Consider the following 144,179-nt stretch of genomic DNA (forward strand, 5'->3'; position numbering starts at 1 on the left):
TTAGCGGCAGCTGTGCGGCAAACATTTAATAAATTAATATAACAGCCGGCGGCCCCTCACGGACGACCGCCGGCGAACAAAACATGAACATAAATATAAATATGAATACAAACATAACAAATATTCGGGCCCGGTCCTCTCTCCTCGACTGTCCGGTCGCTCGTTCCTTTTATATGCTCCCATCTCCTACGTGATTCGAGGCCGGTGTGCGCACAGCTGGCGCTAATTAACAATTACTCACCGGACTCGAACCACGGTCTCGCCCCGCCTACTCTACTACAGTGCTCTTTTTTAAGGAGCTTCCTCGCAGCATTGAGATGAAAAAACTTTTCAGAAAGCCGTAAGCACAAGAACCGACCTATCAGCCTAACCCTATGCGCATGTAAATATTGTATCATTCCATATCAACTCAAGATGGAGGATCAGCTGATCACAGCTGTACATGGATACCCAGAGCTGTATTATCTGTCAAGCGGCTATTATTTTTTACATAAACTGAACAAATAATGCATGGAGGCATGTAAGCTTAGAGCTTGGCATAACTGGTAAGCATGATGACACGTTGTTTTTAATGGGTTTTTTTAAGTTCACCAACTGTAAGTTGGATGACAAACATTTTCAGTTCAATTAAAGTTTATTTGTATGGCGCTTTTCACAATATGCATTGTTCCAAAGCAGCTTTACATGAGCAAACAGGAAAAACAGAAAAACACAGCACAGTGCATTGAGTTTATAGAACAAGCTAGATCATTCTAATAAATAATATCTAATTAATAAATAAATGCAGTCTCCCGGTGAGCAAGCCCACACTGCCCTGCTGTGGCGAGGAACCCAAACTCCAATGATTGATTAATGGAGAAAATAAAGATCCCCTCCGACGTGTCATAGCTGCATTTAGTGACCACGACCAAAAGCCACCGAGCAAATATCCACGAGGAACAGGGAGAGCCCACCATCCGCGACCCAGAAGTCCCACTCGCCGAAAACCTTGCAGGTCCAACCCGGTCCCACTCCACGATCGACACCAGATAACAGAGGAACAATTAGGGAAATAGTTATGGCATGTTGTAACTTTATTCCTCTGTTGTCTGACATCGACCATAAAACAAGACCAAACCAGACCCACACAGCCCCAACAAATAAAATCCCCCCAACCACAACCAACGAGCCCTCCCACCCCCCACAAACACCCACCCAGCAACCTCCAATCAGGGCCACTGAATGAAGCTATAACTTCAAACTGCTGACATGTGATGTAAGTTTAGAATTAAATACCAAGTATAGTAACTGCGGCATTAATGTGACAAGTAGTCTGTCTTTGCTCTTGGTTGGGGATGGAATGGTCTGAGCTGGGATGGTCAGATGGTCGTATTTCTCTTGGGTGGTGGTGGAATTGCCTTAGATGGAGCTGGGATGGTCCGTCAGTCCACAGCTGTAGCTTGCGTAATCTCTAGTTGGGGATGAGCATATGTCGATCATCTGGACCTGGCGGAATCTCTCCCTACCTCGGGATGGGCATCCCGAGGCGGAGGCAGAAAGAGAATAATTACCATAGCTGCTATTCATTAACTACGCATTAAGTGAAAGCTTGGCTGAAAAGATGTGTCTTCGATCTAGATTTAAATTGGGAGAGTGTGTCTGACCCTTGAATAGTATTAGGAGGGCTATTCCAGAGTTTAGGTTCTGCGTATGAGAAAGCTCAACCCCCTTTGGTGGATTAAGTTATTCTAGGTGTTTATTGATGAAACAAGACAACTACTTTTTTGCGTCAGCAACACATAAAATATTTCGTAATTTGGCAACATTTCTGAGGTGGAAGAAGGCTGTTTTTGTGATATTTGAGATTAAATTATCAAATGACAGGTTGCCGTCTACTATAACGCCTATGTCTTTAACTGTATTTGTTAGAGTAACAGTGCATCCTTCAATTTGCAGGTTATAATCTGAGCGTGGCAAGGGGGGCGTGGTTCAGCACGGGCGTGGTTCAGCGCCGATAGGGAGGGACGGGAGAAGAACGTTGAGTAAGTAGATCAACGGCATATTGAAAACACCTGCTTCTCGTTGTAGTAATTGGCGAGGAGACGCTTTAAAGCTCAACGGAGGAGACGGAAGAGGAGAGAGAGACCGGCTGGAAAACGTGCACTTGGATCCGTAGAGACGTTGCGTCCAGGATTATCAAAGAGAAATCGACGACTGAAAAGAGTTGTTTAAGTTGTTTTGTTACGGGAAGTTGTAACCTGGAAGTGATTGCAAAAAAAAAGAATCTTACGTTTCCCAGCCACGCTGACCCCGCCTCCTTTCTTCCTTCATAGCAAACTATCTTACATTGGTGCCGAAACCCGGGAAGGAAGGAGCCAGCCGCCGCCAGCATACAGTCCCCGCCAGGCTCGCCATTTTCGGAAGTAATCACCTCACTCGCCGGTCTTTACCAGGAGCACCATCAGGCCCTGTTGGGACTCAGAGAGGACCAAGAAAGACGTTTCCAGGTCCTCGTCCAGACCCAACAGGAAGACCACGAGTCGTTCCGGAGCTGGTTGATCCAGGAAAGAGGCACGAGCTCGCCATCGGCCGCCCCCCCACGATCCCACACGAGCTGCACAAGATTCCAGGACAATCTGGTAGCCTTCCTGGAGCTGTTAGAGAGGTCCGCAGAGCTATCCGGGTGGCAGCCGGACTCCTGGTCAGCCCGACTGATTCCTCTCCTCACAGGAGAGCTCCGGGATGCCTGCCACAGATGGCCGATGCCAGCACAGTCGATAGTATCGTAAGGTGACACTGGAACAGTTTGTGGGGCGGCTCCCCAGGAAGACCGCCTAATGGGTCCAGTGTCCTCCGACAATCCTCCGACAATCAGTACTTTATCGACGTTAACCAATAGGTCCGATAAGAAGTGCGCGAAAATTAGTTAAGTTAGTTTTCTAAATTAGAAAAAATAGACCCAGGGGGTCTATACACAGTAGCCAATGTAAGAGAAAGCAATGTTTTTTTACTTTTGTTTGGAACAATTATGTTCAACGCAAGCACTTCAAGTAACTCTGAATTATGATGAGAAAGTCTCTAAAGATTGTAGCGACACCACCACGTCGACCAACTTGACGTGGCTCATGCGTATAACCATAGCTTTGTGGAGTAGACTCATTTAGACAGAAATAATCATTTGGCTTAAGCCAGGTTTCAGTAAGGCATAGTATATCAAAACTGTTGTCTGTGATCATTTAATTTACAATAACTGCCTTTAGGCGTTGGTTTTGCTCATTAAATTTATAGTCTTTTGGTTTTGCTCATTAAATATATTGTCTTTTGGTTTTGCTCATTAAATATATTGTCATTTGGTTTAATCACGATAAGGTTTTTTATACGACTTTTACATAAATTATTATTTGGTTGTATTATTTGGGGGACAGACACAGTCTCTATGCATTTGGAAGCATTAACCTTCTTAACAGTAACATTCTTAACAGTTGGGTGAGAGGAACACAGACTATGGTTAAAGTTTGTACTTACTAGTCAAATGGTGCCTAGCGTCTTTGAGATGTTGTCGGACAGAATTTCCTCTTCAGATTATTGAAAGGCTGTTGCCAAGGCTGTCTGGATGGTGTTGGGAGCCTTTTGTGGAAAAAGAGCTCTTATTCCTGACTTTCTTTATATATTAACCACGAATTAAATGCTGAAATGTAAATAAAAACTCCCTATGACACAGATAAACATTATGTCACGGGGTGACAAATAACCCCCGGAACTATTCGCCAGAGAAGTGTTCCCGTGGGGATACTCCCAGTGTAACACTGTCCCTGGGCCTGTGTGTGTGTCTGTCGTCATGGCAACTAACCGGCAGATTGGCAATAGGTGTGGGGACTTTACTCTGAGTGTTTGATTGAGGCCATGCTAGCATTCTTGAGAGGATAAAACACAACGTGAAGAGAAGGCTGGTGTGTTGGGTCGGGTTGTGCCGTGTTCTGTTCTGTTCTGTTCTGTTCTGTTCCTCCTTCTCCGTTGATCTGGATTGGTCTCTCCCATCGGGAAATGTGTGTGGAGTATTACAGCTGAAGAGTTATCGTGAAGGAAGAAGAGTGTGGCTTGTGGGACCCAAGGGCAGTGAAAGAGAGTGGAATTCGTCGCCTGGACTGGGAGAGAGTGAAGGATTATCAGGGAAAATTCAAGGAATATCTTCAGCAGTGGAAAGGACGCCAGTGATGAGTATTTGATCCATCGTTTATATGCACTAAACACTGAAGTGGTATTGAGAGTTCGGATAGTGTGTGGCACGAGTGAATTAGTACACCGAGTGGATTGTTGATCTGACTCTAACTTCTGTCCTCCCCTTTGCTGAATGTGACGATATCTGTACCCGTCTTCTGCTTTTCTCTGGAGAGAAATCGAACCCTTGCAAGGACGAGATTTGAGCTGGTGGGAGAAGGACCGGAGGGGTGAGTGCTGGCCCGAATGCACGGTGTGCGAGTGAGATGCTGTGCCTGAAGTGACGATTCACACGGTTTGTGTTATGGAGTGAGGTTTATTGTGTGGAGAAGTAATAGTAGTCTGCTGTGCACTCTCCTCCCAGTCTTTCATCCGCTGTCTCCACGGAAGGGCTTTTTGATACCACAAAGCGCCCGATTTATTACTTCGAGGCAACCCGGCTATGTCAATTCTGAAGGTTTTACATGCTGTTGAACAGTTAAACCCGGCTGTATCGTCCCAGTGAATAGTTGAAGTGGAGTGTTCCGCTTAAAGTGTCCTCTCCGCCTGGTGGTCTCCACATGCCCCCGCCGAAAGCCTCTGTCCTGGTCAGAAAGGAAGAAGGTATCTCAGCTGGATGTTGCATAGACTGTTGAACAGTTAAATACTGCTACCTTGTTACTGTTGTGGCGCTGAAGCCCATCTGCATAGCGTGAAGGATCTGTCTCCTGCCACCCCCGTGAGGCCTGTTCAATGCTGTCTGAAGCTTTGATTCTGTCTGTTCCAGCGAAAGCCCCGCTCCGCTTGTGACATGAGTATGTTGCAGCTCTGACACCCATCGGTGTAGTGTGAAGTACCCGTCCACTATTCGCCACTGAGTCCGGCGTCAGCGCCAGAAGGGAGAAAGCTCCGACTCACCTGTTCCCTTGGGACACCCACCTGTTTCTTACTCACCACTGTGAGCCCGGCGTCAGCGCCAGAAGGAAGTGAGTCCCGATCCACACCCACCTGTGTCTTACTCACCACTGTGAGCCCGGCGTCAGCGCCAGAAGGAAGTGAGTCCCGATCCAAATACCCACCTAGGATACCCACCGTCCATTACTCACTATCGTGAGTCCGACACCGTTGCCCGACACGGTTTGCTCTGGATTCCTGGGAAAAGGAAGGAAGAAGATTTTAGATTAGGGTTTTCAAATTACTTTTAAAATATTAAATAAAGCTTGTGATTCTTTTATTCCTGTCTCCTGCCTCCTCCTTTGACACGCTCCTCAGGGTGATCCTGGTCTAGGGGTGGGTGCAGTCTGGTTTGACCCACTCCGACCTGTGACAGAATTTGGCGTAGTCGGCAGGATTCGCCGTGAGTTGAGCGATCAGAGGCAGAGATGGCGGAGGGAGAAGAGCCGGGGGCTCGGCAACCTGTTATGCCGATTTTTATGGGTGCCCCATGGGCCCCAAGGTACGGAGGACCGGGGTCCGAAGTAAGTTTGTCCCTGTGGAAGACCCAGGTGGAGTACCTGGCGGGGCTTCAAGGTCTGAGTGCTCTGCAGAAGGTCCAGTACGCGTTGAACTCTCTGGAAGGGGAGGCGAGGAGAGAAGTGCAGGCAGCACCGGAAGCCAACCGAGTGACGGTCCAGGATATCTTTGATTTTCTTACGGAACAGTATGGAGACACCACCCCGGTAGCTGTTCTGAGGACGAAGTTTTTCAATTCTCGCCAAGGCCCCCGGCAGTCTGTTCGGGCCTTCGCCTTGCAACTGCGAGAGCAGTTTTCTAGACTCACGGGAAGGCAGGACCATGGTTTGGGGGGCGAAGAGGTGTTGCTGCGAGATCAATTCTTGTTGGGGCTGCGAGAGGGTCCCGTACGTCAGAGCTTGCGGGTGCAGCTTAGGAGAGAACCAGATACGACCTTTGAAGAGCTGAGGCGAGAAGCCCTGGCCCTTGAGCGTGACCAGGCGGAGCATGTGGAACCCCCCAGCTGTCTAGCTACCAATGTCGTTGATCCCCCCTTGGCCACTGCGGCACCCGATTGGAAGCAGGCCCTCCGGGAGGAACTGAAGCGAGATGTTCGGGAACAAATGTCCGTGTTGTCCAAGACTGTCATAGAGGAGCTTCGTCAAGAGCGCCTACAGCCACCCTTTCACTTTCGAGAACGGGCTCACTCCGACGGGCATCGCCCTTCCGAACGCCGTCCTCCCCGGCTAGGGGGCTCCCGATTCCAGTGGGATGAACAGGGGCGGCCCATCTGCAATGGCTGTGGACAGCCGGGGCATTACTTTCGCCAATGCTCCGTCCGACGGGCATCGCAAGGGGGTTTTTAGAGTCTCCGGCCACTGTGGGTCAAGTGGTCGGGACCCCTCTATTAGACCCTTCTGCTTCTACCACCTCTCAGAGTCGCTTGATAGGCCATTGCCCAGTTGTGGTGGCCCAAGTTAATGGTCAGGAAATACGTTGTCTCTTGATACAGGCTCCCAAGTGACCTTATTTACCGAAAGTTTGGCCCATGAGCTGTTCGGCACCAATGGTAGACCGCCTGCAGAGGCCCCCTGGTTGACGCTACGTGGGGCAAACCGATTGGACATACCATATGTAGGATACCTTGTGACCGATTTGAAGATCCACGGAGTTGTAGTGCCTCAGAAGGGGGTGGTAGTCGTCCGAGACCCGTCTCTGGGGTCCCATCGTGCCCTGATTGGGATGAATGTCATCTCGGATTGCTGGGAGGAGCTATTCCGAAGTAGACCGGCGCGAGCAGCTGTAACCCCAGCCGGTCGGGAGTGGGACCGTATCAGGGCCGATTGCCGCCGGATATGTTTGGCCGAACAACAGCATGATCGGGAGAGCACGGGAAGAGTGGCCTGCCGCTATGCCCTGTCCATCCCAGCCCGAAGTGAGGCCGTAGTCTGGGTTCGGCTGCCCCGTCAGCGTTACCATCCGCAAGAGTGGGTTATGGTGGAGCCCCACGAAGAGGGTCCCAGGGTGGAGGTGGCTCGAGGACTGGCAATTGTTCAGGGAGGCAGAGTCGCAGTGAGAGTTAGGAACACCAACGCTTTTCTTGTGCACCTGTATCGTCACCAGAGTTTGGCCCGGGTGACCTCAGTAAAGCCGCAGCAGGTTCGTGAGCAGGACGAAGTCAGCTTTAAGCGGGTGAGTCCCACCGTGGTTGAAGTGGCTTTGGCACAGGCCGGTCCAGGGGTGGAGGAGACGGAAGGGAGATTGCCTGCTCACTTGAGGGGAGAGTCTCTACGGGGCGACGGGCTGAGAGAAGAGCAGGTGGGACAACTTCAAGAATTCTTGAGGGGATGGCAGCACTTGTTCTCTACTCATGAGGAGGACTACGGCCGCACTGATGTGGTGAAGCACCAAATTCCAACTGGGGACGCTGCACCAAGCCGAGAGCGGTATCGACCTGTACCCCCGACCTTGTACACAGAGGTCCGCACCCTGTTACGAGGAATGCTGGATAGAGGGATTATTCGTGAGAGTAGCAGCCCTTGGGCCGCACCGATTGTGTTGGTCCGCAAGAAGACGGGCTCCTGGAGGTTTTGTGTAGATTACCGCCGGTTGAACCAGGTAACCAAGAGGGATGCTTTCCCATTGCCGTGGGTTGAAGATTCTCTTACGAGCCTCACTCAAGCTGCTTGGTACTCCACTCTCGACTTGGCCAGCGGCTATCGGCAGGTACAGATGGACGAGCGTGACCGGGAGAAGACGGCATTCACCACCCCTTTCGGCCTCTATGAATGGGACCGGATGCCGTTCGGCCTCTGCAACGCCCCCGCTACGTTCCAGCGGTTGATGCAGCGTTGTCTGGGCAGTCAAGTGATGGATACCACCCTCGTCTATCTCGACGACATCATCACTTACTTCCCCGATTTCAAGTCCCATCTGGAACATCTGGAGCAAGTCTTCCACTCTCTGGAGCGCTATGGGTTGAAGTTACAGCCCGATAAGTGCCAGCTCTTCCGTAAAGAAGTCAGTTTTCTGGGGCACGTGGTCAGCGCAGCCGGGATCACTGTTGACCCCGAGAAAGTGAGAGCGGTGCAAGAATGGACGGCCCCCCAGACGGTGCAGCAAGTTCGGTCATTCCTGGGCTTCGTGGGCTACTATAGGCGATTCATCAAGGACTTTTCCAAAATCGCAAAACCCATTAACCAGCTGTTGGGAGGCACGGGCCGAGTACGGGGTCGAGGGTCCCCCTCCATTCAATGGGACCCAGCCTGCGAAGCCGCTTTCCAGCAGCTCAAACAGGAACTCTTACAGGCCCCGATCTTGGCCTATGCCGACTTTACTCAACCATTCATCCTATACACCGATGCTAGCCAACTAGGGTTGGGAGCTGTCTTGGCGCAGAAACAATTAGGAGAGGAGAAAGTAATCGCCTATGCAAGCCGAAGCCTACACTCCGCAGAGAAGAATGACTCAAATTATAGCTCCTTTAAACTCGAGCTACTGGCCATGAAGTGGGCGCTGGGCGAAAAATTTAAAGACTACCTGTGGGGAGCCAAGGTACGAGTTGTCACGGACAATAATCCGCTGGTGCATCTACAAACGGCCAAACTGGGGGCAGTGGAGCAACGTTGGGTGGCGCAACTGGCCAACTTTGACTATCAGATCCAGTACCGGCCAGGAAGGGAGCATACCAACGCTGATGTGTTATCCAGGTTACCAGGGGAAGGATCGGTAGGCCATACACCGGCCCCAGGACTGGGGTCCGACGAGGGATTAATGGTGGGAGTGGTAGAGGTACCAGGGCAGACACCCGAGGACCCCCCTCCATGTTGGGGGTGGGACCCACAACGCTGGAGACTGTGGCAGGGCGAAGATGGAGATGTGCTGCGGGTACGGACATGGGTAGAGCAGGAGATCTGGCCGGAGGGAGCGGAACGTCGAACTCAGACCCGGAGTGTGCGAGGCCTGCTGGGACAGAAGGACAGGCTCTATTTGAGGGATGGGGTACTCTGTAGGATGCTTCAGGACCCAGGCCAAGGAGAGGAGGTTTGTCAGATCGTGGTCCCCGAAGGACGGTGGCAGGCGTTACTGGAGGCATATCATGTTAGGACGGGACATCAGGGGCAGGAGAGGACACTGGCTTTGCTAAGGCGACATTTCTACTGGCCCGGGATGGAGGGGACCACCAGGACTTACCTTCAGAGTTGCCCACGTTGCACCTTGTTCAAGTCCAGGAGGGAGGTACGGGCACCGCTGGTCCCGATTCAGGCCAGGGCACCCCTGCACCTGGTAGCAATGGACTTCCTCACTCTGGGACGGCCGGTGGACCAGATCCAGAATATTCTCGTTGTCACCGATCTGTTCACTAAGTACGCTTGGGCCATCCCCACTGTGGACCAAACTGCCCTGACAACTGCTAACGCTCTTTGGAAGTACGTGATTCAGCCATTCGGATGCCCGGAAATCCTCCATTCGGACCAAGGGGCCAACTTCGAGTCGAGAGTGATTCAGGAATTATGCCAGCTGTACGGATGCAAGAAGACCCATACGACCCCTTATCATCCTCAAGGGAACGGGGGGTGTGAACGGCTCAATCAGACCTTGCTGGGCTTGTTGGGAACCTTGGAAAAAGAGCAGCAGGACCATTGGGCTGAAAGGCTCCCAGCAGTGATACAGGCATACAATAACAGCGTACACAGCACCACCGGTTATGCCCCTACTTACCTGATGTTCGGTAGACATCTGAGGCTCCCGATGGATATGCTCATGGGGACCACTGGGGGAGAAGAGGGAAGTAGTCTGTCCGCCTGGGTAGCGAACCACCATCGACGCCTCCAGTCCGCATACGAACAAGTCGCTGGCCGGATTAATCAGGCAGCCCTAAAGAGCAAGAGACTGTACGATCGGACGGCCCGAGAAGCCCCGCTACTACCTGGGGAGAGGGTGCTGGTACGAGATAATCGCCGACAAGGGAAGGGAAAATTGAGCGACCGATGGGAGGCTCAGCCATACGTCGTTCAGCGACAACCCCATTCGGACCAACCTGTGTATGCCTTACGGCCGGAAGGTAAAACGGGCCCTGAACGGGTGTTACATCGCAACCTGATCCGCCCTTGCCCGAATTTCCCAAAGCCAGTGGTAGAGAACCCACCAGCCAAGACGACGTGGACGCCCCCGCTGGTAGGATGGGCAGTGATTCCGAGGGGCCTAGGCCTCGGACCACGACCTGAAGCACCCATCTCCCCACCCCGACGTTCCCAACGAGAGAATCGGGGTCAGCCTCCAGCTAGGTATGGAGACTGGGTGTCCGGAGACCGTTCTCGGGACTAGAAAGGTTGGGCAGGGGGGTATGTCACGGGGTGACAAATAACCCCCGGAACTATTCGCCAGAGAAGTGTTCCCGTGGGGATACTCCCAGTGTAACACTGTCCCCGGGCCTGTGTGTGTGTCTGTCGCCATGGCAACTAACCGGCAGATTGGCAACAGGTGTGGGGACTTTACTCTGAGTGTTTGATTGAGGCCATGCTAGCATTCTTGAGAGGATAAAACACAAGGGGAAGAGAAGGCTGGTGTGTTGGGTCGGGTTGTGCCGTGTTGTGTTCGGTTCTGTTCTGTTCTGTTCTGTCCTGTCCTGTTCTGTTCCTCCTTCTCCGTTGATCTGGATTGGTCTCTCCCATCGGGAAATGTGTGTGGAGTATTACAGCTGAAAAGTTATCGTGAAGGAAGAAGAGTGTGGCTTGTGGGACCCAAGGGCAGTGAAAGAGAGTGGAATTCGTCGCCTGGACTGGGAGAGAGTGAAGGATTATCAGGGAAAATTCAAGGAATATCTTCAGCAGTGGAAAGGACGCCAGTGATGAGTATTTGATCCATCGTTTATATGCACTAAACACTGAAGTGGTATTGAGAGTTCGGATAGTGTGTGGCACGAGTGAATTAGTACACCGAGTGGATTGTTGATCTGACTCTAACTTCTGTCCTCCCCTTTGCTGAATGTGACGATATCTGTACCCGTCTTCTGCTTTTCTCTGGAGAGAAATCGAACCCTTGCAAGGACGAGATTTGAGCTGGTGGGAGAAGGACCGGAGTGGTGAGTGCTGGCCCGAATGCACGGTGTGCGAGTGAGATGCTGTGCCTGAAGTGACGATTCACACGGTTTGTGTTATGGAGTGAGGTTTATTGTGTGGAGAAGTAATAGTAGTCTGCTGTGCACTCTCCTCCCAGTCTTTCATCCGCTGTCTCCAGGGAAGGGCTTTTTGATACCACAAAGCGCCCGATTTATTACTTCGAGGCAACTCTGTCAATTCTGAAGGTTTTACATGCTGTTGAACAGTTAAACCCGGCTGTATCGTCCCAGTGAATAGTTGAAGTGGAGTGTTCCGCTTAAAGTGTCCTCTCCGCCTGGTGGTCTCCACATGCCCCCGCCGAAAGCCTCTGTCCTGGTCAGAAAGGAAGAAGGTATCTCAGCTGGATGTTGCATAGACTGTTGAACAGTTAAATACTGCTACCTTGTTACTGTTGTGGCGCTGAAGCCCATCTGCATAGCGTGAAGGATCTGTCTCCTGCCACCCCCGTGAGGCCTGTTCAATGCTGTCTGAAGCTTTGATTCTGTCTGTTCCAGCGAAAGCCCCGCTCCGCTTGTGACATGAGTTTGTTGCAGCTCTGACACCCATCGGTGTAGTGTGAAGTACCCGTCCACTATTCGCCACTGAGTCCGGCGTCAGCGCCAGAAGGGAGTAAGCTCCGACTCACCTGTTCCCTTGGGACACCCACCTGTTTCTTACTCACCACTGTGAGCCCGGCGTCAGTGCCAGAAGGAAGTGAGTCCCGATCCACACCCACCTGTGTCTTACTCACCACTGTGAGCCCGGCATCAGCGCCAGAAGGAAGTGAGTCCCGATCCAAATACCCACCTAGGATACCCACCGTCCATTACTCACTATCGTGAGTCCGACACCGTTGCGCGGCACGGTTTGCTCTGGATTCCTGGGAAAAGGAAGGAAGAAGATTTTAGATTAGGGTTTTCAAATTACTTTTAAAATATTAAATAAAGCTTGTGATTCTTTTATTCCTGTCTCCTGCCTCCTCCTTTGACACGCTCCTCAGGGTGATCCTGGTCTAGGGGTGGGTGCAGTCTGGTTTGACCACTCCGACCTGTGACAATAACAAGACCAACAATGTAAAAATCTGCAACTGGTCCAAGCGGAACTCGAACGAGTCGAGTACACGGAATGAGATTGCAAGCCAAACAAGCTAACCTCCATGAGCATAGTTAGAATTCTGTAATCTTTTACCCACCCTCTTGACTTTTCAAACCTGTATGACTGTATAATGTGTAAACCGTATAAACACAAAAGAACATATTTGAAAGAAAGTCAGTAACAGAAAACCGTTCGTCCACATTGACTTTTTCTTCATACAGTAGAAGTCAATGAGGACCAATGGTAAATGATGACAGAAATCTCGTTTTGGGAGTGAATCATGATTTGACCTAATCTGACATATTACACATTTTACACATAGCTTCCTGGAACATACTGCATTAGTTATATGATTTCTTTTCAGCAGGTTTTTCTTTCATTTCATTTCATTTGCCGTAGAGCGCGCAAACCCAGAAGTGCAGGGACTGAACATATTAGCTGATAAATTTGCATTTTGAGTGACCTGTGACATTAACTGAACGTCGATCGGCGTTACTTAAACGCGTGGAGACGTATGGCGTTAAATTAGCACCTGGCGGCGTTAAGAAATCGGCGTTTTAATATTAAAACTAGGGGGTGGCACGGTGGATTAGTGCTTAGCACGTTCGCCTCACACCTCCAGGGTTGGGGGTTCGATTCCCGCTTCCGACTTGTGTGTGTGTGTGGAGTTTGCATGTTCTCCCCGTGCCTCGGGGGTTTCCTCCTCCATGTCCAAAAATTGTCCATAGGGCAATAGTGAGTGAGTGAGTGAGTGAGTGAGTGAGTGAGTGATGAGTGAGTGAATGAGTGAATGAGTGAGTGATGAGTGATGAGTGAGTGTGTGTGCCCTGCGATGGGTTGGCACTCCATCCAGGGAGTATCCTGCCTTGATGCCCGATGACTCCTGAGATAGGCACAGGCACGTATGCACATGCACAGGCTCCCCGTTACCCGAGGTAGTTCGGATAAGCGGTAGAAAATGGAATGGAATGGAATATTAAAGCACGCGAAATGTGATCCTGTTGGCTTTCGATAGCTTAGCCACGGCAGACGCTCTGCGTGCGCGAGTGCCATGGCGCTTTGTAAAAAAGGAAAAAGCAGCACGTCTCGCGTTTTGCGTCTGGTGTTTTAGCTTTTGGTTGGTATAAGTGTATTTTCAAGATATTTTTCGTTGACGAAAAATCTTTCCCACGCCCCACACCTAGTCCTTAAAGTTGGAGAATGGGAGGAGCCATCAATTTGAGCCACCCCTACCAATGTCCAGACTGGCACCATTTTGCGGAATGAATTTCGATACTTTCGTTTTCATGAAAACAGGCTACACTAACGATTCTATTGCGGATTTAAGCGCTGCAGTCCTTTGGCAGATTTTGATTGTCATGCAGAATATGAGGTGGGTTTTGTCTTTATGGTTTTTCTTTCGTCTGTCGAACGCGTGAAATTATAAAATAGATTAATATAAGGCTTAAAGAAAATACTTTATTTTACTTTTATATCTATTTGATGAAATTCAGTTGTACTAGAGATGAACCTCCCGAAACAGAACTGGAAGAACTGGAATGCCACTTCACGTGGGATTTGAAAAAAGAAGATACAAACATCACTGATCATTTAACAAGACTGGAGCAGCATCGTGACTTATATCTGGGTCAGAAGTCAGGGACCGCACACACGCACAACTCTTTGGCATACGTCAAATATCTTTTGGGTTCTTATGAAGAAGCCCTTACAAATTTACAGAAGTCTGAGGAGATCACTAAAGATTGTTATGGGGACAACTGCGATGAGAGACTCATTGTTACTTATGGAAATTTCGCTTGGTTACACTTTCACATGAAACAGTATGCTGAATGCAAAAGTTATCTGGACAAGTTGAAGAAGATCAGAGAACAAAAGCCACCAACTTCTGTTCTTTATACTGAGGTAGTTGGTGAGAAAGCCTGGGCCTTGTTTAAATTTTCACGAAAATATTATGACAGAGCTATAGAGTGTTTCAGAAAGGTGTTAGAGCTAGAGCCTGAAAGAGGTGAGTGGAATACTGGTTATGCCATTGTACTATATAGAACAGAAACTAAATGCACTAGTCCAGAAGATTCATCTGCAATTCAACAACTCAGACGGGCGATAGAAACAAACCCAGATAATGATGAAATAAAGCTTCTTTTAGCTCTGAAACTTGCTGAGTTCAAGCTCTTTGATGAAGCAGAGGATTTGGTGGAAAAGGCTCTTGATAAGTCCCCAGATAGCCCACATGTGATTCGATATGTGGGGAAATTCCTGAGAAACTATGGAAAAAGTGTAGACAGGTCAATTGGCCTGTTGAAAAGAGCATTAGATGTTACTCCAAATTCTGCATTTATACACCACCAGTTAGCTCTGTGCTACAAAAAGGAAAAAGAACAATTCAGGGAACCTACTGAGAGTCAGAGACTTCGTCATTTGAGCATCTCTCATTTTGAAAAAGCCGTCACTCTGAAGGCTGGCTTCATTGTTGCGATGGCTCAGCTAGCAGCTCTCTATGGTGAGGATGGACAAATCGATAGGGCTGATGAGATGTTTCAGACAGCCTTGTTTTCAGCGAAGGAGAAAAATGAGGGACTACAAAGTCTTTATTTGTATTATGGTGAGTTTCAGCAGTATAGAAAAAGATGTCAACAACTGGCAATTAAATACTACAAGGATTGTTTGATGATGGGACCTGATACACGAGATGGAAAGAAAGGTGCTAAGAATCTGACAAAGATTGCTAACAAGCGTTTATCTTATAACACAAATGATACAAGTGCTTTAGGGATACAAGAATTCATTGAGCAGGTTACAAGTGGTTACCAGTCCACTGCAGAGGACTGTGAGCATCTTCTGGAATCTACTTGCAATGAGAAATAGTACAAAATGTATATTGTTTATATGCTAAATGCACAATCTTTATTGGGCTAAACATTACGTATTACACAAACTGTGATATAGTTCATATTTTCATAAGCTGTAAAGATGCGACATACATTTCTAACTAATTAATTTTCACAAAAACAAAATTGTTATTGCAGTTATCTTTTATTCACATGCCACATTTCTTAAACTTTGGATCAACACTGCCCTCTACTTGTTTGAAAATGAATCTATATGGGATTTCAATGAGATTTATATTGCAATTGTTACTTATGTAATTGTTCAGACATGTTAAAAAATAATTTACAAATGAATCATTATACCGGACCTTATTATAAAATCCGTTTGAAACAATATTCAATTTGTAACTCTTCCTCTTAATAACATGTCCAAGTTATACTGTAGATGTTTTTAGAAGCTATAGAAGTCTGAAAAACTTCACAAAAGGGTGGTCGATCTATGGGAGCATGTCTGAGACGGGCCTAAGAATGTCCATAAGAGTAAATGTAGAAATTAGATAATATTTTATGCATTTTAATCAAGATCAGAAAAGGGGTCAACTTGTTAATGTGTAATATTCAATTATGTTTGTATTTTCTGTTACGTGTTAGTTTCTGTTATGTTGGTTATGTTTTTATATTATGGAGAAGTCTAAGTATAGTATTAAAATGCTTATTTAGGACTCTTGAATGCTGCTTTATAGGACATTTCATTGGAATTACTAGAACCAATTTCGTGCTGGAAGCTAACAACGCTGGAAAAATATTTGTTTATTATCTACAACTGAAATGATTTTAGCAGAAGTTACACTTAATTTCTTTCAAGAAAATCTGAAATCTGAACTTTTATGTGTATCATTTGTTGCAAAACACTTAAAAAATACAATTAAAATACCTTTAATTTTCATTTCAATAAGTTTAATCGCTTTATTTGTCATGAGTGTTACCACACATACACCTCTCTAATCTAAGGCCTATATTCATTCTTGAAAGTATTTCCTTGATATCTTAAATAGAGAAAGTTTAGGTGTTATACGTAACGTTGGAAACCCTGGATCTTATAAACCGATCTTTCTCCAGTAACTCTCTGGTTGCTCTATGGCTTCTCAGGCTTTTTGAAAAAATTCTTTAGAAATAAACAATCAGTGGACAGAGGATTGTTCTGTTTGGAAAAGCGCTTGAACGGTCCTCTAATTCATGTCTCAGTAAGCACTCTGCTATGAGATGAAGAAAACCCAACTGCTTCAGGAGGGAAATTATCATGCCAGAACATCTTGGGTTCAACAGTTTCGTGATCAGATCCACAATCATTTAGAAATGGCTATTACTCATGCACCCAGCTTTATCACAACTATGAGTGAGCACAGCATTACGGAGATGTTTCAGAGGACCTTAAAAACAGCCGAAGAGAAAAATTATAATCTACTTGTAGTCAATTTTTAATATGCAGAATTTCAGTTGTACTGCAACAGACGTTAAGTTTTAGCTACCAAGCACTACATGGAATGCCTGAAGATGTACCCAAGTACACCTTAAGGGCAGAAAATTGTTTGTGGTTTAAAAAGGATTGCAGAGAAGCGGATTAATAAAAACACACCGGAAGAGGAGGCCTATGGGATTCTAGGGTTTATTCACAAAGAAAAATGAGAGAAAGCAAAGCCATTGTGTGCTATGTGAAAGCTATGAGTTATGGAGACAATAATGAATATTGTACTAATCGCTGTGCTCTCAGACTCTCCATACAGTAATGACACATTGTCAGCATTATCATTATGTAACGTAAAATTTGCTTAAATTACTTGCACCAATTTTACAGTTATATACTCATGAAGATTATTGTAAAATAACACTTGTTCAGAGAAAACTATAATTAAGTTCTGTCCTAAAGCTCTTTTTTTCTGTTACATTTGGGCTCTTTATTTGTTAAAAGAATAATGATTGTTTAAAATATTTATAATTCCAAGAAAATATGAAACTTTATGCATACATTTATTGTTGAAAATATACTATTGTTCTACCTTTCCCCATCATATTTACATTTATGCATTTGTTAAAGGCTTTTATCCAAAGCGACTTACATAGCATTGTATTATAAATGTGTTTCTGTCTATGTGCAATCCTCTGGGATCTAACCTGTGACTTTGGTATTGCTAGTGCCATGCTCTCACCACTGAGCCACAGGAAAGCACAACATAATTTATCAATTTTATTCACTTGATCAGATCATAGGTCACTATCCGGACTTGACATTATTCATAAGAAAATACTCCAGGCTGTTGATTAAAACCAAAGTTCAGAAAGTGCAAATTAATTATATTTATTAACATCACGAATAGGGGGGCACGGTGGCTTAGTGGTTAGCACGTTCGCCTCTCACCTACAGTGTTGGGGGTTCGATTCCCGCTTCCGACTTGTGTGTGTGGAGTTTGCATGTTCTCCCCGTGCCTCGGGGGTTTCCTCCGGGTACTCCGGTTTCCTCCCCTGGTCCAAAGACATGCATGGTAGGTTGATTGGCATCTCTGGAAAAATTGTCCGTAGGGTGTGAGTGCGTGAGTGAATGAGTGAGTGTGCCCTGCGATGGGTTGGCACTCTTTGTGGATAATAAACCTTGTATACCTGTGATCTTTTAATTCCCTGTGAAGACCCAGAAATGTTAACTTCACCCGTGGATGTAATTCTGTCTTGGGTGTGTATTCCTCTAGAGACTGGGGTGGGGTCTTGTTTCTTGGAGAAAATGGGAAAGTGTTTATCATTTTATTCATTGTGTGTATGAGTGTATGTATGAGTGGTACACATAAAGCATTGTCATCTCCACTATAAGCGCATGGACCAATTTAACAATGACTTTAGTACTTTTCTGAACCTTGACAAAAACTATAACCATGATGTCTATGAGTAGGCCTGGAAATCTCTTGGATGTCACCTTAAATATCTTTACTTGTGTTCTGAAGACGACTGGAGGTCTTAAAACATGTTGAATGTCACGTGGGTGAGTAAAAAATAAGACAATTTAGATTTTGAGATTAACTTTTCGTTTAAGTATTAAAAATCTACATTATGTTACTGGCAAACCTGCTGTAAAACTACAGCAAAGTTTTACAGAGTACATTCTTAAAAATGTTTTCTTTTGTGCTCAACATAACAAAGAAATTTGGTCAGTGGGGGCAAAGAACTGTTCTTCCAAATGTACTGTATTTCACCAGAACAGAGAAATATATACCGATTTGGAACAAGTCAAGGGTGAGTAAATGAAGACTTAGGGTGAACTGTCCCTTTGGTTTAGGCAAACACTATCACATAAAAATAGTTACATTTTTATATCTAGCACACAATAAAACAGCAATTTCAAATTAATCATTGCCTGAACCATATTCTGCTATTACATATGTTTGATATTTGTGAGCCTGGACAACAAAACCAGTCTTATGGGTATATTATTCGAAATTGAGATGTTTACATAATCTTAAAGCTAAATAAATAAGCTTTCTATTGATGCATGAGTTGTTAGAATAGGATGATAACTGGCTGAGATACAACCATTTAAAGCTCAGGAATCTGAGAGTGCAACAAAATCTAAATATTGAGAAAAGTGCCTTTGAAGTTGTTAATCAGGGGCACTGTGGCAGGCCATCCAAGCACAAAAAGAAAGTTTTCATATATTTAAGGTAGGAAATTTACAAAATGTCTTAATGGAATATGATCTTCACTTAGTATCCTAATGATTTTCGTAATAAAAGAAAAATATATAATTTTGACCCATACAATGTATTTTTGTACTAAAAATGTTCCCGTGCTACTTAAGACTGGTTTTGTGATCCAGGGTCACATATGTTCTTAGTGTCGGGTTTCAATTTGTGTTTGTCAGTGTGATAGTCCACTGTGTATATATGATTTGCTGAATCACTGTGAAATGGTCACAAAACAATACTGTTTGGTATTAAGTCACACTTTTGGACAGAAATATCAAAGTGGCTTGATGTAAAGTCTAAAATAATTTACTCCAAGAATTCTAATAAAACAGCTTCACAAAACACTTCAGGGTTCAAAAAAGTTTGAAGCATTTAAATCTGGAAACCCAATGTGTCTATACTGTATTTGTTTTATGAAGGCAAAGTTTTTATTGGAAAGTACATTCATTACTGGTAACCTCTTATTCTTTTACACTTAACGGAGCCTGCAGTACTAAGAGATTTTAGGTACAACAGAGTTTATGCCACATTACTGGAATTCTGAAATGCTAAGCAACATTGTACCTTCAAAGTATTTTATATCGCTTTTTTCTGTTGGGATATAAGCTCTTTTTAGAAGTACATGGAACTTAATTTCTTTTAGTTTATATATATTTTAGTTCAAATTGATTGTTCATTTAACTCTTAATGTGCAAATTTTAAATTGTCAACATAATCATACATTATTTATTAAGGATGATAAAACAACTCACATTCATAAAATGTGTTCTTCAATGCAAGTGTACAATGTTAATAAATCTTTTAAAAAGATCAAGGGACAAACCAATAACATTTATCCAGTAGGTAAGATTTCTCTGAAAAATGATAATAAACGGTTGAGAAACATTACAAATGAATCAAAATGTTGTTTTCAATGTGGCATGTAAATGCCAACAAACAAACAAAGGCAGGGCTCAGGATACAGACGCTAAACACCATTGTTCATGTAGATTTGCAAAAATGAAACAGAAAGGGAAATTACTGCGCGGGTGGAGCCTACTTCACTCCTAAATCCTTTCATCATATACCGGCTACATATCACTTCCCAAAAGGTAAAAGAAGAAAAAAAGACATCCGAGATGAGGTGAGTGTCGTTTCTTAACGTAAATCTTATACTGTACACAAAACTCCTTAACACATTTGTGTGTTTTAACTCAACCTTGTGTAGTCCCTTTTATTTATTTAACACACAATGACACACAGGCCTGGTTTCAAAGACAAGGCTTAAGGCTAGTCCCAGACCTAAATGAATGTTTGAGCTGTCTAAAGATAATGTTTCTTATGTAGAGATTCTTATGATTTAGGCGCAAAATCAAGTTTTTTTGTATCGCTTATTAGCTCATTTGCATTTAGGATCACTTAGAAGTTTGGCACTGTGAAACTCTTAGAATGACATAAAATGGGTAGAGTATACAACACATTACTGTGCTATACATCATCTTTCAAGGAATGAAGAGAGAAACATTTAGATATAAAACATGGCATGATTATAAGAACATTGACCTGAAGTTTATACAAGAATGAAAATATAAACAGAATACAACTAAGCACACATGCTTTTGAGGTTATAGGCGAGGCCGAATAACATGGGGACAAACATACAATGTGGAGATATAGAGGTATATCCATTTAGACCATTTTTTTTGTGATTAAGGAAAAAGACAGATTCTCACTCACTCAACTTTATTTATATAGCGCTTTTTACAATTTTCATTGTTACAAAGCAGCTGTACATGAGACACATTGAATACAAGTATGAATTCTAAAGCAGCCCCCCCGGCCAGGCAGAATTGCAAAACAATATGCAAACGGTGGACCCCAAAACTCCCATCGAGAAAAAAAACCCTCAGGGGAACCCAGGCCCAACCAGGGGATTCCAGTTCCCCTCTGGCAAAAGCTGCTGCCTCTGCACAAGCTCAACAGTGCTTGCACAACAAGGCTTAATAAAAATTAAAAAATTAAGGATTTAAGATTATCATTAACAATCTAATAGCATTTGAAATGTTGTAGGAAAAACAAAGTTGTCGCGTCCTTTATCCAGCTCTATCCTCTTAGCTCTTGTCAGGTCACCGCTTCCCATTCTCAGCTCTGCCATCAGATCTGGGCATGACCTGCATCCTGCAGTAACCTTGGAACAAAGAGACAAGACTGGCTGAGAGTAGAGTACTGTTCTGCACTCTTTGATGCAACAAGTACATCATTTGTTGTTGGATGTGTTCCTGGTTCCGGTTGATCTAAATAATGCAGCCTAAATCCTCTGAGGATTAATATTATGGAGGTGTAGTGTATGCAAGATTAAAAAGATGAGTCTTTAGTCTAGATTAAAACTGACAGAGTGTGTCTGCTTCCCGGACCGTGCAGGGAAGAATATTTCAAAGTTTAGGCGCTAGATAAGAAAAGGATCTACCACCTGCACTTGATTTTGAAATTCTAGGTATTAACAACTGACAGGACGCCTGAGAGCGTAATGTACGTGGAGGTCTGTAATACAATAGAAGTTCATTCAAATACTGCGGTGCTAGACCATGAAGAGCTTTATAGGTATTAAGCAAGATCTTAAAGTTAATGCGATGCTTTATAGGTAACCAGTGCAAGGTTGACAGAACCGGGGTTATATGCTCATACTTTTTTGAACTCGAGCTGCCGCGTTTTGAACCAGTTGCAGTTTTTGTAATAGGCCCGCAGAGCAACCACCTAGAAGTGCATTACAGTAATCTAGTCTTGATGTCATGAATGCATGAATTAATTTCTCTGCATCTGACAGTGACAGCATATGACGTAATTTGGATATATTCTTAAAATGGAAAAATGCAATTTTACAGGTGTTGGCGACATGGCTTTCAAATGAAAGAGTACTGTCGAATACAATGCCAAGATTCTTAGCTGATGACGAGGATTTTATGGGGCATCCGTCAATCGTTAAACAGTATTCTTGGTTGTTACGCATAGCAGTTTTCGTTCCAGTAAGTAACACTTCTGTTTTGTCCGAGTTTAGTAGTAAAAAATTGTTACTCATCCACATTTTTAAGTCAACTATGCAATCCTTTATTCGATGGAACTGCTGGGTTTCATGAGGCTTCGAGGAAATATAAAGTTGAGTATCATCAGCATAACAGTGAAAGCTAATTCCGTGTCGCTTTATTATATCTCCTAGAGGTAGCATGTATAATGCGAAGAGCAAAGGTCCCAAGACTGAGCCCTGTGGTACACCGTACTGGACTTGTGATTTGCGGGACACCTCATTGTTTATTGCTACAAATTGAAAAGGGTCGGATAAATAAGACTTAAACCATTTCAATGCGATTCCGTTAATGCCGACGTAATTTTCGAGTCTATGTAGAAGTATGCCGTGGTCAATGGTGTCAAATGTAGCACTGAGGTCTAGCAGGACCAATAATGAAATACAGCCACGGTCAGACGCTACAAGCAGATCATTTGTAACTCTGATCAAAGCAGTCTCTGTACTGTGACATGCTCGAAATCCAGACTGGAATTCATCATTAATGTCATTCCTTTGGAGGAAGGAGCATAATTGAGTTGAAACTACTTTTTCCACTTTTTCCAGAACTTTAGATATAAAAGGTAAATTCGATATAGGCCTGTAATTCCCTAGTTCTTTAGGGTCAAGTTTTTTTTTTTTTAAAGAGGCCTTATAACAGCCACCTTAAATGCTTTAGGCACATGTCCTAATGTCAGAGATGAGTTAATAATACTGAGAAGAGGATCTATAATTTCTGGGAGCATTTCTTTCAGTAGTTTTGTAGGTATAGGGTCTAGCATGCATGTTGTTGATTTAGATGATCTAATGATTTTAGACAGTTCATCGTGATCTACTGTAGAAAATAATTGCAATTTCTCCTTAGGGGTGCTGTAGTTAGTTTGTTCAGCGGATTTCACTACAGGTTGCATAGTTATAATTTTTTCTCTTATATCTTGGATTTTACTTGTGAAGTAGTTCATAAATTCATCACTGTTATGCTGATAATCAGAATCTGACGTCGATGACGACTTATTTTTTATTAATTTAGCCACGGTGTTAAATAAAAACCTGGGGTTGTGATGGTTTTCCTCTATTAGTGTTGAAAAGTAGGCGGATCTAGACGTTTTTATGGCATTCCTGTAATTTCAAGTACTATCCTTCCATGCTATACGAAATACCTCTAAATTAGTTTTCTTAAAGTTGCGCTCCATTTTCCGGGAAGCTTTTTTTAGAGTCTGAGTGTGTTCATTATACCACAGTGTTGGGCTGCTATTTTAAATTTTCTTTAAACGCAGAGGAGCAACTATGTCTAATATTTCAGAGAAAGTAAAGTTAAAATTTTCAAGAGTAGTGTCAAAATCGTCAACGCTTTTACTCATGCTAGATATTTTAGACAATTCAGGCAGATTATCGAGAAACGCAACTTTGGTAGTTGAAGTAATCGTTCTACCATATTTGTAACAAGGAGTTTGATTTGCAGCCGTAGGCCATTAAAGCAAACATAATATCAGATAATGATCCGAAATATCTTCACTCTGCTGAACGATTTTAACATCGTCCACATTTATACCATAAGAAAGTATTAAATCTAAAGTATGATTACGAAGGTGAGTGGGTCCTGACACATGTTGACTAATGCCCATGGAGTTAAGAGTGTCTTTGAAAGGCAGTCCCAAGGCATCTGTATCATTGTCTACATGGATATTAAAGTCACCGACGACAAGGACTCTATCTGCGGCCAGTACTAGTTCTGAAAAGAACCCACCAAAATCGTTAATAAAATCTGTGTGGTGCCCTGGAGGCCTATATACAATAGCTAGAATAAATTTTAAAAATGTTTTGTCCTTAGTATTAGGTGTCGATACGTGAAGTACCATGACTTCAAAAGAATTGTATTTAAAATTAGACTTCTGAGAGGTGATAAAAGAATTATTGTAAAGTGCAGCGACACCTCCCCCTCTACCTTTTAGACGAGGCTCGTGTTTATAGTAATAATCTTGGGGAACGGATTCATTTAGAGTAATATAATCATCTGGCTTTAGCCATGTTTCTGTCAAACAAAGCATGTCTATTTTATGATCGGTTATCAAATCGTTAACAAAAAGTGCTTTATTTGAGAGAGATCTAATATTCAGCAATCCCAGTCGTAACAGTTGATTATCTGTATTTTGTTCATGTTTGATTTGTTTAACGTTTATTAAATTACTTTCAAGAGGTTTACGCAATATCTTATGTTTGCTAATCCGGGGGACAGACACAGTCTCTATTTTATGTTGTTTGTAAAAAGGGATTATTACATGTTGTATATTTTGTGTATTCTGTAACGCGAGACGGCAAGCAGACAGTTGGTTAAGCCATTCTGTCACCTTCCTGACCTGGGCCCTAGGTAGTCAGACTTTAGCATTATTAAGACTGTGTGCCAAATTTCTAGAGAGGAGGGAAACCCCATCCCAGGAGGGATGGAGACCATCTCGTTTCAACAGGTCAGGTCTGCCCTCAAAACTCTTCCAGTTATTTATAAAATCTTTATTATTCTGCAGGCACCACTCAGACAACCAGCCATTTAGTGATGATAATCTGCTATAAATCTCATCACCACGGTAAGCAGTAAGGGGACCAGAGAATATTACAGTATCTGACATCGTTTTTGCGAGCTCACACACCTCTTTAATATTATCTTTAGTGATCTCCGATTGACGGAGTCTAACATCATTTGTGCCGACGTGAATAACAATCTTACTGAATTTACGATTAGTTTTAGCCAGCACATTTAAATTTGACTTGATGTCAGGCGCTCTGGCTCCCGGTAAACATTTGACTATGGTGGCTGGTGTCTCTATGTTAACGTTCCGGACAATAGAATCACCGACCACTAGGGCACTTTCAGCAGGTTTCTCAGTCGGTGCGTCACTGAGCGGGGCAAACCTGTTCGAGACTTTAATCGGAACGGTTGAGTGATGTTTTGTCCTGCGACTATGCCGTCTCACCGTCACGAAGTTTCCCAGCTGCAGGGGATTTTCAACCGGAACAGAGCTGTGTGCGCTAACATTGCTCGCATCCGAAGTGTTTTCTACAGTCCTAACACTCTTACTATCCTAAAAATAAAGATTGGATGCAAGACTCTAATTCTAAGATCTTCTCCGTCAGCCTAACTACTTCCCTGCATTTATCACATGTAAAACCCTCGCTGCTGACAGAGAAGGCTAAGCTAAACATATGACATGAAGTGCAAGTAACAAACAATAGGAATAGAAGCCATAACTCACCGGGTATGAAGGTTGCTTGATGAGTCTTCGTATATACACTTAAAAGAGAAACAGTTAGCACACAAGACAAATAGGGGGAGATGATATTCCACAATGTAAACAGAAGGCAAGCTTACATGGTAATATGCTAGCGGTGTTACGTTTCAATTAATATAGGTTTAAAATATAAATTTATAAATAATTCGGCAACGACAGTGATAGGTAACGATTAAAATACACTAATAATAAGACCAAGAACAAATGTGAGGTGAAGCAAGTGTCAGAGGATACAAACTAGCCGCCGGCAGCGATGCAATCAGGCAATATCATACAATATCAAGAGGAGATGAAAACATAGGCCACATTCCTTTTAGGCCACTTTTAGGCCTTTTAGACGCACCCCATCCTCCCCGAGGGAGGTGTTAGAAACTATCCTGACCAAATGCTGGATGCTTAAGAGAGGGCAGTTGGATCAGACTTGCTGGCGCCGGTTAGACCCCTTCTGAGAGGTCATGGTGTTTTACGATGCCCCAAATGGTAACCTTTGATCAGCCAGATCCTACACTTAATAAAGCATTTTTGTAAAAGTGACTCAAATATCCTAATCCAACTAAGGCATAGACCTGGCTGAAACCGGGCCATAGTGTGTTAAAACTTTAATTCTGCAACAATGCTATGTTATAATAATTAACAAATCCTTTATGAAAGTGTAAGATTTCTCTCATTGCTGATTCATAACCCAAATGTCTAGAAATAAAAATGTAACCTGATTTAATCTAAAATAATAATAAAAAATAACAATAACTTATAAAGAGTTAGAAAGTTTCCTTTTAAGTTCACAAGACAAAACAGTCAATAAGAATCATTTTAAATTAATTAATAAGTTTGCTTTCTTTTCAGTCTGTTTCAGGACAGTTTAAAGGGCAAAACTTGATCAGCTCGAGTGTCACTTCACATGGGAGCTTAAGAAGGATGATGTAGACCTACCGAATCTCCTAAACAGGTTAGAGGAACAAGCTGACTTGGATCTAGGGAAGGAGCAAGGAGTTACAAGAACTTACAACTTCATAGGATATGTGAAATTCCTTCTTGGATGTGAAAAAGCTTTTAGGCACCTGTTGAGATCTGAGGCACTCATCAGAGAACGCTTTGGGGACCACATTGACAAACTTCTCATTGTTACCTATGGAAATTTTGCCTGGTCTTATTACCACATGAAGAACTATACAGAGTGTGAAGTTTACGTTAAAAAACTTGAGGAGATAATTGAAAAATTCCCAACTGAGTCTGTTGTGGAGGTGCTCAGGGAGAAGGGATGGACCTTCCTTAAATTCTCTCGCAAATATTATGAGCGAGCCAAAGACATTTTCAAGAAGGCTGTAGAGATGGAACCAGACAATAGCGAATGGAACGCTGGTTATGCCATCGCTCCGATCGTACCAAAACTGAATCTTGTACAGTGGATTCGCCTGCAATCAAGCAGTTGAGAAAAGTCATTGAAATAAACCCAGATGATGATGTCATCAAAGCTCAATTAGGAATGAAACTATTGCAATGTTCTAAGCAATTGATAACGGAGTCTGAGAAGTTGGTGGAGGAAGCTTTGGTGGAGGAAGATATGTTGGGATGTACTTTAGGGATCGTGGATCTCTTGATAGGTCCATTGAACTGCTAGAGAACGTGCTTAAAAGCTCTCCAAGCTCGTGTTTTCTACATCACCAGTTAGCTTTATGTTACAGAAATAAGAAAATTAATTTACAGAAAGAAAAGTGTCATATCGCTGAAGTAAACAAGGCTTGTGATAAAAGTATCTACCATCTAGAAATGGCAACCTCTCTGAAAGCTTCCTTCATTATTGCATTGAGTCTTCTCGCACTCAAATATGGAGAAAGGCACGATCTCCTCATGGCAGAGAACCTTTTCGAAACAACATTTAAAACGGCTGCAGAGAAAAAAGATAACCTGCATGCAGTTCATTTCCATTATGCTCAGTTCCAGCAGTACAGCCTCAGAAATGAGGATCAAGCAATCCATCACTACATGGAGTGTTTGAAAACTGGTCCACATACTAGTGAGGGGACTAGAAGTGCTTATAAACTGAGGAGGACTGCCCAGAGTCTTCTACAGAATGATTCAAATGATTGGAAAGGCAGTAAAATAATAGGATTAATTTTTCAACTACGACCTGATTTGTGCAAGGACAGTCAGTTTAATGCCGATGAAGACGATGAAGTCCGCAATAATCTTAAAGAGATTATGAACTTTTAGTATGTAGTAACATTCACTTTGTAAGATCTTCTCACTTGTCCTGAAGGTCTTCCTGTTTTAGTTTTAAATTAAATCGTATAGTGAAATTGTAACTTTTAAAAATCTTTTTTGTATTCAGTTAGGTTTCTGGCATGTCTACCAGCTCAAAAAAGCTGAATAGAAAACACAGTCAGTTTTTTATGGATGGAATGAGTCTTAAATTGTGCCTTCCAGCAATTTTCATCTGGTTTCTACATATAAAGATAGATAGTTATATGAATAAGACAACCTCCGCATTCATATGGAGCCCCCCCTTCCCATCCATTTTGTAGGTAGCGAAGCAGTTCTCTGTGTTTGGCTGCTCACAGGCCTCCTGACACCAAATCAGCATCAGGGATTTTTACTTTTTGATTCTGTTATACATTTTCTGTTGGTTGTATAAAAAACTGAAATAGGACATTTTCTGGACCAGCTTGGACCAGCGTTATTTATATCTATAAGGTCTGTGAGGATGCATATTATTTAGTGCAAAAACAGTAAAGTAAAACAAGGGTCAGTGGAAGAAATGAAAGTTGTTACTTTACATATGCGTTACATACGTTACATGTGTTTCAGTCTTTCTCTGTACTCTGAACTTTGAATCATTTCAACGTTGTACTATAGTTTTGTTTTGAGTTTGCAGATTAGACAAATTAAAAATATAGTGCTACTTAAAAAACATGTTTCATGGCTGATCTTTCTGTGTGCGTTTTTGTATGTTTTTTGAGAACTGCTATATAATAAAGTTGTATTACATTTTATAATTTTCACTAATATTTCAAACTTGTAAAGGTTTGTACATGCACTGAATGTTAACCACATTGATATCATGACACCTTGCCTCATAGTTCAAAGAGCGAATTACAAATCTCTAGCATTATACTCTATATCCTTGGTATACAGTATCCACAGTGTGCAGACTACATAAAATATAAATATAATAAATTATAGACCAATTGTTGAGCTTCCAGATGTGTAATTATGAGTTTTGCTCATAGTAAAACAGCCAGGAACCTCGGAGTCATATTTAATGACCAGCTGTCCTTCAATTATCACATGACCAAGACAACCCGGTCATGCCGATTTGCCTAATTTAACATTGGAAAGGTAAGACCCTATCTCACTGAGAATGCAGCACAACTCTTTGTCCAGGCCCTTGTAATCTCAAGGTTGGACTAATGCAATGCTCTTCTTGCTGGTCTTCCTGCAAAGGCTATCAAACCTCTCCAGCTGGTTCAGAATGCAGCAGCATGCCTCGTCTTCTAAGAGCCCAAAAGGCACCCCTTTTCATCTCTGTCCACTGGCTACCGATTAGCCTGTATACGGTACAAGTCACTAATGCTCACCTACAGAACTATCACTGGATCTGCACCGGCTTACTTTCATACCCTCCTACACTCCTACACCCCATCAAGAACCCTGCGTTCAGCAAACGAGCGGCGTCTTGTATTACTTTCTCATAAGGGCAGTAAATCGCTTGCCCGCCTATTCTCCTTCACAACTCTTCCTGGTGGAACATTCTTTCTAACTCAGTCCGGTCAGCCACATCTCTCACAACTTTCAAAAAACGAATTAAAACCTATCTCTTGACAAGAAAAAAGAAGAATTTTATATTGTTCTGCCTTTGTATTAGCACCTATTGCATTATTGCTCCTGCATGACATATTGCTGTAACGTCCACCCAATCGCCCCCGACCACATCCACCGCACCATGTCTCTACCACAACGTTTCATGCTCGCAATCCCCGGAGTATTGATTCAATGGACTCCATTACCCATAATGCATCACATCCCAGCAGCCATCTTGTTTATTCCGCCACCATTTCTCCATTACCCGGAAAATATTTAAATGCACACCTCACTTGTAGTTTTGTCAGATCTGGTTGTTTCTTTGTTCGATTGCCACCATGTTTGCTATCTTCTTGCCTCTGTTTATGGAAGATATACCTTGTGTGTTCAAGCAGATTATAACTTCCTTGGATGTTTTTTTGACCTATTTTAGTTCCTGTTTGTTTGTTGGAAATAAATCTCACTTTGAACAAGGATTTGGTAGAGTGTCATCATTCATCGTTGTAAAACCCTTACAATTGCTTTATTGCTCCCTGAACTCTCAGTAAGTCGCGTAGGATAAAAGCATCTGTTAAAGGACTAAATGTTAATAATGTATCTATGTGGCCTGTGGGTTTGAGGCACTCTTTTCTCTGTCTCTCATCTCCCTCTTTCTTCCCCCCCCTCGCTTTCACTCCTCCTCGTATCGCTACGTCATCTAATGTGGGTGGGAGAGGTCGGTAATTGTTAACAGGCAGGTGTATATATACCTGTTGTCCTCATCCTGTAGCGAGAGACGGAAGTTAGCTGCTAACGTGTTGGAGGCAGCAGTGTTCCGGGATGTGTTGGTAGCGCAAGGGGTTGCATAGTGATTGCCATAGTGATTTTAGCGTATCCGGTTCGTTTACTGTTTTGGGTGTAATAGGGCTCTGTTGTTATGCTCGCCAGCATTTGTGACGGGTGAATGCGTGAAGTGTCGGAACACTGTCTACTCACCCAATCGCTATTGCAGAAAGGTATGTTATGGTTCTGATTATAAGGTATTGGGCAAAAAGTAAAGCGATCATTTGATTAATGGGTCTGGTGTCAGCGAGTGTGTCTTAGTAGCTATATGTATACTGATTATGAATTTTAGGCGTATAGAGCACTTAATTAGAACTCTTGTTTCTTTTTCTTTGTTAAAGAGTCTTCAGCCAATCCGATTGTCTGCTGCTGTTCTTTTGAGTGTGTTTGAATGAATGGGCAGGTGCTGCTTTTTAGACACTTATTTGTTTTTTTTTTTCCTTTTTTTTCACTAGCCGGTGTGCTACAATATCTGTGTGTAGTGAACTGACAGTGGCCACGGGCTAGCGGTTTATATATATATTTTTGTTGTTTGTTTGTCTTCACCCATTACATTAGCCTCGTGTGGGTTGGGCCCACTGGATAGACTTTCCAACGGGCTCCTGCCTGGTTTCCTTAGTGTGTTTCACTCATTTAGCACGACGTGTGCAGTGTACTGCTGTGAAGTGTGTATTCTTAGAAATAGCTCAAAGAGCCTGGTTGTCATTGTTGTGCAGTGTTTGTAGTGTTTGTTCTACTCTAAAGTGGTGTGCCCTAGCTCACGTGTGGTACGGAAACTTAGGCCTGAGTAACTTGTACTTCGGTGGCCCACCCCCTTATGGCTTAGTGTTATGTCAAGTGATGAATTTGTGTGTTATTTATTGAAATCCAAAAGCGACTCAATGTTTTTACTGTAACAAAAATAAAGATTGTACTTTTCTACTTTGTTGACCAAGCCTGTGTGTGCTTCTTGTAAAATATTCCCCTTGCTCTTACCAGTCTGGTCCAAGGGATGGCGTAGTCACCACTGCTATTGCCGTCAGAGGCTACATCTATATTTTAAATATTATATTGTAATATCTCATATTTATCTTGAGAACCTATACAGTATTATTGCACATGTTGTAACTTCGACAAGTGTTTAGTTTGATCACATTTATAAAAGATAGAAACAGCAGTACAATTATTTCTGGAAAAACATGAGCTGCTGGAGGCTGGCAGTGAGACGGAACTACAGCACGAACACACAACACATCAACAAATTAATCCCTTCGAGTTTTTTACATTGTACAGGTACACGTCGATTTAAAACAAAACACAGTTCCCTTTCTGTCGGTCTCTCGACGTTGTGTCGAGAACGACAGATGGGGTTCGCCCTTGAGAACCAATCAACTCTGACTACTATAGAAAAGGCCAATGAAATTTGGCGAATGCAATTTGCATGCCGGGCTCCGCCCCCGGAAATCCGGTATAAAAGGAGGCCGGCGTGCAGCATTCACTTACCTTTTGTTCTTCAGAGCCATCGCTCATGAGTACAACTCAGGATTCAATCCTCTACAACTACACGCTGGTGCTACGACGTGTTACAGCGGATCGTCCCTTTCTGCAGCGACCTTCCCCTGGGCGTCTCGGCGGTTCCGGAGGTGTTAGAGATTTTTTCTAAAAGTCCTTTTCAGGACTGACTGAGCATTCTCCAGCGCGGCATGTCCCGCTGTTCTCTTGGGTGCGGCACCCTCATCGAGGAGGGGGATGGACACGATCGCTGCATTAGGTGTCTGGGCGTCCAGCACACTGAAGCAGCGTTCGTTGACACATCTGCCTGCACTGCGGGCAGATTGTCATTCAGAAGTTGCGGTCACGGGTGGCTGTCTTCCTACGGGAACCAGCCACCATTTCGTCTGCTACCCGGGCTGTGACATCTGTGGCTACGGCCCCGATGACCACCCACGTTAGCAGCGTTAGTGATACGGGGAACTCTGCGAACGTAAACCCGCCAGCCAAGTGCTCACGGGCCGATCGCACCCCGATTCGCTCTTCTGAACGTTCCCCAACCGGCGGTGGCATACCGTCCGGATCCTCACGCACACACTCGGAAACGATGTGTGACGTAGATGAGATGTCGCTCGCAGCATCGGAGGGAGACTGGCATCCGACTCTGCCGAATCCAAACTCCACCCCCAGCGGTCGAGTTCAGGAGGAAGCAGAAGTGATGTCATCCGTGCTAACCCGGGGATACGTGGTTCCCGAGGTCGGTGCGCGGTGCAAACCGCGCCCACCCCGGGTGCCATGTTTTTCCCGGAGGTGCATGAGGAGCTGTGTAAAACTTGGAACGCTCCTCTCACGGACCGTTCCAGTGAAACCAGCTCCGGCTCCCTTACTTCCCTCGATGGTGAGGCAGCCAAGGACTGCGTCGAGATCCCCCGGGTGGAACGTCCGCCTGCGGTGCACCTGTGCCGCGGACGGCTACCACCTGGGGGGGGATCGACCACTCCTACCGTCCAAAGCACGTAAGACTTCGGCATCACTGGTGTCGAAAGCTTGCGATGTTGCGGGCCAGGCTGCCTCCTCTCTCTATGCCTTGGCCATCCTGCAGGTCCGCCAGGCCAGGGCGTTGAGAGGGCTCCACGAGGGTAAGGCCGACCCGGGTATAATGCAGGATCTCCGTGCCACCGCTGACAGCGCTCTACGGGCGACTAAGGCGGCGGCACGGGCCCTGGGTCGGACGATGTCCACGGTAGTGGTCCAGGAGAGACACCCCCGGCTATACCTTGTGCAGAAGAGTGACAGCAAGGAAGTCCGCTTTCTTGATGCACTCATCTCGCAGGGTGGGTTGTTGGTAACACCGTCGAGGACTGCGCTCAGCAGTTTTTTGACGGCGAAGCAGACAGTGGCAATTAACCACATTTTTTTCACGCCGCGACTCGGCCGCCTACAGGCCTCCGAGATCTCACGTGACGTCTGCTTCCCTGCAACCCAGGACCCTTTCGACATCGGCTCCGGTTCCTGTGCCCCCACAGGCGGCACCCCGGAAGCAGAGGTCGAGGGGGAAACCTCCACCCCGTCAGCAACCTCCTCGCGAGAAGGGACACTGACGGGAAGACCCCAGGGAGAACAACATCGGGCCCGAACCTTCACAGCCACGGCTCTGATCGGTCGGTACGGGACGACTCCTGCCTCGTCACCAAAGCCGGGCCCTTGTTAGGGCTTGGCGCCCACTTACTCACTGAGTTTTCTGTTCTCCCCGGGTTTACTTGCAGCCGATCGCACACTCCACTGGACTGTGCTCGGCGAACCGACCTCACACCCTGGCGAGGCGTGAGGTCGTACACATATACGACAGCCGTCACCACTCTCAAACCGACAGTGCGTGCCGTTGTCCCGCCAGGCAGGTAAGCAGGCGGAGCAAAAACCTTCCCTCCGGGGACTCCCCGCGACATGGTTAGCTCCGCCAGCCGACGAACCACCCCCCGTGGGAATGATGAAGCAGACCGTCCCCTTGGTCACCCTGTCACAGTCCCTGGGAGCTCGAGAGCTGCCCACACTGTCTCGCTGGCTAATGAGGGCGGTCCGTCTTGGTTACTCGATCCAGTTCGCCAGAGACTCACCCAAGTTTCGGGGCATCATCTCTCCCTCTGTCAGAGGCAGGGACGCCTCCGTACTTCGGGTAGAGGTCACCACCCTTCTGGCAAAACAGGCATCGAGTTCGTCCCTCAAAACCAAGATGTTCAGTGGGTCACCACCCGCACTTCATCGTTCCCAAGAAAGACGGCGGGTTGCCCCCAAAGGCTGCGTACCCTGAACAGAGCACCTTCACAAGCTGCCATTCAGGGTGCTCACACAGAGGCGCGTCCTGACATCTATGAGGTGTCAGGATTGGTTCGTGGCAATCGACCTGAAGGACGCTTACTTTCATGTCTCGATCCTCCTCGACACCGGCCGTTCCCACGGTTCGCGTGCGAGAGGCGGGCATATCAGTACAGAGTCCTCCCTTTCGGTCTGTCCCTGACCGCCCTTTCTCCCTGAGAGGAGGAAGGCGAGCGGGTACTAAACTATCTCAGCGACTGGCCTATCTTGGCACACTCGCGAGATCTGTTATGTACACAAAGGGACCTGGTGCTCCGGCACCTAGGTCGATTGGGACTCCAGGTCAACCAAGAGAGGGGCAAGCTCTCCCCAGTGCAGAGCATCCTCTTTCTCGGTATGGAACTCAGCTCTGTCACCATGTCGGCACACCTGTCCGCAGTTGTGCCCAACCAGTGTTGAACTGTCTGAAATGAACATTTTAGGCAGACAGCGGTCCACCTGAAACAATTCAGAGGCTCCTGGGACACATGGCGTCCTCGCGGGCTAATACCCCTCGAGTTGATGCACATGACACCGCTCCAACACTGGTTTCAGAGTCGAGTTCCGAGGAGAGCGTGGCACACCGGCAGCAGGCGCATGGTGATGCCGCCCTGCTGCCGACGCACCATAACCCCTAGTCTTTATGACTTTTTCGACGGACTCAGGTCCCTCTGAGCAGGTTATGAGGCAGGTCGTGGTGACGACTGAAGTCTCCCTGCAGGGGTGCGGTGTAGTGTGCAACGGGCACGCAGGTGGGGTGTTGGACGAACCCCCGCCTGCGCTGGCATATCAATTGCCAAGAGTTGTGGGCTATGCTACTTGCACTGAGCAGGCTACGGCCTCTCGTGCGAGACATGCACGTGCTGTTCCGAGGACAGCACTATAGCTGTAGCGAATACAGATCGTCAGGGTGGCGTTCGCACACAGCAGCTAAACACAACTTGCTCGACGCCTCCTCCGGTGGAGTCAACAGGTGACTCGTTCCCTGCAGGCCACACACCCCGGGCAAACTGAACTAGACAGCCGACGTGCTTTCTCACCAGTTTATGCCTCGTGGAGAGTGGCGACTCCACCCCCGTGCAGTCCAGCTCATTTGGAGGCTGTTCGGGTAGGCCCAGGTAAAACCTGTTCACCTCCCGTAACACCACCATTTGCCCGCTTGATAGTCCCTGCCCTCGGCACGGATATCCTTGCGCACAGCTGGCCGCGGGATGGGCGGAAGCACACCTTCCCCCCCCCAGGAGCCTTCTTGTACAGACTCTGTGCAAGGTCAGGGAGCAGGAGCACCAAGTGTTATTGGTTACACCACACCGGTCTAACCGCACTTGGCCTCAGAGCCGATGCTCTGGACAGCGACTCCCCCTGAACCATTCCCCTGACAGAGGACCTGCTCTCTCAGGGGAAGGACACGTTCTGGCATCCCAGATCAGACCTCTGGAACACCCATGTCTGGTCTCTAGACGGGACGAGAAGATCCTAAGATGGCTACTCCCCCTATACGGCTGAGACCATCACCCAGGCTAGGGCCCCATCTACTAGGCGGTTACACGCCTCTAGACGGTGCCTCTTCTCGTCCTGGTGTCTTTCTCAACGAGAAAGACCCACTGAGGTGCTTGATCAGGATTGTGTTCCCCTCCTCACGAGACTGGAGACTAACATCTCCCTTCCACACTGAAAGTGTATGTAGTCGCTATTGCCACTCATCACGACTCAGTCGGTGGAAAGTTTCTAGGGCAACACGACCTGGTCACCAGGTTCCTAAGCAGCGAGAGGGCGGAATCCGCCTCATCTCCGCTCCATACCCTCTTGGGACCCTAAGTGGTCCTGGGGAGCCTCAGGGCCCCCCAAAGAGCCCCTCGGAGGTTCCGATCTTCCTCATAGAGTAAGACGGCCCTCCTGACGGCGCTCACTTCTTTCAAGAGGGTAGGGGACCACCGAGCATCCTCCGTGTCCCTGGATTGCCTTAAACTCGGCCCTGGAAACTCTCACGTTATCTTGAGACCCAGGCCCGGATGCGTGCCCAAGAAGTTCCCACTACTCCCTCCGGGGCCAAGTGGTGAACTTGCAGGCGCTCCCCATAGGGGAGGAAGACCCAACCCGATTAGTGTTGTGTCCAGTACGTACTGGACCGCACGCAGAGCTCTGAAGCTCTGACCAGCTCCGTGTCTGTTGGAGGACAGCAGAAGGGGAAGGCTGTCTCCAAACAGAGGCTGGCGCACTGGGTCGTGGACGCCGTTACGACGGCATTCCGATCTCAGAATCTCCCATGCCCATTGGCAGTGAGGGCTCACTCCACACGGAGTTTAGCCACCTCCTGGACACTGGCAGAAGCGCCTCTCTAGCAGACATCTGTAGAGCTGCGGGTTGGGCTATGCCCAAACACCTTCGCAAGGGTTAACAACCTTCGCGTAAACCCGGTGTCAGCCCACGTCCTGCGTGGCGACATGTAGGACTGGCATCCGGGGGGGCGTATGCCTGCGAAAGCACCTTTCCACCCTCTAACAGGTTGGGTCAGTGTGCTATTTACCTTTTCTTCTTACCCGAACACATCGCTAAGAAACTGGTACCTCACCAGCCTCCCTTCTTACCCAGACACTGGTTAAGAATAGGCATTCCATCCATCACCAAACAAGCACCCCCTGGGGGCTGGCTGGGCAGAGCAGCCTTCCCCCTTAGGCCGGGATACCATGTGAGCTATCACAGATAGCTCTAACCGGACCTAGTGCTACCGGACGTCTGTAACACCCCCTCCGTGGGCTGTTCCGTCTGATGTATCCTCATGAGAATGGTTCCCACTCCTGGTAACCCATGAGCTTCCCCAGGTGGGCCTCCACCTCGCGGTTAACTACTCAGTCCGCACGTTCCATGCGTTCTCCTCCAAGGACGAGACCATACCTATATCCACCATATTCCTCCCCACGGGTAGGAGGTGGCCTCTGTAGCGCTTCTCTGATTAAGAGTCGCGCTTACCCGGTGTAAACTGATCTGGATGGCCTCTCGCCTATAGAGAGCTAAGGCCCCGTCCGTGAAAGTTACCGGTCAGGGCTGTACCCATCTTTCTCCAAGAAAGCTCTGGAACCCCCCGACCACCACACTGGAAGGTTACAGTCTCACGAAAGCTTCGAGATGACACGCCCAGGCTTGTTACCGTCGCTTCGCTAGAGATTGTGACGCGATACAGCGTTGTGGCGTTTTCCATAGGCAACCCCATCTGTCGTTCTCGACACAACGTCGAGAGACCGACAGAAAGGGAACGTCTTGGTTACGTATGTAACCTCAGTTCCCTGATGGAGGGAACGAGACGTTGTGTCCCTTATGCCACGAACACGTATCGTATTCTGCTGCAGTTTGAGAGGTCTCAGGCTCTTCAGAACAAAGGTAAGTGAATGCTGCACGCCGGCCTCCTTTTATACCGGATTTCCGGGGGCGGAGCCCGGCATGCAAATTGCATTCGCCAAATTTCATTGGCCTTTTCTATAGTAGTCAGAGTTGATTGGTTCTCAAGGGCGAACCCCATCTGTCGTTCTCGACACAACGTCTCGTTCCCTCCATCAGGGAACTGAGGTTACATACGTAACCAAGACGATTTATGACATAAACCCTATTTGCACAGGATTAGTATTATCTGGGGACCTCGTTTGATTTAGAAATTATCTAGCCACACCAGTATTTCATGGCATATTCGCACGGGATAAGTAAAGCCTGTGTTTTTACTCAAATTTACTAGCTGTACGGTGTTTAATGATATATGACCGTACCTGTCAGCTTTTGAGACCCGCGAACCGGACAGAAGATCACCGCGATCGGAGAGTTTCCATGATAAATAAACTATTGTAAAAATATGGTAGGTAATTTTTAATTTACAAATCGCACGGGATTAAGATCACAGACAATATCTGCAATTATTACAAATATACTAGAGGTCCCCAGGTAATACTAATCCTGTGTGAATAGGGCTTTAGTTTTCACTTACCTTCACTTTTAGCACTGGGACCGCTCCATCTATCAGTTTCAAACGATCTCCAAATCCATCATTAAATCCACCTATTATATAACAACCATTACTGAAATGCTGTGACCAAACAAACACACCTCGAACTCCTCTCCCTATCACGAGAGTAACAAGCTGCAGCTGCAGACCCACAGCGCAGCCAAGCTTGACACAGAACAGCCAATCATGGTGGTAAGCGTGTCTTACGGCCAACTTGTTTAAAAAAAAAAACATACACAAATAAAACTCATTCATTGTTAAAATATTACTGTGTGATGAGATATGACACAAATTAAAATTATACTTAAAATGTGAAGCTTGGAGTCACTTACAGTCACTCAAAGTATTCATTCTAGATTAGAATTGAATGTTTTTAAAAGACCGGCATGCATTTTTTCCTTTTTTTTACAAATTTGTTGATAATTACACCATAAATGTGACTCTGTAGAAATGTCATCTAACAAAAACATTTTTACAATGGATTTAAAAAATAGAACTGAATTTACCAACGCTATGACGTGGCTACGTCAGATATATATAATTAGAAGTGTATAACAGTCCACTTGTTTGCCATCACATGACTGACTTTGCTCAGACAGTTTTTTTTTGCTTTCTCTGAATGATGGCGACTGTGAACAGCTGAGAGAGCAGGAGATCAGGGCAAACCCTATCAGAAAGAATGTTGCCGTGTAGGTTCCTGTGGTGTACCAATCTAAAATCACAAAACCACATGGTTGTCTGAACTGTGAACATTTTCTTTTTTTTAAAAGCAGTCTGTATTTTTGCAGAACAGAATATGCACTAGACTAATACATTTACTGTACATATAATGCTTTTGCAATGCCACATAAGAACCATTTTTGGTTCCCCAAATAACCATTAAGGTTCTTATAAGAACATTTTCTTCCTTACTTTTTTATAATAAAGACCGTTTAAGAGATTTTTTGTGAAACAAAAAGGTCCTATGAATGTTAACGGTTGAATGTTGACCATCAAAACATTATTGTTAATCATTCAGCCACAAATGGTCCTTATCTATGACCCTTTTTTTAAGTGTAGCAAGAGTCACTTATTAATTTTAATAATATAACTTATTAAAAACGTATTAAAATGATGTTGTACCACAAATGTAACTTTTGAAAAATATCCAAAAACTTCATCTTAAAATTTGCCGAAATGTTTTTTCCACCTTTCAATAAACCAACAGTCTCACAATAAGATAATTTATATACATGTATGTAAAATAAGTGTGTAAATGTGTAAAATAAATATAATTTTGTCATAATATTCTATTTTATAAATAATATTTTATTATACATTTAAACATATGACTTCAGAAAAAAGGTTTGTAAGGTCAAGAAAAAACATTTTATGGAGGATCGAGAGAATGAATAAAAAATCTAAATTTTAACACAAGCTTTTGTTATATAAGAGGGAATCGTATTCACACGAACATCATGTAAGTGTCAGAACTGAAAACGCCCTTGTTACTGAGATTAGGACACCTGGCCCAGCGAACACAAGGTTCTGGAATGCACCTATCTATGATGACATGGATAGGATGAACACCGCTTCCACAGAAAATACCAACTACTACTTCTCTAGCACCGGCACTGGTTCGCGCATGACAGAACTGAAGTACCACAATTGGTGCGGAACCAGATAGAGCAAGCAAGCAATAAACTAATATGCCATTAAAGATAGCTACATATTGTGACATTCCTGAATTTGGAAAGATATCAGTCGCAGCTTAACCTTCCTACGGATCCCGATATTAATTATGCAGGGGTTAAAGTTTATTTTTAAAGACATTCCAACTCATGTGGGAAAAACACTGAGCGTTTGATTCGTTTCATTCTTCTGAGGATTCCTTAGTGAACAAGGCACAGATCGACACTGAATTTGTGAAGAGTTTAAAATTAAAAGCAGTTAAGTGTCTTCAATATTGGATCCTATAGGAATGGCGCAGTTATCTTATCTGAGTAAAAGATTTTTGTTCTATGCGTCACTATGGTGTAAGGCAGCTGGAAATGTTCTAAGAATTAAGGTTGTTTTTGATGCTAGGATACAAGACAATCAAACCCCATTTGTTGCTAGATTCTGAGGAATGATATCCTGCCCTCCCCTAAGGGGTTGTTGATGCCCAGGAATTGAACCCCCTCTTCTTATCACACCTCTCCCCTTCATCTCTTCAGGCCCTTATCACTTGGAAAATGCTTATGCTTTATTCTGTGTATATCATTTATTGTCATAGTATGAAGTTTTGATGATTCATGTTTGGTATTGTTTTAAAGGTCATGGTGCGATGGGTAAAAAGGTCTAGTTCTTTCAAATCTAACATGGAGTATATTAAAACTGTTTAACTCTAATCCATCACCTGCACTCCTCAAAGAGGTGTGACTTTCTCAGAGAAGTCTGTTTACATGTAGATTGAGATCTCATTTGATGTTCTCTTCAGTGACGAGAAAACAAACAAATCAAGTTTCTCGCTGACCATTGGCTTTGTTACATCTGGGTATATAAGGTGAATTGGCAAAAGACTCGGGAAGGCTTCTGTAACCAGAGCTTCCCACATTGCAGCTGTGTGTCTTGATTTGGAAGCATCTGTAAACAGAACTTCCCACACTGCAAATGTGTGTCTCAATTTTACCAGGTATGATAAACTTTGTGGTTTTATTTTATTCTTATACTAAGTTAATAATCTTTACTTAGTACATTAGGAATTTCTTTGTATACACATTTTATGATTTTAATTAATGTTGTGCCTGCCTGGTTTAATAAATTGTTATTGTTGATATTATCTCAATTCTTCAAAGTTTGTTATTACAAGTAGATTGAAAGGAACCTGTTCTGTTACCGCAAAATCGATGTGTCAGGATAGGTAGGGCTAGTTTATACTAGATTTTTTAAAGGAGCATTGCTAAAGCTCACATGATTTCCACCTATCATCTGGCCTAGCAAGTTGCATGATCGTGACTAAAATAATTATTGTTATGTTTCTGAGCAAGCATATCGCGGCCAAACTTAATGATATTAGTTTACCCGGCAACCTCTGACTAGAGATCGGAACTGACCGTTTTGTGTCCGTGAGATCCATGAGCCCGGCCGGCGTGAGACTCTGAGCGACTGCAGGTCCCAATCGAAAGAATAACTCTAATATTAATTATTAAAATATGAAGATTTATAGATAAATTAACGCCTATCAACAGATACATTTGAAATGACATACAAGTTGTTTTATACTATATTGAAATTGGAGTCAGATCGGTCTTTACCACAGAGTCATTTAAATTGAACTAAATTGTAACAGTTCTTGAATAACTTCATGTAGAAATCGCTGAGCAGAAGCAGAACACGAGATCCCTTCAACCATACCATTGGATTCCGTTGTTGGGCCTTTGGGTGGTCCTTTACAATGGTTTGTTAGAGATTGCTTGATGTGCCTTGAGCACTATTTGCACGAGTTTAGTATTACATGGGGACCTCTAGTTATTTGCATTAAATGCAGAGGTTGTCTTTGATCTTAAGCCCATGCGAATCGGTATCTCTGTGATCTGGTGGGCTCATATATAATTTTTTAAGGTTTTATCCACCGTTTGTGAATAATGGAGCCTGTTTTGAGGTGTTTTGGTATTATTTCGGGTCCTGCGTGATATCCATAAGTTACCGGGAGTCTCCCTTTGTTTATTTATCATGGAAACTTTTGTAACATTTGAGACCCGCGATCATGGTGTTCTTTGGTCTGGTTGGGGATCAAGGGTCTCAATGCTGACAGGTACGGTCATACTGTATATCATTAAACACAATACAACTACAGGCTATACAAACTATACGCAAAGCCTTGCCATCACATCCAGGAAATAAGTCAGTAAATTTGAGTAAAATCTTACCGTGCGAATGCGACATGGAATACTGATGTGGGAGGTCATTTAAAAATCACCGGAGATCTCCAGATAATAATTATGCCGTGCGAAAACTGTGAATGGCACTATGTTACCTAACATCACGTCTCTAACTAAAGGGGAGGAGAGACACGGGAAAGAAGGTGAGTAAGTAGGTCAAGTGCAGATTAAAATCACCTGCGTCTCATTACAGTGATTGGTGAGGAGACAACATAAAAGCTGCCAGTCTCTGAGAAGAAGCTGAGAGAGATTGGACTGGGAGACTTGGCAGTGTAGAGACGGAGTTCTAAGAGAAGGATTACGGGACTTCTATGTTCTGAGTGATTATAAGTTAGTTTGCGTAGTGACGGTGAAAACTAATAAATATTTAATCTTGTCTCCCAGTCACGTCGACCCGGCCTCCTTTCTTCCTACAATTTACATACCTTTCTACAGGGGTGCCAAAACCCTGGAAGAAAGGAGTCACTGCTGCCGCCACATAACAGCCAACCAAGCCATTTGTGGACGTCCTCTTGTCGCTCACCGGTCTTCACAGGGAGCCCCACAAAGCGCAGCATGGAAGCAGGAAGACTGCGAGTCATTCAGCACGGAACCGTCGGCCGGCTTCTCATCGATCAATGGCTGCATAAGTTGGGCCCTTAGGATGACCCAGAGGCGTTTTTGGAGCTTTTCGAGAGGTCTGCGGAGATTTCAGGCTGGCCACAGGACATTTGGTCGGCATGGCTGATCCCTCTGCTGACGGGGGAAGCCCATCTGGCCACCCAGCAGTTGCCAGACCCGAACCTCCTGATCTACACAGACCTCAAGAAAGCCATCCTCCAGAGGGTCGGCCTGAGCCCCGAGGGGGGGAAGCAAGTCAACCCTTCGTGATGGCTCAGCAGCTCCAGGATGCCTGCCGCAAGTGGCTGATGGCTGACGGAGGCGACGTCCAGACCATCATCGACCTAGTGACACTGGAGCAGTTCCTGATGCTGCTTACGCCGAAGACCACCCAGTGGGTCCAGTGCCACAGGCCTACGTTGCTGACGGAGGCCATCCAGTTGGCTGAGGGAACAGATGGTGGCGTGCCCTGGGGTCGGCGTACCCGACCATCTCTCTCTCTCCCTCTGTACCTACTACCTCTCTGTCTCGACCTGTACCCTTTCCCAGGTCCAAACAGAGATTCGTGCCCAAACCTGCTCCAAGGACCCGGGAAGCAGCCGGAGCCAGACAATCGTTCTGGAGGGGACCCGAATACTTCAGCGGAACTGCGGTGTCCCGAGCCTCTCCTCACCAATATGTTGGCCTACTTCCTGCCGCCAGGGCGGCGGAAAAAAGCCTGGGCCGACCTGTTGGCGGTGCAGGGATCAACCGCTGTCCAGTGATTGAGGTCGGGATGGTGATCCGGATCCCTGACGACCCCCAGGTTGCCCTCGAGTCAACCGGCCTGGATCAAATACCTGCAAGTACAAAGGGGAATACATATCAGGCCTTGGTGGATTCGGGTTGTAACCACACCTCACTCCACCAATGCCTGATTTGGTCCGTGGCAGTGGATACGAGTCGCATGGTTAAGTTGCGGTGTGTACACGGGGATGTGGTGAACTATCACTTAGTGACAATGCCCATGCAATTTCGGGGTCAAAAAAATTAAGTGGAGGTGGCGGTTAACCCGCATCTCAAACATCGGCTACTTTTGGGGGTGAATTGGTCGATGTTTTCTGTGTTATTGGGGAAGTTATGTGCAGATATTTCTTTTGGGGATCAAAGGTGACGGAAAGGGCCGGTCATGCAGGCGGGAGAAAATGAGCCGGAACCACTGGTGACTGATTTAGGGGAACAGAGTGCCGTAGAGAGGCACCATCTTTCTCAGTGTGATGTTTTTGCCCTGGAGCAGTCCCAGGATGACTCGCACATGGACTACTTTCAATGTACTTGAGCCCATAATGGTATGGAATAGAACATTTAAGTTAAAAGTACTAATAACCGATTTACAGTGACTGAAGATACTTAGTTTAAACAACCATTTCCCACCCATTTATTTAACTCAGCTTGTTAAGTAAGCATTATTCCATTACCAATTCAACTAAATTGTATAGTCGAACTGAGCCAACTTACCTTTTTTAGATCTTGAAACTCAAAATATGTCTTTCAATCAATAGAGCCATACAACTGTAAAATACAGACATACAACTGCAACATTACACTGATCAAATTTGTTTAATGAACATTGAAGAAAGACATGGCCTAATAGGCTTCTAGTGAGTAGTTTCCTCAGTGATGGCATGAAAAGAAGAAAAACTCTTCCTCTTTACCTCCAATCATTACAATATTGTACTGCGCCTCTTCAAATTTGTTTGACAAACTGGCAATATAAAACTCACCCCTACTGAACACTTGCATCTTAACATTTATACTTCAACAGTTAGCATTTACTCTTCAAATTTGGTTGACAACCTTGCAAGATAAAACTCAGCCCTGCTGAACACTGGCATTTGAACATTTACAAATAACAAATAAAAAAAATAAAAGAACGGGAGGATGCAAAAATAGAGTAGATACCTGTATGGAGAGCCTATACTCTCCCCTCCACCTCTGCCTCCCTTTCACTCTTCCCCCCTCCTCTCTCTACCCCACTCCTCCATCTTGACAATTGTGAACTGTATTATTTTACCCAGAGAAACATTTTTTGTTAATGATAAAGCATGTGTGAGACAGAATAATGGTGAAAAATAAAACTGACAGAAGATACCCACCTAGAGCCCATACTCTCCCCTCCTCCTCCTTATGTCTCCCCTCCTCAAGACCCCCCATGCTTTCCCTATACCCCATGTAGCAATCTATTCACCTTACTTTTAATGCCAATTAATAAAAAACAACTCTTATATTGCAAGCTGAGGTTTCAGATCTGTCTTACCTAAGTTCAGAAGTACCTGTTGAAAAAAATCAAAAGTATTCTTCATGTAGTTTGGGTAGTTGAGATGCAGTGCATATGTAAGTCTGAAGACAATGTACATGGCCTGGGGAAGGCTCTCAACATTCATCACAATGTTTCCCACTGAGGATGCATTGTGGTGAAGGGACTGCGTGTGTGGAGTGATGTTTTCCTGTTCATGGAAGAGGATCCTAAGTGGCACAGAATTGTACAAACCTTTGTCATCAGCATCGTGCTGAAAAAAGAGCATGACCACATCATAATGACGAGTGCTACAAACACCCTCTATAGGTACACAGCCCACATGTCTGCCCTATCCAGTGTCCACCCACTTCCCAGTGAAAATCACTCAGGACAGGTGCAAGAAGCATCCACAAATGATCTAGGGTGAACATAGTACGCCTCCTCCCGAGAAGTTTTTTTTCAAACAACAATAACAACAAAAAAGAAAATAATTAATAAAAAAATGCAAACTTTAAATAATATGTATGTTAGGGAGAGAGGAGGTAAAGGGAGGTAGAGAAAAAACAAAGTTGCTTACAAAGCAGGCCTTGAAGAAGGTGGATGGATCATCGCCAAGAATGATAAGAAGCCCCCTGAGGACAAGGCATCTGACATCTGTCACATCCGAAGCCTGGTAGATTGAGGGAGCAGAGAGGACATCACGCACATCATGTGTTCATATGTTAGCCTGAACACTATGTGCACACACATTATCAATAATACACAGCAGAGCCATTTACGTATTGGACCCCTCCTGTTAACTCACACACAGTTTTCTTGACATTATTCATATAGGTAGGTATTTACATACCTCATTTACAGAACAACTAGCAGAATCTGGCAAAACTAATGTAATGGCTTAACTTACTCCTCAGACTAATTACTTTCCACCCGATTCAACTCCATTACAAATAGGCTACCCAAAGTTAAAGTAAAGAAAGCATCTACCATCAGGATAGCTCACATTACCAATACATTTATTTACACCACATGTAACACCACATGTAAGCTGCGTTCTTTCAAGCAAGAGTTGAAAATCAACTAACCTTTGTTTGTTGCATCAGGTCAGCCAAGACCTGCGAGGCTCTTCTTTACCTTGAAGATTTCCATGAGCCTGGGACTGTTATGGTCTAGGGCAGGGCTATTCAAATCTTACCCTGGAGGGCCGGAGCACTGCAGAGTTTTGCTCCAGCCCTGATCAAACACACCTGAGCAAGCTAATCAAGCTGTTCAGTATCGCTAGAAAATCACAGGTGTGCAAGTTTGATCAGGGTTGGATCTAAACTCTGCAGTGATCCGGCCCTCCAGGGTAAGATTTGAATAGCCCTGGTCTAGGGCCTCGTAGAACTCTTGTCTCAGGCTCTTACCAACCAGCCTGCTGAACTCCAGACACACCTGAAACAAAAAACATGTTCATGTTCAAATGAGTTGACACTATGATGTGATTTTTTTCATGCAACAACCCAGTCTGTTTGCATTACTCTATAAAACATTTTTGATGAGTACTACGAAGCCCCTCTGGTGACAGCAGAGGGGTTTCGTAGAATACAGCATAGAGACAAATCTATAGGCCTACCTGTTGTTCAGTAAAGAGAGCTGTCCAACGTTGACATATCTGTGTGATAGCAGGCTTGTCCTTCACAACTTCATTCCTTCGAAGAGCGAATGACAAATCCATCTTCTGCTTGATGAGGGCTCCATTTGGGGTTTTCTTTTTAATTTCGTCCACCATGAGCTGTTGAGCATCTTCAAGGCTGGAGTCATCCTGTCCATCTGGTTAATCTGGTCTGTGGCTGAGCTAACGATAGGTAGCTGCTTCAGGTGTCAGGCTCAGCTCAACTTTAATTAGCTGTCTGGGAGCGACGTAGGATTTCCGTTACTGGCGATAGCTAACATTACCAGTGAACACATGTTCACACACAGACACAGAGTTAGTTAACACAGAGTTAGGTGGTCAGCGTCCTTGCTAGCCTGTTAATAACTGGCTAAGTTTTTTCATCGTTTTTTTACTTAATACAGTACAATAGAAATAAAAACTTTGATATTCAGATATATATCTGATAGAATCTTTGAGTTATATCAAAGTTTCATTTCTATAGTGTTGTCCCCATGAAAAGATATAATAAAATATTTGTAAAAATGTGAGAGGTGTACTCACTTTCATGATATACTGCTAGCCAAGTTACCTCAGTTAAAAGTCGGGACTGCACCGGTATGCAACCAGGACCAGGTTCCAATTTAACGTTTTGTGTCTGAACTCTGTTCACTACTGAAGGCTTCAAACAAATTGCTTGCTAGAACGTCAGTTGTCTAAAATTTCAATACAGCTGAATTCTTTGTCTTTGAACATTTGAGACAGAACATAGACGGAACAGAACAGAGTCATCAATGCCACAAAAGGCGGAGCCATGGGTGACGTCAATGCTTGCTATTGGGAACAGGCAAAACTGGATGATATTGAGTTGTTTGAGCTGAAAAACAAGTAGAGTAGTTTGAGCTCAGAATTAACAAGTAATGTCTATAAGTAAGACACATTTAAGTAAAATGAACTCAATCTGTTTAGTAAAATAAAAATCTGGGTTTACAGTATAAGACCTCCTCTGAGTTTACAAGTTTAACTTATTGTTTCAAAAGGATGTAATATTCACTACCTAAACATAAAATTATGATTCACAATTCAATGCAAATTTCCAAACTTAAATGAAATACCTCTTCATTTAGCTCAATCAGTTCAGGGTCTGTTACATCCCTTTCAGTTATTGCTTTCTGATCCATTTCTCCAGTCAAAATGAACTTGTAACGCTACTGCAAAAAATAAACCTATGCGATGCTAACGGCAAATATCTCTCCTATAGTCCTGCAATTCAAAAACAAAATATATTACAGCACAATGGGTAACTGTGAATGGGACATTCATTAAATGTCTCTCACCCCGCTCATAGACTGTTTACTCTCCTGCCTTCCGGTAGGCGCTTCAGGTGCCTCTGGACAAGAACCAGCAGACTAGGAAACAGCTTTTTTCCCAGAGCTGTTTCATTATTGAACTCTGCCCCCCACTGATTCCACTACCCGTCATAACTTTAACTGAAATGCTGCTATTACATTGTTTACATTGCATTACAGGGCTGCCATGCATGACTTAACTGTACACACCAGTACTTCATGTTATCTGCTCTATCGGACTGTTTAAACACACACATAGCATCATTTGCACTCTATACTGCTCACTTGCACACGAGGAATATTACACTGAATGCTCATTTGCACTAATGGACTACTCTCATAACTGCATTACCTCACCTACTGCACTGTAACTTTCATAACTGCATTACCTCATCTACTGCACTGTAACTTCAATAACTGAACCAACTTCTCTACTGCATTGTAACTCATCTATTGCATAACTAACTGCATCTACTCATCTATTGCACTATAACTTCAATAACTGCATTAACTCATCTACTGCACTGTAACCTTAATAACCGCATTAACGCATCTACTGCAGTGTAACTTCAATAACTGCATTAACTCATCTACTGCACTGTAACTGTATAACTGCATCTACTCATGTATTGCACTATAACTTCAATAACTGCATTAACTCATGTACTGCACCGCACCTTTATTAACTGCATCAACTCATCTACTGCACTGTAACTTGAATAGCTAATGTCTGTAACTTATGCACACTCAAGTCACTTGCACTATTGTATAGTCTATATTGTTATCTGTTCATAACCACCTGTACATTAATGTTCACAGTATATAGCCTTCTGTTTTTATTGTTCATAGTACATACCGACTGTCACATTTTCATAGTACATGACCATTGTATAGTATTTTCATAATATTGTATTCTGTATTTATTCACACTGTATATCCTCCACTTGCTAATTGCACTTCTGGTTAGACCTAAACTACATTTCGTTACACTGTACTTGTATATGTGTAATGACAATAAAGTTGAATCTAATCTAATCTAAAAAAAACTGTATAAAATGAGAAGTAAAGGTGCTTGGGAGAGAAAAGTAATCTGAAAGATGGCTGAAAGAATGTCATAGGATATAGCTTAACTACTGTTTATCTTAATTTTTATCTGTGTCAATGTCAACAGTCAGTGGAAAGCTTTTCTAACATGTACTTCACATATAAAATTGGAATTGGAAAAGTGTTAGTCCACAATTTCCATCTTTAAATAACCTACCTGAAGTTATGTTTGTCCAAGTCTGTCATTGAATACTTGGGGTTTTTGCCATCCTCCCCTTGCTCACAGCACCGCTTCTCTATTCCTGACATCATTTATTTTCATAAAAGGGAAAAAGAATACATGGAATACATAGGTAACGAGAGTAGCAACTAATATAAATATTAGGAATAGAGAAAAATGTTTAGAATTGCACATTGGAAAATGTAATATTATTAGTGTAAAACAAATAATCTGAAGAAGATGTTGATACCTTTTAATCTCTCAGTGCATTTTAAATCGTTTTGGAAAGTTCTTCGATTCATCAGCTTCATTTTTTATCAAAGTCGATGGCCTCTGATATTCCCACAGATTTTGTGATGAAACAATCTACTGTAAAATGTTTTAGCCATACTAAAAGCTGAGATATTGTTACTAGCATAACAAGATGAAATCGTTGTATGATATTTGAAATATATTTTCAGAAAAAAAATGCATGGAAACAGTGAGAAATACCAAATACCTGGATTTCCATGCAAGCTACTGCTCACAAATGGGACAAGCTGTCTTGAATGCACAGCATTAATAAAAGCATTATTATTATTTTGTACACACTAAATTAAAGCCTAGCTAGAATGTATTTGGAAAATTGGTATAAAATATGTGCAATGAATTATTGTTCGCAAGGGAAAGAACTAGTTTGTTTTCAGGTTGTTAATGGTATCCACATAAAAAAGGCAGTAATAAAATGATGCCTTTGTTAGTCTGTCAACTAGTTCCAAAGTTCAGGTGAAAAGAGAATTGCATGAAAGCCTATGTGAATGTTACATTCTTACTTTCTTAGAATCCTCGAAACATGAAGGAAGATCTATATTGCTGAAGTCCTTAAAGTGTAAAACTAATTAATAAACACATGCTATAATTTTGAACGTTTGAATGTCTTGAACATATTTGCTACTTTAACAGACTGACTTAATGTCACAGATGTGTCAATAGAAGGAGTGTTATCTGTAGCACGGGAAGACAGATGAAGACAAACGGAGACGCGACAGGTAGAATCCACAGGGTATTAATAAGACAAATAGACACATGAGACCACGGGAGACACAACCAGGTTTACATTACAATACTCGACAAACAACTAAGGAACACACAGGGCTTAAATACATGGGGAAAACACTCAGGGAAAACAGAATCAGGTGCGGGACTAATTAAAATGACGAGGGACAGGTGAAAACAATGAACAAGGCAAAAACACATGTGGAACACAGGTTGAAGTGTTACATTAACTGGGTAGTTTTGCACAATGACATCCATGGCAGGACTGTTATCTGGGGAAAACAAACAAGACGTCTGCAAGAAAATGAACAAAATAAATCGATTATCATAGGGCAACTGAAGTGTGATAAATGTATTTATTTAGATCAAGAGTAAATATTTCTTCATCAGAGTAAGATGAGAGTTCGACTGCTGCTTTGGGCATTTTTTCGAACTCCTTTGCACTGTAGGGAATAAAAAGTATCAAGAGTTCCTTGGATTGGTACTATGTACAGTGTTGACTTCCCATTTGTAACTGGACCGAGATAAGCACCTGTATAACCTTCTGCCTCAGGTGGTACAATACACAATTTTCTTTGTCTAGATCCACCTAAAAGGAAAGATGTAATATTTGAAGTAAGTAAAATTTGCCAGTAGACCACATAAGACCATAGCTAGAAGTAGGAAGCTTCAATATCTTACCAACAGCCTAATACAATATCCATGCGCCCTTCAAATCAGCCATTTTAGAGTATGTCTCCCCAAGTTTTGTAGACAACTGTATAATTTATATAATGTAAGTATTGTGGCAAAGAGATGCCTTTGGATAATGTACATTCCTTAATAATATAATAATAAGTCATATTAACAAGTTATGTTAGCTGTTAATCATGATATACTGCTACTCCATCCCTCACTATAAGAGAAGTTATGAACAGATCCCTGATGCATAAAAGTTTGTGTGGTGCATTGACATACCCTTTATGAGTAATGGTTAATAACAGATTATTGTAAGAATTACCTTCCAAATGTAAAAATGTGTATTGTAACTCAGCATACCACAGATATCCAAAGAATGGTATGAATAATTTAACTAACACCAAAATGGTATGGTTCTTCAATCAGGGTGTGTGAGAAGAGAAAATTAGTGAACATTATTGAGGTCTGACAAAATTAAAACTCATAGAATTTGAAAACGTCAACAATAAGAACAAACATAAGCTTTAATGGCATTATCAAATTATCAAGCAAGGTTATGATTATTGTAATGTGAACAATTTAAAGAACACCTTAAGGCAAGCATGGCTTTCTGTTGCAACTTACCAATGAATGGTCAGCTTCATCTTTGATACGGTTTGTTCTTCGACCCATTCATGACTATAGAAGAGTTAATTCATCTACAGCTTTTGGTGACTTCTCCATATATTTGTAAACAAGGTAGAACTGTACTATAAAGTACTTGACAGTACGAAATCTTCTTTTCATGTCAGTAACAGTAGAATGTGGTCCCCTCAAACAGTCCTGTGAAGGATATGCAAAAATGTGAAATAAAAAACAACATAAGAAAATGCATTTAAAACAATGTCAAGCACTACATGTCAAGTATTTTGAAACTATCATAAAAATGAATATAGTTCTATTATATATACAGTTGAAAGAAAAAGTATGTGAACCCTTTGGGCTTACTTGGATTTCTTCATAAATTGGTCATAAAATGTGTTCTGATCTTCATCTAAGTCACAACAATACAGAAACACAGTCTGCTTAAACTTATACCGCACAAACATTATACGTTTTCATGTTTTTATTGAACACAACTTGTAAACATTCATTGTGCAGGGTGGAAAAAGTATGTGAAACCCTAGGCTAATGACTTCTCCAAGAGCTAATTGGATCCAGGAGTCAGCCAACCTGGGGTCCAATCAATGTGATGAGATTGGATGTGTTGATTAAAGCTGGCCTGTCCAATAAAAAACACACACCAGTTTTGAGTTTGCTGTTCTGAAGAAGCGTTGTCTGATGTGAACCATGCCTCGCACAAAAGAGCTCTCAGAAGACCTACGATCAAGAATTGTTGACTTACATAAAGCTGGAAAGGGCTACAAAAGTATATCTAAAAGCCTTAACGTCCATGTGTCCACGGTAAGACAGATTGTCAACAAATGGAGAAAGTTCAGCACTGTTGCTACACTCCCTAGGTTTGGTCGTCCTGTAAAGATGACTGCAAGAGCACAGCGCAGAATGCTCAATGAGGTGAAGAAGAATCCTAGAGTGTCAGCTAAACACTTACAGAAATCTCTGGCACATGCTAACATTTTTGTTGACAAATCTACAATAAGGAAAACATTAAACAACAATGGACTTCATGGGAGGACACCACGGAGGAAGCCACTGTTGTCCAAAAAAAACATTGCAGCACGTTTGAAGTTTGCAAAAGAGCACCTGGATGTTCCACAGCACTACTGGCAAAACATTCTGTGGACAGATGAAACCAAAATTGAGTTGTTTGGAAAGAACACACAACGCTATGTGTGGAGAACAAAAGGCACAGCACACCAACATCAAAACCTCATCCCAACTGTGAAATATGGTGGAGGGGGCATCATGGTTTGGGGCTGCTTTGCTGCATCTGGACGGATTGCTGCTTTGCGGCCCTGGACGGATTACTGTCATCAATGGAAAAATGAATTCCAAAGTTCATCAAGACATTTTGCAGGAAAATTTAAGACCATCTGTCCGCCAACTGAAGCTTAACAGAGGATGGACGATGCAACAGGACAACGACCCAAAGCATAGAAGTAAATCAACAACAGAATGTCTTCAACAGAAGAAAATACGCCTTCTGTAGTGGCCCAGTCAGAGTCCTGACCTCAACCCGATTAAGAGGCTGTGGCATGACCTCAAGAGAGCGATTCACACCTGACATCCCGAGAATATTGCTGAACTGAAACGCTTTTGTAAAGAGGAATGGTCCAAAATTTCAAAGGAGGGTAAACCAGTTATTAAACCCAAAGGTTCACATACTTTTTCCACCCTGCACTATGAATGTTTACATGTTGTGTTCAATAAAAACATGAAAACGTATAATGTTTGTGCGGTATTAGTTTAAGCAGACTGTGTTTCTCTATTGTTGTGACTTAGATGAAGATCAGAACACATTTTATGACCAATTTATGAAGAAATCCAAGTAAGCCCAAAGGGTTCACATACTTTTTCTTTCAACTGTATATGTTTATGTTTTATTTCTTTGCATTTCCCTTAAGCAAAATGCATTTAAATTACAGAATTATGACTGAATATTGTTAACACATTTGTTTCTCTTGTAAAGTGCTTAAACATACAATATATGTCTCACGATCGGTGGACAGAACCCAAATGCTGGCAGATGTAGGGTTAACCAAACGACTTTATTATAAAACACAAAAACAAACACTCTCGATGGGGGAAAAGCAGGATAAATAATATAAAACTTCAAACTGAAATACTTCCCGCAAGGGGAACAAAAACAAACCAGGCAAAAACCGGTAATCCAAATGATAAATCCAAAAACACGACGGGACCAATAAACAGGAACAAGGTAGTCCACCATTAAGACACGATGAGGCTTGGATAACAAATGATGAACCAACCCAGGGGCCTGTTGCACAAAACTAGGATTAGGGATTAAGCCAGGATATCTTGGTGATCCTGGCTCAATTGATCCGTAATCCGGTTGCACTAAAGCTGGATAGGGGGCAGGAGGATATGTTATGGTATAAATTACCATGGAGATTTATTCTGTGGAGCTAGCCTGCTCCAGACCAGACTAAATTCCAGGATCTATTTAATCTCATCCCTAATGTCAGTCAGCAGTCACCACAAATGGAAACCAATAGTTATTTCACTGCTCGCTATACATTGTTATCACATATAACTAGACCTACTGTCATTATTTAAACGTTTGTGATCATTAATTTCAATCATTTTGGATAAATAATGATTTTTAGATGATGTTGCTATCATTAGATAATTTACAGTTTCCCATAGACTATAAGGCTATATATAAAATGATAGAATATTAGGGCCACAGAGGGGAAAAAAAAGACAAGTCATAATATTGTAACCAGTTGTTTTAAAGGAGGACAGTTGTTAAAATGACAGATGTGGGGCATTTCGTGAAATTGTACTTCAGTATGGTTTCAGAAAGACATGCTGATGTGCCAGAATTTTAAGTATCAAAACTGTAGAAAGAATATGTAGCTTTCTGCAGAAAGAACCAGCCTCATAAATTTATGACTTTATCCTTTTTCCTCAGTGTGGCCCTAGTACTCTGTCATATAAACAAATACACATTCCATATGAATATAAAAACACAATGTGTAACATTATGTTCCTTTATTGAATAAGGACAAAACAAAGCAGGTAAACCATCAGCTCCTTTCGAAACTGAAGTCACAGTGACTCTACAAGATGGAAAGCACAGAATCAATGCATTTTATACAAAATGATACATACACATTCAAAGGTCTGTATATAACACACCCTGCATGTCTGCACACTAAAATAAATGCTGGCAAAATCCATACACATCAACTGAACAGACAAATGAAAGGATGCAGTAGCCTCCTTGCAGCCTTGTATTACACACAGTATACCGCACAAACATCATAAGAGGCCTTATTCGTAAAAAAAACGAACCCAAAAAAACCCAAATTCCTCTGCCACTGCAGGACATATTTAACCAAAATTGAAAGCACACATACTAACTAAAATAATTCAACACATATTGGTCCCTCAGCAGCCGACCACTGTCGTCATCAGGAAAGATTGCCGGATTGTCCCAGTCCATGGCTGGTGGCACTCTGGGGGCCCTCTCCTTCCTCAGGCAGGCCACATTGTGGAGGACAGCACAAGCCACAGTAATATCACATGCCCTAACAGGGCTGACCCTTAATTTGTGAAGGCAGTGAGAGCGTGCCTTCAGGAGGCCAAAGGTCATTTCAACTCTGGCCCTGGTCCTGGCATGGGCATGGTTGTAGGCCTGCTGTGCTTCCTGGGGGTCTGTGAAAGGTGTCAGGAGAAAAGGCTGCCAGCCATACCCCCTGTCTCCCAGCAACACACCAGAGAATAACCTGTACACACAAAATCTCATCATTACTACCTCATAAACACAGTGATATTCTTGACACAGCCATGATGGTTATAAATAGGGGTTGGGTGTCTTACCTTGTGATAGGCACTGATAGATTTCAGAGGCCCGAAAGATTCTGGAGTCATGGACTGAGCCAGGCCATTTTGCCACAACATTGCTGATCACACAGTCAGCTTTGCAGACCATCTGAAATCATAAGATGAGGAATATTACACCAATCAATGCACATCACTGGCAGATTTTTTTGCTTATTTTCCTAGGTAATTTTGCTCAAGAAAATATTTAATATTTTTTTTTAATATTTTTTTTTTAACTGAAAACAAGACAAAAATACTAAGTAAGAAAGACATTTTTGCAGTGCAGTGAGCAACCGACCTTGGGTACTTTGAAAGGCGCTATATAAATTAAAGTGATTATTATTATAGCTCATCTATTTATTCAATTAAATTTTATTTATATAGCACTTTTCACAATTGTTTCATTCTCTCAAAGCAGCTTTACATTAATTATAGCAGGAGAAACACAAAAAAAACGGTGGACAACATAAGAAGCAGAGTACAACGGCTAAGATTAAACCGTACTGAGCGTGGTAACGTTCAATAATAATGTAAGGCTTTAATAATAATTGATCATAGCTTTATACAGTGTGATGGAGTAACTTTACACAATTTCACTCATATCTGCAGTGCATTTTTGGAGATGTGAATTAAATATTTGAATTGTAATTGTGATGTATCAGCGGAGCGTTGAGTGTGTAATTGTGCACTACTTACGCATTCAGGCGGTCTGCAATACTTTGCCACGCTTTTTCTCTTTGCTTTATCACTGTGGCGGTGTTGCCTTTCTTCTTAATTATATCTTTTACCTCCTCGTATGCCTCCATGAGGATTTGTGCCTTTGTGAAACAAAGGGGCGGAGCTAAACAGAAGACCACCACGTGTCTCCACCCAAGACGAAACTTCACACACAAGACATGGTACTGTCACGGCCCTGTCCCCAGGGAACAAATCTCAGGACAGGAAGGACATGACCCTGACAATATTTTAATATACATGTCATGGTTTCACCTCTCCTTGTCAGGTATTTCTTGGTTTAGAGGTGGAATCATACAGAATCCTTTGTTTCATGTGGGGAGAGATGTTTTTGACCTTGTGGCCTTCCATACTCTCCCCGAGTCACGTCACCGTTCCTACCCTCCTGTGTTAATTAGCTTACCTTGATTGTTTATCCCTTGCACCTGTTCCCTCTTGGTTTCTCTCCCTATAAGAGTCCTCATGTTTCATTGTCCTGGGCGCGTTCATTGTAAGTTGTACCTGTACGCTGTCTGATCTGTTTGCTGTCTAAGATTATCCTGTCTGTAGCTGAGTCCTTGTTCCTTGTTCCTTGCTCCTGGTCCCTGATTCCCTGTCTAGTAAGTGTTCATGTCCAGTGTTCATGTCCAGTGTTCATGTCCAGTGTTCATGTCCAGTGTTCATGTCCAGTGTTCATGTCCAGTGTTCATGTCCAGTGTTCATGTCCAGTGTTCATGTCCAGTGTTCATGTCCAGTGTTCATGTCCAGTGTTCATGTCCAGTGTTCATGTCCAGTGTTCATGTCCAGTGTTCATGTCCAGTGTTCATGTCCAGTGTTCATGTCCAGTGTTCATGTCCAGTGTTCATGTCCAGTGTTCATGTCCAGTGTTCATGTCCAGTGTTCATGTCCAGTGTTCATGTCCAGTGTTTGTTGTGTTAGTTTAGTCAGTCTGTGTCTTCATAAACGTTAATTATTTATCCTGTCTGGTTTTCCCCATTGTGTGTTTTGTTTTGTCATTTTATAGTGTTCTTTGTTTATATGTTCAATAAATCCCTGTTACCCCAATCAATCTCGTCCTGCCTGTGTGTGCCTGCATTTGGGTTCTTGCCACGCAAATCGTGACGATACATATATACACAATTGTAGTGTTTCTTGGGATGTGAGAAGACGTTCGGTGACATTAGCTTTTTTTGTCATAAAACTTTGTATCGGTTTACACTTTCGATAAAATCCTTTTATTTGACCCTGACTTTAATTACCCTGCAAAGCAAACATTTCACAAAACCTTGAGGCAACCAACCCATGCCTCTTCATGGTTTCAGTTTCCATTCTGATGTTCACCCTCCCAGCTCTGGAAATATTAATGCCGTACCCATGCACCCTCTTCCTCATCAAACAACATCTAGAACATACGGACTCAGTCCAAGATGAGGTAAGTGTTCTTTAACAAATACATGTTATGATATAATTTTTAAGCTAAACATTTGAGATTTTACCTTCTTGCTAAACAAGCTCTTTGGATACCCTAGTTACTTCACCTAGTAAAAGGACAAATATGTGATTGTAAAAGAGAGCTCATTTGAAATTCACATTCTGCAAGAGCTTGTTTATCTAATGCACTAAACATTTTCAAGAATTTAAAAGTGAAACTAATCTTATTCAAGAACTATTTTGAATACTTTCGCCTCTCTGATCACCTTGAGTTCTATTTTATATAATTTAAGAACAAATCATTTACTGCAATAGTATGTCTATGTGTAACTGGAGTCATGTGAAACAGGAGACTGTCTATGTTAACGATTAACTCTCTTTGTCTGGTGTCTAAAAATAAAATTTAGTTGTTCATTCTCTCATTAGCTGACTCCACCTTTAATCCTCCTAGTAGCATGGCCTTGTAATCTAACACTACTGTTTAGCGTGTTGACAAAATGTCTATATGTTCTTTTGTAAGTCGCTTTGGCTAAAAGCGTCTGCCAAATGAATAAATGTAATTGTAAGTTTAATACAACATTAATGCTAATACACAATAACAAATTATACCATTATAAATATGTGAATTTCTTATGCAAATCATTTCTATTTCTTCACCAGTATGGATCATGATACAGTTTTGAAAACAAAACTTGACCAGCTGGAATGTCACTTTACCTGTGCTCTGATTAAAGATGACTTAGATCTACTTAGCGTTCTCAATAGGATTGATGAACAGCTTAAATTGGATTACAATATAAAAGAAACGCTCGCACGAATTTACAATTCCTTAGCATATGTGAAGTTCCTTCAAGGGTTTCTGGAAGAGACACTTGGCAGTCTCATGGCATCTGTGCAGCTTTTCAAAGAGTGCCATGAAGAGGAATTCCACAAAGATCTCATTGTTACCCATGGAAACCTTGCCTGGATAAACTACCACATGAAGAACTACAAAGAGTGTGAAAGTTACCTGCAGAAAGTCCTGAAGATAAATGAAAACTTTTCATCTATTCCAGAGGTGATTGGTGAGAAGGGATGGACCTTTCTTAAATTTAAGCAAGTATTATGAGAGAGCCAAATAATTTTTTAAGAAGGCTTTAGATCTGAAACCAGAAGTTCGCTCTGTATCGAACAGAATATAGATAATTCACTTTTGAGAATTCATCGGTAATCAAGCAACTGAGACGAGCAATTGAAACAAATCCTGATGATGATGTTCTTAAGATCTACTTAGCTATGCAACTTGTTTTATACAAAAAGTACAAGGAGGCTGACAGCTTGGTAGATGAGGCTATAGAAAGATCTCCAGATCACCCTCATGTCATGCGATATGCTGGAAAATTCTTCAGATATAGAGGATGTGTGGACAGGGGTATTGATTTGTTGATTAAAACCCTCGAATATTCACCTAATTCAAGCCTCACACATCATCAATTAGCTCTCTGCTATAAAAAAAAAAAAATCCAACTGCTGCGGGAGGGAAATCATCATGCCAGATCAACTTCTGTTCAACAGATTCGTGATAAGATCATCTTCCATTTAGAAATGGCTTTTACTCATGCACCCTGCTTCATCACAGCAATGAGTGATCTAGCACTGCATTATGGAGAACGGTGTGAGATTCCAAGAGCTGAAAAGATGTTTCAGATGATTTTCAAAACAGCCAAAGAGAAAAATGATAATCTACATGTGGTTAATTTTTATTATGCTGAATTTCAGTTGTACTGCAACAGACGTGAAGCTTTAGCTATCATGCACTACATGGAATGCCTGAAGATGAACCAAGATTCACCTGAAGGGCAGAAAAGTGCTCGTGGTTTAAGAAAGATTGCAGAGAAGTGGATTTATAAAAACACACAGGACGGGGAGGCTTATGGGATAGTAGGGTTTATTCACAAAGAGAAAGGCAAGGCAAGGCAATTTTATTTATATAGCACATTTCATACACAGTGGCAATTCAAAGTGCTTTACATAGAAGAAATTAAAATAATAAAAAGAAATAAGAGTAATTAAAACAGTTTATAAAAGTAAAATACAGTACAGTACAGACAGTCGGACGAACATTGGCACAGTGCTCATTCATTAAATGCATAGCTAAACAGATGCGTTTTGAGTCTGGATTTGAAAGTGACTATTGTAGAGCACATCTGATCCCCTCTGGAAGCTGGTTCCAGCTGCGGCTGGCATAATAGCTAAAAGCAGATTCACCATGCTTTGAGTGAACCCTTGGTATTTCTAGCTGATATGATCCTAGTGATCTGAGTGATCTGTTGGGTTTATATTCATTGAGCATATCTGCAATGTATTGAGGTCCTAGGCCATTGAATGATTTATATACCAGTAATAATACTTTAAAATCAATCCTAAGTTTAACTGGGAGCCAGTGTAAAGACCTGAGGACTGGTGTGATATGTTCATATTTTCTAGTTCTGCTCAGAATCCTGGCGGCAGCGTTCTGTATGAGCTGCAACTGTCTAATGGTCTTTTTGGGAAGGCCAGTGAGGAGTCCGTTACAGTAATCCACCCTGCTGGTGATGAAAGCATGAACAAGTTTCTCTAAGTCTTGTCTGGAAACAAAGCATCTAATTCTTGCAATATTTTTCAGATGGTAGTATGCTGATTTGGTTATTGCTTTGACATGACTACTGAAACTAAGGTCTGACTCTAGTGTCACACCAAGATTCCTGACTTGATTTTTAATTGTTTGACCCCTAGAGTGAAGGTATGCGTTCACCTTGAGAACTTCATCTTGGTTTCCAAATGCAATTGCTTCAGTTTTGTCTTTGTTTAATTGAAGAAAGTTTTGACACATCCAATTGTTGACTTCATCGATGCATTGGCACAGGGAGTCAATGGGACTGTAATCGTTAGGCGATAGAGCTAAGTAGATCTGTGTGTCGTCTGCATAGCTGTGGTAAGCAATTTTGTTCTTTCACATTATTTGGCTCATTAGGAGCATATACAGGTTGAACAGGATTGGCGCAAGAATTGAGCCTTGAGGGACTCCGCATGTCATGGATGTCCACTCAGACTTATGATCTCCTATACTCACATAATAACCTCTCCCATCTAAGTATGACCTGAACCATTTTAGGACTATCCCAGAAAGCCCCACCCAGTTTTCCAGCCTGTCAAGAAGTATGTTATGATCGACAGTGTCAAATGCAGCACTGAGGTCGAGTAGTATCAGCACTGATAATTTGCCTGAATCAGTATTTAAGCGAATATCGTTTATTATCTTTATGAGCGCTGTCTCTGTGCTGTGATGTGGTCGGAAACCAGATTGAAAATTGTCAAAGTATGCCATTCGCGCATAAGAATTTATTCAGCTGATTGAAGACAACTTTTTCAATGATCTTGCCTATGAAAGGAAGATTTGAGATCGGTCTATAGCTGCTTAATATGGTCTTATCCAGATTGTTCTTTTTCAGGAGGGGCTTTACAACTGCAGTTTTCAGGGAGTTTGGAAAACTCCCAGAGAGAAGTGAGGCATTTACCACTTCTAGAAGATCTGCTTCTAAGCTGTTTAACACACTTTTGAAAAATGATGTGGGAAGTGTGTCAAGAGAACAGGTTGATGTTTTAAGGTGTTGTACGGTTTCTTCCAAAATTGTGCCATCAATTTCTTTGAAGTCAGACATAGTAACAACTTTCTCAGGTGGTTTGATTATCTGTCTAACCCCAGGGCAACTCAAGGATGTGCTGATCACCTTTCTGATATTATTGATTTTCTCACAGAAGAAAGAGGCAAACTCACTGCACTTGTTGTCTGAGAGCATTTCACTGGGAATCTGGTTTGGCGGGTTTGTCAGTCTCTCTACAGTAGCAAAAAGAGTGCGTGTGTTGTTTAAATTACTGTTTATAATATTTGAGAAGAAAGTCTGTCTAGCTTTGCCTAGTTCCATATTAAAAGCATGTAGGCTGTCTTTGTAGATGTTATAATGGACTACAAGTTTTGTCTTCCGCCATATGCGTTCTGCTTTTCTGCATTGTCTTTTCATATTTTGCACTGCTGTTGAGTTTCTCCAAGGTGCTTTTTGTCTGCCACTCTTCTTCCTGACTTTCACAGGAGCAATATCATCAATTACAGTTTTAACTTTTGAGTTAAAGGAATCAAGGAGAAAATCAACAGAGTCTGCAGATATGCTTGGTGTTAAGGATATAGCCTTCATAAATAGTACACTAGTGTTCTCATTTAAGCATCTCTTCTTGACAGACACAGACCTAGCTTCAGTGGCAGGAGAGATCAATATATCAAAGAAAATACAGAAATGATCAGACAGTGCTAAATCCTTGATAACAATCGATGAAATGTTTAGACCCTTACTGATAAGTAAATCTAGAGTGTGCCCACGATTGTGTGTGGGTGCATGTACATGCTGAGTAAGATCAAAAGTTTTTAAAACAGTATTGATTTCTTTTGCCATATTGGTTTCTGCATTATCTATGTGGATGTTAAAATCTCCAGCAATGGCAAAACAGTTAAACTCTGAGGTAATTGTCGATAACAGTTCTGTAAAGTCCTCAGCAAAGGCTGGAGAGTATTTTGGAGGCCTGTAAATAATGATAAGTAAAATGCGTGGAGCACCTTTTAACACAATACCCAGATATTCGAAAGACAAATAATTCCCAAATGATTTTTGCTTGCATTGATAGATATCTTTAAAAAGAGCAGCTAGACCCCCACCTCTCTTAACAGCTCTGCAAACACTCATAAAAGTAAAGTTAGGGGGGGCTGCTTCATTTAGGATTGTTGCACTGCAGCTGTCTTCTAGCCAGGTTTCATTCAGAAGCATAAAATCCAGATTGTTTGTGGTTATTAAGTCGTTGACTAGAAGTGATTTATTTTTAAGTGAGCGGATGTTAAGGAGTGCTAACTTAACAGTCTTACTTATCCCCACAGCAATATTAGTTCGACGTGTAATAGGCACCAGATTAGTTAGGTTTGCAGTACGGCTATTGAAGGCCTTAGACTTTCTATCTTGTAATAGAACAGCAATAGAGGAAGATGCAGGCACACTGGGTTCCCGCTTGTTCTGTAAACATTTGAGAAAGTTACTGTTATCAAAACGGGGACCCGACACACATCACTGAGAGCTGGTATCAGTTGTTTTCGGTTCACCTCGAGCAGATGAAGGAAGGTGTGGGGCCTGGCGTTGTGGCAGAGGCCGAAGAATTCTCACAGGAGCGGTAGGGCGAGCTGGGCCCGCAAGCTTTGCTGCAGGCTTCGAAGTCGGTGGTAATGGAGCCTGTCTTTTTTTGGTTGTTATCTGGGGGCTTGCAGCAAAAGAGTGGGATAGTCTGGTTCCAGCATACACCAGTTCTTCCATTTTCTGTGATAAGCACAGAAGGGGCGAGGCTGGTGAGAGGGAAAAGGTGTCTGGTGAAAGGTCCCGTTGCTCTGCTGTTATCGGAGGTTGTGATATGCTGTCCTGGCTTCCCTGGCTGTTTTCCAGGAAGTCGTCCTTGGGTGCTGAATCTTCAAGCAGTTCTGATATGTCTGTCTGTGATGAGCTCTGTGGGCAGGGCTCAGCTGAGATTGTGTCCATGAGCAGAGGTTGTTGTGGCGGAGTGGTGTTATCATGTCCATTTTGCTGCTGAAGTGAAGTCCCATGGTCATTCATACTGTGTCCAGATGTGTGTGTGCCGTTCAGATTGAGTGGATTGGCACAAACTGCAGAAGGATGATTGAGGGAGAAGTAAATATTATCCTTTAACACTATTGAACCAAGTTTGTTTGGGTGATGCCCATCCCGATGAAAGAGTTGTCTCTGACTCCAGAAAAGATTGAAATTGTCAATGAAGTTCACTCCTTTTATATTGCAGGTTTTTTGCAGCCACGTATTTAGCCCAAGTAACCGTGAAAACCTGTTTGTTCCTCTTGCTGGGAGAGGTCCACTGATGAATGTTTGAACTTTCAGTCTTTCAAGTGTTTCAAAAAGTTCATTGAAATCCTTCTTAAGGAGTTCTGACTGCTCTTTATGAATATCATTCTTCCCCACATGAATGATGAGTTGATTTGCAGTCTTATGTTTCATCAGAATATTCTGAAGTTCCCTGTTAACATCAGAAGTTGTTGCTTGTATGGAAGGCAGCACGTAGTTGTATCCCTGCCGCTAATGTTTCTGATTATGGAGTCCCCCACTATCAGAGTCCTGGGCTCTGCTGCTCTCTGAGCGGAGTGCCGGTGTCTGCTCAACCTTGAGCGCCAGTTAGCATCAGTGTTAGCTACTGGCCCATTCAGTCTGTGTTCGATCACATTCATCACGTTTGGGGATTCCTCATTTACATTCATTAGCACTTCAAATCTGTTCTGAAGATGTATAGGCGGTGGTAGGAGACTAGTGTTTGCAATCCTTGTCAGAGCTGTATCTGGGGTAGAGGATGCTACTGCAGTAATATGTGATGCTCGTGACAGTCTGATGTCTCGAGTGCCTTTGGGTCTCGCTCCCTGTTTGTGCCATCGATTAGTAAGTCGATCGGCTTGTTTCTCTACCTGTCGAGGAGCACTAGTTTTATGGGACTCACCGGTATGCTGAGGGTGTCCATGACGAAGCTCCGTTGTGTGCTCCGTCTGGTTTGGTGGTCTCGTAAGTAACTTTGTTTCAAGAACTGCAATCCTTTGTAAAAGTCTGTGGCAGTTTGTGCAGTAAGTAGATTCCAGAAGAGGCATTTTCTCTTATCCTTTGGGCAGTTGTGTTTTCCTTTCCCGGAATGTAAGCTGGTCGGGTAAAAGAATTCTCAGTTTTTGTAGTAATCCAAACTTTGTCGTATGAGCACTGTGCTGATTTGCTAAAGTTAAAATTAGGTGATAAAAGGAAATAAAATAAAAGAAGAAATAGGGGATAAAATGTCAAAGCGATAGAGCAAAGCGCGGAGCAGTAAGCGTGAGCGTCCGAACAGTAGCTGAGCAGGAAGTTGAAAATCAGAAAGGAGAGAAGAACCAAGCCATTGAGTGCTACGAGAAAGCTTTGAGTTATGTAGACAATGATGAGTACCTGACTAATCTTTGTGCTCTCAGGCTGTCAATAGAGAAATTACACTTTATCAGCATTATATTAATATGTAAGGTAGCATTTAGTTCAATTACTTGGACCAATTTTACAGTTATATACTCATCAACATTTTTGTAAAATAACATTTGTGCAGAGGAAACTTAAATTTAGTTCTGTCTTAAAATTAATTATTCTGTTTGTCAGAATATAAAATATTCCTTTTTATATTAGAATTACACTGGCACAAACATATATCTTGTTAAATGAAGCCATACATATTTTAAGACTATTTTTAAAAATCTTATATTTTTGTTCTGTATTTGTTAAAACAATGATGAATGTTGGAAATATTTTTAACTCCTAGAAAATATGGAACTGTATGTATACATTTATTGGTGAAAAATAAATAATTTAAAATATTGTTTTGCTTTTCCCCACCACAACCTCAACTGTCAATGCACTCATATCATGGTCTGCCCTGTCAGAAAGGATATGTAGGCTAATTAGGATTTCACATGAGTGGATCATTTCTAGTTAGTTACAGTCAGAATTTGACTTCAAAATAAGAAAATACTTCAAGCTTTATATGTCCAATTAATCTAAAAAAAACACATTGGGTACATTGTTCGAGCAGCAGCAAAGCATCTTACAGGCCTTATCTCCCCCCAAATCTGAATAAGAAGCATATAATGACCATCTTAGGTTATATAAGGATGAGTTTGTTGCATACTCTGCTGCTCTCTTTAGGATAAAGGATCACGAGGAGTTCAGAAAGGTGCTACAAGCTGGGTCCCCAGGCTAGGATTGAAAATCACTGGTCTAGTGGGTTAACCGCTTAATATGCACAGCTCCCATGGGAAATACGTTTTTTACATTTACATTTATTCATTTGGCAGCAGCTTTTATCCAAACCGACAAACATTGCATTGTAGTTTTCATTTTGTTTCTAAGTATGTGCAATCCCCTGGGATCGATCCCAGGGGATTGGCCATGTTAGCGCCATCTAACCACTGAACTACAGGAAAGCTGAAAGCATGTCTGCATTTTTTACCTTTGTTTTACATAAATATCACACCAACAATCAAAACATATGACAGCTAAAACACACAACATTCATGTTCTGAACTTGCATAAGCAATTAATACATGCACGAAAAATGGGGCACCTACCATCTAGGGTTGCCAAGCATCCCATATAATACAGAATGAAAGTATACCATTCAATATTCAAAATATCTTCGACTACATCAAATCTTTTGAGTTATGATGTGCCTAATTTAAGTAAGCAGAACTATCAAGTTTTGAGTTTGTTGTATTCATTTTATTTCCTTTTCATTTTGAACATTTAGTAAATCTTAGGAGTCCACAAAATGTGCCTGTTTCAGCACGATTTTTTGCACGTTTCAGCTCAAAATACACAATAGATATTTTATTATACTGCTCTCTACATGTCCATTTTTGCCTTTGAGGAAAAACATGCTTTTGGTGTGTGTCTCTTTAAATGCAAATAAGCTGCTGGTCACCACGCCCTGTTTGGCAGAAATCGCAGGGCTAAGCGAGCCGGTGCCTCAAGTAACAACAAAACTGAGGAGAATGATGATTAAGGGAATGAGTAACACTGTCTGATATTCCCCTCAAATCATCTGTCATCCATGCGGGTTAAACATGAATAAGCATCTTTATTCCCAGTGTTGTCAAGAATTTGGTTCTACTTTCAATGAAATGTCTTAGGAAAAAAAGCAAGCATCAAGTCTCCTCAAGGCTGATACAGTAAAGTTCACATAATCTTTGCTTACTGTACTAGCATTTATTATATAAAACGTAACATTGCAGATTATACACAAATTGTATAATGGTTTAATCCAGCCCAATGGAAAATTTCCAGCCCAATGGAAAATTTCCAGCAAAAAAGGATCAATAAAATCCACCCACTCCAACAAAAAACAGCCCAAATTTTAACTGCCAAAAGAATGTTATAGAAATGTATTGCAATGACAATCAACGAGGATAATGACCATTATATCTCCTTAAAACGAACTTTGAAAAGATGAAAAAAAATTATTAAACCAGGAAAACAGGTCAAACGGATCAAACATAGCATTAAAGAGAGTTGGAAAATATGACTTATATGTCCAGACACCAATTCAAAGCAACAATAAAGAATTTAACCAACGACTTTAACCCTCAAAAAACATATTTTGTGCAAAAAGATCCTACAGCGCTAAACTGCTTTTACTTTCATCACAGTCCTACAGCTGGTAATAAGAATTCCCCTAATTTACACTCATCCTAAGATCATCACCAACGGTCAAATAAAAGCTTCCATGACTTTAACATCGGTTGTGAAAGCTGTTCTGTGTAATAGACTGATATTTTGTGTGTGTGTGTGTGTGTGCGCATAGCCTACCTCTAATACACTTCTATGAAATGTCCTTTGAAGTCTTGCTTGCAAATGTCTCCTGGTCAATCTGCTTATTTCATTATCCAACTCGGGTCCAATATAAAAAGGCAAGACAAACAGTTCTGTTATTACTGTTAATTAATATAACCTGTCTGACGCCTTTCGGGTCCGGTGTCATTTCCCTCGCCATAGTAGGAAAAATAATTTGTGATCTCTAACAAAGGCTGACGTTTGCACATCCACTAGCAGGCCTTCGTACAATTCGATCGATCCGCATGTTTTTAACTGATGAAGTGAAGGAGTTCGGAAGGAGGGACGGTATATAGATAGGAAGAAATCCATTGGTTTTGTGAGAAGAGGAACAGCTGTGGACAATAGACTTGAAATATGTGAAATATAAAGCGTTTTTTTAAATTAGAAATATGCACATCCATTGTTACACACCCTTAAAATATAATCAGATCTTAGTGTAAATCAACTCAGAGTTCACATTTTAACTTGGTGTTGATTGAATCTCCTTATTTAAACTGAGTTTTTTATTGCAATTACTTAAAATGCATTTGATCAATCTGCATAATAATTTATAAACAATGTGAATAAAAACCACAACAGTTTAAGCAGAAACTTTGCAAAACACAACATTTATGTCACTGTCAATACTTTTGGCCATAATTGTAGCTATATATAGAACTTAAACTATGTGCCCATGTCCAGAGAATACGTAAACAATTAAATAACTCAAATGGGTGATAGAAACAAACCCAGATAATGAACTAAAGCTTCTTTAAGCTCTGAAACTAGCTGAGTTTGCGCTGATGAAGCTGAGGATCTGGTTGAAAAGGCTCTTGAGTTAACTCCAGTCCAAGTGTGATTCAATACATTATGTGGGGAAATAATTGAGAAACTATGCGTGGTCTATTTGCCTGTTAAAAAAAAGGGCATTGGAATTTACCACAGATTTAGTATTCATACAGCTCTGAGCTACAAACAAAAAGGAGAACAAGGATCAAATTGAAGGTGGGAGATTTCGTCATTTGAGAATCTCATTTGGAAAAGGCTGTCAGACTGAAGAATGGTTTCATTGTTGCAATGCCACAGCTTGCAGCTCTCTACAGTTATGATGTACAAATCGGTTGGGCTGAAGAAGTGTTTTAGACAGCCTTGTTTACAGCTAAAGAAAAACTTTAATTCAAGCACTTTACTTGTATTTTGATGAGTTCCTGCAGTACAGAAAAAAGATGCTGGCAGTTGGCCATCAGACATTACAAAGATTGTTTAAAAATGGCACCTGATTCAAGAGATGGGAGGAGAGCTAAGCAAGATTGTAAAATAAATCGCCAGAAATGGGGATTGTCTTGCAGTTAGAGCGTTTTGCCATCACTCGTGGCCTGAGACTCGCGGCCTGTGAAACAACAACATCAACTGTACTGCAGAGATTAAGAGACAATACGTAAAAAGGAAGCAGCACATCTGCAAATAGTGGGGGTTAATCAAACAAACTTGTACGTATCGGAAAAAAACATGCATCTAAGGAGACCAGGGGCCTCATGTATCAACGCTGCGTACGCACAAAAACGGTGCGTACGGCAGCTTCCACATCCACTGTCGGATGTACTAACAGTGAAATTAATGTGAGAATGTGCATTTACAGCTTTGTCCCTACGCAATGTTTTAATATGAATTCAACGCAAGTCTTTGAACATGAGACCCCAGGTGACTGGAAATTGGGTGGCTTCATTTTCAAATAGAAGTTCGGAAAAGACAGGGAGGAGGCACCAGACATTTGTTGTTGTTAAATGAATTTATTATTTTGCTAAATATATGTTATTTTGTTTGTTTTATTTATTTAGATGTAAATATATTTAAATGTTTATATATTTGTTTTTGTAATACCATTTTTCATAGATGTTTTCAACAGACAAGGAGAAACAAGAGACACAGAAAAAGAGCAAGAACATTAAGAAACCTTTTTCTCAAATGATCTTGTGCCTGTCAGTCATTCAATATCCACTGAAGAGGACGACACCTTATCTCCAAGACAATTCTGAGGAGAAAACAGTCATGTGCCAAGAAAAAATTGAAGTCATGTTTAATGGAATATTCGGTCTTGGACGCAGGCCTGTTGCACACACATGCGGAGCAGTTCTTGACCTACCCTGTAACTACAACTCTTACCCAGAATTTCGTGCAGAGTTTGACAATGTCCTAAATGGAGATTGTTTGCAATGGACATACTGTAGCAACTGAAGCAACTGAAGCAACTTAATTGAGAATTACTGGAACTGCAACTGCAACTGCAAGTTCCATTCCATTCCATTTTCTACCACTTATCCGAACTACCTCGGGTCACGGGAAGCATGTGCCTATCTCAGGAGTCATCGGGCATCAAGGCAGGATACACCCTGGATGGAGTGCAACTTCAAGTTGTGAAATGTAATTTTTGTTCTCTTATTCTATTGTTATTTGTCATATTTTTTTCACATTTTTATTTTATTAAGTCATTCTTGATTTGTATTGAAGAATACGTGTTTTAAAATGGAGTTTAATGAAATAATGTTTTCTTTTCTAATTTCAATTTGTAACGTCAGGAGACAGAATCATATTGGCATTTATACACTCAGTTGAACTTAAAGTAATGAGATTTTGTTTTGAATTGCTATGCTGTAAATCAGTTTACAGTTGGATATATTTGTTTACTAATGTCACAAACGTTTATGTTGAAAGAAAATGTTTATATTACAGAACGGTTTATGGTAAACCCTACATGAGTCACCAGTTGCATGTCATTTTGTTTTTCATTGCAATGAGTTTAAAGTTGAATAAATTTTGTTTATTTGTTACATGTCAGGTATATAAAAATATATATTACATACACTGTTATATATGGGTTCTTTAACATATTGAATAATATTTCAAAAAATTAGGAACCGTGCTCTGAACCCATTAAATGAGTAGTGTAAAAGAGCCATTACCTTCACAGACCATGTGCACAATTACATAATTAACAATAACAATAATGTTAAGACTGTTACCACATATCCTGCAAGTTGTTGCATAAATGACACAAAACAAGCCAAATATCTATATGCACACCCACAGGGGCGCTGCCAGGAATTTTGAGTCCTATGACAAAAAATCAATTTGGGCCCCGTCTGCAAAGCTATTGTCAACACATCAGTAGGACCTAACTGTCCAATCAAAATGGGCCATTGGAATTGTCCTACCCCCCCATACGGCATCCTTTACATGTATGTGTCAGTGGTGGCGTCGTACTTATTCCCAACGTTAGTGTCAAGCCTCTATGGTGGCGACGTACTTATCCACTTCGTTAATGTCACACATCTATGGTGGCGACATATTCTTCTCTCATGTAAAAGCACACGACAGTCTCCTTCGGTAGGTAATCCGTGGCACATTTCAACCGTCATATACACTCACCTAAAGGATTTTTAGGAACACCTTACTGATGACGTGTTTGACCCCCTTTAACCTTCAGAACTGCCTTAATTCTACGTGGCATTGTATCAACAAGGTGCTGAAAGCATTCTTTAGAAATGTTGGCCCATATTGATAGGATAGCATCTTGCAGTTGAGGGAGATTTGTGGTATGCAAGAAGCTCCCGTTCAACCACATCCCAAAGATGCTCTGTTGGGTTGAGATCTGGTGACTGTGGGGGCCATTTTAGTACAGTGAACTCATTGTCATGTTCAAGAAACCAACTTGAAATGATTTGAGCTTTGTGACATGGTGCATTATCCTGCTGGAAGTAGCCATCAGAGGATGGGTACATGGTGGTCATAAAGGGATGGACATGGTCAGAAACAATGATCTGGTAGGCCGTGGCATTTAAACGATGCCCAATTGGCACTAAGGGGCCTAAAGTGTGCCAAGAAAAAACTCCCCCACACCATTACACCACCACCATAATGGCATTAATGAGAAGTTGAACCGGTGTTCCTAATAATCCTTTAGGTGAGTGTATGTAGAGTATGTTAATACATTATGTGCGTGAATATGTTCAGGTGTTTTTTTGCTAGTAAGGGCGAACACTGTGGTTAGTTTCATAGTTTCGTGTTGTGTTGACACACCATGCGGAAGAAGGGTGGTGTGCGCTGTAACTCATTATCATTTAAAGAGACATGCATCAAAACGGGTTGCTGTGAGTAGAGCTGTTTTTGACGAGGCAAGAAGGGTGTTGTTTACACAGCCATTGAGTGTTTTTACGGAAAATATGTTCCAGAGACTTCATGAAGACACTTATAAATCATACCAACTTGTTGAAAGTGCTCTTCTGATGAGTGCTTTAAGGGGTTTAACCTGTATAGCTTGTTCTTTGGTTTTCTCCTGGTCTTAACTCTGTATCTTTTCACTGCAATACTTTTTTCTGAACTCCTTGTGACCCTCTATCCTGAAGAGAGAAGCAGAGAGTGTATCAAACTCATCCTTCCTATATAGCCAAAATGGTCATTAAATGCTTCTTATTCAGATGTCTGGGAGAGAAGGCTTTTTTACTTTTATTTGCATTTTTATTGTCACCTTGGGCACCAAATTAAGGTGGCATAAAGTGGCTTTTGAGGCTTTTTCCTGGAACTGTCCTATAATTAAACTATTTCCTCTGATATAGTGCTTTAGTCTAAGTAAACTGCCATTGCTTCTTGGTGTAAGATATACATGAGAAACGAAAGCCTTTTCTGCCTATTTCTCAGAAAACATTTTAGGAATTTCATTGTTACCTGAGAAATGTCAACTGAAAATTAATGCATCGATTTGAACCCTGCACACATTTCTTCAAGGCAACTTTTCCTTTACTCAACAGCTACCTTTGTTCTACATTTACATTTAGGCATTTGGCAGACGCTTTTGTTCTTTTAATGCCAGGGTTTTGGTTTCCAATCTGATTTTGTCCCTCCCATTTTAAGAAAAGAATGTTAACGCAGCCCATGAACCAGCTGTTCTAGAAGCTATGAAACGACTTTTAGAACATTTCTCAAACAGACTCAGTTCAAGATGAGGTAAGTAATCTATCCAAATTAGTTTTAGGATTTTAACTTGTTGCTGTATCTTCTAGGACACTGTAGTTACTACATATTGTTTAATAAGAGAGGAAACATTTGTTTGTTAAAGTGCTTATTATAAATCATTATTATTCCTATTTTCCAGTATAGTTTATGAGACAGCTTTGAGGACAAAACTTCACACGCTGGAATGTCACTTCACCTGGGCTCTGATAAAAGATGATTTAGATCTACCTAGTATTCTCAATAGGCTGGATGAACAGCTCAAGTTGGATGAAGGGGGAAAAAAGAGACTTGCGCAAACTTACAATGCTTTAGCATATGTAAAGTTCCTTCAGGGGTTGCAAATAGAATCACTTAGCAATCTCATTACATCTGTGAAGCTTCACAAAGAGTGCCATAAGGATGAATTCCACAAAGCTCTCATTGTCACCTATGGAAACCTTGCCTGGATAAACTACCACATGAAGAACTATACAGAGTGTGAAATTAACCTGCAGAAAGTCAAGAACATAAATGAAAACATTTCATCTGTGTCTTTATCGGTTCCAGAAGTGCTTGATGAGAAGGGATGGACCTTTCTTAAATTTTCTTCCAAGTATTATGAGAGAGCCAAAGAATGTTTCAAGAAGGCTTTAGATCTGGAACCAGAAGATGGTGAGTTGAACGCTGGTTATGCCATCGCTCTGTATCGAACAGAATATGGAAAATTCACTATTGAGAATTCACCCACAATCAAGCAACTGAGACGAGCCATTGAAACAAATCCTGATGATGATGTTCTTAAGGTCCTCTTAGCTTTAAGACTGTCTAAATATAACAGTGTAGATGAGGCTGAAAAACTGGTAAAGGAAGCTTTAGAAAGATCTCCATATCACCCACATGTTATGCGATATGTTGGGAAATTCTTCAGAAATAGAGGATCTGAGAACAGTGGTATTTCTATCCTGAGTAAAGCACTTGAACTGTCTCCTTATTCGAGTTTCATACATCATCAGTTAGCTCTCTGCTATGAGATGAAGAAAATCCAACTGCTGCAGGAGGCATATCATCACGCCAGATCATCTTGGGTTCAACAGACTCGTGATCAGATCATCTACCATTTAGAAATGGCTACTACTCATGCACCCTGCTTCATCACAGCAATGAGTGATCTAGCACTACATTACGGAGAACGGCGTGAGATTCAACGAGCTGAAGATATGTTTCAGCTGACTTTCAAAACAGCCAAAGAGAAAAATGATAATCTACATGTGGTTCATTTTTATTATGCTGAATTCCAGTTGTACACCATCAAATGTGAAGCTTTAGCTATCAAGCACTACATGGAATGCTTGAAGTGGAGCCCAGGTTCACCTGAAGGGAAGAAAAGTGCTAGAGGTTTAACAAAGATTGCATGGAAGTGGATTAATAAAAACACACAGGACGCGGAGGCCTATGGGATACTAGGGTTCATTCACAAAGAAAAAGGAGAGAAGAGCCAAGCCATTGATTGCTATGAGAAAGCTTTGAGTTATGGAGACAATGATGAGTACCTGACTAATCTTTGTGCTCTCAGACTGTCCATACAGTAATGACACTCTTAGTTACCCGCTTTCTCAGCATTATATCGTCTGTAATATTACATTTGATTCGATTTCTTGCACTTATTTTACAATTATAAGATATTAATAAGATATCTTTTATAAGACTTTATCATAATTTATCTTTTTCTATTTTTAGAATATACAATATAGCTTTATATATTATAATTATAATCTCATTATAAATTGTTAAATGAAACCATACATAATTTAACACTATTCTGAACAATCCTACATTTGTGCTCTGTCTGCATTTGTTTAAAAGAAAATAATGAATGTTTAAAATATTTATAACACCAAGAGAAAATATGGAACTTTATGTATTCATTTACTGTTAAAATAAATTATTTAAAATATTGTTTTGCCATCAATTGACAAATATGATATGCTGGCATCATCTTCTGTCCTGTCAGAAAGGATATGTAGGCTATAAATGATTGGCGGAGAAAAAAATGAAGGAGATTAGAGAAAATAATCCACCTGTCTCTACATTCGATGTTCATCATTTGGTTGGGCGAGAAGGAATGGGCCTTGTTTAAATTTTCACGTAAATACTATGGCAGAGCTAGATCACCAGGTAGGTCACCCAGGTCAAGGCAATCGGTGTGGGTACAACGCCAACATCTCTCACATTGTTCGCCACCGCTCAGATGGCCGCCAGCCACCAAAGAAATCAACCATTCAACAATCAGCCTAAAAACAGACAGCGTATTGCTCATGGGGGTAAAATCTTAGACTTGAATAAAGTGTAATTACATGATAAGAAGTCTCAAAGGGGCTAACGGCAGAAAGGAAAATAAAAGAAACAAAATTGGTTGAAAATGCACATTTCCATCATTGGACCACTGACTGCATGCACTTTTAAGCCTTCAAGCGGAGGTTTCTCCTCAGGTCGATTATTACCATTTATCTCAAGATTTTAGAAACAGTCAAAAGAGGCCTTGTTTCAGAGGTGGAAGGTCATGTGACGAAGCTGATTTGTTCATGTGTGTCTCCTTGCCTTTGTCTTAATACGTTTCTTTCACAGGCCTTCAGCAGCTTTGAGAACTTGCTCTTCAGGTTCAGGTGTGGCACACTTTGCGTGACTGTGAAGGTTAATCTCATAATGAAGTATGGAGGATGTATGCTTTCTCAAAATACGGCGTTGGAAATCAAATACAGCTTGCCACAACACTACAGTTCATATATGTTTATCTCTTACAACATGCAATATATTGAAAAACATACTCATACTTTGAATCAATACAGGTAAAGTGGGACACATTGTTTCAATTGTCTAAAATGTATCTATATAGTGAATTCAGCTAAATGGGACCCTTTTATCAATTATCCTCATATGTAAATGTCTTACTTTACTAAAAATAATTACAGGAGTATACCATAATTGGATGATTTGGATGCTCTTTTCATGGACAAATAAATAGATAATAAAAAAGATTCTTTGACCCCCAAAAATACATATGTACTATACATAATGGCACAAAAACATGCAATTTTTGGAGTATGCTTAATCCAGTTGATAAAGCTGCTAACATGTCCCTTTGAAGATTTTAAATGTTTTTATTAATTTATTGCTTTCATTGATTATATTTAAAAATGATTAGATTCATTCATATATTTGTTAATTCTATAACAAATTGCATATAAAAGAAAGCATTTTATTGTTGAAGATTGTCAATATTTTGTAATTGAAATATTGGTTTCTTTTTTAATTCAATTAAAAATAACATGATTTTGTGCGTCGTGAACCTAGTATCGAGTTGTAAGCAGAGTGTCTTGTCACATCCCCATGCACTGACAGCTTTGGTCCCTACATTTACAATAAAAGAAAAGTGATAAATCTTTGAAGCATGAGGCAAAGACAGAATTTTAACTTTTGAGTAACTACACCTTTAAATCATTGACTTTGCGGTAAACTGGTATAGGGTGACATTTAATCATAATTAACACACACCAATTAATAATAAGAAAGTGTCCCACTTTTGCTGCAGAATTCCAGAAGAAAAGGCTCAAATATGTTTCCACATGGTAAAAACTACTTCAAACTATTGTATAACAACAGTGTTATGTTTGTGCATGATAGCTTCCTTGTGTGAAGGCCTGCAAGTTGTTTACAAGTCTGTCAAATTTAACCAGACCCGAAAGGCTTCGTCAGATAGCTCTTGTCACTTTGTTAACCAATGACTTATTTAAGTAATTCTCAGTGTGGAATGCCCCTCCTTAAACTGCCAACTTACCTTGGTGGAGGGGTTTGAGTACCCGAAAGACCCTAGGAGCTATGTTGTCAGGGGCTATATGCCCCTGGTAGGGTCTCCCAAGGCAAACAGGTCCCAGGCGACGGGTCAGACTGAGAGCGGTTCAAAAACCCTTAAGATGCCAATTAATCATTATGAGGCCATGGAGAAGGACTATTGGTCGGCCTCGAAGAGATTCTGGCAAACCGTCCGGGGCCTCAGGAGGGGGAAGCAGTGCCCTACCAAGGCTGTTTACAGTGGAGGGGGGAAGCTGTTGACCGGGACCGGGGACATCATCGGGCGGTGGAAGGAATACTTTGAGGATCTCCTCAATCCCGCCGTCACGTCTTCCATTGAGGAAGCAGAGGCTGAGGGCTCGGAGGCGGACTTGTCCATCACCCGGGCTGAAGTCACCGAGGTAGTCAAGAAACTCCTTGGTGGCAGGGCTCCGGGGGTGGATGAGATCTGCCCTGAGTACCTCAAGTCTCTGGATGTTGTGGGGCTGTCTTGGTTGACACACCTCTGCAGCGCAGAGTGGCGGTCGGGGACAGTGCCTTTGGACTGGCAGACCGATGTGGTGGGGGGGCCGGAGGGTGTGGGGTTTGGGGACCACACCAATTCATCTCTGCTCTTTGCGGATGATGTTGTCGTGCTGGCCCCATCAGACCATGACCTTCAGCATGCACTGGGACGGTTTGCAGCCGAGTGTGAAGCGGCTGGGATGAGAATCAGCACCTCCAAATCCGAGGCCATGGTTCTCAGTCGGAAAAGGGTGGCTTGCTCACTTCAGGTTTGTGGAGAGTTCCTGTCTCAAGTGGAGGAGTTCAAGTATCTTGGGGTCGTGTTAACGAGTGAGGGAAGGATGGAACGGGAGATTGACAGACGGATCGGTGAAGCCTCTGCAGTAATACGTTCGCTGTACCGGTCCGTCGTGGTGAAGAAGGAGTTGAGCCACAAGGCGAAACTCTCGATTTACCGGTCAATCTACGTTCCTACTCTCACCTATGGTCATGAGCTGTGGGTCATGACCGAAAGGACAAGATCCCGGATACAGGCCCCCGAAATGAGCTTTCTCCGCAGGGTGGCTGGGCGATCCCTTAGAGATAGGGTGAGAAGCTCGGTCACTCAGGAAGAGCTCCGAGTAGAGCCGCTGCTCCTCCACATCGAGAGCGGCCAGCTGTGGTAGCGCGGGCATCTTTTCCGGATGCCCCCTGGACGCCTTCCCGGGAAGGTGTTCCGGGCATGTCTCCCGGCTGGCCTGGGAACGCCTCGGTGTCCCCCCGGAAGAGCTGGAGGAAGTGTCTAGGGAGAGGGAATTGAAAATGGAGAAAATGAATGAATGGATGGATGACAACGACGGTTTATACTTGTGCTCCTAAAATATGGCCTTTGCTACTAAACTTTAAACCTCTCTAGCACCAGTGCTATGTGCAAAAAAAGATAACAATTACTGCTTGCCTTTGTTTTATAGCAGTCACAGAGAGTAGGCCAGCCTATAACCAAATTCAGGCTGCCAAAGCGGACACTAGTTAAAATGCTTGGAAGCCAAAATGACCAAATCCGAAACGATAATATATTATTATAATTCAAATTTAATGTATTTTTTTTGGACAAGTGATTTTTGTTCTCGGACAAGTGAATGACAAATGACGCAGCTTATATGCCTGGCAGCTAGCCTGCTCATCGCCACATTCCCCCCCCTAAGCATCGACCTGGTTCCCGGACAGCTCGGGAAAACGATAGGGGTGGGAGGGGAAATGTCGCCTGCCAGTCCGACCCATACTGACTGGAAGACGGACTGACAGGCTGGAAGATGGACGGGATCGTTGGCAACTCCCAACTCCCTTCTAGCCCACACTCTCGGACGGCTGGGCAGCGACCTCTGTCGGATGGGCAGCATTCTCCGGTGGCTGAGCCGAACTCCTTGGCAGCTGGGCCACGCTCTCTCGGCGTTCTCCGGGGCTCAGGAAACACGGTAGGCAAGACCCTTACACGAGTCGGTCTCTTTCTTCCATCCCTGCATTCTCCACCAGTGTGACGGGGGTAAGAGACACGACACACACTGATTCGAGCAACCCCAGTGGGGAATTTATTATAAAGTTAACAATACTTAATATATAATGACGATGTCCAGGGTGCTCGTAAGCTGCCATCTGCCGATCCGTTCTTGTCCTCCGTGCTTCCTTCGTCTAGTCTCTTCCTCGCTCGCTCTCACTCGGGGGAAGAGAAGACACTGCGTTCTGCGGTTTTGCGTTAGGCGTTTTGGAGCCAGAACCCAGAGTGTTGGGAACCCGCAGTTTATATGCTGATCCTGGACCTGCGCCTCGCCACATCTGCACCAAATTAGATTTTTTTTATAAAGATTCACTGCTAACAAAAGATTATTTTCACAACATGCCTTTAAATGTAAAAATTGAACTAAAGCCTTTTCTGTTTTAATTCTGATCTCAGTTACAATAGTGATACCTGTGGCATGTAATTAACTTTTTTTGTTAAACATTCCTTGTTGCTCTGTTCAAATTTTTAGGACAGCGAATGGGCCAATATGATTATTATCATTATAATATTTATATGTTAAATAATTTGCTTTCAGAGAAAACAACGGTGGTGACATTGGAGCAAATTCTGATTTTTGCATCAGGGTCCAACAAAATTCCTCTGCTGGGATTCCAGGAACAACCCACAATTCAGTTTCTTCACCTAGAGGACCACGGCGTGAGAATTTTTCCAGAGGCCAATTCCTGTGACGTAAGATTACATCTGCCAATACACACCTCATATATTACCTTCAGGGAGAAGATGGAGTTTGGAATTCTCAGGTCACCTACATTTGGATTTACTTAATATTTTCAATTTGTTGTTTTATGTGTTTACAGTACAGTACAATGTACTTTTATTAGCTTAGTCCATGTATATACATAATTCAATTTCAAACATAATTTTCCCAAAGTTAATATTGAAAGTGTTTGTTACAGGGTTACACTGTAAGACTATGTTAGCATTAACCTGTGTTTGTGTGTTTGTGTAATGTTCATTGAATGTGACAATGACTTGTCAGAGTTTATAGCACCATTCTACAGATGTTGCATGTAAATGGGGGCAGGGTAACTGACAGAAGCTTTGTTTATTAATATAGCCTGTTACCTTCATCGGAGTTGGTTTTATTTTATTGTACTTCCTGTGCATATGAACTATTTTAAAGTAATTCAATAACGGAAGGATAATGTACATACACATGTAAACTGTGGGACAAGGTGAATGAGGATATGTGTTACACTCTAAAAAAAGGCTGGGTTAAAACAACCCAATTTGGGTTATTTTGGTAACCCAACATTGGGTCAAATATGGACAAACCCAGCGTTGGGTTATTTTAACCCAGCCAGTTGGGTTAAATCTTTGACCCAACATGCTGGGTTGTTTTATTTAAATCAACTTTTGCTTAAAAATTACATTGATGGTTTAAAACAAACCCGAAATGTTTAAAAATAATAATAACAAAATCACAGAGGAATACTCGAGGCATCAGTAAGAATCAAAAGTTTTATTAAGGATCAAAATGCAAGACAAAAGGAATTCATAAAAACATGCAATATGTTATGCTCAATGAACAATAAAATGGCATATAAAACACTTTGATGAAATGTATGTTTATACATATTTAAAGAAAATTAACTTCAATAAATTACATTAGTTTAGATTTTAACATATACATTTAACAAGGTTATTAAAGTGGCACAAGTAAATATAAATAGTTAGACAACTTAACACTTCAAAACACTATAAAAAGTATTTTACTAAACCCTTGTTGATAGAACCGCATTTATATGATAAAATATAAATCTATGCACAAGTTTTCTATAAAAAAAGAAATAAACAAGCGTTATGGATGTGAAAAAGGGACACCGTAACTTTCCTCTTCATATAAACTCACAAAACATTTTCAATAGTGTTAGTTCTTTCGGTTTCAGCACTGCTTAACCTGACATATCCACGGAGCAGTCTTACTTAAGAGGATTCTTTTCCTGGGAGTTTGTAGAAAACAGTGTGGTGTGCACTTTTGGAAGTGGATGTCCAGCAGGAGGGTTTCTTTATCAATTTGTTCATCTATAAAGAGACAAGAAAAGAGACAAGAGAAGAATGTAAGGAAACTGGCCTAACCAGAGCACAATGGATTATAATAAACATATAAAGAAGTACATTAACATTTTACCTAAATAATGTTTACCTTTAAGCCTGTTATGAAAACATCCAAGTTCCAGTTGACATTCTCTTGAATAGAATGATCCATTAATATTAGCTGTTATTCTGCAACCTGTCAGTGGGGGAAAGAAGAAGAGTGGGATATAGTACAGAAAGTGAAATACAGTCTTAAAAAAATAATATTATAAACGTTAAAACAACCCTTCACTAATTCGACACACTCGGGAATAAGTAGAAGTCTAAAAAGAGCACCAATTGTTCGTCTCATATACCCAAAATTAATTTTATCTCACGGTTAACCACTAACGTTATAAGAGCGGCTACTCCCGAGGCAATGGCCGAGATAGAGCTGCTCTCCACGGAGACACGACCGCTGACAGCGTCTTAACAAAATCTCAAAGAGGCGTTATGTTTATATATAAATCACGTATTTGAGTTCTTAACAACAACATTCTCGTCTAAAAGACTCTTAAATCTAAGTTCCCTCACCGAACCTTAGCGGTATTTATAAAAAAATGAGCTGGATGTTTGCTTTTGGCACGACGCTCTCGTGTCGACCTTAAACTAATATCAAGATGCGTAAGTTACTGACTCACACAAGTCACACATTTCAGAGGAAATGTTCACCAAAAAGGAAGTTTAAATGATTAAAAAGCTGTAAATTAGAACAACGTGGGCATAACGTTACAGACTAGCTATACAAAGCTAACGAAGCTAGATTGTAACGTTACTTTCAAACCTAATGCGAACAGCCAAATTTTGCATACTTTTGCATTTTTTTTACAGTAACAGTTTTATACATTAAAAACTCGTAAACATACCTTTTATTCTCCGAATAACAGCTTTCCGAGATGAAGTGGATCAAAATGCCCGCGAAGGTAAAGTTTGTCTGATGCGTAGAGGAGTGGGAGGGGTTTACTCTCTCAACTGTCACTCAATTGGACCAGACTGGTAACCCAGCGTTTGGGTTACTCAAAAAATGACCCAACACTAAGAAAATAACCCAACAAAATGACCCAACAGGCTCAACCCAGCTGTTGGGTTAAACAAATAACCCAGCATTTTTTAGAGTGTAGTTATTAGGTGTGCTTATAAAACTTGCAAGTGGTAATGATTGTGTGGGAATGACAAAATGGTCACAATGAAGTTTGTTAATTATATTTTTTGAGAAATAAGTGGTGTTTCACTGTGTTAGACCTGTGTCAATGCTTCACATTGACAGCACTTCCTCTTTCACAAGGTACAGATTACTCTGGAATACAGAGAAACTGGTGTGTGAGAAACTGTCGAGTTACTCAAAGATTCACAATTATCAAATATACATTTTTAATGAGTTGTCTAAATATATACATAATAAATGACTGATTTAATAAAGACAGCTCTTCTGTGGCCTGAAGGAATATTAAAATAACACACAAAATCTCCTCTACGCATCATACTCCTGTGCATTAAGTGGACTGACATCAGTAAATGAGGCAAGGGGTGAACCAACAGTTTGTCGTGATGCAGGCATTGAAGTGTGTATAGTGCTGTTCCAGTGTGTTTCCACTAATATCTCTTGCAGTGGTACTTCTTCGAAAATTTGTTGCTCCTCTTTTAGCCTTACACTGTTAAAAAGTTAATGATTTGATAATTTATGATAATTAATTCATTTGGAGCCCGTAGTAGCTTGGAATCAACTGAACCAGCAAGATGATTTATTTTAGCAGAATATTATTCATGATAATGTTAACAATAAAGAGATTTGGAAATATTGTTATATTCTGTTGGATCTCAGATTATGTTGAGAGGGCAGTGAGACGGAAGATTTGACTGGAAAAGATAAAGAATGAGGAAATTATGAAAATCCCATGAGGGAAAGATGAGGCCAAGACAATAATTAAAACAGCGGTAAGAGAAACATGGCAGAAAAATTGGGATATAGTTAAAAGTCAACCAAGGTCAAGGCATTAAAAGGGAAATGTAGAAGAGAAGTGATTTTAGCAAGATTAAGATTAGGACGCTGGGTTAAAATCAACCATGTTTTTAATGGGAAAGTGCACGTCAGATAAATGCGATATGCCTGTAATGTTCCAGCGTACGTGTTTGAAAGACAATCAAGAGTTCATGAAATATTATTTAAATACCTGATAAAACACAGGAAAAATAGATAGAATTTAGTATATATATTTTTTGTGCACTCCAGATGTACACTCCGGATCAGTAGGTGGCAGTAATGCCCCTTTTTCGTTGGTTTGCCAAACAACCATAAAACACCAAAAGAAGAAATCATTATCAGAGGGCCACACGCTTTGACAGGAGCGTGAGATCGAGGGGAAAGTTCGCTACGTTCTAACTTTTCTGTTTTTCCTGTTTGCCCCTGTAAAGCTGCTTTGAAACAATACACATTGTGAAAAGCGCTATATAAATAAACTTGAATTGAATTGAATTGAATAATTGTCCCAAAAACGCTTCATTCTGTTTGATTACGAGACTGTATTGGGTATGCGCAAAGTAAGTGAATATTTTCCAGTTTTTTTCTTTTTTGGCTGAGAAGCAGCCTTTTGGTGATTAACTCATTGTACTCAGGCTGATACTCAGTCAATCTGTTATTTATTTGTTTTTTTTCTTTTGATGTGCGTATGTTCTGCACGATGCGATATTAGTCTATGAGTTGTTAATTAATCTGCAACGATTAATGTTTAAAAAAATCTGCCACGAACATGTTGTTATCACGTGTTTGTGATTGTTAGTGGAAAATTAAGCGGCATTAGGGGTTCTTTGGTGCCCTCTTGTGGCGATGGTGCAAATAGCCACCCAGTATTGTTTAACGATAGTTGTTTGTTACTGCTTTATTCAGACTGGTTACTCTTTAACTATTTGAGTGAATCTTGGTATTAAGTAACGCTTGGGTGCATGTGTATGTCAAAAAGTTAATTTATTTTAATGTTCAATTTACAGAAACCACAAATTTACATTTAATCAAGTGAAGCAAGAGAATCCTGTACCCGGTCCTACTCTTTAACCTAGAATCAATTAATTCAGTTATGATCGACTGCCTGGTGTCAACCTATACGGGCTGGGGCCTTGTTCACTTCTGCCTACACCACAAGGCTTCTGTCTGGCTGTATAAACAGATGGCTGTATTGTGTTCTTATGAAACCTGTATGGATGTTTTTGGTCACAGAATGTAGGTGTCTGTTAATAATGTGAGTGATGAGGGATTTTTGCAATAAATAGGTAATGTGAAACGTTTTTTTTCGTCTAATTTGTATATGTAACATGTTAGTTTCAAACAGTATGACAGTATTGTTCAATTATTTCTGTAACAAACAAATTAATAGCAAACAAGAAAAGTGCAAGATGATTTTTGATTAACCTAGTTGTACATAAATGTTATGTATGCTTCATGTGGACGTAAGTTTAGAATTGGTTATGTATTTAATATAACTAAACATGTGGCTCTGCAAATTTCTACAAGCATTCAGGTTGAGCTTAACCATAAACCGATGTTTTGTGATATAACTGTCACAGGTCGGGATGGGTCAAGCCGGACTACGCCCACCCCTGAACCAGGACCACCTCGAGGAGCGTATCAGAGGGAGAAATCGGAGACAGAATAAAATTTCAACAAGTTTTATTTAGAAGTAAAAGCAATTTGAAAATCCTAGTCTAAAATCTTCTTCCTTCTTGCCCTCAGGAATCGAAGGTGAACAGTACAACAACCAGGGTCTCTCCCGCTCTCTTCCTCAGTGCGGGCCCTGTAGTGAATGGGGCGGTGGACAGGTAAATTGTCAGGTAGGTCTTTCCCAGGTGGAGATGCAGTAAACAGGCGAACGGCCCGGTAAGTCTCTCTGGTAAGTAAATATTTCCAACCTCCCTTCCTTCACAGGTACGAGATCCGGAGCAGATGGCCGTCAGTCAGGTACGTATACAGCAGATTCACACTCTGATGATGGGGTGGCGAGGGAATCTTTACAGGGTAAGCGAATAATTTCAACCTCCCTCTCTCCACAGGCACAGAAACTGGAACAGAGGAATACTCCAGACAAAGTGTACCAACCCCGTTCGTAACAGAAGGACAGCCACTTCTCTCAGCACAGGTGACTATAAGGATACAGTAGACTCGAAGTCAACCGGTTGCACAGGGCTCCTACTGAAACAGACAGAAGGGATACTTCAAGTAAGCATACGGTTCACATGAGTTGGAAGGGGACGAACACTTCTCACGATACAGATGAATTGCGGGAATTCCCTAGACTCAAGTCGACAGGCTGAGCAAGACCTCTTCTGGCCTAGATGAAGTGGATATTCCAGACAGAACGGACCGGCTTTACGTTCACAGCAGAGGGACAGTCACTTCTCCCCACACAGGTGGGCTCCCAGGTTGCAGCAGGCTCAAAGTCGATGGGCTGAACGGGACCTCTACTGGAGCAGACAGAAAGGGTGCTTCACACAAGGTATACAGTTCATGTGCATAGAAGGGAGTGAGCGCTTCTCACAATACGGCTGCGTTGCAGGAATACAGCAGACTCAACGTCAGCGGGATGAATGGGACTTCTACGGAGACAGACCACGAACAATTCAACAAGGCATCTCGTCTCTTATTCACTCAAACAGAGGGGTTAATTCAGAGTCCAGATGATAATTCCTCAACATCCACTCAGTTAGAACAGAGCAATGACACAGAACTCTCACTATTGACAGTAGACCAGCGTAGCACAGGGAGAGTGCACGGCAAAGGGAATGTATCTTCCACACACACAGCAATTCCACTTCTAGCATATAAGGTGGGGGAAACGTCAATCTTAGGCACTGAAATCTCACTTCACGACATGCAATTTAAATGCCGCACTCACCCTTGGGTCTCTGTCCGAGGGGGCCGCGTTCATCAATGCTGCAAAGGGTATTTCGGGATGTTTTTCTTCACAAACACAGGCAGAGTTCACATCACCATTTATGATGGAGAAAGAGACAGGAGGTCGGCAATGAATCAGTACAATCCACTCTGTGACATTTATGATCGTGATCCACACACTCCAAACCACATCCAATTCAGTGTCGAATACATGCAATTACGAGACTCAGTTCTCGACTACCTCGCTCCTCTCCAATGCAAACAGGATATTTCACTTTCCCTCTGTTGCCCTCGAGTCCCTCATCAAGTCCACACTCTCCTCTTCATTCACCCGCACTCCAATAACTGCAACCACTCGATAAAACGACTTCTCACGGGAGAGAACCACCCCGACAGTCTCTTTCTCTTGCTTTTTATACTCTCTCAAGTGCTGACAGGACCTCACTCAAACCCCCAAGGTAAATTCCCCACACCTGTTTCCAATCGGTCATTTGGGGTTGTCATGGCAACAGACGCACACACAGGCCTGGGACCGGTGTTACACTCAAAGTGTCCCAGCGGAAACACGGCTTCAACGGGAATAAGTTCCATATACCATTTGTCACACCGTGACATACCCCCCCCGCCAAACCGTTCTAGTCCCGAGAACGGTCTCCAGACACCCAGTCTCCATACCTAGCTGGAGGCTGACCTCGATTCTCTCGCTGGGACCGACGAGGTGGGGAAACAGGTGCTTCAGGTCGTGGTCCTAGGCCTAGGCCTCTGGGAATCACCGCCCATCCTACCAGCAGGGGCATCTCGGACGTCTCGACCGGTGGATTCTCTACAACACATTTTGGATAGTTTGGACAAGGGCGAATCAAATTACGGTGTAACACCCGTTCGGGGCCTGCCTTTCCTTCTGGTCGCAATGCATATACAGGTTGGTCTGGGTGTGGCTGTCGCTGGACGACAAACGGCTGAGCCTCCCACCGGTCACTCAACTTTCCCTTCCCTTGTCGGCGATTGTCCCGCACCAGCACCCTCTCCCCTGGCAGTAGCGGTGCCTCTCGAGCCGTCCGGTCATACAACCTCTTATTCTTTAACGCTGCTCGATTAATCTGGTCAGAGAGTCGTTCGTACGCCGACTGGAGGCGTTGGTGGTGTCCCTGCACCCAATCTGTCAAGCTACCTCCCTCTTCTCCTGCAGTGGTCCCCAGAAGCATATCCATTGGAAGTCTCACATGTCTGCCGAACATCAGGTAAGTAGGAGCGTAACCGGTGGTACTGTGCACACTGTTATTGTAAGCCTGCACCATCGCCGGGAGCCTGTCGACCCAATGGCCTTGCTGTTCCTTCTCCAAGGTTCCTAATAAACTCAATAGGGTCTGATTAAACCTTTCACACCCCCCGTTCCCTTGGGGGTGGTAGGGAGTCGTGTGGGTCTTCTTGCATCCGTACAATTGGCACAGCTCATGGATCACCCTAGACTCAAAATTGGTTCCTTGGTCTGAGTGGAAGATTTCCGGGCATCCGAATGGTTGGATCACATACCTCCAGAGGGCGTTGGCAGTAGTGACGGCGGTTTGGTCCACAGTTGGGATGGCCCAAGCGTACTTGGTAAACAAGTCGGTTACGACGAGGATGTTCTGGATCCGATCCATTGGCCGTCCCAAAGTCAGATAATCCATGGCCACCATATGCAGCGGTGCCTTGGCCTGAATCGGGACCAGCGGTGCCCGTGCCTCCTTCTTGGTCTTAAACAACGTGCAGCGGGGGCACCTCTGAAGGTAAGTCCTCGTGGTACCTTCCATCCCAGGCCAGTAGAAATGTCGTCTCACCAGTGCCAATGTCCTCTCTTGCCCTTGGTGTCCCATCCTGGAGTGATATGCCTCCAGTAACGCCTGACAACGCCCTTCAGGGACCACGATCTGACAGACCTCTTCGCCCCGACCTGGGTCCTGAATGGCCCTACACAGCACACCTTCCTTCAAATAGAGTCTCTCCTTCTGTCCCAGCAGGCCCCGTACAATCCGAGTCTGGGCCCGGCGAGCCGCACCCTCAGGCCAGGCCTTCTGTTCTAGCCACGTTCGAACCAACGCTACATCTCCATCTTCGCCCTGCCACAACCTCCATTCTGCGGGTCCCACCCCCAACAAGGGTGCCTCTACTACTCCCACCATCAATCCCTCGTCGAATCCCGCTTCTGGTACCGGTCCCTGACCTGCCGATCCTTCACCGGGTAGCCTAGATAGTACATCGGCATTAGTATGTTCTCTTCCTGGCCGGTACTGGATCTGATAGTCAAAATTGGCCAGTTGTGCCGCCCAGCGTTGTTCCACCGCCCCCAGTTTAGCAGTCTGCAAATGTACCAATGGATTATTGTCCGTAACGACCCGTACCTTGGCTCCCCATAAATAATCCTTGAATTTTTCACACAACGCCCATTTCACTGCCAGCAACTCAAGCTTGAAAGAACTGTAGTTAGCGTCATTCTTCTCCGTTGGATGTAGACTTCGGCTTGCATAAGCAATTACCTTTTCCTCTCCCTGCTGCTTCTGTGCCAAAACGGCCCCCAAGCCCAGATGGCTAGCGTCGGTGTACAAAGTGAAGGGTTGTGTGAAGTCGGCATAGGCTAGAATCGGGGCCTGTAGTAGTTCCTGCTTGAGCTTCTGGAAGGCGGCTTCACAAGCTGGATCCCATTGGATCGAAGGGGACCCTCGCCCCCGCACTCTTCCCGTACCTCGCAGCAACTGGTTGATCGGTTTAGCAATTTTAGAGAAATCCTTAATGAATCGTCTATAGTAGCCCACGAAGCCCAGGAACGAACGGACCTGGCGCACCGTCTTGGGCGCAGCCCATTCCTGTACTGCCACCACCTTCTCCGGATCAACTGAAATCCCTGCCGCGCTCACCACATGCCCCAGGAATCTGACTTCCTTTCGGAAAAGCTGGCACTTGTCTGGCTGGAGCTTCAACCCATATCGCTCTAAAGAGCGGAAGACTTGCTCTAGGTGCTCAAGATGGGACTTGAAATCTGGAGAGTAGACGATAACGTCGTCTAAGTAGACAAGGGTGGTATCCATCAGTTGGTTGCCTAGACAACGCTGCATCAGCCGTTGGAATGTGGCGGGGGCGTTGCAAAGGCCGAACGGCATCCGGTCCCATTCATATAGGCCGAAGGGGGTAGTGAACGCTGTCTTCTCCCTGTCATGCGCATCCATCTGCACCTGCCAATAACCGCTGGCCAAGTCAAGAGTGGAATACCAGGTGGCTTGTGTGAGGCTCGTAAGAGAGTCTTCAACTCGAGGCAACGGGAAAGCATCTCTTTTGGTTACTTGATTCAGCCTTCGGTAATCCACACAAAACCTCCAGGAACCTGTTTTCTTTCGAACCAGCACTATCGGGGCGGCCCAAGGGCTACTGCTCTCTCTAATAATCCCCTTGTCGAGCATCCCTCGTAAAAGGGTGCGGACCTCTGAGTATAAGGTCGGGGGCACGGGTCGATAACGCTCTCGGCTGGGTGCAGCGTCCCCAGTTGGGATTTGATGTCTTACCACATCTGTGCGACCGTAGTCCTCGTCATGAGTGGAAAACAAGTGTTGCCACTTCCTCAAGAACTCTTGGAGTTGTCCCAATTGCTCTTCACCTAGTCCTTCACCCCGTAAAGACTCCCCCGTCAGGTGGGCAGGCATTCCTCTTCCTGTCTCTCCCGCCTCCGGACCAGCTCGTGCCAGGGCCACCTCGACCACTGTCGGGCTCACTCGATTGAAATTAACTTCACCCTGTTCACGAACCTGCTGGGGTCTCACTGAGGTCACTCGGGCCAACCGTTGGTGATGATACAAATGCACAGGAAAGGGGTTCATGTTCCTGACCCGCACTGAGACCCGGCCCCCCCGAACAGTCGCCAATCCTCGAGCGACTTCCACCTTGGGACCATCTTCGTGAGGTTCCACCATGACCCATTCTTCCGGACTATAAAGTCGAGGGGGCAACCTGGCCCAGACCACAGCCTCACTCTGAGCTGGAATGGATAAGGCGTAACGGCAGGCCACTCTTCCCGTGCTTTCCCTATCCCCCTGTCGTTCGGCAAGACATACCCGGCGGCAGTCAGCCCTGATGCGGTCCCACTCCTGGCCGGCCGATGTTGTAACTGCCCGAGCCGGTCTACTCCGAAACAAATCCTCCCAACAGTCTGCAATGACGTTCATCCCAATCAGGGCACGATGAGACCCCAGGCATGTGTCTCGTACGACCACCACTCCTTTCTGAGACACTACCACCCCGTGAATCTTCAGATCGGTCACAAGATATCCTACGTACGGGATGTCGAGGCCATTTGCCCCACGTAGCGTCAACCAGGGGGCTTCCGCAGGTGGTCGACTTTCGGTGCCAAACAACTCATGGGCCAAGCTTTCGGTGAATAGGGTCACTTGGGAGCCTGTATCCAAAAGGCACTGCACTTCCTGGTCATTAACCTGAACCACCACCACCGGGCAACAGCCCACCAAGCGGCTCCTAAAAGATGTAGGTAGGAAGGGGTCTGATGAGGGGGTCCCGACCACTTGACCCACAGTGGCCGGAAACTCTAAAAACCCCCTTGCGATGCACGTCGAGCAGGACACTGACGAAAGTAATGCCCCGGCTCTCCACAGCCGTTACAGATGGGACGCCCGTGTTCATCCCACTGGAATCGAGAGCCCGAAGGTCGGGATGGACGGCGGTCGGGGGGACGATTCCCATCAGAGTAAGTCCGCTCCCGCGGTAAAGAGGACAACTGGGGGCGTTCTCGACGGAGCTCCTCCATAAAAGATTTGGACAGGTCAGACATTTGTTCCCGCACATCTCTCTTCAGTTCTTCCCGTAGGGCCTGCTTCCAGTCGGGTGCCACAGTAGTCGAAGGGGTGCCCCCAACGTTCGTGGCTAGACAGCTGGGGGGATCTACATTCTCCGCATGATCATGCTCAAGGGCCAGCGCTTCTCGTCGAAGCTCTTCAAAAGTCAGATTCGGTGTTCGTCGAAATTGCACCCGCAGACTCTGGCGCACAGGACCCTCCCGTAACCCCAGTAAAAACTGATCTCGGAGCAGAGCCTCTTCGCCCCCCAGGCCATGATCCTGTCTCCCCGTAAGTCTAGAAAACTGCTCCTGCAGCTGTAGGGTAAATGCCCGAACAGATTGGCGAGGGCCTTGCCGAGAATTAAAGAATTTCGTTCTCAGAACAGCTACCGGGGTGGCGTCTCCATATTGTCCCGTGAGGAAGTCAAAAATGGCCTGGACAGTTGCTCGGGTTGCTTCCGGAGCCGCCTGAACTTCTCTTCTCGCTTCTCCATCCAAGGAGTTTAGAACAAACTGGACCTTCTGTGGGGCGCTCAAACCTTGAAGCCCTGCCAGGTACTCTACCTGGGTCTTCCACATCGACAAACTCATCTCAGATCCCGGGCCTCCATACTTCGGAGCCCACGGAGCCCCCATGAAGATCGGCATGACCGGTTGCCGCACCCCGGGCTCTCCCTCTTCTGCCATCTCACCTCTGGTCGCTCAACTCGAGGCAGATCCTGCCGACTACGCCAAAAGTCTGTCACAGGTCGGGATGGGTCAAGCCGGACTACGCCCACCCCTGAACCAGGACCACCTCGAGGAGCGTATCAGAATGAGAAATCGGAGACAGAATAAAATTTCAACAAGTTTTATTTAGAAGTAAAAGCAATTTGAAAATCCTAGTCTAAAATCTTCTTCCTTCTTGCCCTCAGGAATCGAAGGTGAACAGTACAACAACCAGGGTCTCTCCCGCTCTCTTCCTCAGTGCGGGCCCTGTAGTGAATGGGGCGGTGGACAGGTAAATTGTCAGGTAGGTCTTTCCCAGGTGGAGATGCAGTAAACAGGCGAACGGCCCGGTAAGTCTCTCTGGTAAGTAAATATTTCCAACCTCCCTTCCTTCACAGGTACGAGATCCGGAGCAGATGGCCGTCAGTCAGGTACGTATACAGCAGATTCACACTCTGATGATGGGGTGGCGAGGGAATCTTTACAGGGTAAGCGAATAATTTCAACCTCCCTCTCTCCACAGGCACAGAAACTGGAACAGAGGAATACTCCAGACAAAGTGTACCAACCCCGTTCGTAACAGAAGGACAGCCACTTCTCTCAGCACAGGTGACTATAAGGATACAGTAGACTCGAAGTCAACCGGTTGCACAGGGCTCCTACTGAAACAGACAGAAGGGATACTTCAAGTAAGCATACGGTTCACATGAGTTGGAAGGGGACGAACACTTCTCACGATACAGATGAATTGCGGGAATTCCCTAGACTCAAGTCGACAGGCTGAGCAAGACCTCTTCTGGCCTAGATGAAGTGGATATTCCAGACAGAACGGACCGGCTTTACGTTCACAGCAGAGGGACAGTCACTTCTCCCCACACAGGTGGGCTCCCAGGTTGCAGCAGGCTCAAAGTCGATGGGCTGAACGGGACCTCTACTGGAGCAGACAGAAAGGGTGCTTCACACAAGGTATACAGTTCATGTGCATAGAAGGGAGTGAGCGCTTCTCACAATACGGCTGCGTTGCAGGAATACAGCAGACTCAACGTCAGCGGGATGAATGGGACTTCTACGGAGACAGACCACGAACAATTCAACAAGGCATCTCGTCTCTTATTCACTCAAACAGAGGGGTTAATTCAGAGTCCAGATGATAATTCCTCAACATCCACTCAGTTAGAACAGAGCAATGACACAGAACTCTCACTATTGACAGTAGACCAGCGTAGCACAGGGAGAGTGCACGGCAAAGGGAATGTATCTTCCACACACACAGCAATTCCACTTCTAGCATATAAGGTGGGGAAACGTCAATCTTAGGCACTGAAATCTCACTTCACGACGTGCAATTTAAAGCCCGCACTCACCCTTGGGTCTCTGTCCGAGGGGGCCGCGTTCATCAATGCTGCAAAGGGTATTTCGGGATGTTTTTCTTCACAAACACAGGCAGAGTTCACATCACCATTTATGATGGAGAAAGAGACAGGAGGTCGGCAATGAATCAGTACAATCCACTCTGTGACATTTATGATCGTGATCCACACACTCCAAACCACATCCAATTCAGTGTCGAATACATGCAATTACGAGACTCAGTTCTCGACTACCTCGCTCCTCTCCAATGCAAACAGGATATTTCACTTTCCCTCTGTTGCCCTCGAGTCCCTCATCAAGTCCACACTCTCCTCTTCATTCACCCGCACTCCAATAACTGCAACCACTCGATAAAACGACTTCTCACGGGAGAGAACCACCCCGACAGTCTCTTTCTCTTGCTTTTTATACTCTCTCAAGTGCTGACAGGACCTCACTCAAACCCCCAAGGTAAATTCCCCACACCTGTTTCCAATCGGTCATTTGGGGTTGTCATGGCAACAGACGCACACACAGGCCTGGGACCGGTGTTACACTCAAAGTGTCCCAGCGGAAACACGGCTTCAACGGGAATAAGTTCCATATACCATTTGTCACACCGTGACATAATGTTAAAGTTACCCATTAAAACTTTTCTTCTACTGTATGCACGGTTTGGACACTTGGTTGAATAAGGTAATCAAAGAAAAGGTAGATACAATTTGTAAACGATTGTACTGTGATCAAAATGTACAATGAGGGTACTTAAACAGGCCATGTTCTAGTCAGATACATTTTTAATAAAATGATATTATGTTGCGTGGCTTTAAAACTAAACAATGAGCTGGCATGATTTTAAAAGTCACTGGCGTACATTGTATGAAAAATCCCTTTATTCTTGAATATTACCTCAAAATTGCGAGAATGGAAGCTAGATTCATTGTATTGTAATATTTTATTTGAATGTAAGCACTGATAGACGCAACAGCAGTTGACCATAGTGCTGTACAAATAAAATAAAAACACTGCGAAGAATAATATACAGTAGAATCACAAAGTAATTTTAAATTCAATATTTTTAAAAAGCCTAGGTAAGAAACTAAAATGTTGGTTTGGTTTTAAAGAAAAAATAAAACTAGTTTATAACCGCACGGAAAACATGTTTAGCACCCATGGATCGCGCTTACCGTGAAGGCGAGGAGGTTTCAACCACAGACATAAATAACTGGGACGCTATACGTGAGTTGTCCGCCATATTAGAAAGGAGCGAGCCGGTCCGTTAACATTAAATATTCCGATGACTATGTTTGATTGTGGAAAAAATATGTATTGTCGTGTAAACTTAAACATTATATATGCTACACTACAACATGATAACAACGAAAGGCTAGCCCATTTTTCGGAAATTTAAATCCCAGTGGTTTTCACAGTCATGTCTCCGACATGGTAAAGGACATGCTAGACAGCTGTGAATGACGTAAGTGGATCGTTACAAGATGGCGGACACGTCTACGCGCACGGAGCGCTTGAATGCTGCGCCATCTAGTTATCTATATCTATGGTTTCAAAGATAAACAGACAACAGGAAGGACGACATAAACAGACGACAGGGAGTACGACATATATAGACGACCGGGAGGACGACATAAACAGACGATTGGAAGGACGACATATACGTACATTCATTCCAAAAACCAATGAAACACAGGCAATAATAATAGACATAGACAAGTGTATTGTACAATACAAACAACACATTATTGGCACAAATGGAACCCCATATCTAGGCCATTTCCATTACTGCCAAGAACTATTTGTCATCTAAAGAAATCGTACATGTATTATACGTAATAATTTCATATCAATTCAAACAAACTGAATAGGAGCACATTTAAAAATGGCTACTTTTTATTATGATGAAACAAACAGCTCATGCTGTTTACAAGTACAGAATGCAGCACTGCTCTCTATTGACATACAAAATATTTACTCCATCTGGAGCTTGAGTTACAATGACTAACATTCTGTAATTTTATGGTCCCAGAAAAAAAATAAAAAAAATAAAACTCACTTATTGTTGACATAAATGTACGAGGAGAAATGAGAGACATTAAAAGAATATTCATTCTAAACAATCATTCAGCCAAAAAGTTCACCTACTTAACGTTTTTCTAGTCATATATAGATATATTTGGAAAAAAATTATGTGAATACTTCAGATGTACATCTAAAACATCTAAAAATGTGTGGATTTCATTCTCTGCGCATGCTCACATGTTCCAGAAAAATACTTTCGTTTTTGAGTCTTCCACGTCGCTGGCACGCTACTTCCTCACACAAATTTAAAGGTTTGTTTGTCACGCAGAAAATGAGGTTGGTTTTTGTCTTCTTTTCCCACTTTTGTTTTGTCTAAGCTGAGCGTGGATCGAAACTGTTTATTAGATAAACCAAAAATATGTAACTGCTGCGTATTGTAATATGATCGCATGACTAGATATTTATGATTTACTTGGCACTAAACATATACTGTCAACATTTGTCAACATCCACATTTATTAAACTCTGTTAACATTCTTCACAGTTATTCTATCAGAGCAGTGAAAGATAAATTATCCGTCATTGTTATCTTTAAATTACACTATGTACGCGTTATGGAATCATTTTTGTGGGGGTTTATTTGTAATGCATTTGTGGGTAATATTAAGGACTCTTGGGGTAGTGTGTCCATATAACAGCTATCTATGTAACCACATTATCCCAAACTATTATGGACAATAACATATTATATTTATTAGACGTATTTATTGCAAACGTACACATTCCTCAGGTCTGCTCACCCTTACCTTCCCTTGTTTTAACTTATTAATGTATGTCCTGTGTTTTATATTGTATACATCTGGAAATGTATACACTTTCCAGGCTACATTAGCAAATGTATATATTTTCCATGTAATTTAGGAGGATACATCATTATTCTACAGAGACCTACTTAACTAATATGTAACTGTTTTACAGGTTATTAGTACATGGGTAGTTGATGACTAAATCAAACAGTTCATATGTCCTATGGTGTGACAGCGAAATTTAGGGAAAAAACGGTTGATAATAAACCGTTTTATATCACTAAAATGTAATTTATCATATAAAAAAAAGCATAAGAGAGATCTTGATTGTTTTTTTCTACATTTTGACCATCACACCATACGACAAATTTGCATATTATTCTGTCACCCAGCCACATGATGATTGTTGATGAGGGGAGCATTTCCCCCATGTTCCCTATGCATAAAATAAATATTGCTTTTCATTTAATGCAGCAATACAGAGGATAAACTTCTGAATACAGAGCTGACCAAGCTGGAATGTCACTTCACGTGGGATATGAAAAAAGAAGATACAAACATCACTGATCATTTAACAAGACTGGAGCAGAACCGTGACTTAAACCTCGGGGAGGAGGCTGGTACTGCACGCACGCACAACTCTTTGGCATACGTCAAGTATCTCTTGGGTTCTTATGAAGAAGCCCTTACAAATTTACAGAAGTCTGAGGAGATCACTAAAGATTGTTATGGGGACAACTGTGATGAGAGACTCATTGTTACTTATGGAAATTTCGCTTGGTTACACTTTCACATGAAACAGTATGCTGAATGCAAAAAATACCTGGACAAACTGAAGGAGATCCAAGAAGAAAAACCTCCTGTCTCCACTTCTGTTCTTTATCCTCATGTGGTTGGTGAGAAGGCATGGGCCTTGTTTAAATTTTCACGTAAATACTATGGCAGAGCTAAAGAGTGTTTCAGAAAGGTGTTAGAGCTAGAGCCGGAAGAAGGTGAGTGGAATGCTGGTTATGCCATTGTACTAAACAGAACAGAAAGTAATTGCTCCAAAATTGCAATTCAACAACTTCGATGGGCACTACAAACAAACCCAGATTATGATGAACTAAAAGTACTTTTAGCTCTGAGACTTGCCCGATTGAAGCAGTTTGATGAAGCAGAGGATCTGGTGGAAAGTGCTCTTGAGATGTCTCCAGATAATCCATATGTGATTCGATATGTGGGGAAATACTTTAGAAATTATGGGTCTGTAGACTGGTCTATGAGCCTGTTGAAAAGAGCATTGGATGTTGCTCCAGATTCATCGTTAATACACCATCAGTTAGCTCTGTGCTACAAGAAGAAAAAAGAACAATTAAAGGATAAATTTGAAAGTCAGAGATTTCGTCATTTGAGCATCTCCCATTTTGAAAAGGCTGTCACTCTGGATAGTGGTTTTATTCTTGCGATGGCACAACTGGCAGCTATCTACAGTGAGGACGGACAAATCGGTCGGGCTGATGAAGTGTTTCAGACAGCTTTGTCCACAGCTAAAGACAAAACTTCAATTCAAGCACTTTACTTGTATTTTGGCAAATTCCAGCAGTACAGCAAATGTTGGCTGTTGGCTGTTAGATATTACAAAGTCTGTCTAAAAATGGGACCAGATACAAAAGATGGGAAGGAAAGTCATGAGAATCTGAGAAAGATCGCTAGCAAGCGTTTATCTAAAAACAGATATGACACAAGGGCTTTAGGGATATTAGAGTTCATTGAGCAAGTAACAGGTGGTAATCAATCCACTACAGAGGACTGTGAGCATGTTCTGGAATCTACATTTAATGAGAAACAGTAACTGTATATTGGAGTTATATATTGATTTTGCATAGATTTTGTGCACTGAGCTTTTAGGGGGTGTCGGGCAAGTGAAGCTTACTAATGTTTTCATCACATCCCAACTCAGCCTTGCCCTGCCTTTTACAATACATACTGTTCCGAGCTTTAGAGAAAATCATACCTTTACATCTTTATTCAGAAATTAAAGGATATCTAATAAAAATAGATATAGGCCCGGTTTTACAGACGAGGCTTATGGCTAGGCCCAGACTAAAAGGAATTTTGAGCTTTCTTAACTGAAAATATCTTACCCTGACATATCTTAAAATATGTCAGTGCCATTGTTTTGTCTGAAGATGCACAACAGTAATGTTGTTTCTAAGGCATTTTTATAAAAGCGACTTAAATAGCCTAAATTAACAAAGGTGTAGTCCTGACATGGACTTTATGCTTTCTAAACATGAACTTTTGTTAATGTAACTCCATTATGTTTAAAAGCACAATTATATAAATATTAATTTAAATATAGGTTAAAAATATGCAAACTAAACAGATAAAAATATTGTAATGTATGAACACAGACACGTATGTATGTGTATGTGTGTGTGTGTGTGTGTGTGTGTGTGTGTATGTATGTATATATATATATATAGTTATACACATATACATGTAGCAGAGTCTTGCTTTGGTTAAGTTAAACCTCAAATCACCTGATTATATAGAATGTATCAGCATATCTTTGCTGGGTGTTCATAATTCAATCTACAAATCTTTTTCAATATCATAAATGTTATTCCCTTAAAATGTTTAGTATGGCTGGATATTCCTGTATACCGTTTTCAGAATTTGTATAAATATAAATATAATACAGTTAAGAATAATTAAGGTATTAAATACATAATATAAGGAGCTTTGTATTAATAGTTCATCTATTTTATGAATGTTATATTGGATTTTAATATTGGATTGCTTTCAACTATATTTGACAAACAACGAAGTTTACTTTTATACCTGTTTTGCTTCAATAGTTTAAAAGATATTACGTAATTTTGCAATGTGCAATAGACAGCACAGTGTATTAAGATTTATTAGACATTTATTGTACAAAATAAGTTTGATTCATAGCATGTGCATTGGCCAGAATAAAATGCATCTAGACCATTTGCATTACTGCCAAGAACTATTTGTCATCTAAAGAAATCTTACATGTATTATACATAATCAATTCATATTAATACAAACATACTGAATAGGAGCAGGTTTACAAAATGGCTTCTTTTTATTTGAATGAAAAAGAGCAGCTTTGGCTGTTAACAAGTACCGAATGCAGCACTGCCCTCTATTGACATACAAAATAATTACTCTATCTGGAGCTTGAGTTACACTGACTTGCATTCTGCAATTTTATGGTCCACAGAAGAAAGAAAAACATACACAAATAAACACTCACTCATTGTTGACATATCACTGTATGAGGAGAAATGAGAAAAATTAAAAGAATACTTAATATGTCTTAATGCAGCGGAGACACTCAAGTGTTCATTCTAGATTAGAATGAAATGTTTTTCAAAGGCACTCAAAGTAGATATACTGGTACAAATTTTCACACATATTAATGACAAATTTGCTGCTAATTGAACAATAACTTTTTTCTCTATTTAATATAACGTTTTTCTAACAACAACATCATTACAACAGACTTGAAAGCGAAACAAATTAGTGTCCCAGTGTTACGACGTGGCTGGGATAATTACCAACAGGTCTTTCTTTTTTGAAGTATAGTAGTCCACTTGTTTGTCTTCACATGACTCCAGTTGTGGGTCTTTGCTCAGACAGTTTTTTTCCTTTCTCTGGTAATGGCGAACGATGGCGGCTGTGAACAGCAGGAGAGAACTTGAGATCATGGCAAACCCGCTCAGAAAGAATGTTGCCGTGTACGTCCCTGTGGTGTCTACCAGCCAACCTAAAATCACCAAACAACATGATTATCTGAACTGAAATGTTTCTTTTCAAAGTAGTTTGTATAATTGCAGTACATTATATATACATTAGTTTTTACACTAAAAAGGGTGATATACAAGGCTCTTTACAGAGATACCACAGAAATACCATTTTTGGTTCCCTAAAGAACCATTCACTTAAAGATTGCTTTAAGTTCTTTGTTCTTTACTTTTCGTAATAACAAACCGTTTTCCTCAAAGAACCTATCAACCTTTTTTATCCTTTTTTTAGAAGGTAACTTACTTAATACCTATGGCACGTTACATATGATGGAGTACCAATGATGTAACTGTGGGAATTTAGTTGTGACTGAATAGATTCAAAACAAACTTATTTGTCCTTTGTTCACTACACGTAAGAATTTGCAGAAATGTTCCGCCATTTATTCAGTCTCACAGATGCTTTTTTACTAATATTGACAGATTACCTATACAGATTTTCTTCATTATTTAGTCAAAGTCATCCAAATAATAAAAGCACATTTTAGTTGTGTCCTTTTTGGGTATATTTTACTATTTTAAAACAGGTTTTAAGGTCTGGAGCAACATTTCGCTGAAATAAGGCTGTACTTTTGAATGACTGTATATTTATTGCTCTTTTGTATAGTTTTTTGTTTAAACAACCATATCGTATTTGTAGCATGCTAAAATAAATTGTAAACATGTTCTCCAATCCACCCAACATTTAAAAAGGAATAGAGGGAAAAAGAGATTCAAAGAATTTTGTGACTCTTACCCCCAATGGGTGGGCTGACCAGATAAGGAACCGCATGGAGGAAGTACACAACCCCCAGAGCTGAAGATAAGTATGACGTTCCTACAATGTCTGATGTGACCACAGGGATAAGAGCAACATAGGCTCCATCAAAGTAGCCATAGAGCACCGAGAAAGGTACCAGCAGAGCAAACGTTTGCAAGAGTGGAATAAAAAGACAGCATAATCCCTCCATTCCCACTGCAAACAGGTAGCATATATTCCTATACTTTTTCATACACCTATAGGAGAGATAGGAAATGGGTTAGTCAGCATGATCTTAACAATGCTATCTATAGTGTTTGTTTGCTTTCTTTTTGACCTCTCCCTATCATACAGCAAAAACCTATCTATACTTCAGTTATTAACTGGCAGCTGTTTATTGAATAACATCATCTGTGCTTTAAAAAAGACAAATCGATAAAAAGACCGAAAGAACAAACAACATGTGGCTTGGTCAATAAATGACCTATTTCTGTAATGTAACTCTCAATTTACAAAACAACAAACCTCCTGTCAGTGAACCAGCCAAACGTGATGTTGCCTATGATGTCGATGACTCCCAATATGGACATTAGGAAGGCAGCATGTTGATGACTTAAACCTACATCCAGTGCGTATGGCACCAAATACACAAATGGCAGACTGCAACCACTAGCCAGGAGCAGGAAGGAGCCAGCCAGCACTAGGAAGTCGGGCATGAGCAGAAAGCTATATTCTTGCATGGACTGAAGACAGCTTTGTTTACCATTCACTTGTAGTTTAACACATGTGGTCTTCTTTGTATGGACACCATTCCGCGCAAACAGTTTGACATTATAGCCAGACTCTGAGTCTACCGGAAGAGGGCAGGCCTCCTCTTCCTTCAAAACGATGGGCCGTAACAGAGCTCCACATACACACAGATTAGACACAAAGCCACCCAGAATAAGCAGGGCCCCACGCCATGAGTATTGTTCAATAAGTAGCTGCACAAGAGGAGCCAGGACGAAAGTCCCGATGCCGCTTCCAGACATGGCGATGCCATAGGCCAAAGCCTTTCTCTCGCAGAAATACACGCCAACCATGGCAATGGCCGGCGTGTAACAAAGTGCAAAGCCAAGCCCTGCAAAAAGAATGATACATTGTGAAGGGCTTTGTCATACAGAACTGTAAACATACTACCTATAAACATCAACTGATTCTCTTTGAGTTGTCAATAACAAGTACTTATAAGAAATAGTTCACCTGAACATGAAAATTTAAGTGATGCTTCAACCAAAAATGAAAATCTGTCATCATTTACTCACATTACAGTTGTTCGAAATGTGCATAAATGTCTTTGTTCTGAAGAACACAGAGAAAGATATTTGGAAGAATGCTTATTAAGAAAACAGATCTTGACACCCATTGACTCCCATAGTAAGAAAAAATACTTTTTTCTTCTGTTGAACACAAAAAGAAGACAGTTTTAAGAATGTTGGAGAGCAAACATTTCTGTTAACGTTAGACAATTAATCAGGTTGAATGGAATTTACATTTGTTTTACACATAGTGAACAATTTCAACAGGCAACATACGATTGGCAAGACATGAGACTGACCGGCCGGTCACCGGTCACGGCCGATCATGAGAAAACCGGTTTCTGACCGGATGCATTGACGCAATTTCCACCGAAACAGGATATTGAGTAGCCAATAGCGAGGGCAGACACTAAATTATTTGGATTATTAGGAGTTTTTGATCGATCAGAAAAAATGTGATGACACGCTGAAGTGCAGAATGATGAAATATACGTTGATGCATTTGGATGTGAGAGAATGTAAGTTTTAAATGCTTATATCTTCCAAATGTGAATTGTGTCACTGTTTTCAGACACACTAATGTACAGATATCCTTCAGGCAAACATATTCATACTAAGAACAAAAATCAGCTATTTTGATTTCTTCGGGACTTTAATGATGGATGTGCTTTTAGCATCTTCAAAATTTTGGATCCCATAGAACACAGGTGTCAAACTCAATTAATGGAGGGCCGCAGCTCTGCACAGTTTAGCTCCAACCCTAATCAAACACACCTGATTCATCTAATCAAGGTCTTTAGAATTACTAGAAACCTCTAAACAGGTGTGTGTTGAATTTGGTTGGAGCTATACTGTGCAGACCTGCGGCCCTCCAAGATTTGAGTTTGACACCACTGCCATAGAAGATAAAGTGATTTCGTTTTAGTATAAAATTATTAATTCATGTTTAGCTAAAGAAATGAAGTCTTAAATACTGGGATGACATTAAGTGAGTACATTTTTGTTATGAATGTTGATGATTTTTTTATTAAATACTTATATGTGGGTATACTACCACTTCAACTCCATATTATTGCTTTTCCCTGATGTCTTTCTGGAACAACAATCTCTATATTTCTTGATTTAAATTTTTTCCCAAAAATCATAACTATTAGTCACGCTTTATAATTGTCACTGGATTTTGCAAATATCTAACCATTAGGAAGTATTATTCATACATTGAAGGTTTTTATAGGACAGCTACGTTTTGCTGTTGTCCCTCTGCAGAAAAGTATTTTTTAAAACATTATTTCAAAGAAGCCAAAGACGGCATGAAAGAAAACTCCGTAGACAAAAGATCTCTTTTCATACAATACAAGATGAAAGGGACAGAAAAGGCAACCCAATGGTAAAGATAGAGATATAGATAGCTTCATGCTAACGTTTTCTTTATGTCAAAGATTTTATAAACTTATTTATCAATAAATTGATGTGGTCAGTAATTAAGCAGTAATATCGCAGTCTAAACATAGCTTGTTCTTTGCTTTAACTTTAATGTTATACAAGCATCACAGTATATGGGTCTGTAGGTTTATTACTAAGTGTCTTACCAGTTAGGACTCCCAGAGAAAGGTAAAGATACTCCAGACTTGTAGCAAAAGAGCTGAGTACAAGTCCTATAGATGCCAGGAATCCTCCTAGTATTACAGCGACACGGCATGACAACCGATTCCCAATCAGGCTTCCAAGTGGAGCTTAAAGAGTAATGTGGACATGTGTTATGAAAAACATACATGTAATGTATACAGTATGTATGTTAAGGAAAATAAAAAGCACTTAGGATGCATTTAAAGTTATAGGCTCCTTATACTACAACCTAGATTTACCTAGCTCAACTGGCAGTTCATGGTCCTTGCAACATCAACGTCACAGGTTTGATTCCCAGAAAATGCAAATACTGATAGGTACAGTATTTCCTGAATGCACTGCATGTTGTTTTGGATATATGTACAGTACATGCATGTAATGTAAATATCCAGCAATGCCCCAGAAACATATCAGCTCAGTGATAAAATGTCTGTCAAAAATGATTTTTTTGTTTACAGCTCAGCAGGTCCAGATTAAAAACAGCCTTTCCTTAGCAATGGAATTCCTAAGATTGCTTTACTGTCAACAGCAACTGTTGTACCCGGTGAAATGAAAGCAAACAGGGCTGTTTTTTGGGTCAGGCTTGCGACACTGGCATGTTCTCTCAAAGTGTGCGCTGTGTGTTGCTGACATCAAGAGAACGGTTTGAACCTCCCGCAGGCTACAAGTCTTCTTGGTGTCTTATGCAACTGTATCATCTATGATGGGAAAAAACTTTGCTTCTCTTTGTAAAGTGTGACAAGTCTGGAAATCAGCTCGCTGAGAAAAAAAATTCTTCCTAAAATATTCTTATTTTAAGCCTGAACCATATTGTGACTTAGGGAAGAAATAGTTTGCAATGTTCGTGTACTTAAAAAAACTAGCCAATAGGATCATTTTAGTGACACTTTTATCTACGAAACCTAGCATTTAAAGGGATAGTTCATTCAAAAATGAAAATTCTGTCATCATTCCTGTATGACTTTCTTTAATCTACAAAACACAATTATATTTTGAAGAAATATTAGTTTGTGTTCTGCAGAAGAAAGAAAGCCATACAGGTTTAAATAACAAAAAAGTGATAACAGAATTATTATTTTGGTGAACTATAACTATTAAGCAATACATTTAATAAGTACATGCAATGCTTGAGAATCAAACCAAGAACTTTGCAATTGCAAGCGCAACACTCAACCATTTGCGCTACACAAACACAGATGATATGCATCACCTGACTTCTCATGCACTGTTGTCCAAACTAATAAAAAACGACTTAAAGCAATAATTCAGTCTGATTATCACATACCACAGAGCATGGTTGTGCAGTCCACTAGTGAATGAATCCAAGCTGTCCCAGAATAATCTCTTGCAAAGTGCATTTGAAATTCAACAAAGAATATGGAGATGCATCTGAAAGAGAAAAGTGAAAAAACAACCCATCATAAGATCACATATTGATGCAAAACAACAACATGCTTTAAAGTCTAATGCTGAGGTTGCAGATTTCAGAGGACTGTAATAGTGAATAGCTATATGTAGATTGTGAGAGTTTTGACATAAGTGTATGGAACGGGGGTAATGAGGCTCTGTAGTGCCTGTTCTGCACCTGAACAAACACAACTAGATCACCAGGCAGGTCACCCGGGTCAAGGCAATCGGTGTGATTACGACACCCAACAACTCTCACATCATTCGCCACGGCTCAGACGGCAGCCAGCAATCAAAGAAATCAACTTTTCAACAATTACACAAAAACATATGTAAAACATACAGCGTATTGCACATGGGGTAAAATCTAAGACTTGAATAGAGCGTAAATACATGATAAGAAGTCTCAAAGGGGCTAGTGGCAGAAAGGAAAAGAAAATATAAATGGGTTGAAGAGGCATATTTTCCATCATTGGACCACTGGCTGCACTTTAAGCTTGTGGGAGGTTTTCCTCAGGTTGATTATTACCACTTATCTCAAGACTTTAAAGATGGTCAAAAGAGGCCTTGTTTCAGAGATAAGAGGTTATGTGACGAAGCTGTTTTGTTCTGGCGTGTCTGCTTCCCTCTGTCTTGAAATGTACTTTTACACGCCTTCGATAGCTTTGAGAACTTGCTCATCAGGTTCTTTGTGTGACAGGGATTGTTAATCTCATAATGAAAAATAATTAGAGGATTTATGCTTTCTCATATTTCGCCTTTGGAAAGTCAAAATACAGCTTTGCCAAAACACTGCAGTTCATACATGTTTATCTCTTACAACATGCAATATTTTGACAAACTTACTCATACTTTGAATAAAAGGTAAAGTGGTACTAATAGTTTTAATTGTGTAAAATCTATCAATATTGTGAATTCAGGTAAATGGGACCATTTAATCATCTATCCTTATTTGTAAATGTCTTACTTTACTAACAATCATTACAGGAGTAGTTTACCCAGAAGTGCACATTTTTTTCTTGTAAAATAATAAATAATAAAAAGCTACTTTGCCCCCAAAAAGACGTAATATGTACTATACATAATGGCACAAAAACAAGCCAATTGCTTAATCCCATTGGTTAAGACCTTTTGAAGATTATAAATGTTTTCATTAATTTTTTTTTTTTCATTAATTATATTTAAAAATTCTTAATTACATACATACATAAATGTATAATTGTAATTTCAGTTTCTTTTTTAAATTTCATTAAAAATATCATGATGTTGTGCGTCATGAACCTATCGAGAAAAGGTGTGTTGTTACACCCTCAGGGACTGACAGCTTTGGTCACTATTCACTTACAATAAAAGAAAAGTGATACATCTTTGAAGCATGAGGCTGAGTTCAAGAATTTTATTTTTTGAATAAATACATGTTTAAATCATTGACTTTATGTTAAACTGGTATAGGGTGACATTTAAACATCATTAACACACACTAAGTAATAATAAGAAAGTGTCCCACTCTTGGTGCGAAATTCCTGAACAAAGGACTCAAATGTGTTTTCACAAGTTAAAAACTACAGTTGTAAAAGAACACAGTGTTATGTCTATGCATGATGGCTTCCTTGTGTGAAAGCCTGCAAGTTGTTTACAAGTCTGTCAAATGTAACCTGACCTGAAAGACTGTGTAAGATAGCTCTTGTCACTGTTAACCAATGACTCAGTGTGGACAAATAATTCTCAGTGTGGAATTTTGTTGTGCTTCATGAAACGCTATGTACTTTTTGACAGGTTAAACCCATATGATGAATGAATTTAGGACAGTAAGTACACAAAATATGAAATCAAATAATAGAACAAAATATTAATGTATTAACATAAAAACTGCATGCTTTAACAATGCAGGGAATTTAGAAGACAAAACCTTACTCACAATATCTTATTAATTATAGCTTATAGATTAATAATAAATCATACATTTTTCATTTGGCAGACACTTTTATCCAAAGTGACATACAGTGCATTAATAATAAAAAGTCATATCCATTTCATCAGTTTGTGTTGCTTTAAAAGCAAACTCACTTTAGTTTCAATCGCACATAAATAAAATCCCATGCGATTATTTTCTAGTTTCACACAGTTGTGCGTTCCACATAACAAAAAGCAAAGTTTACCTTGTGACAGCTCGTGTGCAAACTGTTACCACAAAGCAGCCAGCCACGATCATCCACCCCCAGCCACCATCTGGAGGAAGGACTCCTCCTTTCTTCTTTTCTCGAGCCATGGAGTCTGTCCGTCCCACCGCTTATAATTCCCTTTAAACTCCAAAAGCCCTGTAGCCAGTCCCGAACACACGTTACACCTCCCTGCAGCCACACTCGCCGCTCATGGAATTTCTTCTGCAGATGTGAGGCCCACTCAGAGATTCTGCTGAGCACACGATGACACAAAGAGCAAAACAACAAGGAATAAGTAACAAGCACAGCTAAAATGATTAACAGGCCGGAGGTGTGATGTGTGTATTGTGACATTGTTGAGGGTTATGTAGCCTACATATACGTTACATGTAGGTAGGATGCTCTTATCAAACCCACAACCTTGGTGTCAGTTGAGCAGCAAAACGTGAGATTGTTTTGAAAGTATAATGTTTCAAAGAGATATTGGGTAAAATACTTTGAGTATAATTTTCATAGCAGTAACAACATCCATGAAAAGCTATAAACAAATCCTGGTCAAGTTCAACGTGGCTTGCTTTACACAGTGTACCTTGTAAGCACAAAATGAAGCCAATTAAGTTTATTATGCAACTGGTCTTGCAGTTTGTTTTTATCATTAAATCTTGATATCAGGGTCTGTGCTGCTCTCTAGGGATCAATCCAAATTGCACATTTTTTCAGTGCAGCATGAAAAAAAACAATTCTGTTCGTCTGTCTGCAAGTCATTTTTCCATCTATTTGAAGTGTGCTGTGTCAGCGTTAAATTAAATGTGTGCAAATATGTCTAATATCTGATCTTCCACAACAAGCGCAGTCACATGCAAGGACTTGCAAAGAATTGAGTTGGGACATCTGTTTTGTAAAAGGTGTTTCTCATGTTGTTTGCATCCAGATATGGATTATCGTCCATCTGTTTGTTTTTAAGAATATTTCTAAACGAATTTGCCTAAAAAGTGAGCAATTGTAGATAAATGAAATATACGTTTTTTCCTGATTAAAAAATCGCCAACAAACAGTTTGACTTTTAATGTGACATATTAGAGAGCCTATGTAGTTTTTGAATGAACATCACTATTACTATTATTACAAAAAAAACGAGAATAGTAAAGTTAGTCTTAGTTGTGAACTTAATTATAGTTTGTTTGCACACTTTAATACAATTCAAACTTCCATTGCTTGTTGATACAAAGCAGATGGTTGAAAAACCGGTCAATTCGTCCAAAACACTCACCATTTCATATATCTACCGCCAGCACAGTCCACACATTCTTCGTTTAATTCGAGTCAATTTAAGATCCTGGATTCGCATTAACACTGTATAAATTGAGTCGGGGCAACATGTCCTTCATATTCCTGCGGCTTTTTCAAGTAATAACTTCGCATAAATGGGAACATCACACAGCAGGACCGCGTTGAACATCCCGACCACAATGCTCAAACGTGTTCAAGAGTGCGAGCAATGAACTTACATACCTCTGTAAGCTATCCAATCCACTTTGGCACGTGAAAGAATAAGTTATGCAAGCATGCAAGGCAGCGTGTGGCGGGTAAGACGAGTTTCTTTACTTTTAGAGCGGGCAGAAATTAGAAACCACTCCAAAATCCTTTCAGTTTTCTTAATTTATAGGTATGTTATTGAGTGTATTAAGGTCTCGTTTTTTTTTCATTCTGTAAACTACATTTCCCCTTAATTGTTTTTATTTGCATTTAATGCAAAATAACAAAAATGATCAAACGTTTTCAAACCTAAATACTGCTAAATATAGGTTTAAATAAGACAATACTAATATTTTGAGATATCAAAATGGAACTATTTAAGTTAAATTTATAACAGACTTTAATTCTAGTAACTACTACATTGGCCATAATCACAATGTATGATAATTAATTTGCAGCAGTCATTGCTGTGACAGAGGTAGAGGTTTAAAATATTAAGCCCAGTCATATATACATAATAATCCTGTAGCCTTGATATCCCTTTCAAATACACATAAATTTTGTTTTTTGTTTGTTTCTTTTGACTTTGTTTGCTAAAAGGCCATGGCTTTCCAAATGTTAAAAGAGGTGGAAACGGCCTATCCTGAAAATCTAATTGTAATTTGGAGAAAGGCCCTTCAATACTAAACCGCAGGAGGCTGAGGATCAGAAAGATATTATTAACAAATACAGTCAGTTTGAAAAACTTTTGAGAAAGTTTGAGAAAGTTTTTTATGTATTTTTAAGAGTTTATTTTTTTATTTAAATTTGTGAACAATATGCCATGGTGATCCCATTGAGGGGTCACCTAATAAGACTTGGACACCTGCCAGCCTGGGTATCGAACTTGCAACCTTTGAGTTTGAAATCTGGCTTTCTAACCATTAGGCCACAACTATCGATGACCCAATGCATTAAATTATTGCCTAATAAGTGGACAAGAGTACTGATATGCATTCCTTGGGAGTTAAAATACTTTAATTTTAACATCCACTAACTGTTGGAAATTGTAAGATGTGTAAATACCACCAGTGATATTTAGAGATTTTTTCATTAAAATAATTCAAAGTATAAACAATATTTAATATAAATACATAAAGTTTAACAATAACAGCTTACATTATTTTATTTCATTTTAAAAGGTTAAATAAAAAAGTTAATAAAAAATAGTGATGGGTGAGATTGGAAATGTAAGTAAGTCGCTATGGTTACTTACATACCCTGAAAAGGTATGTCACATAACCAGCTTTCTAGAATACACCCCAGACGAAGCACATGTTCTTTAACTGCAATGTTTTCATTTGGCATTGTGCGGTTTATGATGTTTTTTTTTCTTTATTTGTCAGGTAAGAAAAAGTTATCAGTCTGGTGCGTACAAATACAGCAATAACTGTTTTTCAGAATTAACACATTTATTAGATATTTACAAAATAGGTTTATTGACAAATTAAGTTAGCTTTGTACATGATATAAATGAAAACTGATATAAGATCTCTTTGACCTGGATTTCAGAGCCAATAACGCAAACGGTTTATCCCTCAGGAGGCAAAATAAGGGGCCCCTTGATATCAACATCAACTGCTTTATCAATAGAAATTCATGTATGACGTGCTGATACTATTTAAGATTCATATGTTTGCTGGAAAACTGGGTTAAATGCCAATTTCTAGGAATTAAACAAACTCTTTAGATCACAACATATAAGATAGAAGAAATCTATCAGAAGACTGAGGTCATTAATGTAGATTATTAGCACAGAATAATATAATAGTTTATCTAACAAATCGAAACATGCTTTCTGAAAATGGCCATTGAAAATGTACAGTTTGAGACAAACAGACTACGAGATTCACAATAACAAAGAGAAAGATTATTCCAAATTGAGGACTGAACATGCACTTACTTATGGGCCAAGCATTAAGCTGTTGAACATAAACAGACCCTGATACAAAGGTATTTAGACTACATCAGAAGTCTTGATTAGCACAATGACCCAAGGAAAAAACACATAACAGTCACGTTCATGCTTTAGCATCAGCTCAGGTAAAACACACATGCATTTGGTCTACAGGGGCATTTCCAATAAAAAAATAAAACAACCATTAATTAAATATACTGTTAAGACGTATACAGTGACATCTGGATTGAGCATAAGCAACAACAGACGATACAGAGATAAAGCCTTGTTTCCATCATTGAAAGGCACCCCGTAACAATTGGAAGTTACTTTAGTGGCTCAGAGAGATGATGGGGTACCATTGTGCATAATCCAGACATCTAAAGTCAAAATGGCACCCCACTGCATAAGGCAAGTATAGGGACTAAGGACTAAGCAGAGGACATATGACATGTATTAATAGAAACAAAGAAAGAGAGAGAGAGGAACAGACAATAAAAGCATCAAGTGCATGTACAATTTTGAGTCTACAGAGGCAGTGCACTTCAATTGCTGTTGCAGATGTTAAGAGCAGCTAGAAGACACTTTTAAGTTACAGTAGCAGGTGAATACATAATAGTTTAGGTGCACACAAAACATATGAATACCTTTGACATTAAACACGTAAGAGCCTCCAAAAATTGCATCTTCATATTATTCTACAAGGAAAAATCTCTTCCTCTTTTCCTGCTTGCATTCACAATTATTGGATAAACCTTGAATTTCAATGAATTAAGCTTACTAACCACTAAAAACAGCTTACTTTTTAGAGAAGTTTAAAAAAAAGTAAGTTTTTTTACAACATGATGAAATGTCATTGTATCAAGTATCAATATGTATCAAGCAGTGACTGAAAAGACTCATGGTTTACTTTTGGAAGTGCGTTTTCTGATTTTAAATATTTAGACAGACTATAATCATCAACCAAGGTAATTTATGATTCCAGCTTTATAAGCACATGTTTAGCCTAGGTTTAGCCCTGAATAACAATCTTGAGCTTTCACAGTCAGCCCCAACAAATATAATGTCACTGTCACCATATGTTAATCACACAGCTTTCTACTATTAAATTAAAAAAATTAAACATTTAAATGTGACAAACATTTGCTAAGGCAAAAGATGATTCATTTCGTTAACCTGAAAATATTGCAAGGATGAAGGCAATTGCAAGAAAAAGAGGTTAGATCAGGTATAAAAGAAAACTACTGCATAATGAAAATATGACATGAATATGATAAGTGGTTCAACCACTGTGCAAATGTTAAATAAAAAACCAAAAGATATACTAACAGTATATATACAAAGGGTAAGGAAAACCGGTATATATTCTGATTGTAAGCCCATCCCATCCCTCCCCAAAATCACGTAGTGAACTATGACAGGTCCCTGTCTGATATATTCTGTTTTCCAGTCAACATTTTGGTCCCAACACAATCAGTGTCAGTTCAGATGCATTTGTTTACACTTCATTATAAAGAGAAGTTAAGAAGAGGTAAAAGAATCTTAGAAACTACATCTTCCAATGTCTTCAACAATCAACTAATCATAAAAGGCCCAACAAAGATAAAATAGGTCTATGCATTTATTTCCTATTCTGCGAGTTTAAAAAACTCTTTAGACAACTGAAAAACTACTGAAATTCAGTTGGCATTCAGATTTGAAACGTTTAGAAACGTATGCCTAATAATACTTAGTCATGTGTTTACAATTAAGTTGCAGAAAGTTCTTTGACTTTTATAAACTGTGATAAACATGACGACAAAATTTGCAGTTCAACCATTTAAAACGTAAACACCTTTAGTACAGAGGGAAAGATTGTAGGATCACGCACATTTTCTTTTTCTACAGCAGACTGTACCACAAATAGACACGAAATGCACCTTCATACCCTTTGAATTTGTTACAATTATTTGCATAAAGCTACCAAAAGTGGAGGGAGGATGTGAATATTACAGTTAGTTACTAATATCACCTTCCCCTCAAATCATCAGTCTTGGTTAAACTGATGTTGCTGGATTTATAACTGTGGTGAAAAGACAGAGTTGACAAGATGTGTGGCTAATCACACTGTTAAACAAACCGCTTTGTTCTCGCAACACTTCTTGCATGAGCACAGACATAGCATGGCTATAAAAGTCCCGAGATGTTGATGGGAAATGGGGTTACATTATTTCATTGCTTTTTCTTATATGGGGATGTGGCTTTTCTTCAATCTTACAGCAGCTTCTGGTAAAAGGTTGAGATATCCTCAGTGTTTTAGGAGTCGTCAGTCATTTTCAGTAGCTCTAGGAAGGCACCAACAGCTCCAAAATAACCCTGAAAGAAAACAGAATATGCACATGCTTAGTTGTTCCGGTGCGATAGCATTTGATTTAGATTGTTTTGCAATGAACAATACTGATGATTTATTTAACATTTACAAAACATTTACTTAAAATACCCTAAAACATATGTAAGTAATTTCGAAACTGACACAAGAGGGAGCTAAAGCTTCAAATCATCTGCCAAGCCAGTATGGTTTTAACTCAAAACATTTACATTTTACATTTAGTCATTTAGCAGCAATTTTATCCAAAGCAACTAACAGATGTGGTAAACAATAGAAGCAATTGGGACAATATAAGGATAACAAAATGCAATCAAAAAAAAAAAAAATGTTTTGCTTTCAAAATATTTAGCATTATTTGACAACTTATAAAATTCTGTCTCTAGTTGAATGTATTATGACAAAACTGATAAACATTACAAGACTGTTACAAAGTAAAATAGAAACTTACTTCATGTTCTAAGAAAAGGGCTTTCAGCTGTCCATCAGACCAGAAGTCTATGGCATAGGCAAGCAGCTTAGTCGATACTGTGTTTATTCGAAGGAAATTTCCAACAAAAACCACTCTATTAATTTTCTAAAAAAACAAAAAAGCAAAACAAAAAGTAAGCATTTATATTGTATTTCAAAATTTGTGTAATGCATTTCCAAGATAATGAATAAACTTTAGACATATTTTAACACCACCTTCTTTGCAATTAAAGAAAAATGTTTGGAAATAAATAGTACTTGTAATAATATGTTTGCGCAGTATGAAAAACAGGCATATACTAATAAACTCATAAACTTCATCTGGTATAATTAGTAGTCTACAAATAGACGAGTATTAAAGTATGACACGCTTTCATATAAATTTAATGGCCATGAAAGTATGACACGCCACCTATAAATTTAATGGCCATGGAGGAAAAATTCAAATTAACTGTAATGAATTTACACAAATAAGCCAACAACATGAAATTGTTACCAAGTTGCCATTGTGTTGGCTACTCACTTCATTGAAAACTAAAATGTGAAAACTTAAAAGCTTCGCTTTTGCATGTATGCTGCTAGTGGTTAGCACAACATAAGGCAAAACAATACAGCGTGTACCCTTTTTTGTTTAGTTTAAATCAACAAACTGTCGGTCAAGGAATCCTTGCCAATGAAAACATACAGGGTTCCTACTCTAGGCCAAATGTCAAATTCCCTGGCTTTTCCCTGACTTTCACTGACTAAAAAGTTAAATTTCCAAGAGCTGTAATGAATGAAACCCAGGCTTTGAAGTGATAACTTTTAGCCCAAACTCTTGAAATTTACATTTTCCTGTCATTTTGCCTAAATTAAGAGCTACAGGTGAATGCATTTGACTTAAGTGATTGCCAGGTGACAAGAAGGAAGGGAATAAGATGGCGTTCAAGATAAACATAACAATACGCAAAAATACAGTATAGAAAAATTACATTTTGATAGATGGTAACTAAAATTTACCATGACAAACAAAAATCCCTAATATTCTATGACAAATTTTTTTAGAATTCCATGAATTTCAATGTCTGGAATAGATAGACCTTTTAAAATTCCATGATATTCCAGAAATTTCATGAACCGTGGGAACCCTGAACATACAATAGGCCAAGTGCAGGATAACCCCTTACTTAGACTGAACTCATGACCATTACACAAGCCTGCATAAAGAGAAAACGTGCTAGGTAGAGATTATGTAATTTGACATAGACTTCTTCCCGTTGCTGTTCAGTGTGCTGTGATAGCCCTGTACAATGCTGCTTGATCTCCATGCCACAAGGCAACACTGTAAAGAAGCTCACAGCACACAGAGTTCATGGCCATCTTTGGTTTTGACCAAATAATATGTATGCGAGAATCAAACATGAAGGGAAAGTTTTCAAACCTCATTCACTGCACACATGCGGGCAATGGAGCCGATGTTGTTAGTGATGGTGACAAGTGTGGCCCTGGCCAGGTCCTCTTTACTTATACTGTCACGTTTCTCCTTGCTCATCATATGACCAAAACTAATGGATTCAAATTAAATGGAAAAATTATTTTCTTTATCACAAACATGATCAAGTTTTTTTACATTATAGACAATCTGTTTGTACCTTGATGCAACCGCAGAACCCTGAAGGCCGAAGCGTTCGTAATCGCCGCCGTAAATGTCCTTCACCAGTTTGTCCACGTTTGTACTGTCACCTTTAGCTGCCATCTCCAAAGCCTCCTCAAATGTATCACAGCCAGTCAGTAAGCAGCACAGACCTAGAAATGTTCCCCCACCTAGACTGATGCACAGCAGGTGGAAGAAATTAATGTCACTTCAGAAATGTTGCATTGCTACCATTAAAACGGAAGAGTTCAAACAAAATTAAGAATTCAAGAAAACTTTGTAAGTCGCTTTGGATGAAAGCTTCTGCTAAATGACTAAATGTAAATTCTGTCATTATTTACTAACCCTTATGTTCTAGAAAAATCTATATGCTGCTATTTTTCCAATGGAAAGTAAAGAAGTATCTTGTTTTTTGTATATAATATAAGAACTGTCATTTCTGTGCAAACTATTTATTTAACAACTATAACACAACAATTTCATTATTTTTTCTTCGCACGAAAATAAAATTGTCATCATTTGTTCACTCTCAAAGTTATTTTAGTCTCAGCGATTTTGTTATAAGCTTTTTGTCATATTTTATTTTTAATGTTGCTATAATTAATAAATAATATTCATTTTTTTTAAGGTTTATTTTAGTTTTTGTTTATTATTGTAATTTGAGATCCTTTATTTTTGTTTATTTTTGAGGGAACATTTTAATTTTTTGCATTTTGTAATACATTTTTAAAGTTTTAAATTGAGTACACTAAAATAACCTTATTATACCAACATTCTTAACAATATATTGTGTTCTGCAAAAAAAGAAACTCAGACTGTTTTGGCATGACATCAGGGGAGAAAAATAATTTTAATATGGGTTACCCCACTAATTCTGGCAATTCTGTTCAAAAAGCAAGTTACCTGGTGCCCGTGACCCGTTTGAAATCATCCTTGGAATAGACGGCGAGGATGCTCACCCCCGATCCAATGTTTACCAGCAACATAGGAAAAGGATTTTCCAGGCTACATGGCCTCTTGACACAGTTTTCAGGGTCTGATGGATTCTGGAAAAAATAACACTCCGGATGGCCGTTGAACCCAACTGAGTCAACGTACAGTAGACCTTGAATAAGACAGTCCAGTTCATCTAGCTTCTGCAATTCCAAACCAGCCACCTGGGGAAGAAGGTAAACAGACAATTCAAACTTTAAGTTTGAATCAATTAGCAGTGATGGGAATAACGTCATTATAAATAAACGCGTTAGTTAAAAAAAAATCTAACAAATTACTATTTCCACCTTTACAACTTATTTTCCATAAGTGACAGTACAATGCAGCATTACTATAATTTAGCCATTGAAGCAGTTTTCTTCAGAGTAGGCTCTCTCTCATCCAAAGGACCTGCAAAGTTTTTTTTCTCTGCCGTGTGTTTTGAGGGTGGGACACATGACTGATTTTGATTGGTGTGTGAACGGCATGGGGGTAACTGCTAATAACTGATGATGATTGGCTTAGGTAAAGTAAATTTAGTCTTTTGCCAACCAGAGGCAGAGTAGGGCAGGTTTTCACACACAAACACAGTTGCACAGAGTACACCAATGGCTAGGAGGGGTCAGAGTGCGATGGCAAGAGCGATAAGTTAAAGTGTATATTTTGCAAACTGGAAATATAAGCATATACTTTTCTCTTGTTATGTTGAAACACAAGGAATATGTATGTAATGTGCAACTTATGCCCAGGAAGAAGGCAAGTATTTTTAATCTAATGAAGCACCTCACATCGTCACATGCCGCCACAAAATTAGTAGCAGAGACCTTGTCCATACACTTCCCTGTGAAAACTGAGTTTTCATATTTTTCGCACACTGCGTTTTCAGGTGTTTTCCAAATGCTGCCTATCCACACTGAAACCTGCTGAAAATGTTTACAGCTGCACAGCAAAACATATGATGTTACAGCCGTGTGGGCGTTCGTTTACCTTCTGCCTTATTATGTCAACGTGAAGCAAAGCACAGAGACGTTTTTAAATGGATAGAATGAGGCAGGGATGTTGCATGTAACAGAAAAACTATAACATTTCCAAAGCGATAGTAAAAACTATCCTCGCGCCCCGCTGTCAAACAAAACTGGGAGTAATTAAAGGAAAAGTTCACCTCAAAATCTAAATAGTGTTATTATTTACTCGAGTGGGTTTAAAACAAGCGCACAAGTTGTTCCCGTTTAGCATTCTAGTAAAAACAGCGCACGCAGGCATCAAAGACACATTTCGATTAATGATATTGATTACAGCAAGTTTACTTTCTTTTGTTTAAAAGGTTGCGGTGGGAAGTTACAATGTTGCCAACTAGATACTAATTTCAGTCACACATGAGGATTGTCTAGCCACGTAATCTTCTGTTTTTGTCCAAACATCCAGCTTGTCATATATAAATGTGTAAATTGCCCCGGCCCTCGATATTATCGTGCACCGTCGATCCACAGGCTGGCAAAAGAACGATCTGACTGCAGAGAATATCGGCCAACACTATTTTCAAGGTCCAGAAAATACATGAGAACTTTGATGCATTCTTTTGGTTTGTTTTTCTCACATAAAGTATTCTCTTCGCTTCAAATTCAAAAATCTGATTGGTAAAGCTGACCATATCTGTCATGATTGGGTCCCAGCTTAAGGTGTGTGTCTGAAGAAGTCCCACCCATACCATATTAGAGAGCTTCCGCTTCTGAGCCTGTTGTGATTGTTTATTGTTCCGGCAGAGTGATGATAATATTTACAATAATAATATATTGATATATAAAATTAAATAGGTGTCTCAACATTGACCCACAGCAACATTAAAATAGTGTTTTATATAAATAATTTATACTATTTTGATTTCATTTAACATATTTAATATTGGGGGCATCCTAGTTATTTGACATCTTTGAATTTATTTATAAGACAAGGCAAAAGTTACATTCTCTAATAATTAGTTTATTTTATAATGACGTTCCTCAGTTACTAACTCAATTACTATTTGTCAGAAGTAATTAGTAACTATAACTAATTACTTTGTTTAAGTAACTTCCTGAAACTGGGTGTTAGCCATTTATTGTCCTGATAACAGGAACAACTGTTATAATGTCATTATGTCTTTATGTTAGCAATGCACTAGTCTAGTCAAAATGATTGACAAATGTTTTTATGAACCATAGAAATTATGTTTATGCTTTATTTAACGCGTGTTTTTGGTAGGGGTGTACGCATATTCGTACCGATCCTTCACGAGCTGTCACAGGGAAAATTCCAAATGAAGTCATCATTCATATGTCCTACTAAAGTGCAGAGCCCTTGGAGATTAGACTGTGGAATGAACAGGGCCTGTGACGGTTCGTTACGAATACACGTACCATTACAGTTTTTAGTAATGTCATATTTATTTAGTGATCAATTGCACTGATATGCTCAAATACCGTTCTGAAGTCTTCCTCAAACTTGTATGCACCCCCACCCGTGGCACACAGCGTGGTGTGCAGGCTAGAGAAGTTCTTGTCTTGGCCCATCTGGATGAAGCGGTGCATGTCTTGTGTTGGGAAGCGGATAAAGTGCAGGTTGCCTTTGCGCCCACACATGATGAGGTTCTTCATCTCCAGGTGCACATCGCGGATACCCGTGTTGCCATAGGCCACGTTGGAGGTCAGGTAGCGACGGATGCTCTTCAGGCTCTCGACTTCCTCCTGTTCCTCCTCAGCTGTGATATCCTTGGGCTCAAAGTAAACAAGCTTTACCAGGGTGCCTCCAATATCCATCCCGAACCACGGAAAGGCTGAAAAAAAACATTACATTTATAAATTATATTTCTTCATTACCTTCATATTTCTGTATTATATCAATGTTTTCAAATTTTATTCAAACAAAATGCTAAGTTATGGGGGTAAATTTACACCTGTTGAACACAGCAGGCTTAATATCCATAAAAGTTTTTTTTATAAATGTAATAGATTTTAGGATAAAAAGAAATGTAGCTCAGTGGTAAGAGCATTGTGTTAACAAGGCAAGATCCTGGGTTCCATCGCAGGGGATTACAAATACTTAGAAATGTAAGTCGCTTTGGATAAAAGCATTGGCGAAATGCATAAAAATTTAAATGTAAAAAAATGTACTACGGGTTTAGCATAAAAGGTGTTTCAGTCTTTTCAGTCAATGCAGGGCATGATACATTTTATTGCTATGGTAACAGCAGTTTCTAAGAGATTGCCTGGAGATTCTGAGTTGTTTATTGTATTTGATATATTTTTCTTTTCTAATGGACCATGAGTCTGGAAATAAAAGTTTAATGAATGAATGAAAAAATCACTTTCTTAGAAAATTGATTTGTTAAGTGTGTCTTTTCGTGATGATAATTTAGCTGGCAGCGGAACATGTAGGTAAAAGGTGCATTCCTCCTTGCCATGAGGATCAAAGAGCAAAGTACTCCAAAACCACCAAGAACATAGTGACGTTACAGTTGATCGATATAAAAGTGAGGTTAAAGCAGTTCAGTAATAAAAAACGCACCAAAAGTTTAAAAGCATTTCTAGAATCGTTATTGATGATTGAATTTTTTTATTAATGATTGACCAATAACTGGGTTCCAATGGGGTGTATGCATATGGGTCGATGAAGTACTTCCGCTTGAATCTCAGCCAGGCTGTTACATCAGGCATCATAGGGAACAATGACGTTTCGCTTCAGGATGCACATAGGACAACGATCAACAAAGTGTGTCTTATTATTCAAACACTTTGCCATATGTCGACAACCAAAAAGTAGAAGCACTTCAGGCTATTCGTTTCAAGGTACATCAACAAATATTTTAAAAAGCCAAGTCAACTTTTGCACTTATTAAAGGCATGATCACAGAGGGACTTAACAATGCTCACCCGTAGTGCTGTTGGTTTTCCGAAATTTGAACATTTTTTTACTGAACCCTTAGTGCTTTGAGAGTAGAAGTAACCTAGTGGCTGAGATTTTAGCAGAAGTACGTCATCGTCCCCTGTGACAATACCACATTAGACATAAAAGATACACATTGCACTAAGCAGGTAGTGTTTCTGCAAGCAGTCTGTACAGTAAGTATTACTGTTACAGTAAGGACAGTGAACAGTCCAACAATAAAACAGAAACGTAATATATCAACTTATAACAACTGAAGCACTAATTACATATTAAAAGTTGAATGTTTAGTTACTTTCATCTTCTGGCTTTGTTAATGACATGCATGGCAAAAGATGTTATCTGATTTTTTAATAATGAACTTCATACTTTCAGGCAAAACAGTCAGCGTCAGAATCTGAGCCACGCAGCGATCTAATAAATGTTTATCATTGACAATCCGGCGTCACAGGAAAAATGTGTCACTTGGGTGGTGGGTATTGACTTTAAATCAATTCGACAAGAGCTTGTACAGTCTGCTCGTTTATACTGAATGACCTCCCTCCCCGTTTGTGCGTTTCACCGTGTCCATTGGTTAAACACGCTTTTCTATCATATCTGGCGTGTTTTAGCCACACCTTCTGGTTCTGATTTGGCCAATGAAATCCGCACAACGAACACCACATTGATTTCATAACACTAAACAGCCTGGTCTTTCAAAACAAATAAACCTCTTAATACGAGGAAATTTAAACGTTTATATGGACATGATATATTTTAACTTTTCTCTTTCATGAAGGGGTGTCTTTTGATGATATTTCAGCAAAATGGTTGAATAAAACAAAAAAAAACAAAAAGAGAGTAACAAATTTTGGGGTTACTTCCGGGACTTTAGTGACACACTAAAATCCCTCCTTTCGCATTCTTAGAGGAGAAACATAAATGTACACTTAATGCGCAAAATAAAGATTCCTTGCATTAACATGTCTCCAAACATACATAAGTATTTGTAATATAAAAACGTATTAATATGCATGTAGTCGTATATGTTGTCCCGATTATGATAATGTACATTAATGCAACGTTAGGTGTCTGAAAAAAGAAATAACGTTTGTGTTGCTCAAGGGTTTTCATCCTAAATTACCCGTGAATGACTTTAAGAAACAAAACACGCTGAAATCTCTTTAAATATATTTTATTAGTTACAGTTCGCAATATTGTGGTAGCCTAGCTTTTCATTGCTATACAACGTTGCAATTTAAGGCATCAATAAAACGATAAATGATACTTACGTGGCCGGTTCTTCTTTCCTGAATCCAAGCGTCTTCTAAGTTTGCAGCGCTTCGCTGGCGAACCATTGTTGAGTAAATCCTGGTGAAGATGGTGGAAATTTTCAATACCATTATGGCCACTGCTACTGTTACTGCCACTGTCAATACCGCCGAGACTACCACCGTCAGTACCGCAAGAAACACATTCCCCGTTTTCGGACTGCGGGTTGTGAAATCCATTCGCTAACCCGTTAGAATAACTCGTCGTTTTGTTTTGATCTGATGTTTCAGCATTTTCCATAATTTACGCAGCAAACTTAAACGTGAACGCGCCGAAGATAGAAAGATGAGTAAACGGTCAGTTTCCCTCTCGTCGTTTCGAAGGCTCGCTGAAATGTACAGTCGTTATTTTCAGAATTCTACATTAATGACGATGTTTTGTGAAGATACAAAAACAAAGGGAATGTCTCCGACATCTTATTCGAGGTCACTTTCGGTCATTTTCCGCTTCGCACGCTGTATGGCTGTTTCCGAGTCAAACAGCCGGTATATCTGACGTCACCAAGGAAAATGTCTCCACTCCCTGTGCTGAAACGTCATATTTTAGAGCCGCCCACCAAAACACGCCATGAAATTATGTCTACTCACAGCAGGTTCTGTAAAATGGAAAGTTAAACCAAATTAGGTTTCGTTCGAATAGAGAAAACGTTCTCTCTTTAATTATTTTTTATAAGAAAAACTTGATTTTTTTCTGTTCTTTCTCAGTGAGTGATGATGTCTTTATCACTTGTGTTTGGCTGTATAATTTGTTAAAATTGTAAAAGAGTTTTACATCGACGGCGATATGTTATGTCTGTTGTCCACTTAAATTACATGACTACATTTTTCTCTGAGAGTTAAAACAAGCAAAGATGAAATAGTCTGAACTTGAACTGAAAATGAAAAAGGTTGGTTTAGGCCTACATTTTTTAAAATCTTTTATGTAAGTTGCTTTGTGTAAAGTATCTGTTGAATGTAAATGTTAATCATGAATCTGTTTTAAAATGTAACATATTGTTATATTTGAATTTTACTATAAAAAGATAAAATAAATGATTTTTTGTTTGGCTATGTTTGTTAAATGTATACTCTCGTCTGATGATTTCATTATTTTGAAACATAAAAAAGAGTCTCAAAAACCCTTCATGCTTTTTTTAGACTAAAACCTGTAACAACGGTGTAAAACACCTGTAACATTAACATCAACATAAGTTATGTTGACACACATTCCTATCACTGTTAATGAGAAATCAAATTCAACTTTTGAAAATTGTGTGTCTTTTTCTTACATTTTGAACACTAAAAGTAAACCTTCTGAATAGACTGTGTTCTATAGCACTGTTTGAAGGGATTGTGTGAGGCAAGTTATTCACACGTATCTGTCAGACCTCATAGGTTTAAATTAGCATACCATCTTTATGAAGACTTTGGTAAAATTTTGGTTTCATAATCAGACAATATTAATAAGCTGCAAAAACAGTATTAAATTATACAGTCATGCATAACAAGATTACACATTAAACACAACAACCTTCTCCAGATATCTAAGATACTACACAGGCAATGTAAACCTTGTAAAACTAGGTGTACTTGAAGATTGTCATTTTCCAAATTTCTAAAATGCTACACAGGGCAATAATAAACCTTAAAGAACTAGGTGTGCTTGAATAGTGTCATTTTCCAAATTTCTAAAATAATGTAATCTTTATAAGCAGATGCTCAGTGGCGTGTTTACAGCAATTGTTGTAAATTGAGTTGCAGATACATCAACTATACACTGTTAAAAATAATTGTCGGTTTTAGTTGTTTCAACTTATTTGTATTTGTAGACATAACTATTTTTTTATAAATTGTTGAGACAAAACAAACATTTTCTTGCAAGTTTCAAACAAGTTTCTTTGTTCTCAACTATAGGTTTAAAGTTGAAAAAGCACAATTGTTGTTTAAACTAAAAAATGATTCTTGAAATAACTGCATCATATTTTCGAGGGTTTTTATCGCAAGTATCGCGTGATTTAAGTATAATTAATAAATACATTATTTATAAATACAAATTATTTTTTCTTTGTCCACAACGACACGCTACAATTTAAATTAAACGCAACGGTTTAAATATATTTTAAATATTATCTTGTCTAGTGGTGCTGATGAATCCAAACCCAGATAGCAATTTGGTTATGGGCCTTATCTGGTTAAATTTGGCCAGGTGTTATGGCCCACATATCATCACTGACCACCTCCCTCAAATGGCCAAAAGAATACCAGAACCTTGCCTGAAGCAGTCCAAAACTCACCCACAACTTCATTCATGTCCCTGGAATCAGCCGAACTGTTCAAAACATTTCCTGTAACCCCATGTGTAACCCAATAAAGAGCCAAAGTGGCACCACGACTACCTAGAACCCACAATTGCCCCAATATATAATAATGTGAATAGTTGGAAAAAACACAGAAACCAAGCAAATGCAAATATAGTGTTTAATTGATGCTGATAATAAAATCTAGCCAAATACAGCAAACATATACACTCTATACACTCTATATACAACCTAAAGGATTATTAGGAACACCGGTTCAATTTCTCATTAATGCAATTATGGTGGTGGTGCAATGGTGTGGGGGATGTTTTCTTAGCACACTTCAGGTGAGTGTATATACACTGTCAAAAGATGTGCCAAAAAACAATAACACTTACTGTAGTGGAGTAGGCGGGGCGGGACCGTGGTTCGAGACCGGTGAGTAATTGTTAATGAGCGCCAGTTGTGCTCGCACCGGTCTCGTATCACGTAGGAGATCGGGTGCATAAGAGAATGAGCAACCGGACCGTCGATGAGAGAGGACCGGGCCCGAACATGTTTTATGTTTGTATGTATGTTCTTGTGTTCGGCAGTCAACCGCGAAGCTGCCGTCATTTTACTTTAGTATTTTTAGTTGTGGTTTGTTTTGTTTCGTCAGCGGTCGGCCGTGAGGGGCCGCCGGCTGTTATTATTTATGTTAAAACTTTATCTAAATGTTTTCCGGTTCCCGTCTCCTTCCTTCCTTGCCTTGAGCTTTTCTACACTTACATTTAGACAAGAGAAAAAAATCAACAATACAAGAGAACCAATAAACTAACTGAATAAACAACAAAGAGAAATGAAAGATAAAAAGTATGTTTAGAGATGTGCTAATGTGTATCAGACAAATAAGTTACAAACAGCACTGTAACAGATGAAACCAGTTAGATGAATTCCAAGTTTAGTAACTATTTTGACCTCCAGCTCAGTCATCTGTGCACATGAAGCTCTCTAGAATAAAAGCATACAAATACAGAGGTTAAAAATATGCTAAAATAAAATGCATAATAATTTGAGACATTTCATACAATACACCATCAGGCCTAAGAGTTTTACATTTAATATAGTACATTTTTTGTGTAGCTTTAAGAGTTCCAGGCTGCTTAATGTAAGCGCTACCAATCACAACAAAACTGGGAATCCTATTTTCCCATTTACACCTCTTCAGTTCACAGTTTTGGCCTGTTTTTTTTTGCCAGCTTCATTCACGAGACTGTGTCTTCACATCCACTTTACCAAATAATCCAAGTTCAAATACCTGGAATATTTGAAAACATCCTGTCAGTATTAAATGTCCCATTCCCCACGATTACATTTAGTTAGTGTGTAATGTTGCTGTTAGAGCATAAATAATACCTGCAAAATGATAAAGCTCAAAGTTCATTGCCAAGTGAGATATTGTCAGAATTCGCTTTTCAAGGATTACAGAGAACGGGTGGAATCGGACTACAGCCCTCTACTTCCTGGGTACATGATATCACTATTCCGAGTGCTTTTATTAACCTCAGCCCAAAGGAATACGCCAAAAAAGGGGCGAGGCCTTCCTCAGAGAAGAGGAAGAACCGCTGGATTAGTGTTTGGATATCAGAGATTGTATGCATTTGACTGAGCTACGCGCTAAACTACTTTTACTTTCATCAAAAGTCCTATAGCTTGTAATAAGAATTCAGCTACATACATTCTAAGATAACCAACCATCGAATAACAGCTTCCATGACTTTAACATCGGCTGTGAAAGCTGTTCTGTGTAATACACTGATATTGCATACCTCTAAAACACTTCTAGGAAACGTCCTTTGAAGTCCTGCTTTCAAATGTCTCCTAGTCAATTTGCTTGTTTTATTATCCAACTTGGGTCCAATATAAAAAGGCAAAACTAAAGCTTCTGTTATTAATGTTCATTAATATAACCGGTCTTGATTGACGTTTGCACATGCACTAGCAGACCTTCGTTACACTTCAATTTATTGGCATGTTTTTAAATGATGAAGTGAAGTTGATGCCACTGTTACTATTTATTGCTAAAAGCACAAACGTTTATGAATACACATGCACTGAGAGGGGAACCGACCAATCACAACAGCCTGAGAAGCGGAAACTCACTGATATGGTATGGGTGGGACATCGTCACACTCTAAGCGGGGAACCAATCACGACAGACCAGGTCATCTTTATCAATCAGACTGTTTCGGAAGGTGGGACTTTATATATACTGGAAGAAATCCAGTCGTTTTGTTAAAAGAGGGACAGCGGTGAACAATAATGAACTTGAAATATGTGAAATATAAACCGTTTTTTGAAACTAGAAACATGAACATCCATTGTTTAACACCCAAAGAACATAATCAATGCCTCAAAAACAGCAAAAGAATAGCTCCTTTAAGCCATATTAATACAACGTGCTTTTGTATCTAATACTGATACTAGGCAAATTACACGTACAAAAAACGTTTTGTTCAAATAGTTAAAGATTCGGTTGAAATTGGTCAGAAGTACAAATGAACAGTTATAGAATTGTAAAAGAATAAAAAAATATACAGTCTTACTTTATTTTCAATTTTGATGGCCTCAGGCAATCTGTCTTAGACTGGAGATCAGTTTCCTGTTCCACAAGATGCACCTGCTGTCATGTCCTTTTTTGTATATTACTCTGTCAAAGACATCATTTCAAAAATCAAAACACATACAAATAGCTTTTAAATTAAATGTATTAAACAAACATCACTCTTTACCCAGATTGCAAGAACCACATCCACTTATTTGGTGCCAACCAAGCTGACAACTACAGTATAGGCGACCATGGTTTCAAACCGCTGGGCAACCATTTCAATCCTGCAAGGAAAATGTCCTTGAGTTTATTATTTTGTTTTGATTTGTTTTATCAGTATTGTTTTTGTGCCTTTTCTGGTCCATGTAGCCTATTGCGAGTTACAGATGAATAGCAATTGCCTCTCTATCTTGTGTATTGAGAGATATGATAAAAAGCGATTCGTGGTTCTCTCGAAATGTAGGAAGAGTGATTGACAGCATGATGCGATCATCCCCAGCCAACCCCAAACGCACAAAACCCATTTTAAACATTTAACATATTTTCTTAATGTTGTTTAATCTATTTCTCTAAAGGTTACATCTGAGTCTGGATTCTGGATGACAATTAGATGAAGTGGACATGCAATCTCTGTTTACGTAGTTCATCAAATCAGTGTATAATAACAAGGCATTATACACAAAGGTCACTACAGTACAATTTGTCCCTTACCTTGTTTTAATGATTGTTTAATGACTTAATGATTACAGACATGTTGCCTTAACATCTGTGGCAATGAAGTAATTTGAAAGACTAGTGTTGGGTAACCTCAAAGACATTGCGGGACCATTACTGGACCCCCTGCAGTTTGCTTACCAAGCAAACAGGTCTGTGGATGATGCAGTCAACATGGGACTGCATTATACCCTACAACATCTGGACAGGCCAGGGAATTATGCAAGGTTCCTATTTGTCGACTTCAGTTCAGCCTTTAACACCATCTTTCCAACACTCCTCCAGACCAAACTAAACCAGCTCTCTCTTCCTAGCTCTGTCTGTCAATCACAAGCTTTCTGACAGACAGGCAACAGTTAGAATTGATAAATTCACATCCAGGGGCCATAGCATCAGTACTGGTGCCTCCAGGGATGTGTGCTCTCCCCATTGCTCTTCTCCCTGTACACAACCAACTGCACCTCTACTGACCCCTATGTCAAGCTCCTGAAGGTTGCAGACGACACTACAGTTATTGCCTTCATTCAGGACTGTGACGAGCCTGCTTACAGAAGTAACGTTGAGCAGCAGTCTGTCTGGTGCAGTCATAACAACCTGGAGCTAAACAACTTAAAAACAGTGGAGATGATAGTGGACTCACCATCATAACCAGCACTGTGGCTGCAGTAGAGTCATTCAGGTTCCTAGACACTACCATCTCACAGGATCTAAAGTGGGACATTCACATTGACTCCATTGTCAAAATGGCCCAGCAGAGGCTGTACTTCCTTCGCCAGGTTAGGAGGTTCAACCTGCCACGGGAGCTGCTCTTACAGTTCTTCTCAGCTGTCATTGAATCCGTCCTTGAATCCGTCCTCTGCACTTCCATAACTAAGGGGCAAAAACTGACCTCCGAAGACTACAACGGATAGTCCGGACTGCTGAGCGAATCACTGGCACAACCCTCCCCAATCTACAAGAACTGTACTCGCAAAATCACTCTGGACTGGACCCCTCTCCCTTCGCACACTTTCTCTTTGAACTGCTGCCGTCTGGTCGGCACTACAGAGCACTGAGCACCAAAGCACCCAGACATAGTAAAAGATTCTTCCCTAAGGCCATCTAACAGTTAAATGTTCTACTGTGCAATTAAAACACATGCAATACACAACTATATACTATTGTTAATATAATATTCAGCTATCCACATTCCCCTTCATAACTTATATATAACCCAGTATAATTTGTATATAGCACATCTGTATATACAATATACTGTCTATTGTCCTTTGGTCTAAAATTGTCCTTTTTGTCAAATGTGTATTGTCTGTCACATATTTATTTTCTACGTTCTGTTACCTGTGCCGTGTCACTTTTTAGACCTGTATTTGCTTCTGTCACTATGAAAAATTCATTGTGTGTCCAAGCACACTTGGCATTAAAGCTCTTTTTATTCTGATTAAGTTGACAATAGGCAAATTGTCTTGGCAGCATGGGACACGCTATCACTCTGTATTTCTCCTTTTAATTTAGTAATGGTTTTTAAGTTTGTAATTTTTTTAAAGCTTTATGAGGTATGTTTAAAAACATTACAGAGGTCACTCTATGAAGTGCAGCAATTGTAGAAATTATATCATAATACAGGGCAAATAGGGCATTTTTGTGAATCCTGTAAATCCAGTGTAAAGATTTTTTCCCCTGGGAGGAGGGGTCGTAGGTGTGTACTGTCCAGTGTCTGAAATGTCTTCGGTACAGCACATGGATTCGTTTGGCCAACCAGAATCAAGATACCATCATCGTCTTTTTGGTCCTTAGGCCTACCAGACTCAGCATCGTCTTTTTTTTGGTCCTTGGGGCTGTCAGAATCCTGTGTTCTAAACCTAATGTTTGCGCCGTGAAAAGTATTGCAGAAAGGTACAAAAGCTAAGTGTTATGTCGGATAAAGAGAAAATGGTGTTAATATTCAATATACAGTTCTCCCATGTGATCAAAATGGCTATGTTATGAGAGACAGTTGCCAGTCTCCCTTTTGAATTTCCACTTCTAGAGGTCTCCCCTAGGGCTGTTTCATGTCGGTTTCACATCAGTTCGATTGCCTCGTCCGAACCCTAGTTCGATTACATTTACATTTACATTTATGCATTTGGCAGACGCTTTTAAAGCAACTTACATTTCACTATCCTATACATTTTTACATGGGTATGTGCAACCCCCTGGGATCGAACCCACAACCTTGCGTTGTTAACGCAATGCTCTTACCACTGAGATACAGGAAAGCGATTACTCCCCCCCTCCCCCTGCTCCGCGTTCATATTATTATTTTTGAGTCCGAACCGCAGGTCGTTTGCGTCATCAGCCGGTAGCTGTTTACCCTGTCGCAGGAGAAGGCGTCAAAATGCATAACATTTCTCGCATCACTTTTATACATTTATGTTTTGAACCGTTAATTTGGTCTACAACGCCTCAGTACACAACATCACTTTAGTCTGTGAATGTACTGCAAATGCTCTTAAGAACGCTGAAGGTGCCCTCAGACTAGCACTTTTGGTGCTCACCCGGGCTCTGATATATACGTCAGAGTTCGGATCGGTGATGTGAACGATGTCTTCCGAACCCGGTTGCTCCCCCGCGAGTTTACCCGAGTCCACTTAAAAGGGGAGGTCTGGGGTGCGATTCATGTGAACTACATTACGCTTCACTGCTGATATGAAAGCAATCATACCAAATCGTGGAAGTGAACCGCTATTAATGACGTATTCTTCGGTAAAAATGTGTGCTTGTGTGTGTTTCAGTCACTTTTCTGACGAGCGTGACTGACGTGCTCCAAGCAGGGAACTGTTTGCCTTCAGCTTTCATAAGAGCATTTGCAGTACATTCACAGCAGATGTGCTGCTATGTTTTGAGGTTTGCGTTTTTCAGGCCGATACCGATACCGATTATTTCCATGCGGATTAGACCGATCGCCGATATTTTGAACCGATATATATATAGTGTAAAAACGTAAACTTATAAAGAAATTAAGAACACGGGCTCTGAAACATTTGAAACATTTTTAATTCTGACTGAGAAATCTTAATCATAACACTCATATTAATAATAACAAAAGAAAAAAGGGAGCACCCAGCAGAATTCTGTGAACATTTTGTAAACCACAAGCAACACAGTAAAAAACAACAAGCAACAAATGAAAAAATGAATTGAATGTAACAAATTATATTTATTTATGGAAAAAATATGTTCTGATGACTTTAACATTGAATACAATACTATTCAATTAATCATTTAGATCATCATTGGATTAACTAGCACAATTTGAATTTATATAATAAGTCTAAATAATTGAATTGCCTTCATAGCTTTATTGTGTATGTTGTTGAAAAGACCTGTCGCGAGATTTGTCGCGAGCAGTTTGAGATTGCGGAGTCAGTGTGTGTGTGTGTGTGTGTGTTCGCGTGCATGAGATCGCTCTAATTGAAGACTGACGATCGACGATTCAAGTTCTTTATGCTTTAAAATGTCTTGTATTTTTGAAATGGCGTCACTTAAAATGACGTGCAAAACGCCAGCTCGATCAATTACAAGAAACGCGTAATCGCGAAATCATTGTTATACTATGGATGTGAATTATATCTACATGATAATAATGCGTAAATCCCGCGGAACCTGCAGGAAACCCGCAAAGCTGCTCCGAAATTCAGGCACTAATTATATTGAAGTGTTTTGCATCTTCAGTGTAGTGGATTGTGATTTATTTCAACGTCTCATGCTGCTTTACCTCAGAGAGCATGAACCCGAAGCAGCGCTTTCAGTGTGAGAGTGAAATTATCTTTCTGTTCCGCAGCCTGCCGCGTTGATTGGCGGGACTCGTGACTTAGTCCCAACAAATCAGAGGGGCAGTGGGCGGGCATTAGAGTGACGTGTTCGAACTGCTCTCGCTAAATCCTTGGCTGCGACAGAGCCAAATAACGCATTTCAAAATAAAATGGCTTTATCGGCAAATCGGCTTTGAAAATGATCGATATCGATTATCGGCTAAATCCTTAATATCGACGCCGATAATCGGCCAATTCGATAATCGGTCCACCACTAGTTCCGACCAAGCAATCGAACTAAATGTGAAACCGACAGTGTAAAGGCCTGTTTATACACAAGCCTTGCTCCGCTTCGCGATCCACCGCCGACCGCGCGAAACTCCCCAAACGGACGAGACGTTTATACTTGACATGTTCGCCGTTAAGATATTCTTTGAAACGACAAGCGAAATCGTCCTGAATCCGCAGGAAGTAGAAGAGAAGTTGGAATTTTACCGGAATTACGTGAGATCATTCAGAATGGTGTCTTGCAAGCAGTTGTTCAACAAGGAAACGTAGGAGATTTTGTGTTGTTGCTACTATCGAAAAAAAGGGCGAAAAAGGAGATGGAATGTTCGCGCAATGCATGCCACAAAACGTTGAGATATAGAATACATCTCTCTTGTGAAGTAGATGCGGATGATGGACTGGGAAATTCATTTCGAACTATTGTTTGTTGATTTAAAAAATTGTTTACGTCAAACTTTTTGTTCACTCTTTCATTTCTGTGCATAATGAAGACACATTTCTACATTTTGTTGGTTAGGGACTGCTAAATGTACATTGCCATAGATTAACCCATTGGATGTCTTTATGTTATATAAAATGAGAAGATATAAGATCAAGAACAGGTGTAGCTGTTTAGCCAAAATCTCTTCAAAGCTTTCATGTTGACTGCGGCGCCGCGCGAACTATTTGCTCGAGTCACAAAAAAATGTTGTGCACGACGCCACGCGAAATGAGCTCGCGCTCACCCAAAGCAAACTTCGCGAACACCGCAATGACATCATTTTGGCACGCACACCCAAGCAAAGTAGCGATTGCGTCGAGTATAACCAGCCCATAAGGCACTTGGGTGTGATTGATATTCGTCAAATGTTTCAGTCGCAGAAGCTGCAGTTTACAGATGATATTGAACGATTATTTTAGAGACCGATCAATTCGCTTCATAATACAATAATATGTCACCAGGAGCCGCGCGGATTACTTTTGTGTAGCTTTCCTGTAGCTCAGTGGTAAGACGTTGCATTAACGACGCAAGGTTGTGGGTTTAATCCCAGGGGATTGAAGATAACTAAGTATAAATGTATAGGATAATGCAATGTAAGTTGCTATGGAAAAAAGCAACTGCCAAATGTGTAAATGTAAAATGTAATGCTTGTATTTTAATTTTCATGAAATGTCTGAACAACTCTTTTTTTTCTCCTAGTCAATCTGCTTGTTTTATTATCCAACTCAGGTCCAATATAAAAAGGCAACACTAATGCTTCTGTTTATGTTGATAATGTAACCAGTCTGACAAGAGTCGGCGCCAGAGCAGATCTACAGGAGGGGCATTTGGGTCATCGGCGGGGGGGCACTGCCGTTTGAGAAATACAGCAGAAATGCCATAAAAACGAAACACGTTTTTTTATTTATTATTAATTATTATTTACGAATTTTGTTTATTCTTGTTGTTGATGATTTACTGTGCCAAGGCTATGTGGTAGCCCTATGCACACAGTTTACTCAGTCACACACAGCGGAGGGCTGTCGTGGAGGCTAAATGCGAATAAATACAGTAAACAGTGCTGTAACCGTTTGCACTGGTACATTTCTCATAATGATGAGCCGACAAAGTTATTACGAAGCACGTTGTTTAATCTCGTCAGCGAAAGCTCCATCCATCACTATACCATTTGACAATCACTTTAACTTCCGGGTGGTTTCACAAACTTATAAAGAAAACAACAAAACCTCTAATGCAGCTTACTCTCCTTCTCTCCGTCTGCTACTTTTCTCTCACACACGTGAATACCCCGCAACCGCACTTCTTTTCCCATCATTCAGTACGGCCAGGACTACAAACCCCATGCTTCTTAAAGGGACAATGCCCATATTCCCGCAACAGTAACTAGTAACAGGTCATGAACAACCACACTTATGCGTTTTCATTTAATCATGCATTTTATTTCATTACAGTTACAGTTTGACATTTAATATTAAAAGGGATAATATTATATATTTTTTGGGCCACGCCATGGCCTGTGGTAGGAGAGGCATCAATAACCGCTAGGAGGGGCACGGCACTCGAATGCCCCCCATAGCGCCGGCACTGGGTCTGACCCAACAGGTCCGGTGTCATTTCCCTCACCATAGTAGAAACAACGCGATCTCTTACAAAGATTGACGTTTGCATATGCACCAGCAGACCTCCGTTACACTTCGAACGATCCCCATGTTTTTAACTGATGAAGTGAAGTTGACGCATTTGTTACTGTTTATTGCTAAAAGCCAAAGCTCATGAATTCACCTGCACTGAAAGGAGGACCGACCAATCACAACAGTTTGAGGAGCGGAACTCGCTGATATGGTATGGGTGGGACATCTTCTAACACACACTCTAATCGGAAAAACCAATCACGACAGACCTGGTCAGCTTTACCAATCAAAGCATTTTGGAAGGAGGGACTTTGAAGAAACCGGAAGATATCCAGTCGTTTCCTGAGAAGAGAGAGAAGAAATATAAAGTTTTTTTTTAAACTATAAACATGAACATCCATTGTTAAACACCTAAAAGACACAACCAAAGCTTCGAAAACAGGGAAAAAACGGGGTCTTTATCCTTTAAAAGAGCTCTTAAGGTCCAAAATTTTAGGAGTAGCGAGTAACTTAAAAGTTTCGGTAACATCAGAGACAATGGACAAAAAAAAGAGTGCGAAATGTGTTGCAATAAATGATAATTTCCATATTACTTTTAAGCTTTATTTGATTTTAATAGTTTTGGTTTTCTTGTATAGCTGCTTTGATTCAATGCAAATTGTAAAAGCGCTATAAAATAAAAAATAAATTAATTGAATTGAATTGAATGACAGTTAAAGACACACACATTAGATCGTGCAGGGTTCATGTTCATGACCGATCCTATTAGAGACACAATAACAGAAATGAAATAGCACCCGAAATAGAAAAATCACGACATTAACATATTTAGCAAAACTGGAGAAATGAAACTATGCAGCAGAAATGCATGTTTGTGTGTATGTGTGCTTGAGTACCTTAAAACAGGAAAAAATACATGTACAATTTCAAACTTACGACCCCCACTTCCTCACTGAGACAAAAAATGTTTGTCTTTTGCTTGCTCAGATTAGTACTGAATCGATTTTTAAGATAAGACTCCTACATCCATTCCATTTTCTACCGCTTATCCGAACTACCTCGGGTCACGGGGAGCCTGTGCCTATCTCAGGAGTAATCGGGCATCAAGGCAGGATACACCCTGGATGGAGTGTCCTACATAGTTTATAAGCTAAATTAAGAGCTTTCTTAGAGGACTCTTAAGTTCTACCACATCTTCCTTAATAGTTAATATAGCAGATGTCAGTATTAATGAGGAATTACCTAATAGTTCTGCAGTAATTCCTTTTTAGTTACACAAGAAACAGTATTCTAAAGTGTTACAAATTATCTTTATTTGTCTACGTTTTCTGAAAGGTGCACCTTCCTAAGTCTTTCTTACAAAGTATGCATGTCCATCAGAAGCAAAGCCCTTATGGGCCCGTATTCTTAACTAATCAGTTTGTAGTAGCATTTTATAATTTTGTTTTGTTACAGTTAATTAAACAATAGCTTTCGAATTCACTCATTCCTCCTTAAGAACTACTATAAATTATCTACTAATTCAGATTCTACATAAATAGCTATGAAGTAACTACTAATAAATGCAGTCATATACATTGACCATCACAATAATCAAACTGTGGGCATTTCTTCTTATTTACTATTGCTAGTACTACTCTTATGGAAATGCACTACTATTGCCACTGTTATTACTGCTATTTTAGAAATGCAATATGCATTTCATGGAATTCTTGGACTCCAAAATAGTCATTACAACAAATTTTGTTCTGTTTTCAATAATCACAAATCAAATCCCCCACTCAAATGACCTTACCATGATTAGCCACTTACCTTAAATAGGTTTATGATCTTCAAGTTCAGTATGTGTCTGTTTTATCCACATTATGTATCACGTTACCATTGAGTATTTCCCCGAATGCTGGAAGTGAAAATGCAAGGAACCCATTATTAATTTATAAATAATTACTAAACAACTTTGAGAGAATTAATTAGAACCGGGAACAGTATTCTAAAGTTGAAATGATTGCTATATTGCATTGATATAAATTGTTATAGGAATTCTTCCAAAATATATAATTTAATACACAACACATTAGATTGTGCAGGGTTCATATATTTATCATTTAAAACATAATTTAAGGAAATGTAAAATACAAATAACATCTCTGTTATGACAAACAAAAGCACATTAAGAGTTGCTTTAGTTTACTGCATTTGGGAAACGGTTACTCTTGACATGCATGATATAGAGAAATACTCTGAATGATGAATGATGGAATTATTATAAAACACTGGATTATTTTCAACCAAGCATTGGGTCAACTGTTTTAAATTATTTTATTCTGGGTTCTTTCAACTGATAGATCTCAGTAAAAACAAACATTGTTTCTTATTCTATTATTCTATTTGATTTATATAATTTATTACAACTGTCCATTTATTATTTTTCCATTATATATTTACTAGCTCTTACTAAGTCTTATATTTATCATATATTCATTTGTCACATATATTCATTCATTTATTTTATTGTTTTATTTTTCACTTTAATTCTTATTATTTGTTACATTTTGTCCTTATTTTTGATATTGTTTAACTTTATGTTGGATGATGTATTGTCTATTATGCTGATATGAGTCTCAAATGGTCTCCATTTCAAGGTTCATAATAACGTCACGAGACAATGTTTTGATACCGTAATCTTGCACGGTTAATAATACCTATTGAATCTGTTTCTAGGCAGACAAAGTTGAATAGAGATAGACTAAGCATTAAAGCACAACTGAGATTATTCAATAAAACATCTTTCATTTTATTCAACATCACTTCTTCTCCTACCTGCTGTTCTTCTCTTCATCTCTGTATCTATACCTGGTGGTTAATATGAAGTATTAACTCACAACGGAGTTGCTATTTTCAGATTTGATAAATTCCTGACGGGGAGAGATCAAGTGAAACTGGCCTCTTATTTTTAATCTATAAAATCTGCAGTTCATATCGTTGGACCTATCATATGTCGCTGCGAGGAGGCTGGAGTGACAGCTGAACAACCGGACTCGTGATAGACGTGAGGTACGAAGGGAAACCCTTTAGGTCATCTCCTCATCGAGCTACTGCAACTGGGGAGTGCCCACAGCTGTGTGAGTTGGTTGATTTTTCATCTCCATACGAAGAATCAAACAAAAAATGTATAGGATAATGTAATGTATGTCGCTTTGGATAAAAGTAAATGTAAAAATCTCCATACAAAGAATCAAAAGAATCAAAAATGAAACGGTACCATGGTCGATCACTGTTAGAGAATTGATCCTAATTGTTAATTGGCAATGTCGGATGGAAAAAAAGATGACAAGATGTCTGAAATTAAGGATAATACAGAGATTAAGCTACATGAAATAGCTGGAGAATTGTCATATAAATTATCTGAAGGTTGTGGTACTAAAAAAGCAGAGGCAGAAATAATTGTAAAATGTAAGATCATGGCTCAGAAAGGTGGCATTTGAGAGCCTATTGATATCAAGACAGTATCAGAAAAATTGAGAGGATGAGGAGAAGACATTCAAGACGGGTTCCTTGGACTCTTGTTACTTAGTTAGTTGTTTTTTTCAACAGTCATAACATCCTTTCTTATTACAGTTTTCAAAATGTGATTTAAAGTCATCACACCTATCTTGTAGTCCCCTCAGCATTCCTTTCCATAATGTCTTTCTCTATGCTATGGTTGTCTTTGTCTATTTTCATTTCCCATTTCCTGCATTTACACTTAAAAAAGGATTCTGTGTCATTGTAGATTTTACTTAATACCATTGTGTTCTATTGTGCAAAAGTTAAAATTATAGATAAAATCTCGGAATTCTAAATTGCACAAATTATTCAGTGACTTCAACTTAATTTTATCATGTTCGAACTACTTAAACTTGTATAAAGGGTCTTTACCTAATTATTTTGTGTTGGCATAGCTGAATTATTTTAGTTAATTTCACTAAACTGAGCCTCATATTAGAAGAGTCATATTTTGATTATGAAGTGTTATTTTATGTGCTTTACAATAAAATGAAAATTTGTATAGTTTTTATTGTTCTTGTTATTTAAGATTTAGAAGAGATTCTATTTGTATTTTTGAGGTTTTGTATCCTTCAGAAGAGTGATGCTTGTGCTTAGGTTATGGTGAGCTCATGGTGTGTGTTTTTCACTCAATGAACAGTGATGTTGCTAATGCCATAACTGTTAGACAATGCTCAGCTTACTTGTGCATCATATGTGTTGTAAACAATAATCAATGTTAAACTATCTCCAATCCTCAAATTAGTATTTATTTTCATGTGAAATGTGCTTAAATGTCTATATATAGTCCATCCTTCCAAAATGCTCTGATTGGTAGAGTTGACCAGGTCTGTCATGACTGGTTCCCCGCTTAGAGTGTGTGTGTGAAGATGTCCCTTACATACCATATCAGGGACCTTCCGCTTCACAGGCAGTTGTGATAGAGATCACATTTTCTTCCCTACTATGGCGAGGGAAATGATACCGGACCGTACGGAGTCGGACAGGTTATATTAATTTACAATAATAACGGCTCTCCTGTTTTTGCCAAGTGGTTGATATTCTTAGGACAACATCATGTTGACCCTGGGACAATGTTTTAATCAACCAATCAGCTGATTGCGATTTTACCGTACTAATTTGTCTGACAAGGAAGAAGAAAGCTAATCCAAAACAAACTCCACCACGACTGGAGCAGGATGTTTGTCAGTGGCAAGTGACAACTCTTGTCATAAAAACTCCTAGTGTGACAACATGCATGTTGTGCTTTTGCTCATCAATGAAATAAGATAGTATTTTTTCTTAAAATACTGTTAATCCGTTAGTAATACTATCATTTCGTTTTAACTGTGCGTTGTCATGGTACATAGATAGAGCATTTCAGAAAGTCGACGTTATGAAAAATGATTGGAGTTTCACCCAAATATATCTATATAGGTGCAAATGCAACAAATCAAAATGCAAAGTTAATAGCAAGATAAACAAACTGTAACATCCCAGAAATAACGGTACATGCTAATGTTAGCTTTATATGCACAAGCTAAACACAGACATACGGTACGAAAATATTTCTTGAAGTTAATACAAAATCAATAGTCACACTTACAGGTTGGGATTCGGAGGGGCTAACAGGTCCAAATAGAGTTGGTATTTCCTCCTCTTTCAATGATCGTCGTTTCACATATCCTGCACTGAACGCGCCAAGATTATTAAACCAATCTTCGGTGAAATGACGCGCGCACAGTACAACCATGGGGTTATACTCCTTTGGTATCGTTGGAAAAATTAATTGTAACCATTTTTCCCTGAGACGTTATTCCTATGATAGTTGAAATAAGACCGACATCGTTTCACACCGTAGAACACAGACTCTAGACATGATATACACGCATCACGAACGAGCGACACGGGAGGAGAGATAAGTTTTCGCGGCAGTCTCAGCAAAACATAGGCGGGGACTATGTGTCACACGCAGGTGAACCATTCCACGTCTCGTTTGTGTGATTCAGAGTCGACTCCCATTTTTACAAGCAAATAACTTAAATTTTTCACCTTCAGACATACAACTTGGCTGACAACTTACTTTCAAATATGGCAAAAGAACAGACTGCATGAAATGTCATTTTCATGATCTCATGCTACGTACTCTATAAATGTAATCTTCCAACCAGGATTAGGTGCTTCTAGAACAGGGGTACTCAATTAAAGTTCCAAGAGGTCCGGTCTTTATATTTTCTTCCAAACGGAGGTCTGGACAATTATGTTTTTTGAAAATAAATAAATATTTAATCAATTTACCCCAGTTGGATATCCTGTATAATAGATATGATCTTTTATCAGGCCATTTATTTTATATTTTTACATCCACAGTAGTTATGTATTGTAGGCTCTGTGGCATTAGGGGAATTCCGACTTAATAGAAGTCTGATAATTAATATATGTAAATGAAAAAAAATAATGACAACATACAAACAGTAAATGTAATTTTTTTGCCGTTTGAGAAATATTTTGAAGCAGTGGTGACATCATAGTCCAACACAGCAGAAATGCTATAAAAACAAAACACGTTTTTTTTTTTATTATTCACGAATTTCATTTAGTCTTGTTGTTGTTAAGTTCCATATCATATCACTTAGCAGAGGCTATGTGGTAGCCCTATGCACACAGTTTACTCAGTCACACACAGCGGAGGGCTGTCGTGGTGGCTAAACGCAAATAATCGCAGTTTACAGTGCTGTAACAGTTTGCTCGGGTCCATTTCTCACAATGATGGGCCGACAAAGATATTACGAAGCACGTTGATTAATCTCGTCAGCGAAAGCTCCATCCATCACTATACAATTTGACAATCACTTGAAATCCCAGGTGGTTTCACGAACTTATAAAGAAAACAATAAAACCTATAAAGCAGCTTACTCTCCTTTTCTCCGTCTTTTCACTTTTCACTCACACACGTGAATACCCCGCACCCCCACTACTGTTCCCATCATTCAGTACCGCCATGACTACAAACCCCATGCTTCTTAAAGGGACAATGCCCATATTCCCGCAACAGTAACTAGTAACATGTCAAGAACAACCACAATTATACGTTTTCCCCTCTAATTTTATTTTATTTCATTTAAGTTACATCTTGCACATTTAATATTAAAAGAATAACTAAAAGGGATTTTTTTTGGGCCACGCCACGACCCTCGAATACCCCCCATAGCGTCGGCACTGTTTATTAGGATATGTCTCGGGGTCCTGATGGAATCGATGCAAAGGTCAGGATCCGGACCGTGGTCCACCAATTAAGGATGACTGTTCTAGGCCATTGCTTTTCCCTAATCACTTTAGGGGTAAGTTATGGTAAGGGTTGGGGTTTGGTGTGGGTTTAGTTTTTATTTATAATAAAACAATTTAGAGACTCATACACAACTATTACAAAATATACAAACATTTCCTGACGCTAAAGAAGTCAACACAATATTTTAAAGTTAGGTGGGTGTAAATCTCTGAAAATTATAAGTTGTGTCAAACGTTTTTTCTAAAATTAATTTTGTCCTTCAGGAAACATGTATATATCTTTGTAGCTTTTGGAAGGCGTTACTAAATATATATATATTTTTAATTATTTCAACAAAATAATAACAATGAAACTGGTCACATAACCTAAAGGTTTACATGCACCTGACTTTAGAATGTAGTGTTGACTTCCAGAGTATCATGGAATGTTCGTAATAGTTGTGCATGAGTCTCTCAATTCTCCTTAGCATAAAAAGATAAATCTCATCATTCAGTCACTGATGAACAAGGGTCAATAATGCAGAAGATGCTAAAACAGCAAAGATTGTGAAGGATTTACACCATTAAACTGTCCACAGGTCTTCAGAAAAATCCTTCAGACTACAGTTTGATCAACAACTATTACAAAACTGTCACTGATTGTTCTGGTAATGTCGTGCAGTATTAGGAACCAGTCGTGCAGGTATGTTAAGTCTTGAACTGGAACTTACTTTTATAAATATAGATAATTATGTGTTAAAAACTTTATGAAAATGTCTGTTATGTGAAATAACTTGTTCAGGGCAGTAATAATTCAAAAACGAACTTACTTTTACTTTTCTTATTTTCTTAAATTTTCAACATTTTCTCTGCTAGGGGTGTGTAAACTTTTGACCACAACTCTGCAGTATATAGGACTTTAAACTTCTCATTTTAATTTTGATGCCAGCAACATTTAAAAAAAATATGGGACTGAAAGAAAGAAAAACAGTTCTCAGAACAATCTTTTAACAATCAGAACTTTCAATATACAGTACCAGTCGATGGTTTGGAGACACATGACTGAAATGATTTTAAAAATCTTAATGTAATAAATGTGTAATTCCATGATATTAATGAGTTAACTATTACTATAAAAGGTGAAAAAACATAAGCGTTTGCAAAATTTTAACCAGTACTGTATATTTAAAAGAATTATGAAACAAAGAATGACCAACAAGACCACAAACTGTTGGGCAGCTAGAATCCTATACAGAAAACTGCAACTAGAGGTCTGGGCATCTCTACTGTCCCTGTCAATACTATGACCCTGATGGACTTACTAGTTTGAAGTATGGATGTTAATACAGCTGTTGTCCTCCTCAGTTCCATAACCTTCAAAGTGCTTACGTCAACCATCATTGTAGTTTGTTGTGTCATTGGTGATGGAAAATGTGTAAACTTTGTGGGCTTCCATACATATTTGTCATAACTTATTATGAACAAGTGTTATTTGTATATGACATTTTAAATGATTTAAAACTGATTCAAGGTAAATATGAAATGACATGAAACTACAGTGATGTTCATAACTGTTAGTAAAACAACCAGAACTATCACCTTCTAACAACATCAAAGAAAGAAACGACACAAATCGAAGTTGCTGGCAGTGTGAATGCACAATGCACTATATTACCATGTGAATATTTAACTTGAATTTTTCTATCTGAATTTGAGCAGTCGAATTAGACATATGTTTTCTTTCAAAACATTATGTCTCTTATTTGCTTCCATACCCCACCTCCGACAACCACGCAAAGCGCATCATTTTCAGTGTTGGCAACTCGCCTGTGAGGAGCTCATCCCGTCAATGACTGAAAGAGTTCTGCTGAAGCCTTCAGCTAATATTGATAAAACTGCCCACTTTTAGTCAAAGCTGGTTTAAAGGGCGCTCACCGGCAGTGGCTCCTCTCATCTGGCATTGACAATGAATTATCGCCAGTATCGCCTTCACATTTCAGTCATACAATTGGTGCATTTCTTAAGAAAATTCACAAAATTTCTTGCGGCCCAACTATGGAAGCAAATAAGAGACATACTGTTTTGAAATTTAACAGTCTATGAATACTTGATTTTTAATTATTTTACTTTGGAAACCATGTATCTGAATATATTTGTTTCGAATTTACCTCTATGAAATTTAAATATGAAAATTCTGGATATCCAATTTAAAAACCTGAATTTAATGCTCACAAATTCAGATACAAAAAAAAAAACTTACAGAATTTCAGATAAAATACATTCGGATTGATCAAATTTGATTGCTCTTATTTAGATCTCAAATTTCAAGTTAATACTTTTCAAAGAAAACATATGTCTAATTCGACTGCTCAAATTCAGATCGAAAAATTCAAGTTAAATATTCACATGGTAACATCCGGGCTACCCAGGATAGGAAAAACAGTTGAGCCCAGAGCCCGTCTGCAATTGAACCGAACCATTGAACCGAACCATTGAACCGAACCAATGAACCGAACCGACGTCGGAAAATAATAATAATAATAGTTCCAAAAAATAATTAGCAACAACATACATTTGTTCTGTAGAGTCTGATTGTACATAAACAGCAAACTTACCGGAGCGCCTTCGTTTTCCCTAGAAAAATCTTAACAGGTTTAATATCCGTGCCTTGGCCTCTTCTTGGATCATGACAGACAGTCAGGTTGTAGTGCTCTGATAGGCCGCCCGACGTCGGTTCATTGGTTCGGTTCAAAGGTTCGGTTCAATTGCAGACGGGCTCAGGGCTCAACTGTTTTTCCTATCCTGGGTAGCCTGGATGTTACCATGTGAATATTTAACTTGAATTTTTCGATCTGAATTTGAGCAGTCGAATTAGACATATGTTTTCTTTCAAAACATTATGTCTCTTATTTGCTTCCATACCCCACCTCCGACAACCACGCCAAGCGCATCATTTTCAGTGTTGGCAACTCGCCTGTGAGGAGCTCATCCCGTCAATGACTGAAAGAGTCCTGCTGAAGCCTTCAGCTAATATTGATAAAACTGCTCACTTTTAGTCAAAGCTGGTTTAAAGGGCGCTCACTGGCAGTGGCTCCTCTCATCTGGCATTGACAATGAATTCACGGGTTCTCTTGCGCTGTCGTGCTTTGCCGTGCAAATCTTTGGTATCTGTCACAATTTTAATACTAATTTTCTTTAAATTAGATCATCCAGTTTGACTGTTACAGGATCTCCCGGTCTGAGTTCAGGTAATGGTCGGCAACCACAGCGTCTGTCATAGTACCGCTTGTAGTTGGATTTTGTCATGTTGTCTCTCACTCTCACCTTGGAGAAGTTTGGCCACTTAGGTACCAGTCTCTTTTCCAGTAGAGGCACTGGCGTCTTCAGCTGGCGTCCTAGCATTAACTGTGCAGGGCTACAACCCGTGGCTTGAATCGGCGTTGCTCTGTAAGCTAGAAGAGCTAAGAAGAGCTATCTTTCCTGATAGATCTGGAAGGTAAGCAACGTCTATGAATCTCGAGAAATAGTCGACTACTACTACCTAGGACTTCTTGTTCACTTCGCACATATCTGCTGTGATTCTCACCCAAGGTCCATTTGGCAACAATTCCCATGTGACCTTCATGAAGTTTGCACTTGATATCTGTTCTCAAGACAGTAGGAATGACGATCCTGTCACTGTACATAAGGAGGTTATGACACATGGACAGCATATCCTTCACGGCAAATTAATGTTTGATGTGTTCCACAACTTGGGAGGGATTCTTTGGCCAACCCTGTCTAACGTACCTTATGACTGCTTGCAGTTCAAGGTCTTTCTTAGTAGTTTCGGCCACCCCGTCCAGACGTGAGCATGACATTGGCCAGGCAGCTCTTGTGCTTTCTTCCAGGGCTTCAATGTACTCAGCAAGCTCCAAAGAGTCCAGGTGGGTTTTGGGAAATGGATGTCTAGAAAGAGTGTCGGCAACGACCAGTGATTTCCCTGGAACATATTCAGCTTTTGCATTGAAGTTCATCAGCCGAATGAGCAATCTTTGAAACCTCAAAGGAACCATGTCAATTCCCTTGCTGTTGATGAACGGGACCAACGGCTTGTGATCTGTGTGGATAACAAAACTATCCAGACCGTACACATACTTGGAGAATTTTTCACAAGCCCGCACCACACCAATGCATTCTTTCTCAATCTGAGCATATTTTTTTTCAGCGTTGGTTAACGTACGAGAGCAGTAAGCTACAGGACTCAGGCATCCATCACGCTGCCGCTGGAAGAGAACTCCCCCGAGTCCATAGCTGCTAGCAACAGCGCTTACGATGTTAGGTTTGTTCACATCGAAGTAGGAAAGAATTGGTGCTTTAGTCATGAGCTTCTTAACTCTTGTAAGTGCTTTATCCTGTGCATGACTCCAGGTCCAGACCGTATCAGTCTTCAGTAGATAATTTAGTGGTCGGGTTATCTCAGCAAGGTTTGGTAGGTATCGACCTAGAAAGTGAACCATTCCCAAGACACTCTTCACCTCGGTCATATTCTGTGGGGGTGGAGTGTTCAATATGGCCTTGATCTTTTCGTCATCAGGCCTGACTCCATGAGCATCGATGACTTGACCAAGAAACCAAATCTGCTTTTGTCTCAACAGACACTTGCTGTCATTGAGCTGCAGTCCAGCATCAGAAAGTGTTTTCAAGACTCTTTGTAGTCGACGATAATGAACCTCCGATGTATCTCCGTAGACGATTATGTCGTCCATGTATGCTGCCGTACCTTCGTGGTCTTTCAAGAGGTTGTTCATCTCTCTCTGGAATATTTCTGAGGCAGAGGAGATTCCGAAAGGAAGTCTGTGAAAAAGGTACCTCCCGAACGGCATTATGAAGGTGGTTCATTTGGCGCTCTCTGTGTCCAGCGGAATTTGCCAGAACCCGCTTGCTGCATCTAGAAGTGAAAATATTGTTGATCCTGACAACTGAGGGAGTATATCATCGAGGGTAGGCAAGATGTACCTCTCTCGTTCCACGGTTTGGTTAAGACGCTTTAGGTCAACACATGACCATTTTTTCTTGGTACTGGGACCATTGGCGTGCACCATTCTGTCGGTTCCGTTATTTCCTCGATCACACCACTCTTCGCCATCCGATCAATTTCAGCTTTCACCTTAGGGAGTAGAGGAACAGATACTCTCCTTGCTACCGCGACTGCAAATGGAACTGCATCTTCTTTTAGCTTGATTTTCACATGAGTACTCCTGCCAGGCGAACTCATCACATTATCAATACGCTAAACTAGTCCAAGAGCTGCGGAAACTTCTCAACTAAGCAGGTTGTTAACAGACTGTCCTGCTAGAACAAGTAAGTTTTACCTTTGTAATGAGTGCTGGCCTCAAATCTACCTTCGCTTTTCAGTTTTCCACCTGGGCAATCGAGCGCTGCATGCACGCGCATCAATTCAGGCTTTTTGTTGGGCGCATTGTAGGTTTGTTCTGATATGACACTAATGTCTGCTCCAGTGTCTATCTTAAACTCCACTGCTGTATCCTGAATTTTCAACGTTATAGAGTCACTTGAGTCTTTTACCGTAATTGCTCCCAGGAAAAGTGAAGATTCATGCTCACCCTGCACCACGTTCACATCACTGACATGTAGAGTACGACACACCACTGTATAATGGCCTTTCTTACCACACTTGCGGCAGTCTGCTCGTCTTGCTTTTTGAATGCTGTTTGCCACATCTCATGCACTTTTCCTCGTTTGCGTCGCTTGTTTGTGTGTATCTCTGGTTGTTTGGTCTCTGTGTCCCTTTTCTCTCTCTCCTTTCAGGCTTGAAAGTGTCTTTCGATTGAAATGACGAGCTGTACTTGCGCCGAACAACTTTGTTCAACGCTGAAGAACCACTCTGTTCAGAAACATGCGTTTTAACCTGCTCCGATTGCCTTGCATGTCGACACGCTCTGTCCAGTGACAAATCCAGCATCATTTGTTGACTCTGGGACAAATCTTTGTCGAGTTCACCGATCACGAGTCTGTCTCGTATGTTTTCACTTTTTGCTTCCCCAAACGCACACGTTTCGGCCAGTTCATGCAAACTATGAATGAATTCCTCCGCGGTTTCGCCATGTTTTTGAACACGCTGATGAAAGCTCGCTCGTGTATCACATTTACTTGACATACAAAGTAATTATCCAGTTTTCCCAGAACAATGTCGTACTTATTTTCGTCACCATCCTCGCCATACTCGAAAGTGCTAACAATGTGCTCAACCTCCTGTCCAAGAGAATATAAAAGCGTACAAATTTGAATCTCCCCCGACTCTTTGTCCAGCTTCGTGGCTATGCGAAATCTCTGGAAACGCTGTTTCCATTCCAGCCAGAGCTCAGGTCGAAACTGTCGGGTGGAGAAAACTTTGCTGACACCATGTAATGTTAGGATGGCACTCTTAGGAATAAG

The 144,179-nt window shown here is 40.8% G+C and overlaps 5 protein-coding genes, 2 long non-coding RNA genes and 2 pseudogenes across 8 annotated transcripts; 5 read left to right on the forward strand and 4 right to left on the reverse strand.

Moving 5' to 3' along the window:
* Nucleotides 1-13,407: 13,407 nt before the first annotated feature.
* LOC130439045 (interferon-induced protein with tetratricopeptide repeats 1-like) lies at nt 13,408-16,055 on the forward strand. Its single transcript, XM_056771450.1, has 2 exons — nt 13,408-13,695; nt 13,817-16,055. The coding sequence occupies exons 1-2, from the start codon at nt 13,559-13,561 to the stop codon at nt 15,186-15,188; spliced, it is 1,509 nt and encodes a 502-aa protein (XP_056627428.1). The 5' UTR covers nt 13,408-13,558; the 3' UTR covers nt 15,189-16,055.
* A 3,942-nt stretch (nt 16,056-19,997) lies between these two features.
* LOC130439427 (interferon-induced protein with tetratricopeptide repeats 5-like) lies at nt 19,998-28,039 on the forward strand (annotated as a pseudogene).
* A 29,648-nt stretch (nt 28,040-57,687) lies between these two features.
* LOC130439429 (interferon-induced protein with tetratricopeptide repeats 5-like) lies at nt 57,688-60,553 on the forward strand (annotated as a pseudogene).
* A 10,835-nt stretch (nt 60,554-71,388) lies between these two features.
* On the forward strand, nt 71,389-73,350 carry LOC130439242 (interferon-induced protein with tetratricopeptide repeats 5-like). Its single transcript, XM_056771750.1, has 2 exons — nt 71,389-71,473; nt 71,622-73,350. The coding sequence occupies exons 1-2, from the start codon at nt 71,469-71,471 to the stop codon at nt 73,048-73,050; spliced, it is 1,434 nt and encodes a 477-aa protein (XP_056627728.1). The 5' UTR covers nt 71,389-71,468; the 3' UTR covers nt 73,051-73,350.
* Nucleotides 73,351-78,898: 5,548 nt separating this feature from the next.
* On the reverse strand, nt 78,899-80,568 carry LOC130439299 (uncharacterized). Its single transcript, XR_008909435.1, has 3 exons — nt 80,315-80,568; nt 79,519-79,605; nt 78,899-79,397 (listed from the first exon to the last, which is right to left on the reverse strand). It is a non-coding gene; the product is annotated as an uncharacterized LOC130439299 (long non-coding RNA).
* Nucleotides 80,569-93,487: 12,919 nt separating this feature from the next.
* LOC130438885 (interferon-induced protein with tetratricopeptide repeats 5-like) lies at nt 93,488-96,688 on the forward strand. Its single transcript, XM_056771144.1, has 2 exons — nt 93,488-93,580; nt 94,525-96,688. Exons 1-2 carry the CDS (start codon nt 93,576-93,578, stop codon nt 95,882-95,884), a joined length of 1,365 nt encoding a protein of 454 aa, XP_056627122.1. The 5' UTR covers nt 93,488-93,575; the 3' UTR covers nt 95,885-96,688.
* A 450-nt stretch (nt 96,689-97,138) lies between these two features.
* On the reverse strand, nt 97,139-106,601 carry slc16a12b (solute carrier family 16 member 12b). 2 transcript variants are annotated; one of them, XM_056771142.1, is made up of 7 exons: nt 106,368-106,601; nt 105,095-105,347; nt 102,814-102,917; nt 101,492-101,635; nt 99,130-99,724; nt 98,602-98,861; nt 97,139-97,828 (listed from the first exon to the last, which is right to left on the reverse strand). In XM_056771142.1, the coding sequence occupies exons 2-7, from the start codon at nt 105,202-105,204 to the stop codon at nt 97,596-97,598; spliced, it is 1,446 nt and encodes a 481-aa protein (XP_056627120.1). In that variant the 5' UTR covers nt 105,205-105,347; nt 106,368-106,601; the 3' UTR covers nt 97,139-97,595. The 2 variants fall into 2 exon arrangements, with proteins under 2 accessions (XP_056627120.1, XP_056627121.1); XM_056771143.1 differs by having other exon boundaries at nt 105,095-105,350.
* Nucleotides 106,602-108,003: 1,402 nt separating this feature from the next.
* Nucleotides 108,004-119,672, reverse strand: LOC130439052 (pantothenate kinase 3-like). Its single transcript, XM_056771462.1, has 7 exons — nt 119,143-119,672; nt 116,410-116,762; nt 113,882-114,135; nt 112,977-113,153; nt 112,766-112,889; nt 111,326-111,451; nt 108,004-110,864 (listed from the first exon to the last, which is right to left on the reverse strand). Exons 1-7 carry the CDS (start codon nt 119,420-119,422, stop codon nt 110,805-110,807), a joined length of 1,374 nt encoding a protein of 457 aa, XP_056627440.1. The 5' UTR covers nt 119,423-119,672; the 3' UTR covers nt 108,004-110,804.
* An 11,328-nt stretch (nt 119,673-131,000) lies between these two features.
* On the reverse strand, nt 131,001-136,375 carry LOC130439305 (uncharacterized). Its single transcript, XR_008909436.1, has 3 exons — nt 136,081-136,375; nt 132,762-132,849; nt 131,001-131,291 (listed from the first exon to the last, which is right to left on the reverse strand). It is a non-coding gene; the product is annotated as an uncharacterized LOC130439305 (long non-coding RNA).
* Between the last annotated feature and the right edge of the window lie 7,804 nt (nt 136,376-144,179).

This window comes from Triplophysa dalaica, chromosome 17 (assembly GCF_015846415.1).
Source record: "Triplophysa dalaica isolate WHDGS20190420 chromosome 17, ASM1584641v1, whole genome shotgun sequence".
Classification (NCBI taxonomy): Eukaryota; Metazoa; Chordata; class Actinopteri; order Cypriniformes; family Nemacheilidae; genus Triplophysa; species Triplophysa dalaica.

What these genes read in the sequence shown, in the direction of transcription:
- LOC130439045 (XM_056771450.1), top strand. Translation starts at nt 13,559, where the DNA reads ATGTCCAGACTGGCACCATTTTGCGGAATGAATTTCGATACTTTCGTT. An exon ending in ATTGTCATGCAGAATATGAG is followed by an intron (nt 13,696 to 13,816) that starts GTGGGTTTTGTC and finishes GATGAAATTCAG; the next exon opens with TTGTACTAGAGATGAACCTC.
- slc16a12b (XM_056771142.1), bottom strand. Translation starts at nt 105,204, where the DNA reads ATGGCTCGAGAAAAGAAGAAAGGAGGAGTCCTTCCTCCAGATGGTGGC. An exon ending in CTGCACAACCATGCTCTGTG is followed by an intron (nt 101,636 to 102,813) that starts GTATGTGATAAT and finishes TTACTCTTTAAG; the next exon opens with CTCCACTTGGAAGCCTGATT. An exon ending in GGTCAGCCCACCCATTGGGG is followed by an intron (nt 97,829 to 98,601) that starts GTAAGAGTCACA and finishes TGGTGATTTTAG; the next exon opens with GTTGGCTGGTAGACACCACA.
- LOC130439052 (XM_056771462.1), bottom strand. Translation starts at nt 119,422, where the DNA reads ATGGAAAATGCTGAAACATCAGATCAAAACAAAACGACGAGTTATTCT. An exon ending in AGGAAAGAAGAACCGGCCAC is followed by an intron (nt 116,763 to 119,142) that starts GTAAGTATCATT and finishes GTTTTTTTTCAG; the next exon opens with CCTTTCCGTGGTTCGGGATG. An exon ending in TTGAGGAAGACTTCAGAACG is followed by an intron (nt 114,136 to 116,409) that starts GTATTTGAGCAT and finishes CTTCTTCCCCAG; the next exon opens with GTGGCTGGTTTGGAATTGCA.